Source organism: Mustela lutreola, chromosome 7 (assembly GCF_030435805.1).
Source record: "Mustela lutreola isolate mMusLut2 chromosome 7, mMusLut2.pri, whole genome shotgun sequence".
NCBI classification, from domain to species: Eukaryota; Metazoa; Chordata; class Mammalia; order Carnivora; family Mustelidae; genus Mustela; species Mustela lutreola.
Genome location: NC_081296.1, coordinates 8,644,197 through 8,760,830, shown reverse-complemented (window position 1 = coordinate 8,760,830; position 116,634 = coordinate 8,644,197). Strand labels below are relative to the sequence as shown.

Below are 116,634 nucleotides of genomic sequence, written 5' to 3'. Positions count from 1 at the left end.
AACAGATCATCGTTCAAGTAGATTATCAATTGTACTTTAAGCAGGAAAAAGCACATAATTCACTTTGACGTAGGTAAATAATGACTCTAAAGATACACAAGACACTGACAACACTGGTTGTTTTCCAGGAGGGGAATGGGGCCGCGAGGGAACAGGATATAAAGCAGATTTTTCCATGCATCCTTTTGGAATGTGAAGCCTTGTGAACATAATGCCTATTCAAAATATAAATAAAAGTATGAGGCAAAAAGACCAAAGGATTAACAGATTTTACAATATAAAAATTGTTTAACTTTTCTATATTTGCGGATGAAATGACTTGATGGTTGAGGTTTGCTTGGAAATAATCCAGGGGCAGGGGCAAGTCAGGGCTACCTGCTCAATGCAGCATGATTAAAAATAGTGGGAAATCAAGGCTCAGTGGGTTAAAGCCTCTGCCTTTGGCTTGGGTCTGGTCTCAGGGTTCTGGGATCAAGCCCCACATCGGGCTCTCTGCTGAGTGGGGAGCCTGCTTCCCCGTCTCTCTGCCTGTCTCTCTGCCTACTTGTGATCTCTGCCTGTCAAATAAATGACTAAAATCTTTTAAAAAATAGATAAAATAAAATATAATAGGGGAAAATCAGAAGCAACTTTAATGTTCAGTAGTTGGGGACTGGTTAAATAAATTATGGTCCTCCATGTGAAAAATACTATGTCATCATTTTCAAAAATAACAAATAAAAAAAAATCATGTTTTAGAAGTAGTGGAAGAGGGGTGCCTGGGTGGCTCAGTGGGTCGAGCCTCTGCCTTTGGCTCGGGTCGTGATCTCAGAGTCCTGGGATCGAGCCCCACATCAGGCTCCCTGCTCAGTGGGGAGCCTGCTTCCCCCTCTATCTGCCTGCTGCTCTGCCTACTTGTTTGTGATCTCTCTCTCTCTCTCTGTGTCAAATAAGTAAATAAACAAATAAGAAGGAAAAAAAAAGAAGTAGTGGAAGAATCTGTTTTTGTTTTGTTAATAATCCTGGACTGGAATGACCTTTCTAAGAATTATACAAAGCCCAAGAGTCACAAAAGGAAAGTAAGAAAATTGACTATGTGAAAACAAAAATCTCTGCATTGCAAAAACCACTCCAAGCAACAACAAAAGGAAAACTTCACGCCTTACCTTGATCACTGTGGGAGCTCAAAGGTGGGGTACACTAAGAGTTCATTTTACTGTTCTTACTACTTTTGAGAATGTTTTTAAATTTCTGTAATAAAAAGTTAAAAATGATTTAAGTATATATGAACTTCCACAGAGCAAAAGACAACAACTGCACTGGGCTATAATATTTGCAACAAACACAACAAAAAATATCAGTAACATTCAAAAAGTTGCTACAAGGTGATTTTTTAAAAATAAAGATGCCGCAATACAAAATTGGATGAAAGGTTAGATAGAAAGACTTGTGGAAGAGGAATTTTAAAAGGCCAATTGATACATGAAAAGATGTTCAACCTTAGCCTTAGTCAGGAAACATGATTTCAAAACAACAAGATACCAAATTTTCCCCAGGGTACTGGGGAAGGTTTAGACAATTAACCACACCCAGAGTTGGCCAGGGTGTGGGGGACGCGCTCCTAGTACTTGTGAATTGCTCTGACTACTTGAGAAAGCAAAATGGCAAGACCTATTAAAAATGTAAGGATGGGGCATGTGGGTGGCTTATTCGGTTAAGCATCTGACTCTTGGTTTCAGTTCAGGTCTCAGGGTCGTGAGATTGAGCCCTGCATTGGGTTCCATGCTCGGTGGGGAGCCTGCTTGAGATTTTCTCCCTCTGTGCCTCCCCCCTTTAAAATGAATGAATAAATCTTTTTAAAAATGTAAGGTTGTGGGGCACCTGGGTGGCTCAGTGGGTTGAGCCTCTGCCTTCAGCTTGGGTCACGATCTCATGTTCCTGGGATCGAGCCCCGCATCGGGCTTTCTGCTCAGCCAAGGGCCTGCTTCCTCCTCTCTCTGCCTGCCTCTCTGCCTATTTGTGATCTCTCTGTGTCAAATAAATAAATAAATAAAATCTTAAAAAAAAAATGTAAGGTTGTGTAGCAAGGTGTTTATTGAACAATTCTTCATCATAGGAAAAAAATTAAAAAACCAAGGTGTCCATAGCATGCTATTTAAACAAATGATTATGAACGTCCGCAGGAAGCATTACACAGCAGTTAGACAAAGAATGAGTTAATTCTATATATCTACCTTTCAATGTCTATGGATATTTTTAAGTAAAGAAAGAAAAGGCAAATGCTAAAGGAACACATTTATGATGGTTCCATCCTCCTAAGAACTGTCTTGTGGGTGGTGTCGTGAGTGTTGGGGTGAGTGGAAAGTCACGTGGCACTAAGTACCCTAAGTGTTCTCATGGAAGTCAACTTGATGCAGGGGGGCTGGGGGCAGGGCAGAGAGACGACCCTTATTTTCTAATACACCTGTATACTCTTTAAATTGTGGAATAAACATATACTATTTTTGTAGCAATCACCACCCCCAAATGGTAAAATACTATTTAAGAAAGAAAAGGATACCAAAAAGCCAGGGAGTAGGGGGAGATGGGAGGAGCTAGATCCTGCCCAGCCCATGTGGGGTCCCTGGGTGCTCCTGATCCCTGCTGCAAGCTCTGGGGCTGCTGGGCAGAGCCCTGGCAGGGATCACCCAATGTCACGTGGGTGACATGTGGGACCAGCCCAGAACAGCTCAACGAGGGCCCTCCCTCAAGTCCCCTCATCCAAGCTGGAGTCCCTTGAGGACCAGAGCAGTCCCTTCAAGGCCTCCATCTCCCCTTGAGTTCAGAAAGAGTGTGGGAGTAGGCGGAAGAGGGGTGCTGACTCCCAAGGTCTCCAGCCTCAAGGACCAGGACCTTTCAGTTTCCTCACCCCTCAGGGTACCTTCTCTACAAACCCTCCCTCTCTCAGGGGAACAATGTGTCCTAGAACAGAACACCTATTGTGAGCAGGTGTTTTAACTCTGAGGTCAACACAGTCCCTGCCCAGAAGCCAGAGAGTGAAAAGAGAAAGGATTATGGTTATTCATTCACTTATTTGGTCAATCAGTCAATCAACAAACAAGTTTAAGGCGCACACACTGCATGTGGGCAGCAAGCGTGGCTCTGTGGGATATAGGTGGGGCTTGTTCTGGGGGACTTGTGGTCTACCTAGGCAACAGTAGCAGGGCTCGTGAACTCCAAGGGTGGTGGGGGGGGGGGGCTGGGTCTGTACTGTTTTCCACTGTGCCCCAGGGCCCAACATGGGACTTGGTACTTATCAGGTGAATGAAGGAGCAAAGTTCCACAGGACTGTGACAGCAGGAGGTCTGCTCTGTGCCTGGGAAGGGCAGGAGAGGGTCAGTGAACAGGGGGAGCTATTTGGGTTGAGTCTTGAAGATGGAGTTGAATGACCCTAGTGGACAAGTGGAGGGAGGGTCTCCTGAGTGGAGGCACCAGCATCTGCAAAGGCAGGGGTCAAGGGCATGGTGGGGCATCAGGCTGGGGCAGGTGAGGATGGGACATTAGGGCCTTGGATGCCATGCTGAGGATTGTAGGCTCTGCTTCTAGGGGATGCTGCGTCCCTGGTGGATTTGGAGAAACAGATGCTACTGGAGATAGATTTGTCTTTTAGAGCACCCTCCTGGGGACACTTTGGGACCATTTTGGAGAGGAGTCAAGTGGGAGGCAGGGAGAGGCGTTGGGAGGGGGCATGGCTGTCCAGGGATGGAGAAACTCAGTGGATGAGGGGGCAGTTTGGGGATATTGAGGCAGCTTGGTAACCAAGAACTGCAGGCTTGAGGAGGTAGGTTTTCTGAGAGAGAGGAAGGCTGAGCCCAAGTGGCTGCAGGAGCTGGGATGATTTTATTATTTCTCTTTGCTGTTGTTCTCAAGAATTCAGTTTGGGTTTTATTATAAAATTGATTAAAAACACATTGTTTGGAAAAAAAAAAAAGAGGACAAAGAGCAGTTTTGAGAGCAAACTGCCTTGGCCAGGCAGGAAACAGGAGAAGTCTTTTGATCTGGAGCTGGGCCCAGCAGGGTCCTGGACCGCAGAAGGGACAGACTGGACCTGGAGCACAGTGGGAGGGACAGAGCTCCCGAGGCTGGGGAAGAAGGGGCAGGCAGGCAGGGCAGGAAGCAGAGGGAGCCCTGCACCCCTTGGTGGGCTCCCATTTTAGGGCCCCCTCCTGACCCCACTCTGGGGAGCCTCCCCAGGGCAGGCCAGGGTGCTCAGTAGAAGACCCTGGCTTCCTATCAGGTCTGACACGCACCAGGGAGTTCACGGACTTTGGGTGTTACTTCCCCTGGAGCCTTCACCTTCCTCATCTGTGAAACGGGCACGGTCTGCCATGGAGTTGTTGGGAGAACTACATGAGAAACAGTGTGCACAGTGTTAACCACCGTCCAGCCTACAGGAAGCCCTCAGGGATGACCCCGTCATTAAAATATCCATCTTCGACCAGTTTGGCAAGGTTTGTGACCCCCCTCTGGCCCTGCCTCTTCCCAGGCCTCTGGCCTCCAGCGATCACCAGCTCTGGGGGTGTCCCCAACTGCCTTCTTGGCCACCCCTCCCACATCTTTTCCCAGGCCCTGCCATCTTCTGAAAGTGCCCTTTCCCAAGCCCCTCTCCTAGAGCCCCTCTTTTCAATCCCTCAGAGAGCTCTAGGCCTCTGCCCATCTCCCACAGCGCCCTCTGCAGGCCTTCCTGTGCCTGCCCCGCCTGACCCTGCCCCGGCCGGTGGGCAGCTCTGCTCCCTGGCTCTCCCGCTATTCGCCCCCTGCCAGTCTGCGAAGCTCCTTTCCCGCCCAGGGCCACCCTGTGCCGTGGAGGGATCTGTAATAGGCCAGTTCTCACCTCCCCTGTTTTGGTTTCCTAGGGCTTCGGTAACAAACGACCACAAACTGGGTGGCTTGAAACGATAGGAATGCGTTCTCTCACCGTCTAGAAGCCAGATGTCCCAAACGCATGTGTCAGCAGGGCTCTGCTCCCTCCGAGGCTCCAGGGAGAATCCTTCCTTGTCTCTTCTGGCTTCTGGTGGCTCCGGGCAGTCCCTGGCTTGTGATGGTGTCTCTCCTATCTCTGGCTCTGTGATCGCTGGGGCTTCTCCTCAGGGTATCTCTTATGAGGACACTCGTCACTGAAGTTGGGCTTCCCTAAGTAGTCCATGAGGACTTCATCTCCAGAATTTTCACGTAATTATATCAAACATCCTTTTCCCACATAAGGCCGCGTTCACAGGTTCCGGAGATTAGGATATAGACCTATCTTCTGGAGGGCCACCATTCAACCCAGGCCAGCCTCTGCCCACTCCCCCTGTGGCTCACCTAGAGCACCCCAACCCCTATGCCACACCCCATGTCACAGCCTTCCTGCCTCCAGCACCAGAGGAAAAGTCATGACGTGCCTTTCCCACCACCCCAGGGCGACCTGCTCCAATCTGCTCCCACCCCACCTCCGAGACCTCCTCCTCTTGCTCCAGCAGCCCGAGACCTTTCCTAGAATCCCCTTCTTTGAAACCCCAGGTGTTGGACAGTCTGACCCCTTCTCAACCCAGGGACCTCTTCCCTTGCTCCTTCCACAGATCTGCTGAGAGGCTCTCGCGTTGTGCCATTTTGGAAGCTCTCCTCTTCAGAGCCCTCAGGAAGCCCTGCGGGGTGGGGGTGGGGGGCCTTCCACCTGCCCAGCTTTGCTCCTAGTGCGCCGGGTTTCCAAGAATGGTCCCAGGCTGTTTTAGGAAAGAGCCCCCCCACCCCCACCATTGACCTAGGTCTCTGCAGATGGGTCTGACCTCTCCCTGGCTCTAGGATCTGCACAGAATGTGGTTCCCACGACCATCTGTCCACAGGAGACCAGAGGCCATGGGCCTGGTGATCACTGAAGCCCACTTCAGGCTTCTGGGCCAGGGTGGGGGGTGTGGTGGTGGTGGGGGTGTGTGGGGTCTGCAGCTGGCTGAAAATTTCGGGAAAGAGGCCAGACCTGCGTCCAACACTGGTACTTTTGGGAGGGCAGAGTGTGGACAGTGACTATTAAGGGTCAGGCTTTGTGTCCTGGCTGTGAGAACTGATTAGCTGAGTGACTGGGCAGGAAGCTCCTGCGTGCCTCAGTTTCCTTGTTTGCCAATAGATACAGCACTCTGCCTCACAGCATTGTGAGGGAATATAACGGGCAGCCCTGGGCCTCAGCGCCGAGCTATACCTGCCCCTCATGCCCCTGCCCCTGCCTGAGGTTCCGTGCTGGGGATGGTTAAATGTTTAACAACAGGCTGGTGGCGGCCATGAGGTAGTCCTGATTTAGCATTTTCTGATCTCCGCGGGTAATGAACCCCCCGCATCCAAGTTTAAGCTCCCACAGCAGGCAGAGTGGGGACAAGACACTGCAGGGGAGGGGGACAGAACACTGTAGAACCTCAAGAGGATAAACATCAGTCAGATGTGGGAACTTAGTTAGGAAGCCATGAGTTTTGAGTATTATCATTGTCTTAACTGTATTTTATTTAATTGTAAGCCTGTATCATTTAATTTTTAATAATGGCCATGGCTCACAATGGACTCACAAACTTTGTGTAGTTCTAACAGTGGGCTCTCAAGAGCTGGGACGCATTAGCTCCAGACCCCTGCTGCAGCCGTGCCCACTCTTCCGGGAGATGTGGGGCTGCTCTGAAAACTGGGGCCTGGGGTGCGCCCACCTCCCCTTCACCCTAGCGTGACTCTTGGGGAACCCCCCGTTTAAGCAGGGGCTGGCTCTGGGGTTCCTGGATATAGCCCATGTTCGCACCCTGCCAGCCATGCAGACTCCTTCAAGGTGGAAAGGCACGGGTTTGGGATTCAGGCACACCTGGCTCACCTGGATTCACCCTTTCGTAGCTGTGTGACCACCAGCAAGTGCTCTAATCCCAGAGAGCCCCATCTTCCTCCTCTGTGAGACAGCAATAAGAATTTTATTAGAATTCTAGTCTAGCAGAGTTGCGTGTTCTTTAAGAACAGTTTTGTTGAAGCTGACATACACTTGACAGACAGGAAACTGCTTACAGTCCACAAGTCCTGACAGGTGCGTACTCATGCAGCACTCTACACAGTGAAGATACATAAAGTACCTGGTGACCCAAAAGTCTCCTCGTGCCCCGCTGTGACCCCTCCCTCCTACCCCACCCCTGCCCCGCCCCATTGCCAGGCAGCCACTGACCTGCTTTCCTTCTTTATGGATTAGTTTGTTTCTACAATTGTACATAAATGCAATCACATGTCTGGCTGCTGTGCTCACAGAGTTGGGTGAGGATTAACCCCACAGGACCCAGTGCAGAGGAAGTGCCCCCCACCCAGGAGCTGCTGAGGCAGTCCACTGAGGTCCCACTACGCTGAATAACAAACAGCTGCAACTCCTCCCGGCTTACAAGGCTCAGGCTGCATGTCTGTCTCCATTGTGGGTTGGCTCTGTGCTAAGTCAGCCCCACACGGAGACCCAGGATGAAGGAGCAACCCTCATCTGGGACACCACCGGTCTCCTGACAGAGACGGAAGCAGACATGGTAGCACCATACCATGATTCCTGAAGTTTCTTCTTAGATGTGGTGCATCTCACCTAGGGTTAGGTCGTCAAGCCTGAGGGCAAAATTGTGGGAAGTGTCTTGGTCCCCCCCAGATCAGAGAGAGGCAATGGATCCTTTGGACAGTAATAATGTCTACCACTTATGTTTTCTCTACTATTATCATTGTTTTGGAGTAACCCCTTCTATGATATGGAGGTCATGCAAATGCTCCTCACATGTGGTCCAGCCTGACGTCCCAGGCACCATCACCCACACTGGGCTCTCTTCTCCCCATGGACGGGGTCCTCCAATTCACTAGTACCCAGTCCACTGTTTTGGAAACTTAGAGATTAGCTACGTCCACCAGGACCACATCTCTTTTATCCTTGGCTACAACCCATTCTGTGCACCCTCCCCACTGTCCACTAAGCCCCAGAAACCCTCCTTCCGAGACCCCTACTCTCCTAATCATTCTCTGAGCACACGGCTTCCCTTCCCTTCCAGGACCCGGCCCTCCACGTACTTTGCCTACTTCATCTCCTCTCTTCTTGCTCTGCTCCTCAAACCTAACTTACCCACCACCTCATTCCTGCTCCTCCCACTGTATCCGACAACACAGGGCCACATTGTCCACATGGCTGCCCAGGGCCCTGGTCGTCACCTCCTTCCATGCCACAGGACGAGCAGCAAGTCTAACCCGATGACATCCCATGCATCCTCCATATGTCTCCATGGTCCCACCTTGACCTGGTGTGGGCCACCACTGAAGGCCTCCTGGGATATTTTCCCTCCATTTTCTGCACTAAAGCTAGGGTGCAAAATGGGACCCATCATCATCCCCTCTATGCACAACGAACACACACAGTCGCTCGCTGGCTTCCTGCTGTACTCAGGAGAGCCTTGCAAGGCCCCAGCTCTGGTCACCTCCCTTACCTCAATGTCTCCACACCTGCTCTAGCTGCTCAAGAGCCCTTAGTTTGCAAACTCTAATGCTCTCTGGCCCCCTGGCCTTTGTGGAGCTATCTAATCCAGGAGCTGAATGTACATTTCTGGAGGTTTTCTCCATCTCCCCGCAAAGGAGCTCAGTCTCTGGATGGCTGCACCAGCTCTGTCCCCTGAGGGTTGGGGACATGTGGGTCTCTTCCAGACTGAAAGGACAGGGAGGGGACTGGTGGGCTGGGAAAGACCAACCAGTGACAAGGACAAGAGTAATGACAGTGAACCAACATTTGTTCAGCTCATACCATGGGCCAGACACTACCCCAAGAGCTTCTTTTTTTTTCCTTTTCAAATCCATGTTTTTTTTAATTGACATTTTAAAAAACCTAGATAAAAATGTGAAATCATAAGTGAAGAACTCCATGAAGCTTCACGAAGTGAACACACAAGCAAAACCAGCTCCCAGATCAAAAGTGAACACACCCAGCACCCCAGGAGGTCCGCTCCTGTCCCCTTGTCTCTTGCTTCCAGAAGGACACTCAGCTTCTAGTAGTACCATCCGTTCACACTGCCTGTGTTTGCTGGGCAAATAAATGAAATCACAGAATCTACATTGTTTTGTGCCTGGCTTCTTATGCCTGGCATTGTTAGATTTGCCCAGGAAGTCGCATGTAGGTGTCATCGGCTCTTCTCATGGCTGGGCTTATTCCAGGGAACAATGTTTATTCATGCATTTCCATTCCATTTAAGTGGGCATTCGGTCGTTCCTGATTCTTGGCGATTATGCATAGTGCTATCAACACGTCTCTGCGCATCTTTTGGTTGGACACGTGCACTCATTTGACACAATGGAGTCAGAGGAGAAGCATATGTTAACTCCAGGGGATCCCAAGTTTCCCACCAGCTGTAGAGGAGAGTTCTGCGTTAAGTCTTCATCTGCACAACAGCCCATGGCACGCGATGCAGTGGACAGCTGTCTCCGCTTCGCTTGGCAAGCTCCCCACTCTGTGACACTGGGGCCACCTCCTCTACTGCCGGTCCCCGCTTCTGAGCTTCACCAATCAAAGGTACCTGCCTGGGAGTCGGGGTCTTTGAGGAAGGCTGGCAAGGTCTGCAGTCCTGAGGTCCAAGGTAGGCAGTGTTGGAGATGATTTCCGGAGGACTTCTTTCTCCTTGTGTCCTGGTCAGCTTGGTTCTGGGCTTTCCACCTTACTTTTGAACCTGTGAGAGCTTCCCCACAGCACGTTAAGAAGCTTCTTGGTTGGTTCTGTTGTTTGCAACCACATACCCTGACTGATTCAAGGGAACGATTTTAATAACATTTCACAGATGAGAAAACAGCACAGAGAGGTTAAGTAGGTTGTCCAAGGTCACACAGCTGACCTGCTGGAGCCAAGACTCAAACCAAGCTTGTACCCTATTTAGGGCTTTTCTGTCTGCATGTCTCATACACTATTTCCACAACCTGAAGCAGGCAGCTAAGTGACTCACTTGGGATCACGCAGTGAATCATGAAGTCAGGCCCCGTGACTCCCATACCACAGAGCTTCCTGCCCTGAATCCTGGAGTGAGCATGGAGCGTCAGCACACTTGAGAGGGAAACAGGAACGTGCATGCAAGGGCCGAGCCATCTTTTACTGACTGACAGCAAAGGCGGGGGCGGTCAGGCACTGTGCTGGCCACCAGCAGAAGAGTAGCAGCAAATAGTGAAGCAAGCAGAGAAGACATTACACATGCTGTCCTGTCAGGTGACAAGGGCCATGAAGGACAAAGCAGGTGAGGGCGAGGGAGTGACTGATGAGGCAGGCAGGACAGGGAGGTCCTCTGAAGACATCGGAGCTGCAGGGAGGCAAGGGAGAAGGCCCCTCAGTGGCAGCGAGCCCGGCGTGTCCTCGGACCCATGAAGGCCAGTGCGGTTGGGGCACGGAAGTCAGACGGGCCGGCAGGAGAGGACAGAGACAGGTAGGGGCCCAGCTAGGCAGGGCCTTGCGTTTTGTTGTGGGGCTAGTGGGAAGGCTTTGGAAGGTTTTACGCGCTGCAGGGCGGTGCTGTCTGGTCTGATGAAGACTTCAGAAGGTTCGGTCTGGCTGCTGGGTGATAAAAGGGGCCATGAGGAGGCAAAGGAGGGGTAGATCAACAGCTGAGGGGCTGCGACACTGTCCAGGCAGGGGATAAGGGTGCGGGGACGTGGGGGTGACGGGCGGGTTCCAGGATGGTTGATTGGTTGTATCTGCAACAGGTGGGCAGTGGGCTCCCAGGGAGGGGGCTTAATATTGGGGGCTCTGAAAGGGTGAAAACAGGGGCTGGGTCACCTGAGGCTTCAACGAGGGGTGAGGCTGGGGACTGCCATCTCGAAACAAAGGCACTACCTGTAAGGCCACACGGGAGCTAGAGGTAACTGGGAGGCCCGGGGAGCCCAGCCTGGCCTTGGGTCTGTGGCCCTTCTGGGGGCACAGGAGCCCAGAGCAGCTCCACAGGGCTGAGCTGGGTGCTGGGAGCGAGGTGGCTGACAAGTAAGAGTTCTGAGCCCCAGCCGACAGCTCAGCTGAGCCTGACAGGGAGGCCCCCCTGGGCTATCACTCAGAGCCAGGTGCTGCTCGCTGCCAGGCAGCATCGCCGTGGCACCTGCCTGCTTGGCACAGACTCTGGACCTTGGGATTTCCTTCCAATGCTGTAACATCATTACGCACTTTATTTTTTTTTTTTTAAAGATTTTATTTATTTATTTGACAGAGAAATTACAAGTAGATGGAGAGGCAGACAGAGAGAGAGAGAGGGAAGCAGGCTCCCTGCGGAGCAGAGAGCCCGATGCGGGACTCGATCCCAGGACCCTGAGATCATGACCTGAGCCGAAGGCAGCGGCTTAACCCACTGAGCCACCCAGGCGCCCCTCATTACGCACTTTAAACAGCTGGTGGGTTGGTCGGCACTTCCGAGGGCCCAGGAGGGCCCGGCTGCAGGAGAGGAAGCAGTTCGAGGCTGGCACACTCAGAAGGGGAATTTCAGCAGAAAATGCCCCAAGGTGTTCCAGCCCAGCATCTGAGCAGGAGTACCCCTCCCAGTGGTGCTGGGGAAGAAGCTCCCAGACACACAAAGAAGTTCCAGGAAAGTTGGCTAAGCAGCTGGCAGTCCAAAAAACCCCCCTAAACCTTAGCTTGCCTCAGTTTCCCTAGCAAGGAAGGATTGCTTCCCAGGCTATAGTGTCACCATCTTTGGCTCGTAGCTACCTCATGCCAGGCTGCCTGGGTGAGATTTGTGTGGCCGGCAGCCAGCCGGGGCTATCCGGAGGCTTGGGGAGGAGTCAAAGGAAGGGCATTGAAAGGAGTCAAAGGAAGGTGCTCAGAACAGAGAGGCTGGAGGAAAGCTTCCGGCCCAGTCTGCCAGGGCGAGAGTAGTGGTCTCTGGCTTTGGGGCAGTGGCCTGGGTTTGTGGCTGCCTGTTCACCTCCGGCTTCCCTGCGTGTCTGGGAGCGTCCAGAGCCGGGACAGGGGAGGGCCTCCTTCTGCCACACTTGCTGGAGGAGGCGAGCTGACTCACCAGGCCCCGCGGGCAAATGCAAGGTCTTATCTAGGCTGTACCCAGGCTGGTAAAGGAGTGGCTGCCTCCGGGGTTCTCTCTTCTGCTGCCTCTGGAGAGGCAAGGTCCTTCCTGGAGGCAGACCAACATGGACCACCGGTAACATCCCCACTCTCTGGTGCCTCCACTCTGGTCAGTCAGTGCCTGAGCCATGCTGGTGGGTAAATATTTTGAGGATCACCTCAATCTGGAGGAGCAATGGACCCCAGTCTTAGAAATTCACCTGTTCTTCCTTTTTATCATTTCAGCTGTGTCTTAGGTTATGCGTTTGCAAAGGGCCGCTCATTTTCAGCAATGCAGAAGACAACCTTCAACCTGCTCTCTTGAAGCCATGGCCCAATCCTAGGAGGCAGGGGAGGGCACCCCTGTTCCCAAGTGCTCTTAGGAGGCCAGGCTGAAGTCAGAGCTGAGTAACACTGTAAGATTTGCTCTATCAAATGCCCACAGATCCCAGTTCTCATGGGAGGCGGCCAGGCCTGCTTGGCCAGAAGCACTTAGCCCAGTCCTGGCCAAACAAGGACTCCTTCCACGGTGCCTGCGGCACCTCTCATTTTTCCTGCAGACTGGGAGGGAGCTGCGGGCTGTATCTCCCACACTTCACGTCCTAGCAGAGAAGTTTGCTCTTCATTATACGAAAAGCTTTGCTTTCCAGAGCCTCCCCCACTTTTTCTACCTCTGGTGGGGCCAGGCGAGCAGCCTCTCTCGGGAGGTCCATCCTGGCTTCCCTCCCAGCACCGCCAAACCTCCTGGCTTCCTACATCTTCTGCCACTCCCTCTGCCAAACACCCCATAATGACAGCAGTCTGAGTGTAGTGGGCCCTCCATGGTCTACAGGAGTTCTCTGTTAACTCCCAACACCCCCCGGGGCAGGAGTACCTGGTTCCTGCTTTTCTGGCTGCAGATGCTGACCTTCTGCAGGCTCTGGGCATCCCAGAGTGGGGCTGTAACCCTCACTCACTCCTACACGACCGCCTTGCCATTTGGCTGGAACCATCCTTCAAGTTCCCTAGTTGCGTTGCCTCACTTGGGGACAACTGCGAGCTCAACGGCCACGCCTTCTTAGTCCCCAACCCCTTGGCCTCTCCCCCTAAAGGCCCCTTCCTTGACATGAGGTTGCTCCACGGTCTCCTCTCCCTGCCCCTGCCTGCAGGCTGTGTCCGCACCCCTCCTGTCTGCTCTTGGCCACACCGCTCGCCCCCACAGCTTCAACTCATTTCCTCTCCTGCCCACTCCCAGGCTCCCAGCTGGCTGGTGAACGCCTGCCCCAGTGACTCTCAGGCAACTCCCATCTAATGTGTTCACATCCAAACTCTGGATCGCTCTTCCTCTCAAACCACCTCCCCCTCTCTCAAGTTACACCTTCACCGGTCCTCCCGGCACTTGGATTCCTCAGTCATCGGCTTTGCCTTTCTCCTCTCCATCAACCTCCAGAGGCCATCACCTGGTCCCTCCCCTCCCGCTGCTCCCAACACCACTTCCCAAAGGACTGAGCACAGGGCCCCGGAGAGTACAAGCTATGGGTTCTCATAAGGAGGAACTTTGTTTGCCTCAAGCATCACTCACCCTACAGTTCCTGATTGAGCAGTGCACACCAGGAACTGGCCACACAGCACCAAATGGGGGATGGACCCCGCCCCCCTGGGGGGCATACATCCTAGCGGGGGACAGGAGCTACAATCCAAATATACAGTCTGCTAGAGTGCCATGGAAAAACAAAGTGCAGAGCAAGGATGGGGATGCAGAAGAGAGGAGCCGCTGCATGTGGGACGGTCTGAGAGGCCCCTCCTTTGTTGAGAGGGTGGCAGGGCTCTAACAGGCGGAGGCCATCACCCAAGTCAAAAGGTACCTAACTCGCACAGAAAGAGAACACTCTTGGTTTTGGTAATAAAAATCCAGGGGCCTTACTTCTTAATTCTTCGAATTGGAAACACTTGTTGCTATCCGAGATAGGCGCTTCGTGGTTTGTGGGAACAGGGTGGCAATCTGGCTGAACAGCCTTCTGTTATCTTAAATTTTGAACTACATGAATATATTTCCTTTTTAGAACATTAATTCACTGAAATAGGAAAGAATGTGCCTTTTGGAAAAGATTAATCATTTCCATGGAATATTTCCTTAAAGGGGGTCTGTCTGCATATCTGCTGACTGTCTGCCAGACAGCAGATGGGAGCCCTCCTATGCTGCTCAAAGGGCAAAGTCTCAAGCAGGGGCATAGCCACTTGGTAGCTCATAAGCACAGCCAGGTGGCACACAGGGGTGTGTGGGCACTCGATGAACCACCTGTACAGTGCGACAGGCACCCCTGGGAGGCAGGGCAGAAGGTGTGGGAAGCTGAAGAGCAGGCGTCCGCTGGAGCTGACAATGCCTCTGGGTCTCTCTCATACCGAAGCGGCTCTCCATCCTGGCTATCTCGTTCACTCTGATTTTTATCTTCAGGCGCCACTGATGCATCCTATTTGGGAAGCCGCAGACAGCTGGCTACACTAATGGAAACCCCTCTTACGGGCTGGTCTAGGGGCGCCTGGGTGTCAACCCAGGCTGAACCCTCGATTGAGGCTTCGACTCCTGGTTTTGGCTTGGGGCGTGATCCTGGGGTTGTGGGATCAAGCTCCACGATGGGCTCCCCACTGGGCCGGGAGTCTGCTTCTCTCTCGCCCTCTGCCCCTCTCCCAGCTTACGTGTTTTATTTATCAAGTAAATAAATCAATCCTGGAAAAAATAAAAATAAAAGGCTGGTCCACAAGACAGGATTTAGCCGGCATGCTCCCCTGGATCTCTGGTGGGGCTGGGGCCAGAGAGCACTTTGCTAGGGTGGCTGCATGGAAGGGGGGTGGAGGGGAAGGGCTGACTCTGTAAGTGGCAGAGGCCTGAGTAACAGGGACTGAGAGGACTCAAGAAATCCCAACTTAACCCTCAATGTAACAAGCAAGGGCTGTGACCAGGCCAAGAGGAAAGGTAAGTAGCTAGATGCCCTTTGGATGAATGTCTGTGTCCCCCAGATTCCGATATGGAAATCTAATCCCCAGAAGTGAAGGTATTTAGGGGAAGCTTTGGGAGGTCATTAGATTTGGATGAGGTCATAGGGTGGAGCCCCATAATGGGCCTGGCGCCCTTATAACAGGGAAGAAGAACACAGAGCCTTCTCTCTCTGCCATGTGAGGATGTAGCAAGAAGATGGCAGTCTATGAAACAGGAAGCAGGTCCTCCACTGGACATCAAATCTGTTTGCATCCTGACCTTGACTGGACTGCAGAACTGTGAGGGATGTTTGTTCAACCCCCAGTGTAAGGTCTTTCTGTTACAGCAGCTTGAACGAAGACAGGCTGGTTAGAGCATGGCCAGAAGGGCATGATGGGGGCTGCCGGCGGTAGGAAATGGGGTTTTGTCCTTTAAATATCCCACATAACACAGTCACCAATTCAAGTCACTACAAATTCAGACTGCGAGTCACTCAACGTGGGCACTCAGAGCTCCTCAGCAGAGACAAGACCAAGAAGCCGAGTCTAACACACACCAGGCACTTAGAAACTGCGTCACAGAAGAATTTCAGATTTTAATTAGGGGCAGTGAGCACTGGAAACCCAGTACTTCAGGAAACCCTCCGTGTAAACTGTGCAGGGCCAGGAACTCCCAAATTTAGACCCAGACCCTATTTTCAAAAACTCACATCTCTCAAGCAGCAGAATCTGTATCCTTCTTCAAAAAAAGCATACAATTTCCTTTTAATTAAAAAAAAAAAAAAGAAATTTATGGTTTTGCTGGTAGCAGGCACTAGGTCTAGCTGGATTTGCAGGCAACCTCAAGTATTTAATGAACAATTACTGTGGTTTGTCCAAAGGGATGGAGCTTTCCAATAAAACAACAGGCTGAAGTTTTAGGCCACTTTTAGAGGCTGTCTGGGAGGGGACTGGGGTGCTGACTTGCTGGGGGTCTATGCGACCCGTCAGTAGTTTGTGGGAACAGAGCAGAAACCAACGGTCTCTGGCAGCTAAGAACATTGGAAGGTTGTCCCGGGAAATGCAGGACATCCAACTGTCCTGAAGTAATACATGAAACCACAAAACGAAGAAAGGAACTCAAAAAAATGACTAGGTTCTAGCTTTGTGACTCTCAATACAACACTTAACACTCTGGTCTACTGTTCCCTCATCAGCCCAACAGAGCACATAAGGGGTCTCCAGTGCTTGCCCTCTAAGACACTGTCACTGGCCCTGTGAGCAAACCAGGCTCGGCTTCCTTATGTATAACAAAGAGGATTAAATCTGGAAAAGCCATTGAACAGTGAAGAAAATGGACTTCGGATTTAGGCAAGCAGAGTCTCAATTCTTAGTCCTGTGTGACCAAAAGCAGGTTACTTGATCTGAGTCTTACTCTCTTCACCTGCAAAACGGAGCCAATAATGTCTCTTGTAAGGACTGTGGAAGGGTCTTGCTCACCGCCTTACAGTATGTGTAAAGTAAACACCAGTCTTTTTCGTCCTTTCTTATTCCACGTTCAGCAAATGTGAGAGAGGGATGTGAATATCCTGAAATGCCCATTTAAAAAAATTAAGCCTTCAAAGAATGCCATCAGCAGTGACATCAGATAACCTCCATCTCCTTCGGACAGAAGAGGGCCAACCTTCTGATCACCACACCCGTCTCCGAGGCGGTCAGGTAAGGCCTGAAAGGGTGACAAGAAGAGGCTTCGGGGAACACCGGGCACTAAGCACAGAGCATGGCAATCCTATGGGCGCCATCTAAGATGGGCTCTGCAGCAGCAGCAGCAGCAGGAGACAGGCGAACAGTCTGGGCCCCCGCCAGCAGGCACGAGAAATCCCCAGGCTGGGAGACTGTGCCGTGACAATGCAGTGAGCTCCCAAAGGTCCGGAGTCCTGGTCCCCGAGGCAGTGTAGAAGAGGCATTACTCTAAGGTGCAGTTTGAGCTCTAAGTTAACCACAGAAATAAAGACTTATCACACGTGAAAATGTGCACCTTTCCATGGGAGGATGTCACCTGGGGGGGCACAGAGCGGGCCCAGAGGCAGAGATCAGGGAGGGGCTCCTCCCACACGAGGGAGAAGATGCTGCGCTCCCACCAGGCTCAGCTAGCACACTCCCCGTGGCCCCAGCCTTCCCCGTGCCAGTTCTAGAACGAGTGATCCCAGCTCAGGCTCTCCTGCCCCACAAGCAGGCGCAAAAGGCAGTGGCCTTCCTGTATGGAGACTCATCATTTACAACACAGCAACTGATCTGTCTGTTCCTCATGAGAAGAATGTATTTAAATCTGCAAAGAGTCATAAATCTGAGATATTCTACACATTGTCAGCTTTGCCTTCCACAGACATGGGGCCTCCCCACTTTGGTGAGGGGCCTTGTGGCTGTGCTGGAGAAACGGCCATGGGGAAGCGGGTGCTCTCCCTACTAGCATGCACCAGGTTCATGATCTGGGTTCCGTCCTCTGTGAACAGAGCTAGGACTGTGGCAGTGAGGGAAACATATTCTGAAGGCGGTGGGAACCAGGAAACTTGCCTATAAAAAGGCTTCTGGGCATGAAAACCCTAATAGAGCCAGGGGGTAATTCTGGTTCTCATCAAACTCGGCCCTTGTTTGCCATTGACCACATACCCTAACTGAGGGGTTGGCCCTGTTCTAGCTTCGGCACCTCGTCAGCAAGAGTGAATGCCACAGGATCTCCGAAGCCTGACGGTGCTAAGGATGAAGACTCTAGGCAGAGAATGTCCTAGTGGTGGGTTCTAGGAAGCAGATGGGCCCCCAGACAGTGCCTGGTCCCTTGAATTGGCTACATGTGGGAAGTAAAGGTATGAGTGGTTTGGGCACACGGATCCCACAGAGGAAGCCAGGGTCCTCCCACATCTGCAGTGGCCACATGTATCACAGGCCGGCAGGTGTCACATGTGAAAACCAAGCCCATGCTAGCCATGAACCTGGGACACCCTCCACCCCCAACTCCACCAGCACCCCAACAGCAGCAGGGGGCAGGACCCGGGGCCTGACCCTTCTAAGGCTCAGAGTGGGCTCTGTGGCAGGAGTGGCTTGGCTTGCTTCAAGGACTACAGTTCAGTAGCCATGGACCCTCAGACAAACTGGGACAGGTTGGGGACTTTGATGTTGAGATCACCAATGTTGATGTTCCGAGGAATCTCCGGTAGATTGATGTTTTTCACAGCAGACACGGCCCGGGCAGGAGCTGCTGAAAGGCCACCCTGAGGAGAAATGGGAAGGGACATGAGACACACACTCAGTGTCATCTGCCCAACACGAAGAAACAAAAGTGACAGAGATCTGGAAAGTGTCCACACTGAGCACACACAATGTATGCTTTGATTTTTTCTCTTTATTCCCCAAAGGTAGCCAGCATGATGATCCCGAGGGTAACAGGGGCCATGGGGTAGGGACCCACACTCTGCACTCCTGAAGGGGTTGTGCCATATGCAGTGCTGTAGCCCCAGCATCTAAGAGGGCCTGCACACCGCAGGTGCTCAATAAATGCTTGCTGCAATAACCTGAGATGGTTCAACTGAGTCATAGTATGGGGGGCACTTTTCAGGCTCCAACACAACACCTTTCCTGAACAGGCTGTGTCTTAGAGACTAGTGTAATCACAGGGAAATTCTTACAAGGAAAAGGAAATTCAGAGCTTAGGGCCAAATGCTTGCTGACTAACACCATGAGATGGGTAAGAGTTGGCTCTGGAAATATCATGTGGCAGTGAGATAGAAGGACAGAGGTCTGATGTACCCACAGCCATGGGAAGGCTGATAACAAACACAGGGGAAGGCGTCCATGGTGGGCGCTCCCCTCTGGCTCTCCCATAGTGCACAGAGAAGGGGAGAAGCCAACAAGATTCTCAGAACCATTTCCTCCTTACTGACTGCTTTCAAGACACTGACTCCAGTTCCACTCTTGTCCAGCATCTCTCCATTCTTCTGCTTTCCAAACCCCTTGCCTCTGACTCACTTACTATTCCTGGAAGCTTCCTGGCCTGCCTCCCTAAAAGAACTAATGTGCTACTCTAACTGTGGTCTGGAAAAGGTTCTTCAGCAGGACCGCCAAGCCTCACGGACAGAGGAATTTCTGGTTTTGCAAGATCAAATTCTGTTACAAGAAGCAAGAAGCTCTTGAAGACACTCAACTCACTAAAGTGGTAACTTATTCTGCTGTTTCTGTCACATGTGAAGGTTTATGACCGTAGCCTCTGCTCTCTGGGAAAGCTGATGGAGACGAGGGAGAGACCTCAGAGGGGTAGGATGGAAATAACTGTGAGCTTTTTTTTTTTAAAGGTAATCTCTATGCCCAACGTGGGGCCTGAACTCACAACCCCAAGATTAGGAGTCGCACACTCCACCGACTGAGCCAGCCAGCCACACCTACTGTGAGCACCAGGAGGGATGGGCCGGGGTATGTTATTTGCAAATCCAGCCAAACTCTGCTACAGCTGAGGAGAAGGCTAACTGGAAATAAGGCAACTGGCATCTGTGAGGTTCTGAAAGTCACCATGAGAAATGGCCACTGGGAGATCGGACTGCCACAGCATCAGGAAACCACATTGGGACTAGAGAAGGGCATTCTGGCTCCCTCCAGGGTACACATAGCTTTGAAGGGAGGAATGACAAACCACAAAGATGGGCCATAATCCCCCAAGCCTGGAGCTGTTCGTCTTCCTGAGCCAACTGACTTTTCCGTTCACACTTTTAGCCTTAATTCTTACATGTTTTATTTTCAGCACTGGCCTTCAAATCAATTGGTTCTGATGGACTCAAGGAAGAAGGAGGACCATAAACATGCCTAAGGTTCCCCAGCAACACAAACCAACAGATGTGTCCATTCCTCCTTCTGCCCCAGGCTCTTCAAACTGGCCAGGGCAAAAGGACGGACGTGACTCACCTCGGATTTCTCCAGCCTGTTTTGAGCTTCGATCTGAGCGACGATTTCATTCATGTTGGTTTCCAACACCATCCCACCCATCACCACCTCCTGAAGGATGTAGTGCACCTAAAGGGGAAGTAAAAATAAGAAGGGTTAGAGCACCCTGTGGTAGCTGGGGTGTGGCCCAAATGGGCCACATGCAGGAAGTGAAGGTATGAGTGGCTTGGGCACATGAGACCTCATGGCCTTTCCGGCACCAGCCCAGCAGTAGGACCCGACACCAGCTCCTGATTCCCAACAGACACCTGAGTCCATGGGTTATCGACCTCCCAAGTGAGCCAAACAGATGGCCCCCACGCCCTGGCATTCCCTAACATGGATCTCTTACGTGAGCAATGACAGCTAAACTGCCTGGCCACACTCAAGGCAGGGAGGTGGTGGCTAAGAGCACAGACTCTGAAGTCAGACAGACCTTGTTTAAATTTCAGCTCTGCTCTCTGTTAGCTGGATGATCCTGGGAAATTATCCTTTCAGTTTTCCAGCTTCCTTCCAGAGTTGTGATGAGGACTGAATGCAATAACCTGTATCAAACATCGGGCCTGGTGTCTGCCCCACAGCAGCTTCTGGATGAACTGGGATGGCCTTCATTACTAGCATCGGCCTCATCCTCACTGATGCATTCCGTCAGTGCAGCTGTGGCAGAGCGAGCCCTGCACAGTGAGACGTTTCCCAGGCTTCCTAAGACAGACCTTCCGCCTGGGCTCCACCGGACGCAAAATGGACCCGTTCCTTTGTACTTGTCCTCATCCCTTTCTTAGAGCTCAGGTAGACACCAGGCTCGGCATGAATACTCGCCTGGATACCAGGCTCACACCTGTGCTTGGGTCTGTCTAGCCAGTACTCCCTAGCAAAGGTGAATCTTGGTGTGCCAGCAGAGCCGTGGTGCTGACTTAACCACTGTGCTCCATGGTACCGGGAGGGCTGCCACGGAAACCCCCAGAGGGTCAGGTCAGAGGTGTCCACGGGGTTCTGTAAGCAGGAGCAGGACTTCCTCATTCAAGTCAAATCCTGTCAACATGGCCTTCACGGTGCTTTCAGTCATGCTGGAAAGACCGCAAGTACCACCTCATACTGTTAAGCACTAAATGAGCAGTCCGAGAAGGAAGAGGGCAGTGGTTGGAGCGACCAGACGTGTTCACTGAGATGGTGGGAGGACGGAGCTGGGCTCTGCCGTCGGAGAAGGATGTTGGATGAAAGGCACTGGAGAAAGCAATTCGGCTGGTGTAGGGTACAAGGACATCAGGGTCTGGCTGGAATGGCAGATTTACCAAGAGGCTAGAGACAATGCTGACAAGGCAGTTTGGGCCTAAAGTCTGGGCACTACTGCCATTTGGGGATGGATAATTTTCTTCTGGTGGGGGCAGGGCTGTCCTGTGCATTGTAGCATGTTTGGCAGCACCCCTGGGCTCTGCTCACTAGGTTCCAGTAGCACCGCTCCAGCTGTGACAACCAAAAATGCTTCCAGACATGGTCACATACGTTCTGGCAAAATCACCCCCAGCGGAGACACATGGGTCTAGCATCTAGACTGAACCGTGGAGGATGTGAGCATCAATTTACTCTGTAGGCAACAAAGAGTCAAGACAAAAGATGTCTCTGTGCGTTTGTGCGTTTTTGGGCACAGCAGTTCTCTGTCTTTTGCCCAGAGTTAAGTGGAGGGAACGCATGAAGACGTAACCAGGGTACATATTCTGGCCTCAGGGAGGAAGTGTAATGAAAGCATGCTCAGCAAGGGGTCTGCTTGAGATTCTAGCTCTTTCCCTCTGCCCCTCCCCACTGCATGCTCTCTCTCTAAATACATAAATAAATAAAACCTTAAAAAGCTTATGTTTAGAGATACCTGGGTAGCTTAGTCATTTGGGCATCTCCTGGGGTTCTGGGATTAAGTTCCACATTGGGCTCCTTGCTCAGCAGGGAGCCTGCTTCTCCCTCTCCCTCTTGCCCCTCCCCCTGCTTATGTGTGCACACGCTTTCTCTCTCTCTCTTTCTCTGTCAAAAAAGTAAATAAAATCTTTAAAAAAAAGCATATGTTTAAACACAAAGTATGTATGCTTACATGGGGCTTTACAAATCACTTTTCTTTCTTCTTTTTTTTTTTTTAAAGATTTTATTTATTTATTTGACAGACAGAGATCACAAGCAGGCAGAGAGGCAGGCAGAGAGAGAGGAGGAAGCAGGCTCTCTGCTGAGCAGAGCACCTGATGTGGAACTCGATCCCAGCACCCTTGGATCATGACCCGAGCTGAGGGCAGAGACTTTAACCTACTGAGCCACCCAGGTGCCCTTCTTTCTTTCTTTATTTTAAACAATACTTAAAAAAAAGAAAGAAAAAAAAAAAAGATTATTTATTTATTTATTTATCTGACAGACAGAGATCACAAGCAGGCAGAGAGAGAGAGAGGAGGAAGCAGGCTCCCTGCTGAGCAGAGAGACCAACGCAGGGCTTGATCCCAGGACCCTGGGATCATGACCTGAGCCGAAGGCAGACTGAGCCACCCAGGCGCCTCCTACAAATCATTTTTCTGTCTACACAGACACACTCATGCAGCACTCTTAAATTTTATACAACAGGAATTATTTCATTACTTAATGCAAATGGAGATTTAATAGCAAAAAGCTCGTATTTAGGTAACTAACACAATGTTAAACAGGACTGATCTTAAAATTATTTGTTAGGGGGGCCCCTGGGTGGCTCAGTGGGTTAAGCCGCTGCCTTCAGCTCAGGTCATGATCTTGGGGTCCTGGGATCAAGCCCCCCATCGGGCTCCTTGCTCAGAGGGGAGCCTGCTTTTCTCTCTGCCTCTGCCTGCCTCTCTGCCTGCTTGTGCTATCTCTCTCTGTCAAATAAATAAATAAAATCTTAAAAAAAAATTTATTTGTTAGGGAACTACACTGTTTTTATACTTCCCCATCAAGAAATCAGCCTCTGAACATAATGTGGTGGTTCCTCAAAAATTTTTTTAAAGAATAACAGCCATATAACCAAACAATTCCACCACTGGGCATATACTCAGGAGAACCAAAACCAAGGATTCCAGAAGATACTAGCACACCTCTCTTCACAGCAGCATTATCCACGGAATCTCCAAAAGGCAGGAGCAACCCAAGTGCCCATCGGTGCATGAAAGGATGAGTCTGACGTATGCATACAAAGGAAAATGATTTGGTCTTAAAAAGGAAGAAAACTCGGACACCTGCTACTGCATGGACGAACCCTGAAGACATTACGCTAAGTGAAATTAAGCCAGAAACAGAAGAACAGATACGGCATGACTTCCTTATGTGAGCTACCCAGTAGCCAAAACCAGAGGCAGAAAGTAGAACAGTGGTTGCCGGGGCTGAGGGGAGGAGGGGGCGGGGACTTGTTTGATGGTAACAGAGTTTCAGTTGTGCAAGATGAAGAATTCTGGATCCAGAAGGGTAGCACAACGACACGAATATGCTTAACACTACACAGAATGAAGACGGTAAGCTTTACGTTACATAAAATTTACCAGTCCTCCTAGTATTTTATTCCTTCATGGGGGAAGTAGAACTTGTTGAGCATCTACTGTATGACGAGCACTTCATATGTAACTCATTTTAATTTTAGAATAGCCGTGTGAAGTAGGTAATACGACCTTCACTTCATATACAAGGGAAGTGAAATATGGAAAAGTCGATCAACTATTTTGATGTCACATGTATCAGTAGCAGCACAGAGCACCGAGTCTAGGTCAGCCTGCCTCTGGAGCTCACGTTCTACATCCTTTCTACCAGGACACCTCAAAATCCCAAACTGTGTCTTCTACCCTGACCACGCCACACCCCTAGTCCACACGGAAGCATTTTAAGACTTGCCTTTGGTTTGTCAGAGATCTCGTATGAATTCTTCCATGCTCTATCCCTAGGCCTAGAACACTGCCCAGTGAGGAGGAGGCACGCTGACTGAATGAAAAGGCTTTTCATAAGTCTGAGTAGCATATTCCTGGGCTTTAGGTGCTGAGAAGGTGGATGGCAGTGTGGCAGTGGACGCTGGAAGGAGAAGGTGTAGAAGGCCTAATACAGATTACCATGGGGACCAGCCTCTCTGGTTAATAGAAAATGTCAGTTAAGATTTCTGATTTGAACACTGTGCATCATGAAATCATAATTTTAAAATGCTATTCGAGATGTGTTCTAAGTACGAAAAGGAGAAGCAAAAATGCAAACTCTTGTTTTCAACAAAGCTGGAAGACAACCAAACTCCCAAACTCTAAAACAGCCACAAAAGCTGTCAAAAGCGGGGAGTTCAAACGAGGTTCCTTTCCTTTAGAGAAAGAAAAGAAGAAAGGATACTACAGAGAGGGCACATGGGAGCTGGGGAGAAAGACCTGCCGAAATAGACTTCCTGTAGGTAAAGGACAAGCTCTCTGGGACCGAAACGATTCCTTGTTTTGAGAGGCAGGAACTTCGTGGACCTGGAGCTGGAACTACTTGGGAAACCACACAAAGCAGCTATGTTCGCCTCACAGATGCCCATCTCTGCTGGCGGGAGAAAGGGGGTAGATGACTTCACCCAGGACCCTCAATCATGGACAGCGGCAGCCAGTGCGGAACGCAGACTGGGCACCTCTTCTACACAAGCATCCTGCAAACAGCCAGTCCCCGAAAACCTCACCTATTTAAAGAGGAGTTATAAAAATGACATCTTCATAGGATACAAAGATACAACAAAAAAAAATTAGGGAAGAAACTGGAAAACCAAAGGCAGACTAAGACTAAACACTGGAAAACACTGCCAAGAGCCAATGAATGGCAATAAAATCTTTTTTGCAAAACTGCAAAAAAAAAAAAAAAAACAAAAAACAAAACCCCATGAGGCAAGAACTCAGAGCAGGAGAACAAGCGCTCATGGGAGAGGCAGGGAGATGACAGGAAGAAGAGAGGCGTGACTGGCACAGCTCAGGGAAGAAGCAGAAGGGAAAAACAAACCGAAATGAGGGTAAAACAAAAAGGAACAAAAGGGAGACGAGATACTGCGGAAAGCATGGTAAGGAATAAAACAGAGGGACATGGAAAAAAGCACATAAAATGAAACAGAAAAGGGGTTCAACAGAAGAGAGAGCGAACGGAGTTCCAGAAGACAGCCAAGGCCCGCAGCATGCACAGAAAGGAAAACTGTAACTGCGGCGAACAAACAGGCACAGTTGCTCATAAACATTCCAGGAAGATCTCCTTCAAGATGTTTCTGAAACAAAAGTATCCACGTACTGAGAGGGACAATGCATCCCAGGAAAAGCTGGCCCAGAACAGTCAGTGCCAAGACAGACCCAGGTAAAAAGATCAAATCACATAAAAGAGGGACAAACTCTTGAAAATTCCCACAGTAAAATTCAGGGGTAGCAGAAAAAGATGCAGTTACCTACACAATTCCCAAAGAGAGGAAGTACAACCCAAGAACTGCTCCTAGGGGGCTGCTGAGCCAGAGTGACAGCATGGGAAACACTGTTCCCAAGAGTTTTTCTGGAGAAATCTACAAAAGGAAACACCCCTGCCAGCCAAAAGTGAGGGGAGACAGACCGGCCATAAGCACCAGAGTCTGCTTACAGGCAGGGCCGGGCTGAAGGGGCAGAACAGTAAGAGAGGCCCATGCTGTGTGTCCTATGACATCGAAAGGCTAGCGAAAATCAGAAGACTTGGGGCCAGCAAGATCTTTCCTGCTGACCAGAGCTGCGTGCCACTTTTCCTGCACCAAAGTCACCCATACGCATCAGTTTCTCTAAGCACAGGGAGACTCAGACCCCCGCGAAGCAGTAAGTACATCCTCCTTCCAGATGTTAGGAGCCTCCACCTCTAGTCTTCTACAGCTATCTTGCCCAAACCCGATTCAGCTTCCTTTCCTTTTTTACCTAACTAGCCTTTCCAAAGTGTTCGTGAACCTTAGTTTTCATAGAACAATTCTTTTGCTCATTATGGTTTATCTGTATATCATTAAGTTATGTAATTACAATACCAGTTTGGCATCACCAGGTCTACAAATGCCACAGCTGACGTTTGGTCAGCACAGTGACTCATGTGCTATAAACGAGCAAAGGATGAGGAACTAAAAGGGTCAGCTTCCCCGCTGCCCAGGTTCATCTGACAAGTGAGTGAAGACCCCTTCCACTGAACGTGAAGTGCACTGTGAAAAAGGAATGACATTTCTTCAAGTGTAGACCGAGGGGACATGAGAAGGTTGGAGGCTGCTAAGCATGGGTGTGTACAGAAGGCAGCTGAGAATCAATACTACACACACACACACACAGGAATATGACTCAGCAGTAAAAACAAATGAGATCTTGCCATTTGCAACAACACAGATGACAGACCTAGAGGGTATTATGCTAAGTGAAAGAAGTCAAACAGAGAAAGACAAATACCATATGACTTCAATCATATGTGAAACTTAAGAAACTAAACAAAAACACAAGGAAAAAAGAGACAAAAAACCACACTCCTGAGACGCCTGGGTGGCTCAGTTGGTTAAGCAGCTGCCTTCGGCTCAGGTCATGATCCCAGCGTCCTGGGATCGAGTCCCACATCGGGCTCCTTGCTCGGCAGGGAGCCTGCTTCTCCCTCTGCCTCTGCCTGCCATTCTGTCTGCCTGTGCTTGCTCTCTCCCCCGCCCTCTGATAAATAAATAAAATCTTAAAAAACAAAACAAAACAAAAAAAAAACACTCCTAAAACCAGGGAACAGAGGGGTCGCCAGAGGAGGAGGAGTGGAACACAGAGAGGATCCAGAGCACACTTACCATGGGGCGCACTGAGTAATGTACAGAACTGCTGAACCATTTTATCATACACCTGAAACTAATAGAACACTGTATTGTTAATTACACTTGAATTTAAAAAAAAGAATCAATACCAAACTCCTGTACTTAAGAAACTAGATATAGTCAGATCACAAAGAATGGTCCTGTTAAACGACCAGGAGGTGACAGATGGCCTGACCTTGAGGACAACGGCAGAAACGCAGGTAAGTACCTCAGAGAACACGGAGTTAAAAGTATCAAACCAACAAAGAGGCACGGGAAAAGGAAACCTAAAATCTGAGTCATGTAGAGGGCAATAAAAACCACAAGAACAGAAGAAAGCAAAGAGCTTAAGGCCCTCAGGAGCCCTAAACCCAGCCTAACATCAATTGCACTGAATAAACAGGAATTATCAAGTAATAATAATTCATTGTTCTCTGCTATTTTGACACCCATCTAAAACAATGACAACAACAAAAGTCATTAATAAAAGTACCTGTTAAGAGAATTTAAACAAAAGCACTACTGATTTCTTAGTGCTTAGTTCTCTGCAAATCTAATGGTAATCTGACCTAGGAATAGTAACAATTTAAGAGTTTCAACGAACGTGAGATTAAGATAACCCCAATAAACCAACAGGCCAACTTGATTTAAGAGGAAGGCAACAGAAAAAATACTTTGGGTGATGAATCTGAAATCTTAACAGGTAAAATGCTGGAAACTCGTATTTTACAAGATCAAAGAAACAAATTTATGGCCACACTTTAATGAGGAAAAACTGGTGTTTATAATTCAGTCCTATTTGAATTTTTCTTTTAAAATCCCTCAAACAGGGTGCCTGGGTGGCTCAGTGGGTTAAAGCCTCTGCTTTCAGCTCAGGTCATGATCCCAAGGGTCCTGAGATCGAGCCCTCGTCAGGCTCTCTGCTTGGCAGGGAACCTGCTTCTCTTCCTCTCTCTCTCTACCTACTTGTGATCTCTGTCAAATAAATAAATAAAATCTTAAAAAAAAAATCCCTCAAACCAATCAAAAAGTAAAATACTGTTGATGCCAGAACAACATGGATTTGGACTCTGTAGGTCCACTTATATATGGATTTTTTCCCCCATAAATACACTCCAGTACTGTTCATGTATTTTCTTTTCCTTATGATTTTTTTTCTTCTTTTTCTTTTTTTTTTAAATTTTTTATTTTTTATAAACATATATTTTTATCCCCAGGGGTACAGGTCTGTGAATCGCCAGGTTTACACACTTCACAGCACTCACCAAAGCACATACCCTCCCCAATGTCCATAACCCCACCCCCCTTCTCCCAAACCCATCCCCCCAGCAACCCTCAGTTTGTTTTGGGAGATTTGGTTTGTCTCCCTCCCAATCCCATCTTGTTTCATTGATTCTTCTCCTACCCACTTAAGCCCCTATGTTGTATCACCACTTCCTCGTATCAGGGAGATCATATGATAGTTGTCTTTCTCTGCTTGACTTATTTCGCTAAGCATGATACGCTCTAGTTCCATCCATGTTGTCGCAAATGGCAAGATTTCATTTCTTTTGATGGCTGCATAGTATTCCATTGTGTATATATACCACATCTTCTTTATCCATTCATCTGTTGATGGACATCTAGGTTCTTTCCATAGTTTGGCTATTGTGGACATTGCTGCTATAAACATTCGGGTGCACGTGCCCCTTTGGATCACTACGTTTGTATCTTTAGGGTAAATACCCAGTAGTGCAATTGCTGGGTCATAGGGCAGTTCTATTTTCAACATTTTGAGGAACCTCCATGCTGTTTTCCAGAGTGGTTGCACCAGCTTGCATTCCCATCCTTATGATTTTCTTAATAACACTTTCTCTTCTCTGGTTTATTTTATGGTAAAAATATGGTATAAAATACATATACAAAATATGTTTTAATCCACTGTTTATGTTATTGATAAGGCTCGGGGACAGTCAGAAGTTAGATGCGGATTTGTGCTGAGGACCAGCGCTCCCAACTCTACATTGTTCAAGGGTCAGTTGTAATTACCAGAATCAAAGTACCTATTTCTCTGGAGCGCCTGGGTGGCGCAGTTAAACATCTGTGTTCGGCTCAGGTCGTGATCCCAGGGTACTGGCATACAGTCCTGTGGCTGGCTCCCTGATCAGTGGGGAGTCTGCCTCTCCCTCTCAAATAAATAAATACATCTTTTAACAAAATGTCTATTCCTCTAAAGGCAATCTAGCCTGCTATCAAGCCTCTGTACTACCCTCCCAACACATCTGGACAGTGGTCTTCCTTTGTTTATCTTTTCTAGGAGGCTGTCACATTGTCCTCCCTCCCCTGAAGATAGGACTTCTAGAACTGGATCCTCTGGGCATCTAATTTGGCCTCACTGCTCTTTCGTATGAATATAAGTTAACTGTCTGAGACCTCACCCGTCTTGTTCTCTAGAGGCAATAATAAGTGTCCTTTGGGACGGGGACCTACAAGTTTGTGGCTTGTAGTGCTCTCCCAGAAGTTTTTCTGTGACCCAGTTCATGAATAGTTGAAATAGGAAGAACAAATCTGGGGCGTGCTGATGATTCCACAGTGCTTAGGTATGGTTCTGGGGCTCCTAGGAAGTGTAACTCTTCTGTTCTGAAGACCTTGAGTCAGAGGTTCTGGGCCAACAAAGGCTTGGCCAGCAGTGCCCCTGCAAAGATGCAGAGAAATGGGAAAATGACACCAGGACCAGTCAGAGGAGTTTAGTGACTACTGAACCTGCTGGGACTCCCTGAAGCAAAGAAAGCCCTTCTCCAAACTAGAACAAAGGCTTATACTGCCGCCGACTCAGCGATTTCTAATTCTAATCTGGACTACCTTCTACCATTCTTCATGCTGATCCTGTTGAGCAATTCTGTAAAAATCAGAGATATTTCTTCTAGGATTGGAGGGGCTGAATACCCACAGCTTGGGCCAAGTAAACTCAAGAAAGGCTAAGGGCTCTCTGGGCCAAGATAATCACCCTCTTCTCAGTGATAGTACTGGGGCCTGTGGGCATTTCTACCGAAGTACTTAATTCAGTCTTTTTTTTACTTGTCTGCCTCTTTCCCTCAACCATGATTTTCCTTGAGAGTAGATTATTTTCCTTTCTTTCTTTCTTTCTTTTTTAAAAGTTTTTATTTATTTATGGGGCGCTTGGGTGGCTCAGTTGGTTAAGCGACTGCCTTCGGCTCAGGTCATGATCCTGGAGTCCCAGGATCGAGTCCCACATCAGGCTTCCTGCTAGGCAGGAAGTCTGCTTCTCCCACTGACCTCTCTCTTCTCATGCTCTCTCTCTCTCAAATAAATAAATAAAATCTTAAAAAAATATATTTTATTTATTTTAGAGAGAGAGCACAAGCAGGGAGAGGAACAGAGAGAGAGGGACAAGCCAACTCCCACTGAGCACAGAGTCCAATGTGGGGCTCAATCCCACAACCCTGAGATCGTGTCCTCAGCCAAAACAGGAGTTCGACGCTTAATCGAATGTACCACCCAGGCGCTCCTGAGGGTAGATTCTATGCCACATTCATCTCTGGGTCTCCGGTGCTAAGCAGAGCCTTCATAAATGCTAGCTGAGTAGATAAAAGCAGCTCATCTTAGTCCAAAGTCCTGACTGTGAGGACACATGGGCTTTCTGAGTTGGCCTGGCTTTCCATTCTGGCACTGAGAAACAAGCTCTACTGCCCAGGACTCAGAGTTAACCTCTACAGATAAAAGCAGGTTAAAATAAATTTGCTAGTTTCATGTCAGGATGGAGAGTCTAAGCGGGAACAAAAAAGGATCACTTCAAGGATAGCGATGTTCCTTAGGGACACAGCTCTGGAACTGCTGGGGATGGGGACTTGTTGGTTTCAACAACCCTATCCAAGGACAGAGGATTCCGGGATCTGCCAGAGTTCTGTTCTTGCTTACATCTCTCACGGAGGTCAAAAAAGTTCCAAATCCAGTCCCAGGTCAACAGAGGTCATCACTAGAAGCAAAGTGATCTGGAGTCTAATGATAGCGAACAAGACATCACTTTTTCATCTAGTCAAAACACACTCTTCACACCTTAAACTGGCCATGTTTCATAAGTTTAAGCACTAAACTTAACAATGAATTTTTCTACAGATACAATAAATAAGGTTTTCGTGCTAGCAGCCCACAGAAGTGGACTGAAATCCATAATGCTACCTATAATGTAGTATCACCAAGCAGCTTTGCATCTACATCTCAATACCATAAATAATACTGCTTCTTTAGTAAAATGCAGTTCTATATTGGGATGGCAGGAACCTATCTAGCAGAACTCAGGCAGAGAGGATTGGTAAGATGTTCTGAAACACCAGTGGCACATTAAGGCACACCATACTCCAAGCTTCATCATAACCACAGAAGCCTCTAGATGAGATCAATCCCTCCCTAGGTTCTTGCATTGGAGGACAAAAGCCTGTAGTACAACAAAAGGCAAGGGCTCCATCCCCACTTTCATATTGTTCTAAAAACAACTGTGTCATCACACAGAAGACAGTAAAACACTAACCAAATACAAGAGAATGGTCATAGTGCTTGTACTGGAACAGGAGGATACCAATATTTTAATACTTAAGTTTTAAGGAGAAGAATCACTAATAAGATCTACTACATTGAAAGCTAAGTGCTGGGGTGCCTGGCCGGCTCAGTTAGAAGAGCACGTGGCTCTTGATCTCAGGGTTGTGAGTTCGACCCCATGCTGGGTATAGAGATTACTTAAAAAAAAAAAGCTAAGTGTTGATAATTTTTTTTACCTCTTCTTGGCTTGACTGGTTTCATTAATTCCTTGGAAAGACCCCTGGAGAGTAAGGAGGGAAGAAATTCTTGGTAGGATGAGATGAGCAACACCTCCTTGTCCATGCTGGAGGATAATGGCTCTGAGCAGGCCAAAGTGTAAAAGGACATTGTAAGTGGGCTCAGTACTGATAAGGGGAAAAGAAAATCATTTGAGAATCATCTTGGCACAGAGTCAGCCTCTAATTTCCACATTATTAATTTTAGAGAGAAATGAAAAGGGGAAGAGGACATAAAAAGACATTTCAGAAACCTGATACCTAAGCTGTCTTCTCTCTTTTCCCTATTTTCATTCCAAAGTCCAGTGTTTTATCAGTGTTTTTTTTTTTTTAAAGATTTAACTTATTTATTTGACAGAGAGAGATCACAAGTAGGCAGAGAGGCAGGCAGAGAGAGAGGAGGAAGCAGGCTCCCTGCTGAGCAGAGAGCCCGATGCGGGACTCAATCCCAGGACCCTGAGATCATGACCTGAGCTGAAGGCAGCGGCTTAACCCACTGAGCCACCCAGGCGCCCCTATCAGTGTTCTGAAACATGCTGAGGACTGCCCATCCTCATCGCGGTGGCTTGCCTTTTCATCTCACCTGTCTACAAATGAACCATGGTAATTAGACTCAATAACCATCTGCTGAGTGTCTACGTAGATGTAACTGCAATGAACAATATGGGCCACACACACAAGTACCGGGCATAGCTGGTTCCACTGTGAAGTTGATTCTCTAGCTAGAGACAAAACACTGCATGCTACAAAGCACTGTGGAAGAGTCAAACATTAAATCACCATACTAAGTTATTTTAATGGAAACCTTCAAAAATGTAGAAGATATGAATAGACATTTTTCCAAAGAAGACATATAGATCACCAATACATACATGGAAAGATGCTCAAAATTTCTAATCCTCAGAGAAATGCAAATCAAAAGCACAGGGAGAAAAGATCAGAAGATATCCCAGAAAACCTGATGCAGAATTATTAACACAAGACCAGGAGCTCCAGGTCTTACATTGTTTTGAGGGGTGAGAAAACTGGAATTTGGAGATCGATGCACCGGGCTAGAATAAAAAAATAAAGGATAAGCAAGTCCAAAGAAGAAGCAGCAGAAGCAGCAGAAGCAGCAGCAGCAGCGTTTTACGAGGCATGCTTGTGTGTATACACTTGCCTATGTATAAGGGAGATACATGACAGCAATGACACAAGGGACAGCAGAGAGGCACAAGGATTATTTAGAATAATAGAATAATATTCTATTACTCTAGGTATCTGCACTGTCAAAACAATGATACTGTAGAGAGGTATTACATAACAAAACTCTTGATAAACTGGGTAGAGAATGGTAATGAAACCAAAAGAAGCATGCTTCACATTCCTGTGACTTCTAAAACAAGATACGACGAACACAATTTAGTTTTTTTCTTCACTGCTCATTGCTATTTTCCATTAGTGAATGCACTCTGACTCCGAGATGCCCCTGGGAACGCAGCCACAGGGCTGTCTGAAAGCAGTCAAAGAAACAACCTGCTTCGTAAAGTTCTATTTTTCTCTTTTCCTTGTTATGGGCATCTCCTGCATTATGTGTATGACCTCCCTTAATCTTCAGATGGAGACAGGACATTTGCACTGTTCTCTCCAGATGTCTTCTTGTCACGTAACTCCACAAAGCTCAATCCCTTGCCCGTGATTTTCTCTCTTTCTCACACTCATATGATCACACATTCTTTCAACGCAACAGGAACGAGTCTAGTGGAACCTCATGATTCCACTTAGTCAGTGGTAAGCCACCGTAGAGACAGAAACACGCATAGCCCCCCACCCTGACATCGTCTGTAGTCCTCCTCCACCAGCGACACTGGTGAAGTGGCCAGCTCGGGCAGGGGCCACAGCCTGAAAAGCCGTACTATATCTTTAAGCAAGAAAATCAGTCCAAGCACCAGAAGATGTTTATGAGAGGCACATGACAGGCGTGAAAGAGCACAGACAAAGAAGAGCCCATTTCACACGCACTCCAGACACACAGGAACTGAGCAGAATTGTGGCCGGGATCCCTCAGGATCTGGAATTGTTCGTCTCCATCTTTTTTCCAGATGGTGAAGGTCGAACCCGTATAAGCTAACAATGCACGGGCGAGCCCAGTGTTCTCCCTACACAGAAGATGATGCGTGAGGGTTGAGGCGTTCACTCATTTTCACCCAAAGGATGTGACCCGTAACAACATCTGCTTTCAAATATGCTTAACAAAACAGAATGGGGAGAGCTAGAAGGAGGAAAGGAAGATAAGATGTGAACCTTGTCCTCAAAGAGCCTGAAATCAAGTTAAGGAAGATAAAGCATGTAGGAAATGAGCTGTAATAAAAGGCGGCTGTGACAGTACTATGACCCGAGTACAAAACGCTATGGCCGTTCAGAGGGTGGGTCTCGAGCTGGTAAACGGAGAAGGCATCTGGGCAGAGGGGATGGCACAGCGCCCTGCAACTCATGAACTATTCTCCGTGCCCTGCTAAGAATTTTTTAATAAAAGGATTCCCCACTCACTGGCTTCCTGTCTGACACTGTATAATAAGTACAGCTGACCGCAGCGAAGCATGCTCAATGCATAGTATTCCTTCTTTCCTAATTTTTTTTTTCTTTTCCCCAAAGAATGCCTATTATGAGTTGCAGTGCTCTAAAGGGTGCAGTTTTTAAAGGGTCCCAGCAGGACTTCCTCTTGCTCGTCTGCTGTTTCATCCTCCTTCATTCCCTGCCTATCTCCAGTATTCTGCAATACAGGTCCCAAATGGTAAGCAAAGTACTGGATGAAGAAAATGACCCAGGCCTTGCCCTCTTGAGTTTTCTCCTCTCTCTGACTGGTTAACTGCTAACTAACAAGACCTAGATCCCATCTCTTTCCACACTGAGGATGCTAAAGCAGGAGAGGACACGAAGGGCAGCAAGTGGAGAGTGTAGGCTCTGGAATCAGCAAGTCCAGGGTCTGAATTCTGTCTCTGCTACTTATCAGAATTGTGTGGCCTTAAGGAAACTGAGGTTTCCTATCTCTAAGCTCAGTTTCTTCTGTAAAATGGGGAGAACTAGAGTTCTCATCTGAGAGGCCTAACCTAAAGACAAAGTAAGATGATGCAGGAAATAAATGAGACATTGTATTTCAAGCACTGAGCTCTTACGTGCCTGCCATGTAAATAAGTACCTGACGAATATTAGTTAATGCAGTAATTACGATCAAAGTCATCTGGTCCAACATCCTTCCCAAAGCAGGAATTTATTCTTTTTTTTTTTTTTTTTAATATTTTGTTTATTTATTTGACAGACAGAGATCACAAGCAGGCAGAGACGCAGGCAGAGAGAGAGGGGAGGCAGGCTCCCTGCCAGAGAGCCCAATGCAGGGCTTGATCCCAGGACCCTGGGATCATGACCTGAGCCAACGGCAGAGGCTTTAACCCACTGAGCCACCCAGGATTTATTCTTTAGCTCTTGAAAGAACAGGTCCTTCACCTAAGCAGCAACAGCTCACTGGGTTCCTAAGCTGTCCAGAGTACTGTGGAGCAGCAGTAACCATCAGAATGTTCTTAACTGCTCTGAGCTGCAACATGCTTGGAACCACTTCCATCCCCTGGACTTAAGCTCTACCCAGTGAAGCAGCAAAGAGTAAGTCCCTGTCCTCTCCTCTGGGATTCTATCATCTTTTTAATCTGACCAAATGGCAGGCAAACAATTCATTTGGCCATCAAGAAAAAATTCCAAATGCCATGTTCTGATCTACAAACCTGTTTCTAAGGAGATGAAGTTCCTGTTTGTTCCTTCTAAAGCATTGTTCCTGGGATGGCCATGGACCCTGCTCCGCCCTCTCCAGCCCTTTACGAGCTGGGTCAGAAACTTAGGAAGCTATGACATCCTTAAGGACAAGTTGTATAAATAACTCAATACTGCTGTAGCTCAAAGTTCAGAACAGGAAATGGGGAGAGCTGAGACTAGAGAGGCAGGCTGGGACAGATGTCAGAGGTCTTTGTAAACACTGAAGGGGACTCAGTGCCATCCCTTTGGCAGTGGTCCCCAACTCTTTCTACACTCATGAAAACCCATTTGTATGACACACGTGCTCCATCACTCAGGTGTCATTTTACATTCATAAGGGTTGGTAAGAAGCAGGCCAAGGAGTGAGGCGTGTCTTCCTCTTCTATAAGACTCACTGCTGTGTAGGGTACAGAGCCGCCGAGTAATTCAAACAAGGGAGCGAGACAGTCAAAATATATTTTTAATGTCATTAGGCAGGTGTGTAAAGGATGGATTTAAGGGAGTAATAGTGGAGCCAGAGAGAACAGTGTGGGGAAAAGGTAAAAATAAAGACAAGATCACCATGTATTGAGCGTGGCAATTACAAACTCCAATCCTCAAAACAACCGAGAGTGCTGGCTGTTACTATACTCCACCAAAGCCAAGTTACCGTACTCCACCGACAATAAAACACACCATTATCTTATGTACCACTAAATGAGAAAAATGTTGCCAATTTGACTATGAAATGCCAGTGATGTAAGACAAATCTTGCCTTGAGATGTTAAAATCAAAAATATTACCAAGAATGGGAGTCAGAGGGCGCCTGGGTGGCTCAGTTGGTTGAGCGACTACCTTAGGCTCAGGTCATGATCCCGGACTTGCAGGATCTCCTCCCGACTTGGGTCCCAGCTCCTTGGGGAGTCTCTTCTCCCTCTGACCTTCTCTTCTCTCATGCTCTCTCTCACTCATTCTCTTTCAAATTAATAAATTAAAAAAAAAATGGGAGTCAGAGAATCAAAGAAGTATGGTATCATTCCTGTTTTACAACTGAAGACAGGGAAGCACAAGGAGGTCTTCAAGAAGGTTGCCTAAGTCACACAATTAGAATCCAGCAGAGCCGGAAGTCTATAAGGCCACTTCAGGCAGGAGCCCCTCAAGGAACAAAAGGCTCTTCTGCATCCGTCCAAAGGTTATCTATCTCCCAAGGGAGCAACAGCAAATCTCAGAGAGTCCTACTCTGAAACTAGCGAGCATGCACAGGTCAAAAACCTTCAAAGTCAAAAACTAATTAAAATCTGTTTACAAAAAGAGGCCTCTAGCTGTGCTAATCAGACATTGTATCTGAAAAGTATTTTGAAAACTGAAAAAAAAAAAAATACCCACATGCACACACAGAATTAGGACATTTATTACATCGACCAGTCAACTATGTTTGCGTGCTCTGTGCTGTTTAGAAAACCAACACAGCATTACAAACTGACACTATTCTGACAGTTTTCAATATAGTGGAAACAATTAGGACTAAAAATGTTAGAGCAAGGCCAAGAAAGATAACTTGGAGAACCAGAACACTGGAGTTCAGAGAAAAATTCATCAAATGTAAAACTTGGGTTGGGTCTTGAAGCCTGGAAAGCTTGACGGGGGACGTGAGGGTGCTGGGAGTGAAGAGGGACTGGTGTGGGCACAGGCAAAGAAGTGGGAACTGGCACTGTGTGTGTGGAAGAGACGTCTCATGGGCCTGAGCGGTCTGGGTCCCCAAGCACAGAGATGCTAAGGGCCAGGAGGCTCCATGATCCAGAAATCCTTGGAAGCAAAAGGGAAGAATATCGATTAAAGGGACAATAGGAGAAATGTTTTCTGTGGAGGATCAGACCAGTGAGGAAGGTTGCGGGAAAAACTGGATTTAGTTGCTGGAGCTCTATGTTAGTTACCTGGATTTAGGTCACAGAAAGAAAAAAAAAAAGGAAAAGAGAAGAAAAGGTAAAAGTGGACCTGGAGAAAATACTGAACGAAGAACTGAGACCACCTGGTGATCACTTAGAACTACGAAGTAAAGCAGCATCCCAAGACTTCACGCGTTAAAGGGAACGATGTTGCCGACCGGCTGGAGATGTTGAGGAGAAGAGGCTGGGTGGAGAGGGTAGTGGGTGAGAAGGGTAGGCAGGAAAGGAGGTGGAGGAGGGAGGATATGAGTGGTCTGGTGCAGTAGCAGGTCATCCACATGAAGGGATATCATACACTCTGGGAAACACAGCCATTAGCTTGGTCAGAATGAAAGGCAGATGTCATGGGGGCACCAGGGTGGCTCAGTTGGTTGGGTGTCTGACTGCTGATTTTGGCTTGAGTCATGTTCTCGGGGTTGTGGGATTGAGCCCTGTGTCAGGCTCAGCCCACAGTATGGAGTCTGCTTGGGATTCTCTCCCTCTCCCACTGCCCCTCCCCCCACTTGTGTACCCATACTCTTGCTCTCACTCTCTCTAAAATAAAATAAAATTCAAAAGTCTTAAAAAAAAAAGAAAGAAAGAAAGAAAGAAAGAAAGAAATGTAGATGCCATCGCCCATCTGGATTAAAGTATGTGTGTACTCAAAGGTGAATGCACAAAGAGAAAACCAGCAGGGTGCCTGGGAAATGAGATATGGGGCACACACCCATTTCTCTCTCTATAGGTAGGAAAAGGAGCAGCAGTCTTAAAGTCCAAAAGGTTGGACCCAGTCAGCAGAGAGCCTTCCATTCCTTTCTGGAGGTTTCCATAACTAACATCATTAAACATGATACATACAGGGTAAATTCAGGCATGCAGAGTCTGAAAATCTAAAGGGCCACACAGGGAAATGCTCAGCTCCTGGCTTTGACAGGATGACTTTTCTTCAATAGTCTCAGCAGTTAAAGCAGTGGGGTTGGGCCAGGGCAGGCCTCTGCTACAGCTGCTGAAAGTATCTTATGGTACCATGGTACAGACCTGGCTAACATCAGAAATGGGTTCGACAATTTGTTCTCTACAGAACCTTGATTCTTGAGGTCATTAACAGGTAAGGCCACAAAGATTTCATGGTGACTGGGAATTAAATCTAGTGCATTGTTTTCACCAAGCCTGCAGATCCATCTGCCTTCAGACCCATAAATGTATCCTAAGGCACACTCTGGGCCATTAGCCTTGCTCTGCACACACTCCCTTGGCCCTCCACACTGGTGCTCTGGCTGTAAATCATAGTTCCTAGGCTAGGGTGAAGGGGCTAGTTTGCAGACCATCTATCAATTTATTTGGCTTAGAGCTCAGACTTTGCCTTAGAGCAGCAGAGAGCAATTTAACTATTTACCATGCTAGGCAATAAAGCTTGGAGAGAGAGAAAACTGTCTATATTCTTCAGTGCAGTGGGCCTTAAGACACCAACTGATAAAAAGGCAATACATGTATATGGTACATTTCTCAAAAGTCATTCCCTACACTTACATAGCTACCCTCCCCAGAGGCAGAAATTCTTACTAACTTCTTCTGTAACAATGACTTACAATGACCAATGTGATCCTCTTTCCCCCCGTACCTCAACTCCTGTTACAGAGAAAACCCTTGAATGACTTGGGAGTTAGGGGCACTGACTACTCCTCCCGCCACCCCGACATAGTCGAAAATCTGCATAGAACTTTTGACTTCTCCAAAACTCAACTCCTAATAGCCTACAATTAACTGGAAGCCTTACCAATAACATAAAGAGTCAAGTAACACATATTTTGTATGTTATATGTACTCTTTAGTGTATTCTTAAAGTAAGCTGGAGAAAAAAAATGTGTAAGAAAATTATAAGGAGGGGCGCCTGGGTGGCTCAGTGGGTTAAAGCCTCTGCCTTCGCCTCAGGTCATGATCCCAGGGTTCTGGGATCAAGTCCCGTATCCGGTTCTCTGCTCAGCAGGGAGCCTGTTCCCCCACACCGTGCCTCCCTCTCTTCCTACTTGTGATCTCTATCAAATAAATAAATAAAATCTTTAAAAAAAAAAAAAGAAGAAGAAGAAAGAAAGAAAATTATAAGGAGGGGTGCCTGGGTGGCTCAGTGGGTAAAGCCTCTGCCTTCGGCTCAGGTCATGATCTCAGGGTCCTGGGATTGAGCCCCGCATCGAGATCTCTGCTCAGCTAGGAGCCTGCTTCCCCCTCTCTCTTTCTCTGCCTGCCTCTCTGCCTACTTGTGATCTCTCTCTCTCTCCCTCTGTCAAATAAATAAATAAAATCTTAAAAAAAAAAAAAGAAAAGAAAATCACAAGGAAGAAAAGAATACATTTACAGTACTAGACTGTATTTATTAAAAAGACAAAACTTGCATATAAGTGGGCCCACAAAGTCAAAACTGTGTTGTTCAAGGGTCACCTGTACTTCCCACCTTTCTCACTTTCATCCAGTCATACTGGCCTCTAGGTCTTTGGTCTTTGTACCTGCTAGTCTATCTACCTAGAAGGTTCCCGTCCAGAAAGCCACATCTTGTTCGTCCAGAAAGCCACATCTTGTTCGTTTCTTATTTCCTTCAACTATTCACTCACCTTATCAGAGATACCTTCCCCAGCCGCCCAATATACCCAACTCTGACCTGCTCTGTTTTCTCCCCAGCACTTAACACCACCTAATATACATTTTATCTTCTCCTACCAGATAAAAGGTTCATAAAGATAGGAATGTTTTAACTTTACCAACCACCTAGAAGAGTGGAGAGATAAAATGAATTCAATGAGAACGGAGTAGCCAGAATGCACTAAGTCTTGTGTTAACCAGATCCACAGTGGTGAATGAGACAGTCTGATGCCCACCTTAACAATGGTATGAGGTGGGTAAGGGGTAAACAAGAGCTACGCGCTCTCATTATTCCCGTCCCCGCGAAAGTTCCTCAGACATAAGTCATACAATTCCTACTGCAGAACCAGGACTCAAGCCCAGGCACGCAGGCTCTGGTGTCTGTGTTCTTATTCAAGTAAATGAGCAAAAACAACACATGATGTTAAGGATAATGACAAAAGTAGTTGAGGGGTGCTGTGGGGGGACAAGGAAAGTATACTTATTCCGTCTATGGGCAGGGAGAGGAATGTCAGAAAGGGTTTTCGAAGACTTTCTTGAAGGGTAATTCAGAACTATCGGTCTGGAGATGCAGGGGGCTAGAGACTCGGTTTTGGACATGAGTGAGTTCGAAATGAAGTGAGTTCAGCTCGTAACTTAGAAGCACCAGCCGACTGATGGCTGTATGAGACTTCCTAAGAAGAGAGTGTCTAAAAGAAAAGAGAAGAGGGGGCGCCTGGGTGGCTCAGTAGGGTATGCCTCTGCCTTAGGCTCGGGTCATTATCTCCGAGTCCTGGGATCGAGCCCCGCATTGGGCTCTCTGCTAAGCAGGGAGCCTGCACCCTCTCTCTCTGCCTGCCTCTTTGCGTGCTTGTTATCTCTGTCAAATAAATAAACAAAATCTTAAAAAAAAAAAAATAAAGAATGGCCTTCCTTCCTCTCCTAAATCTATTTAAAAAAAAAAGAAAAGAAAAGAAAAGAGAAACGGGATTAAACTACAAGAAGCCTAAAAGGCCGGACGGAATGGCCAGAAAGGTAGATAAAAGACCAGGCAAACGTGTGCCATGGGAACTAGAACGGAAAGGAACTAGAACAAAGACGGCTCTAAGGAGGAGGAAGTGCGGAAATAGCTCCGTGAGAAAGACCCTGGAAAATGCCCGGTGGACTCAGCACCGCAGACGACGAGGCTCTCCACAGTCTGTTCAGCCTCAGTCCTTCATGCCGTGCTCTCACCCCAGACGGCATCTGCACAGTATGAGGCAGAGGCCCTGCTGGCATTTAGTCGAGGGGGTCAGGGATGGTAAATACCAGCAATTCAGTGAAAAACTGCACTACCCGACCTGTTGACAGCACCTGCGTTGGCTGACTCTGCGTAGCTGGAGCTGAGTTTATGGGTGGTTCCAAGTCTCCCCTAATGTTCACACACTCCTCCCCACCCTTTGCATACCTTCACTTCCTACTGCTTTGCCTCCTAGAATTCTGGTTTTGGAATTTAAAATGGACCAATCTCATAAATGTCTACATATCTATATAATGTTCATGCTTTAAAACTCTCGAATTCTGACATCTCAGCTTTAATGCAAAGAATGTGGCTGTTTACAAATACACACTTGTTTTATCAGCAGTCTTCATGCTTTTTTTTTTTTTTTTTTTTTGGTTATTTATTTATTGGACAGAGAGAGACACAGCAAGAGAGGGAACACAAGCAGGGGGAGTGGGAGAGGGAGAAGCAGGCTTCCCACGGAGCAGGGAGCCTGATGCAGGGCTCCATCCCAGGACCACAACCTGAGCCAAAGGGAGGCAGATGCTTAGTGACTGAACCACCCAGGCACTCCGAGAATGTCGGTCTTTAATATTCTGGGCCTTTCAGCCTGCGCGTCAGCTTGCTGGCCTGTTAGGCACGGGTATTACCATCCCTTTTATGAAAGATAACTGGGCATAAAGTGCCTAATGCAATGCCTGGCACCAGACTGGATGGATATGAACTTCCCTTCCTGTGACTGTCTCTTCCCTTGGTGAGTCTCTGCTCAGGAATTTGTACAGCCTTCACTGCTCCTCTCGGGCAGCCCTGATCTTCTACCACACGCTGCTAGGGATTTTCCCCAGCTACCTGACTTTGGGCCGCCACACCTGTGGTACTTGCCCAGCCTCACCCGTGTTGTTAGGACTCAGCAACAGCCGCTGTGCTCAGCAGGCTGCCCAACATGTGCTCCCATGTCTAGGACCCCAGATGCCCAGCCAGAGCACAGGTGGGCCACCACCGACCCTGGCCACTTCCACTTCAGAGCCTCAGAGACACATCTCTTCAAAGTCCCACTTTTCTTTCTCTCCCACTGATCATGTATCATTAAATCACAGGACTCATGATTAGGAACTATATTATTCAATAGGAATAATTCATATACACTTTAGTTTTACAAGGTAACAATAATATGCAAATATACCATAAATACATGGGACTAAATGCGGTGCCTGTGCTCACTTCTATAAAAAGTAGTGCAAGACGAGAGCCCACTCATATAACACCATGCCTATGGAGAAATTACACTCAACTTACGGTGTCTTTTCCAAAAATGTTGCTTCCTCCAAGACCGAGGAACATATCTCAGGGACCCACCCTTCTAACTGGCCTATCAGCTTCTTGAGGGTAGGGCATTTTCTTTTCCATCTTTGCATCTCCGTATCTAGCACAGGGTCCTCCTCGTTAATAAATGTTTTTTATTCGTCTGATAATCAGAGGGGAAAAAAGATAAAAAAACATTCTTAATAGACATCAGTGCTTTAGGTCAGAGAGCCAAGGTAAGGATAGATGATTTGAAGAAAGCCTCTCTAAGGAAGGAGGTGGAAGCAGTTTATTCTGTTAAGGAATTTTAATTTCCTAAACACCTTAAATTCATGTGAGAGGTATAGGATAGGAATGTCATATGTTCTGGTAGAGAAACTGAAAAGCTGCTACATGAGATGCCTTTTTCTTTTTTTTTTTTAACAAAAAGTCAACTTTTTTTTTTTTTTAAAAGAGATGCCTTTTTCTAAGAGTCAACTATGCTTCCCTCTTTCATGAGCACTGCTCTATCTTTCAGATACCAAAACTTCTAGGTTCCTGCCCATAAATTGATCCTGAAGCAAATGTCAGCTTTTCCTCTAAGAAAATAAGTGGGAAAAGAGTGGTAGTCATTAGTAACATTCAAAACTGTATCAGGTCCAACCTCCCACCCCCCAGCCCTGTCCCGGGTACATGGAATGAAGGCATTTCCCTAGCCATTTCAGTGTGGGCAAGTGACTTGCCAGACCAATGAAATGTCAGTCCAGCTGCAAGTACATGGTGAGGAGGATGTCATCAGCCTGAACACCCAAGTGACTATAGTGCAGAGAGACACCACAGCATGAGTGAAAAACCGGAGTTTCTGGAGTTATGTATAACCTCATCTACTTAGACTGATACAAACACCAAGCCTGACAAGGGTTCTCAACTAGGGATCAAGAAATTCTGGGTTTAAAGAAAAAAAAGAAATTCTGGGTTTTGCTTCAGAATAGGTCAACCCTCTCTTGGATCACAAAGGATAACACAAGAACAGTAAAACTGATCTCATTTCCAGACTTTAAGGGCACCCACAAAACAACAAAATAATATATAACATGTTTCAGCTGCAATATATCCAAGTAATATCATTAGTATTAAGCTTTACTGCGGACTACAATCCGGACAAACACTGGGTTTTATTGAAAAGGCAGGATAACAAACAGAGAGCTCTAAAGGTCAGCTTTTGCTATGTTGTATACACTATCATCCCAATGCCCTTAACCCCTTAACCATTAATAAGGAATGACTAAACAAAGCAAACAGGCTCTCGCAATTTCAAGTAGCAGACAATGAGGCAGTGCAAAGTTCAAGAAGTAAGGACTGTGAAGTAGTGCAGCAGACAGTAAGAGTGGTTTGGAGCAGTCTCGGCTTTTCTTTCTCTTTAAACAAAGTATAGTGATGTCAGAAATTTAAGAAATCGTCATTGCTAGTCTCTGCCAGTTGTTCTGAAAGGATAAGATATTGGCCTCTGAAAAATATTCTGCCACAAAATTCTTATCCATCAAGCATCAGCAGAGAAGGGCTCGGAATGCAATGGGACCAAAGGTTGGCCTAGGCTCCCTCCTCCCTCTTAGGCGTAAGCCAGAAAGACAGAGGTAGCCAGGGATGGTCAGCATGCCAACTAGGACCTCCTCAAGCACTAGAACTCAAACAGAATGTCTTATTCTTCTATGCCAAAACAGTAGCTTCTTCCGCACTAAAAACACACAAAGTATGTGTCCCCTCACTGTCTTCCATTTTTGGAGACCAGCAATCAGGATACCTGCTTCAACGTCACTAAGGTGTGGAGGGCCTTAAAGTTATCAGGGTGTGGAGGGCCTTAATGAGCCCGTTATCACAAGCTCTGTTCCCAGAAGGGACATTAAGAAAGCACCATCCTTTATGACATTTATGATCCTTTCATCTTGGGCTCAGCAGTTCATTCCAATTTTGAGCCCTCAGCATTTTCCCACTTCAGCAGTCTATACTTAGCAAGAGATTTTTAAATTCCATACTATGAGGTTTCTTGGCCTCAGACCCTCCCAAAAACATACGTTCCAACCCTCTTGAGACAGCCCATGGCAAACCCAAGTCCATAAAAAGCCTGGATAAACTCCTTTGATACAGCCACTGAATTGTGACTCTGATGACCAAATCCTCAAAGCCCAACTGAGTGCCAAATTCAGCTTTGCTGATGAGCGACTCGTAGATCAAAATGTTACGCTACCCATATGTTTTCGGGTTTTTTTTTCAAGATTTATTTATTTTTTTATTGGACAGAGAGAGAGAGATTACAAGTAAGCAGAGAGGCATCCCATATGGTTTTATTTGATCATAATTAACATCAATACCCAATTTAGTCATGACATTGAGCTATTTGGGTATCTCTGAAAGCAAAAGGGAATCAAATGCCCCAGGCAAAATAAGTTCTAAACGGCACAGTCTGGATTGAAGACTACTCCAGAGACTGTGAAATTAGACTTCACCCAGCCTGTAGCAGCTTAAACCATGAACAACCTAATGAGTCTAGGTAGATGGCAATCCTTGGAACGCTCACCGTGAAGATTAACCTCACTCAGGTACCATGCTGGAATTGGTGAGGGAGACAGGGCAAACACAAAGATAAGGATAATCTAATCAAGCATGGAAAACACACAAGCTTATATAAACTAAGTAACATATGGCCAGAAATAGCACTCTACATGGTCCATAGAGATCATCATAGCCCAGGGTGATGAGGACAAGCTTTAGGACAGTAGGATTCGAGCTGAGCCTGAATGACAGGCTGGATTCAGTTACAAAAAGATGTGAAAGGCAATTCAGGCAGAGGCTCTGAGCAGGAATTACAACGTGACTAAGACTGGTCCAGTCAAGCTGTAGCAGAGGTTATCTGGCAAGAAGAAATGGTAAACAAGGCCAAGATAGAATAGGGACAACTGTAGACAGCCTCGAATGCCTGGCCAGGGGGTCAAGGCTTGATAACAGGACCAAAACTGGTCTGTGCTCAAGGGAGCAGATAGTCTAATGTGGGCTTTGGGGAGGGGGGGATAATAAATTAAAAAAAAAAAAAAAAATAGGGGCGCCTGGGTGGCTCAGTGGATTAAAGCCTCTGCCTTCAGCTCAGGTCATGATCCCAGGGTCCTGGGATCGAGCCCCGCATCGGGCTCTCTGCTCGGTGGCGAGCCTGCTTCTCTCCTCTCACTCTGCCTACCTCTCTGCCTGCTTGTGATCTCTGTCTGTCAAATAAATAAATAAATAAATAATCTTTAAAAAAAAAAAAAAGATATATATATATAAATAATTCCCACCTGCAGGATCAACAAGAAGGAAGAAGAAGTAAGGTTAGAAAACCTGACAGACACAACTGAAATCAAGAGGCACCATAAGTAAAGACAGTGCTTGACCCATAGTTGGAATCGGTGTTAAAAATATAAATGACATTAGGGGTGCCTGGGTGGCTCAGTGGGATAAGCCTCTGCCTTCAGACCAGGTCATAATCTCAGAGTCCTGGGATTGAGCCCCACATTGGGCTCTCTGCTCAGCCGGAGGCCTGCTTCCTCCTCTCTCTCTGCCTGCCACTCTGCCTACTTATGATCTCTCTCTCTGTGTGTGTCAAATAAATAAATTAAAAAAAAAAATGACATTAGTGGGGGAAGGGAGGAAATTTAAATACAAACTATATTTTGAAAAATAGTATTTTTTGATGTTAGACTTCAACTATGTTAATTATGCTGTGGTTAATTTATTGCATTAATTACAGAATTATGCGCAACATATAAGACAATGTCCTTGCTCTCAGGAGATGTCTGCTAAAGTATTTAGGGATGAGAGGTCATGACATCTGCAACGAACTCGGATGGGTCGAGAAGAAAACCATATATGCATATAGAGAGATGTAAAAGCAAGTGTACAAATGTTAATAACTGGTGAATATTAAGAATAGATTTAAGGAGTCTACGGAGAGAAATGACAGGTTTTAGCAACTGACTGGCTATTCCTAGCAAAGAAGCGGGAGGCAAAGTTTTGAGGTTTTGAGTGCACTCGCCAGAGGATGGTGGCTGCACCAGTGGAAAAGGGAGGCTGGAGGAAGAAACGGTTTTCAGGAGACAAGGCCAAACCTGGCTCTGGATAAAAAGTGGCGGGAAGAAGTGAGATGCTGGAATGAGAGGAGGGAGAAATGCCTCCAGCAACGGGAAATACAGGCATGGGACTCAGGCCATCCTGGACTAGAAATGACAAGTTTGGGAATGACCCAGACGGATAATTTAAATAAGACAACAGGATGAGATCTAGGCTAGAAACAGGAGTGCGAGAAGAGTGAGTTAAGAGATGACTGACGACATAAGTTAGAGACAGAAGTGGGAAGAGAGTAAGAGCCGAAAGGGTTCTGTGTAACAGAAGCACCGGTGGAAAAAGGACTACGAAGGCAGTACTTCATGAAGAATCGGTAGCACTGAATGCTGCAGAAACCATCCAGAAGGTGATACTGGCAAACAGGATTAGGAAATTATAGTGCCTTTTGGGTGAGAATGAAAACCAGGAGACAGGGCTCCAGAAAGGGAACAGATGAAGCAGAAATGCAAGACTGGATGTGAATCACTCACGCACTCAAGATGTTCACCTTAAATGCAAGACTGGAGATGAGACACCAGTTAAAAGGACGGCAAGAAGCAAGGGAACAGGTGGGTTCTGTGAGAGACAGCGGCCCCAGGAGAAGGAACAGATACAGACAGCTCCGAGTCACTGTGGTGTATGGTGGGGAGAGACAGGAAGGGATCTGGCTCTCCACATGGGATGAAACACACTTTTCTTTAAGCCAGGAAGAAAGGGAGGGCGAGGAGGTAAGGAGACTTAGGATAGAGAGGTTTCTTCAGTCCAGAAGGATGGAGTTCAAGGTGACATTCCTATTGTCTTCTGACAGGTCCTTTGCCTACCTAGCCCTAGAAGGTAAGCCTGAATTAGCAACCTATGCGAGTTCTATGTGAGGGCAAGGACAAGCCTGAGGTGGAACTAAAAAAAGTCACCTGCTGAAAGACACCTTCCACACTATAAAGGTGAGCCGGGTGAGGCCCTGGCTCCTTGCGCCATCACTTTCCAAAGATCTCAGGGAATCTGGAGGCTAATTTCCTGATGTCACATGAGCAACTAAAAATAGACAGGTTATAAACTGTGAAAGGAATCTGCAGCAGCAGCAAACTATTTTATGGAACTTACTTAAAGATAAGACACAGGAGAAAGAACAACATTTTGTTGGCTTTTTATTTCCTTTTAAAGCCACGCCCACTGGCAGAGAGGGACACTGGGTTTGACCTATGGCTCTCCTTAAAGGAAATTACAAGACAGCACCTTGAACAATTGACAAGCTCAAAGCAACTCTAAATGCTTGCGAAGAGGAGGTGAAGAGGTCTCTGAAGTTTCTAAGATTCTTTCACATGGAAAGGGAGAGTGACCTCCTCAAAAGCACCAGTGAGCTCTGCCTTGAGCCTACTGGGGAGCTCCAAGGGAAGTATATCTGGCAAGAATGGGCTTCTGTGATTCTCTTGTACCAGGCTGCTCAGGGAGTCTCAGCACTAAGCTAGCTGTTAGAGAGAAAACGTCACTCACTCCAACATCCAACCTTAAGAATGCACTCACTGCACTCGCCCGGAGACAGTCATCCACATCTCAGGAGGGTTAACGGAGACAGAAGATCCTCCTGAAAAATGACAAGAAAGTCCTCCAGACAGCAATGCTAGCGATGATGGATCTAAAAACAACTACCTCGTTGAGATGAAAATAGAGTAAAAAGGATTATGGCTTAGCAATGAGTTGTAGTCTCCTAAAAAATCATTCGCTTTCTCCAAGGGCCATGGGACATGGTAAAAACCAGTTGAAGGAAACGAGGAACTTGTCCAAGGTCAATAGCACTGGACACGGCATGAGCCCAGCTGGATAAAATACATGTGGCAGGTCCTATCCCCTTGCTGGCTATCTCCCACCTTTAACTTGGCACAGGGGGACAAGAGGCCATGTCAAAGTGATGCCAGCAGCACAAATCTGAGAACGTGTACTTTGTACTTCAATTCTGCCCAACAGTCTGCTTCCCTACAGAATACCACCTGACCTCGAACGATGTTATAAATGTCTGAGTCACTCTGTTCCTCTTTGGGAAAATAATAACCTTTACTAGCTAGGTCAAAGACCCTACATCATGATTCTTCCAAAGCTTCACTGTCACCGGATTATGCCAAGGGAACTCATTTTACAATCAACATAAAACAACTTCTCACTCCACTAATGTGGCAGTCAAGCATCATAGTGACATCACTGCTCTCTACCAAGAAAAAAAGTATGTCTATAAAAACATGAACGATGACATAGGCCGAGTAATCTCATGTGTGTGTTAAAACTGGTAACAGATCTTAGCAAAACGCTCCCAAAACTATTAAACTTCAGTTATTAAGTGAAACACAACATCTGGGACTACTCCCAGAGTAAAAAGCCACAAAAAGAACATAAAGGTGTAGAGGCAGATAGAAATAACCTAGGCTTTTAGTTTTCTAGTAACCCTGGTTAGGGAGAGAAGGTACCTTATCCATATGGAAGATCAAATCCAATTCACAAACATTTTCAAAACACTTATCCAGGGTCTCCACAAAAACCTAGGAAATAAGGAAAAACAGATCAAGAAACAGGAACATATTCACATCTTCATAAATGTCACATTTGAAAGCACAGGGGGGCAGTCACAATACTACTTACCTTATGATAAATCTCAAAACAAACCAAAAAACTACCAGCTTTAGGCAATCACCCTACCTACCCCAATTTAAGGGGCACAGTCAAGGACAAAACAATCTTGTTTTTAGTATAGCAATACAACCAGCGGCAGACACATGGGGTTTTCTTTCCCCCTCTATAAGGTGCTAATTTTCACAGAAAAATAACAAACTGAAATACCACCTGCTTGCAGTCCTTTCCGCAGGCCTTTGTGTATACACACTAAAAAGTTTTTACTATTACAGTGTTATCATAGTTTTGTTCTGTTAATTCCAATTAACATTAACTTCAAAACACTTTTCCATGAATCACTTAACATACTCACAACTTTGTTTTTAACTTATATAACATTTAAACAGGAAAGTATACAAATGATAAGAGTCCAGCTTAATGAATTTTCAGAATGAACCTATCACGTAGCCAACCACCATCCAGATATTGCAATGGAATACTCCCAGCTCCTAGATGCTCTCTTTATGCGCCTTCAGACAAAATCCCCCTCCAAAGGTAGCCACCATCCTGATTCCTATCATCACAGTTTGGTTCTGCCTGTCTGTGAATTTACACAGGTGTCAACATACAACATGGACTCTCTCGTCTGACTTCTTTCATTCAACAGTGCTGGTGAATTCCTCCATGTTACTCCATGTCATAAAAGCTTGTTCATATTCACTGCTGCATAGTATTTCACAGAAATATTTATGCATTCTCCTACAGATGGGACATCTGAGTTGTTAGCTTCTGACTAGCTCTAAACTAAGAGAAATGGGGCTGCCTTGGTGGCTCAGTCAGTTAAGCATCTGCCTTCAGCTCAGGTCATGATCCCAAGGTCCCGGGATCAAACCCTGAGTCCGGCTCCCTGCTCAATGGGAAGCCTGCTTCTCTCCTGCTTTCCCTGCTTGTGTTCCCTCTCTTGCTGTCTCTCTGTCAAATAAATAAGTAAAATCTTTTAAAAAAATAGAAATGGAAATCCTATTTCTAGCACATTTGGAAAACTCTTTGACATTATTTATATTATTTATTTACTTATTATTTATTCTTATTTTATTGTATCAGCAATTCTACACCTATGTACATACCCAACAGAAATGCATATATATATATATGCATATGCCAAAAGACACATATCGTAATTTCACAACAGCACTATCCATAACTCTTTACATTTTTACCGGGGGGGAACATTTTTCTGTAGAGGTAACATACTTGCATAGGACTTTATTTTCAATCCCTGTGCTGGGTACTCAGTGAGCCCTTACCATCTAGCAACCCAATTCCCTCAGTTTCGAAAAATTTTATCATATACTTTAGTTGAGAATTTCCCCCTTTTCCTGTTCCTAATCTTTCTTTTTGGAGCTGCTTCTACTAAGGTACTAGACCTCGTCATTTTCTGATCCTTTCCCTTCCAGTTTTCGCTCCGGTCTTTAATTTCTAAGAGAATATTTTGTTCCAACTTTCTTATTTAGTTTTTTTAAATTTTACTTCCCAGCAGCTTAAAGATAGGGGTTTGTTTGTTTTATCATTCTCCTTCCTTTTATGGTCTCTACTTCCTCTACATTGCTTTTTACGGTTTGTTCACTTTAGTCTCCACATTCCATGTTACAGGCTTTCCTCAGATTACTGATTATCCTTGTTTGTTTGTTTTTTTTATTTGTAAGAATCAAAGGCTCACTGGAAGCTCTGCAACCCTAGCTGTCTGCTGGGGACCCTCCCCTTCATCCCTTTAGGCCTTTTTATTCCTTCCCCTCAGACTGCTCCGATTTCTCAAGAGAGATTTTACAACCTGCAGCCTGAAGACGGAAAGACTAGCTATCTGAAATTTGGGAGCTGAGTGGCGGCAAAAGGCTAGGAAGTCAGTATACAACATTCACAAGGCACACATTCATCTGATCCTCCAGCTGTGTACCATCAACCATGTTTGGTGTCCCCCAAAGCAGAGACCCGGAAGTAGGGCAAGGACTTAGGGATCTAACGGGAGCTCAGGCAGCTTTCCCTGCCCACTCTGCGCCACACCCAGCGGCTGTGCTGCCAGCTCTGTGCCTCGTGAGGCTTCTTCGCAGTGTAGCAGCTTGGCCGTCAGCCTTCTCTACTGCTGGCCCAGGATGTGGCTTCCCTGGACTTGCTAAGTCAATTACCATATTCTTTCCTCCGTTCAAAAGTTCCTTGCTATTGTTTACTCTCCTGTTCTGTCCTTGTGTGTCTGTGTCGGTGTGTCCTCTAGTTTTAGAGGAAAAAAAATTAACTTAGAAGTGTGGAAGTTCCCAATAGGACTTAAAAAAAAAAAAGAAGAAACTGACAAAGTCAAAATTCTTAACAGAAAATAAACCGTGAAAATACTCTGCCAAGAATGTTTAGAAAAACATTTGACTAGACATCAAAATTCATTGCAAAGCCCTGGTCATTAAAATAGAAAAATAGGGGCGCCTGGGTGGCTCAGTGGGTTAACCCTCTGCCTTCGGCTCAGGTCATGATCTCAGGGTCCTGGGATCAAGCCCCACATCGGGTTCTCTGCTCAGCAAGGAGCCTGCTCCCCCCCCGCCCCCGCCTGCCTCTTTGCCTACTTGTGGTCTCTGTCTTTCAAATAAATAAAATAAAATCTTTTAAAAAATAAATAAATAAAATAGTAAAATACAGGGGCGCCTGGGTGGCTCAGTGGGTTAGAGCCTCTGTCTCAGCTCAGGTCGTGATCCAGGGCTCTGGGCCCTGCCTCAGACTCTCTGCTCACCTGGAAGCCTGCTTCCCCCCCATCTCTCTGCCTGCCTCTCTGCCTACTGGTGATCTCTATCAAATAAATAAGCAAAATAAAAAATAAATAAATAAAATAGTAAAATACTAAGATAGAAATAAAATATGGATTGATGGACAGGATATAAAATACTTAAACAGGGTGCCTGGGTGGCTCAGTTGGTTAAGAGTCTATCTTCAGTTTGGGTTACAGTTCCAGGGTCCTGGGACTGACCCCCAAGTTGGGCTCCCTACTCAGTAGGGAGTCTGCTTCTCCCCCTGTCTCTGCCTCTCCCCCTGCTCGTGTTCGCTCTCTAATAAATAAGATCTTTAATAAATAAATAATAGATAAATAAATAAAATGCTGAAACATATACATGTGTATAAGAAAATATATTCTTCTCCCCCTACCAGATGTGATAAATCATTTTAATTATTATCAAAGGCATAATCCACTTTTGGAAATTTGTTAAAAGGTTAAAATTCGGGGGCGCCTGGGTGGCTCAGTGGGTTAAGCCGCTGCCTTCGGCTCAGGTCATGATCTCAGGGTCCTGGGATCGAGTCCCACATCGGGCTCTCTGCTCAGCGGGGAGCCTGCTTCCTCCTCTCTCTGACTGCCTCTCTGCCTACTTGTGATCTCTCTCTGTCAAATAAATAAATAAAATCTTTAAAAAAAAAAAAAAAAAAAAAAAAGGTTAAAATTCATACAAAACCTGCCATAAATTAATACAAATGTAGATTAAATGCATCATATCTATCTCTTATAGCAATACCTTCCATAAACAAGTAAAGGTGGGCTTTTGCTTTAATGCTAAACAAAGCTGGCCCTAGAATTCTATGCAATTCTAAACAAAATGAATTATCTGAAATTATTTTCCACTTATTGTGAACCTCAATAAACTAAATTCAAAAGCAAATCATGATAAAATCTACCACCGTCTTGAATTCTGCAGTCTTAAGAATTTCAGACAAGCTATGCTGAAAAGCCACTGCTGGTAAGCCCAATGAAGGATGGGACACATCATAGGCACTCTGGGTTTTGAAACTTAAGAAAATTAAGAAGCTGATTTTGTGTGTAATACTTTTAGATGCACTCTAGGAAGACCAAAACCATGAAAGCCCTAACAGTCTGTGGAAAAGTCACTGCAGCCTACTGTCGCCAGGCTGCCTCCATGCCTAGAGCTCCCACACCCTGTGTCATATTCGTGTAGCCTCCAGCGGTTGGCATTCCCAAATCCTCCTCCTCTCCCTCTACCATGCAAGCCTCCTCCTCTTCCCTGTCCTACAAGGTGGGGGCACTTCATTGTACATGGGGCTTCTCATGCCAAGAAAATCCAAATTTTTTTAAGGTTTTTTTTTTAGTTATTGGGGGGGGGGGGGAGATTACAGAGGGAGAAGAGGACTCCCTGCCAACCAGAGGCCCTGAGATCATGACCTAAGCCCAAGGCAGACGCTTAACTGACTGAGTCACTCTGGCACCCCAAGAAAATACAATTTTGACAAAGGTGATATTTTGAGTTGGTGGGGGAAAGATGCACTGGTTGACAGTGTTGGGACAAACGGCTTTCCTTCAGGGGGAAAAATTAAAGGTAGTTACCTATTCCAAAACAGACATAAAATACCTTACAGGTGTTACTAAGTGTAAAAAACAAACTAAAAAAGCAATGGCAAAGCCCCTTTGCGCCTCTCAGGTCTCTCATGGGAATGGATTCAGTCTGTGGGAAGCTTCTGGGTGGCTGGTATTGTTAAAAGTGCTGCCCCAGCAGCTAGGACTCTGGAGTAAGATGCCCAGAGCATATGTGAGGAAAGGGAGACCATTATTTCTCAGCATCACTGTGCCAAGGGGTTGTTTTTACTAGAGAGGGTTAATGAAATTAAGATTAGCGTATTAGCTGCCTTGAGCTGACATAACAAAATAGCACAGGCTGTGTGACTTAAACAACAAAAATTTATTTTCTTAGTGTTGGAAGCCAGTAATCCCAGATCGAGGTCTGGCAGGACTGGTTCTGATGAGGGCTCTCCTCCTAGCTCACAGTCAGCCACCTTCTTGCTGTGTCTTTGATGGTGATGAGAATTTCTTTGGTTTGTGCACGTGGAAAGACAGAAATCTATAGTATCTCTTCCTGTCTTATAAGAACACAAGTTGTTTGGGATCAGAGCACCACGCTTATAAACTCATTTAACCATAATAACGTCCTTAAAAGCACCATCTCTAAATATAGGCAAAGTGGGGGTTAAGGCCTCACCATATAAATTTGAGGGGATGCAATTTAGTCAGTAATAACTGGATTCTCAAATAGACCAATAAAACAGAATGAGATGAAATAGCTCCAGAAAAGCTATCCCCAGATAAAGATTAAAAAAAGAGCAGTCAGAGGTATGTTTCTCCTAGAGCCTCAAGATATCATCATTTGAGATCATGATCAAGATCAAAAGAACATGAAAGTCAGATAATGTAGGAAGAAAATGCAGGAGCCAGAGAAGAAGCAGAGTATGCTAATGTATGAAAAAAATAAAGAAGCTACAGATGCAGAGAGCAAAATAATAAGATATGTATCTAAAAATAAATCCTCTAAGAAATACAAATTTGAGAAACATATTGACAAAGAACATTCTTCTTATAAAGTAAAGGAGAGATTAAATATATCTGAAAATGGTGAGGACAGACACAAACACAAAGAAATTAAGTCACTGAGAGGCAGAAGTCATTCAAGACCGAAGTCTCATTAAAGGCATCATTACAGTAGAAGCAAGGAGTGGAAATGTCTCAATCCAGGAACAGATACAGAAGTCATAATCCAGAAGCAGAGAGAGGAAGAAACCATGATCCAGAAGCAGGGGAAACACTGTGGATCAGATCTGGTTCCTGCTCACCAACAGGTATAGGGGTAGAAGCAGGAGCAACGCTAGAGGAGATGTCAAGATATAGAGAAGACAATGGAAAAACCAAGAAGAGTTAACAGAAGTTTAACTCAGACTCCTAGTCTACCTCTCTTCAGAGACAGAAATAGCAACGAGTGCACAAAAAGCTTTAGCTAGGGAGCTGGAAAGGGCAGAGGCTAGAAATTAAAAGAGCAAGAAAAGGAAACTGCTTAAAACAAAAACAAGAATTAACCACAGGTATGGGAGGCTCTGTTCTCAATGCTGTGGCTCTGTAGGCAGTGCAGCGAGCTCCCCTTGTCCATGGTGGTGCACCCCTAGACCCCTGTGGGTGCTAAAACCATGGGTAGTACTTAACCCTGTAGAGACTATGTCCTATATGCACACACCTATGATGGTTTAGTTTATGAGGCCTACTAAGAGATTAACAATAAAAAAACTACAACAATTATAACAATATATTGTAATTAAAAGTTACATAATGTGGTCTCTCTCTCTCTCTCAATATCTTACTGTTCTGTACCACCCTTCTTGTGATGACAAGATGAGAACATGCCTGATGGTGAGATGAAGTGAGGTCAGTGATGAACGCACTGCAACGTAGCATCAGGCTACTACTGACCCTCTGATAAGTCAGAAGGAGGACATGCCTCTGGGTCTTGGCTGAGCTGGTAACTGAAGCACGGAAAGTGAAGCCGTGCATTAAGGGGGACTACTCTGACACCTAAGACAGCTATGGCTCAGATGTTAGCCCAAATTAATATTTTTCAGAGACGAGAATGGTCTTACCTAGCTATTACAACCCTGCAATTGTGAATCCAGTGAAACCTGCTGAACAAGGGAAAAAAAAGAAGGCACTGTAGCAAGGCAAGAGAGAAGGGGATGATTCCATGCCTGCTTACATACAGAGTTAAGCTGAATTTTGAAAATAAGAACCAAAACATCCAATTTAGAAAAGTAAATGATATTGTTAAGTGAAGATGAAGTTGGAGAGAGCTGAGCTGATGATGAAGGAAGTCCCAAGCCTAAGCAACAGGAAGAAGTAAGGTTGACTATAGAACATGGGGATTAGGAATGCTGACCCTACTCCACTTCCCACATAATCCAAAATCCATCTATAACTTGACTCCCCCCAAACTTAACTACTAATAGCCTACAGCTGGTAGCTGGAAGCCTTACCAATAACACAGTCAACACACATTTTGCACGTTATATGTATTATACACTGTACTATTACAATAAAGTAAGCTAAAGGAAATATGTTATTAAGGAGATCATAAGGAAAATATATAGTACTGCACTGTATTTATTGAAAAATATCCATGTATACGTGGACCTAGCACAGTTCAAGGGTCAACTGTATTTGGAAATCTAGTATGAAATGGCAAGATTGTAATGGATTCACTTTGAAAAAGATCACACTTCTAATGTTCTGGACTTTAAAAACTTCTTGTTCTGAGGTCAGGTGCTTGTTCACAGGAGGGCTAGCATTCCAGCTTGCGTGGGTATCACACTGACTTTAATTTATTGAAAAATAAGATCCTTATTACAAAAAAAGTAGTAACTATGTGACGCAATAACAGGCATTAGCCAATGCTCAGTGGTAATCATTTTGCAATATATAAGTGTATCAAAACAACAGACTGTACACTTTAAACCTGCGCAACACTATATCCATCAATTATATCTCAATAAGGCTGGGAGAAAATCATTTTTATAAAAATCAAATCAGTGACACTAGTATTACTGTTGTAATCAGGCTAAACCTCCTTCCATTAAACTTTCCAAGAAAAATTTTTTATTCCATGAATTCTAATTTTTAAATAAATAAAAGCTGCAGGTGGGATAAAATTTCATACATGGATTATTTATGTCATCCTGGGTACTTTTATACTTAACTTCTTACAGTTATTTTCATCTCTTGAAACATGAAAGAAATGTTATACAGATGTTCTGTAGACTATCTGGCTATTTTCTACCTAATCCAGCGCAGATGAACTGGGTGGTCATGGTGATAAAAAAGGTTTTCTCAGGAGAACAAATACTGTTAAAATGGCCATACCACCCAAAGAAATCCACACACTTAATGCAATCCTCATCAAACACCAACAGCATTTTCACAGAACTAGAACACAAACAATTCTAAAATTTGTATGTATATTAGGACCTTCTTTGGAAAAAAAAAAAAAAAAGCAACAACAAAACTTGCACGTAAGATCTGAAAGAAGAAATTAATAAATGGAAGAAAATGTGGTTTTTAATTCATTTCTAAGCATAAATCCAACAGAGACTTTTGGGACCATTACAAATTATTCAAGAATGTAACAGCTGAACAGACGGTTATAAATTATAAATATCAGAGAATATATTTAAAAAGAATTGCACCCACGGGGAGTAACTGGTCTTACCGAGTATCTGAACCTACATTAAAAACAGTAAGACAGTGTGCAACTCATGCAGAAAGAGAAACACAACTCAGTGAGACAGAATGATGAGTAAAAACAAAGACTAAATTATGGTTATTCAACTGACCTTAGTGAGTGGCTATCACATGCTAGACACATACCATTCTACCCTGGGACTACCTCAGTCAACAAGTTGTGCTCTCGCCAGGCTTATGTTCCAGGTGTGGGAAGAATAAGGCATATAAATAAGATCTTTTCTATTGTCCTAAGTGCCCTGAAGGAAATGAGCAGGACGATGGGACGGGGGTTACTTCATGAAAGTCTCAGAAGATCCACATTTGAGCTGAGTCATGAATGATAAAAAGAGTCATCTGAAGAGCTCATGAGGAAAAGAACTTACGTAAAAGCATTCTAGGGGCCCCTGGGTGGCTCAGTGGGTTAAGACTCTGCCTTCGGCTCAGGTCGTGATCTCAGGGTCCTGGGATCGAGCCCCACATCGGGCTCTCTGCTCAGCAGGGAGCCTGCTTCCTCCTCTCTCTCTGCCTGCCTCTCTGCCTACTTGTGATTTCTCTCTGTCAAATAAATAAATAAATTCAACAAAAGTGGCAAGTTACCCCTTCCTTATACAGCTGATTTTTGTACTTGCCACTCAGATATCCCAAACTAAGATAAATACCAATTAGGGAATATACATCACATGGTAACAATAAAGAGAAGCAAAGGAATGACCAACACAAAAGTCTGAGGAGGGATGCAATGAATGAGTGGATGGAAGTAAGGAACAGTATATACAAGCTTTATGGAACTAGTAATATACTGTTTCTTAATCTGAGTGATAGCTTCATTTTACTAGCATCTTGAAACTATATTGCCAAGTTTAACAGATTTTTTTTTGTATATACATGTTTCACAATAAATACAATTATTATTATTATTATTATTATTATTTTTTAGAAGATTGACTTTTTTTTTTAAGATTTTATTTATTTATTTGACAGAGAGAGATCACAGTAGGCAGAGAGGCAGGCAGAGAGAGGGGGAAGGGAAGCAGGCTCCCTGCTGAGCAGAGAGCCCAATGCGGGACTCGATCCCAAGACCCCGAGACCATGACCTGAGCCGAAGGCAGCGGCTTAACCCACTGAGCCACCCAGGCGCCCCAATTTTTTTTTTTTTAAGATTTTATTTATTCATCTGCAACCCTAGGAAAGGCAATCCCCCATTAACTGAGCTTTTTCCCTCAAAACATACTTTTGCATTTCTTGGTCATTCATTTTTTCCGATAAATTTTCCCTTCAACAAGTTCTGTAACATTTCCTGATGGAATTATAATTGGTTTCCCACTTAATTTGTTAATTACTCTATTATCTTTCCCAACAAGGAAAGCACTTGTAGCTCCATTTATTTGAACTATTCCTTTGTTTTTTCCTTTAAGATTTCATAATTCTATTGGAATTGTCAAGTATTCCATACCAAGTTAATTGCCAAACACTCAATATCCTATGTCACTACTGTGAGGGTTTTTTTAAATTATGGTTTTTCTAAGTATTTTCATGAAATGAAAAACTCAATTTTGATGGATTCATCTCATAATTTACCATTTTGCTCATATCATCCATTACTTATTATTATAATGCTTGCTGTTTTTCCCAGGGTTGCCAGGTATATAGTCAGGCCATACTATAGTGAAACTTAGTTCTCTCTTCCTTTATCATGTAACTTGTTTCTTTCCTTTTTAATCATTCATTACAAATGTTTACTCAAATTAGAGTAAACAATAAGAGAGATCCTTGTTTTCATGAATGACTGTAAATTTTTCTCCTGAGGTAACACTGGCTCTTGGTTTTAAAACTAAAATTTGCTGGGGTGCATGGCTGGCTCAGTCAGTAGAGTGTGTGACTCTGGGTTCCAGGATAAGTTTGAGCCCAGTGGGTTCAGGATGCAGAATAAATAAATAAATAAGTAAATAAAGTGGCAACTGGATGGCTCAGTCCATTAAGCAGCCAGTTCTTGGTTTCAGCTCAGGTCCTGATGTCAGGGTTGTGAGATTAAGCCCTGCAATGGGTTCTGTGCTCAGCAGGGAGTCTGCTTGGGATTTTTCTCTATCTACCCCCCCGCCCCTCCCCTTGCTCACATACTCTCTCTCAAAATAAATAAGTAAAATCTTTTTTTAAAAAATAAAAAGGTTTCTATAAAAATAAATAAATAAAATCTTGGGGGAAAAAGAAATAAAACTAAAATTTGCTGCTCTGAGAAAAATAACCTACATACTGGAGAAAAGAAGGAGAAAAATACTTTTCACTATATACTCTTGGTTTGCCTTCTGAATTTTGAACAATGTGTATGTATTATCTCTTCAACAATAGTTTATGATAAATAAATAAATGTGCACTAAAAATCAAGCAAAAATGCTTCCTATTCCAATTCAAGAGCATTTGGGGAATAAAATTTGGATAATCATTTCTCTCTGATGCAACTCTATCAGTCTCCACTATCTTTCTTATTGCTGTAGGAGAGTCAAAGAACTTTCCCTTATTAAACTAACTGGCATCCTTAGAATAAAGACAATTTGGACACAATGAATATTTCTTCTACTATGAAGTATTCCGGAAAGAGAAATTTCAGAGCTAGAAAAGAACTTGTAAACTTGTAAACCCGATCTTAGCCAAAAGGCCGAGAAGCGATCAACTTGTAAACTTGTAAACTGAAACACACAAACACAGAGAAGAGCCGAAACAGAAAACAAAAACCCTTAAGCCAAAAAAAGCATAAAATGATTTAAGACCACACTGCTTATTATTAGGACAGACAGAAACAAGAGCCAGGTCTTCTGACTTCTTGCTACAAGTGATTATTGGCTAAGATCTTCTTTAGTAATTCTGTACCAAAACTAATACACTGTTTCAAGTAACATTTCTTTTGAGAGGCTTTTGGATTACTAACAAATTTACACAGTAAAATACACTTAAATAGTGTCATTTTTTAAATTCTTAGTTTAAGAAATACCTTACGTGGCGCTCTGGGTGTCTCAGGTGGATAAGCGACTGCCTTCAGCTCAGGTCATGATCCTGGTGTTCTGGGATCAAGTCCCACACTGTGCTCCCTGCTCAGCAGAGCTTCTCCCTCTGACCCTCTCCCCACCAACTCAGTGCTCTCTTTCTCTCTCTCAAATAAATAAAATCTTTAAAAAAGAAAATAAAAGAAAAGTTTAAAAATCTAAGATTTAAAAAAATTTTTTTTTTTTTTTTAAAGATTTTATTTATTTATTTGACAGAGAGAAATTACAAGTACACTGAGAGGCAGGCAGAGAGAGAGAGAGAGAAGGAAGCAGGCTCCCTGCTGAGCAGAGAGCCCGATGCGGGACTCGATCCCAGGACCCTGAGATCATGACCTGAGCCGAAGGCAGTGGCTTAACCCACTGAGCCACCCAGGCGCCCTAAAAAAATTTTTTTAAAGATTTTATTTATTTGACAGAGAGAGAGACAGCAAGAGTGAACACAAGCAGGGAGAGTGGGAGAGGGAGAAGCAGACTTCCCGCTGAGCAGGGAGCCTGATGTGGGGCCCAATCCCAGGACTCTGCGATCATGACCTGAGCCAAAGGCAGACACCAAATAACTGAGCCACCCAGGTGCCCCAAAATCTGCGTTCATTAAAAAAAGAAAAAGAAAGAAAAAAATATCTTATGCAATAAGAGGTTTTATTGTACTTCAACACTTAAAAATTCTAATGAATCTATCACGGAGTCAGGTTTTTTAAACCCTTTCAAATTTTCATCCTGATACTGGATTAAGTGCCTTGTTGTTGAACTAATTTGAGTATTTACATTTTGAAGTCAGCTATTTCAAATACATTAGGAATACAACTATGTATATCATCTTCTAAAAACAAGTTGATATTTTCTGACTTTTACCCTCAATATATTAGGCCAACTATTTATTGATTTCGCTGTCTTTTCAAGGATCAAACCCTTTAGTTCCTGTTATTTCTACATTTTATCTATCTTCCCAAATCCAATGCTTACTATTTAATAAATGTCCATTACATTGTAGAGTTAATTTCTTTTTATCTTGCCAATATAGATACTCCCAATAACTGCATCTCAATTTTTAAACTACAATATCACTATTTCCTTTTTTTTCTAAAACACTTATTATATGCCTATTTTTATAGCATTCTATAGTTTACCATACTATAAAATACAATGTCACAATTGAATCCTATAATCTATTACTTCTAAATTCATGGTAGATCTGACTCAAATGTAGGTTTTTTGATTCTAGATCTTAAGCTCTTTCTGTTATGCACATTGACTCTCAATGTCCAATCTGACTCCAATGTTTTAAGAAAGCTTTTTAAATCTTATCTTAGAGACAATTTTTCTTAGATAACTTATACTGTTATGTACAATATGTGAATATAATGTAGGAGTTTTTAAATTACTCATCTTAAATCATTTTCTGAATGTAAAAATTTGTAGCCAGAGAGTTCTAGTTCTCTGTAATTGTTAATTAGGTTTCAGTGCAAACTTCTATTTCAGTGCTTTATTCAAGTCACTTAAAGGAAGCATACCTAAAATTTCACATATAAAGTGATGGAATTAGGGCCAGTTGCTGGCTCAGTTGGTAGAGCATGCAACTCTCACTCTCGAGGTTGAGTTTGAGCCCCATGTTGGATGAAGAAGTTATTTCTCTCTGCCTACTTGTTATCTCTGTCAAATAATTAAATAAAATCTTAAAAAAAAATTCAATTGATTGATCTGTAATCTATTTTAATTTACAAAAATCCTAAAAAAGAAATCATGTTTACCTATGTTAAGATTGCACAGACTAACTAAAATATTAAGTCTCTGTCTTAGGCTAGAATTACAAGTGAAAATAAAAAGTATGAATTCTTTTTTTTTTTTTAAAGATTTATTTATTTATTTATTTATTTGACAGACAGAGATCACAAGTAGGCAGAGAGGAAGGCAGAGAGAGACGGAGAAGCAGGCTCCCTGCTGAGCAGAAAGCCTGACGTGGGACTCGATCCCAGGACCCTGAGATCATGACCCGAGCCGGAGGCAGAGGCCTTAACCCACCGAGCCACCCAGGCGCCCCAAAAGTATGAATTCTTAAATGTCACTTGGTTTAACAGATGAAAAAAATTTCAAAACATGGTATGATACTATAATTTATAATAAGAAAATATTTGGTATTCATCGCTGTTTCTGGCATAGAGCTCCTAAGTGATAAAGGAATTTGGAATGTCCTAAATGATAAACGTGACCTGTTTATGTTAATAAGGTGACTTTTAGAAGGCACCTAAAGATGAGGACTGGTTGCTACGGGAACCAACCATGCAACTGGAGGACTGGAACTTTCAGTCTTACCCCTGATCTCCAGAAAAACCCAACAAGCCAGTATTTGGAGAGCTTCCATGTTGGTGGACTTTGGAGAGTGGCCTGACTAGAAAGGGCATGGAAGCCCTTTCCCTATTCTTTGTCCTATAAATCTCTTCCATCCTTTTAGAGTAAGCAGGTAATCTAGTAAGTACCATGTTCTTCTACTAGAGAGTTCTGTGAACCACTCTAGCAAATTAAACCCAAAGAGGAAGTCATGGGAACCTCCGATACATAGCGAGTCACTCGGAAGCACAGGTGACACCAACCCGGATTTGTGACGGGTCTTTATCTTCAGGTAGATAGTGTCAGGACTGAGTTAAATTTGTGGGTCACCTGGCCACTGCCCACAGAGAACTGAGTTAACTGCTAGGTGGTGGTGGAGGGGGAAATGGTATCAGAATCATACGTGAAAACCAAGGGCAGAGAGAGAGCTGGATAGAAACCAGTGAATCCAAAAGCTCCAGGAGTTTTTATGGGTTGCCAGGAGCTTTCTTAGTGCACCATATGGTGGACATCTGGCAACTCTCACCAGTATCAGTAAAAAGACTGACAACAAGATCTACAGGATAGTGACTCAAAAATCCAGTGCAAATTCTCTTTGGTGGCCGCCATCATTAGCTGACTACACATACCTGGATGAGGTCCAAGATTCCAAGTTCGCTCTCTGACGAATCCACACAGAACACAAAGTAGAGTGTGGCATAGTGCCGGTAGATCAGCTTGTAGTCAGAGCCACCGATCAAACTGCAGAAGATGGGAAACACTTACATGGCTATGTCTTAAACATATCCAAGAGAAACCCTATGACAAAGAATGAGAACGGTATGCAACAGAAAGGGGAGGCCAGGCCAAACAACAGGCCACTTCTACCATGGGAACAGCAACCAAGTGTGGCAGAGGTGCCTAAAGCACTTTAGCTCACCTTTTCTCCTGTCATCCTCCCAAGAACCAAACACCTAAATGAGTAATATCTGAAGCACAACCATTCAAGAGCTTCCAAACAGAATTGGGTCTCTTCCTCAGCAGCACAGGTACCCACCTGACACCTGAGTACTACCTCAAGGGCACCCAACAGTGGATACACAGGCAGAAAGCTGAAGCCCATCATTTACCTTCCACCTTCCAAGAAGTTACAGATGTTGTCATCTCGCTTGAGAACTAGATGGAAGGTCTCTCGAACAATCTGCTGTTGAATTTCTTCTGGCTATGGAGTAAAAGAAATAAAAGTGAATCAGTAGCAGGGGAAGGCGGTCTGACAAATTACATTCCACAGACGGGGATGAACAGGGATAGATGTGCTTCCAAGCAGTAAAGATCTGAACATTTGGTACTGGTTTCCAGAAAAAATAAAAGTGATGAGTAAAGGAAAAATAAAAGGGGAATCTATGGAAAATGGGTAAGACTCAGTTACAGGAATTAAGCTAGGGTATATTTCCCTGGACATCAAGTCACTAACCATTACTGTCTTGATAGGTAAGCCCATACTTCCTTATGGTTAATAACCAAGGAAAGGAGTGGGGTGCCTGAGTGGCTCAGTCGGTTTGGCATGACTCTTGGTTTCAGCTCATGATCTCGGGGTCATGAAATTGAGCCCCACAATGGGCTCTGCTTGAGATTCTCTCTCCTTCAGCCCCTTCCCCCACTTGCACACACTCTCTCAAATACATAAAATCTTTAAAGATTTTGAGAAAGAGAGAGAGAGAAAATAAGTTGAGGGGAGGGGCAGAGAAGCAGACTCCCCACTGATCAAGGAGCCTGATGCAGGACTCATCCCAGGATCCTGGGATCACGACCCGAGCTCAAAGGCAGATACAACTGACTAAGCTACCCAGGTGCCCCGAATCAATAAAATCTTTAAAAAATAAAAACCAAGTAAAGGAGAACTGACAAAGTCTCATAAAAGGTCAAAGAATAACTAGAAGGCCCAGTCCTGAATATTTTGCCTTCCCCTAGAAAATATCTACGCTGAGGTAAATAACAAATATCAATGGGTCTAACCCCTCAAGGAGGGCAAGATTAAATCGTATAATCATGTTTTTAAAAACTGAATTTTCTGTCTTCTATACTGGTAATACGGTATTACACTGAAAATGGGGAGTTACTCACCAATGAAGTATTACTGACAGAAAAAGTTCTATTTACAGATTAGAATTTTGAACAGTTATACTTTTTTTTTCCACTACCATAGAGGAGAAAGCTCAACTGTAAAGACACCTCTTGATGACTCACACGGATTTCTGTTTACAGAGGAGGTTCATAATAAGTATGGGTAACAAAAGAAGGGAAAAAAAAGATGATGGGGGGCACCCGGGTGGCTCAGTCAGTTAAGCCTCTGACTCTTATTTTCAGCTCAGGGTATGATCTCGGGGTCATGGGACTGAGCCCCGCCACGAGCTGTGTGCCCAGCCAGAAGTCGGCCTCAGATTCTCTCTGCACCCCCACCCCACTCTCTCAAATAAATAAATAAATCTTTAAACAAAGAGAGAGAAGGATGATAGGAGGAAGAAACTGATCATTAACACAAAAGTAACTGAAATCTCTAGACCAATGCTCTCACATCTCAATGTGCAATCAATCACCTGGGAATGTTATTAAAATACAGGTTCTGATTTAGTAGGTTTGGGGTGTATCCTGAGAGTACACTTCTAACAAGCTTCCCAATGATACCAATGCTGCTGGTCTGGCGAATCCTACTTTGAGTAGCAAAGCTTAAGGAAACTTTCAGATTGGATTTGCCCTAAGAGTCAGAAAATAGATTCAAGTAATGTTAATCCCTTCTTTCTAAACCATTGAATTAAAGTTTGAAATGGTTATTTAAATAAAGACAAAAAAAAAAAAAAACCAGGGAAAATGTCATTGTGGAGAAATTATTTTTCATGACTTTGACTCAACATGGATAAACAGTGGCTCCTCAGTATTTACTGAATACTACCAAAGAGGCGCCAGGGTGGTTCAGCTGGTTCAGAATCTGCCTTCAGCTCAGGTCATGATTCTAGAGTCCTGGGATCGAGTCCCATAGTGGGGGTCTCTGATCCGGAGACTGGTTCTCCCTCTGCCTGCCACTCCCCAGCTTGTATTCTCACTATCCCTATAAAACTAGTAAATAAAACCTTAAAAAAAGAAAAAAGAAAACCTGCTAATCACTAGCCATTGTAAGTCTGAATCAATCAGTCACTATTTTCCTGGTTTCCATTTAAAGTCACAAAGCTAGCTCGCTGATGCCAGGATGCTGTAAACGATTAACTGTGTTCTTGGAAATATAAAACATGCTAGTTATCAGCACTTTTTTAACCTGATAAAAACATCTTCCAAACTATGGAACTAGAGCGTATCATGCTTAGCGAAATAAGTCAAGCAGAGAAAGACAACTATCATATGATCTCCCTGATATGAGGAAGTGGTGATGCAACATGGGGGCTTAAGTGGGTAGGAGAAGAATCAATGAAACAAGATGGGATTGGGAGGGAGACAAACCATAAGTGACTCTTAATCTCACAAAACAAACTGAGGGTTGCTGGGGGGAGGGGGTTTGGGAGAACGGGGTGGGATTATGGACATTGGGGAGGGTATGTGCTTTGGTGAGTGCTGTGAAGTGTGTAAACCTGGTAATTCACAGACCTGTACCCCTGGGGATAAAAATATATGTTTATAAAAAATAAAAAATTAAAAAAAAAAAAAAAAAACATCTTCCAAACTAAACTCTTTTCTCTGACCCTAGGGAGAGGTGGCAGCAGTCAGGGGATGTGGTAATGAAACAGTGAAGCTAATTTCTCTTTTTTTTAATTTAAAAAAAACTTTTTAAAGATTTTATTTATTTAAGAGAGAGCACCCACTAGCAGGGTGAGGGGTGGAGGGAGAAGCAGACTCCCCACTGAGCTGGGAGCCAAAGGCAGGACTCTAACCCAGGACTCAAGATCACGACCTGAGCCGGAAGGCACCCCTAATTTCTAATTTCAACATAAAGGTGAACTACTACTTGCTTACATGCCTCAATGACGTTAGCAATCCCTCATATCTTTTAGTTCTCTTAAGTTTTCAAGGTAACTTTCACTCATGAGCTAATGTGGTTGTCATAAAAATCCCATGTTCTCCAAAGAAGGTTTACAAATGGCCAATAAGGACATGCAAAGATGCTTAACGTCATTAGTCATTAGGGAAATGGAAACTGAAACCATAATGAGAATCCACGTGATACCCATTAAAGCTTCTTATCAAAAAGATAGTAACGGGGCGCCTGGGCGGCTCAGTGGGTTAAAGCCTCTGCCTTCAGCTCAGGTCATGATCCCAGGGTTCTGGGATGGAGCCCTGCATCGGGCTCTCTGCTTGGCAGGAAGCCTGCTTCCAGCCACCCCTGCCTGCCTCTCTGTCTACTTGTGATCTCTGTCAAATAAATAAAATCTTAAAAAAAAAAAAAAAAAAAGATAGTAACAAGGGGCGCCTGGGTGGCTCAGTGGGTTGAAGCCTCTGCCTTCGGCTCAGGTCATGATCCCAGGGTCCTGGGATCAAGCCCTGCATCAGGCTCTCTGCTCAGCACGGAGCCTGCTTCCCCCTCTCTGCCTGCCTCTCTGCCTACTTGTGATCTCTTTTTCTCTGTCAAATAAATAAATAAAATCTTAAAAAAAAAAAGTAACAAATGTTGATAGGGAGATAGAGAAATTGAAACCTGTATACACTACTGATGGGAATGTAAAACAGTGCAGCCACTTTGGAAAACAGCTGGGCAATTCCTCAAAATATTCACCATAAAGTTACCAGATAACCCAGCAATTCTACTCCTAGGTTTATAACCTAGAGAAATGAAAACATATGTGCACATAAAAACATGTACACCAAAGTCCACAGCAACATTACCCACGAGAGCCACAGGGACAAACAACGGATAGGCAGTCAAAATATGGTCTATCCATACAACGGAAGACAACTTGGCAACGAAGAGGAATGACAAATTAATACATGCTACAAGCTGGATTAACCTTAAAAAGATATTAAGTGAAAGAAGCCAGTCATTAAAGACCACATACCACGTACTGAATATCCTTTATATGAAATGTCCAGAATAGGCAAATTTAAAAAGACAGAAAGTAGACTAGTGGTTGTCTAGGGCTGAGAGAGTTAGGAGGAAACAGGGAATGATTCCTAATGGGGAGGGGCTTCTTTTTGGGGAAACGGAAATGTCCTAAAATTGACCATGGGGTCGGTTCCACAACTTTGTGAACGTCCTGAAATCCACGGAACTGTATACATTAAATAGGTGAACTCTGTGTGTGGGATTTACTTCTCAACACCACCCAAAAACAAAACAGAAAAGTTCACACACACAAATGCATACACCAACTGAATCGTTGTATTGAACGTTAATAGTTTTATCTCAAAATAATTATTTAGGGGCGCCTGGGTGGCCCAGTGGGTTAAGCCGCTGCCTTCGGCTCAGGTCATGATCTCAGGGTCCTGGGATCGAGTCCCACATCGGGCTCTCTGCTCAGCGGGGAGCCTGCTTCCTCCTCTCTCTCTCTCTGCCTGCCTCTCAGTGTACTTGTAATTTCTCTCTGTCAAATAAATAAATAAATAAAATCTTTAAAAAAAATAATTATTTAATAAAATGTAATCTAGCTTAAAAAATTCTACGAGAAAGGTACAATTATTTTGTTCCTATCCATTTGACCAAAATAAAGAGAGGGGGAGAGAGAGAAAAACACAGGATCCAAAGACACGGGGTTAAAAAAAAAAAAAAAGTGAGCTGAGGCCTGAACCGGAGTTTTCTGACTCTTTATCCTCCTTCGTTCCACCAATTCTGTCGGTAACATTTGGAAACCTTGCCACGAAGAAATGCAACTCTGGAGGGCAGGAGGCAAATCATGACGTTTGTGCCTTCCCAGAGGAGTTTCTGGGAAAACTCAAATTCACGTTATCATTTACTGAGCCCTCACGCGGCAGCATCTGCAGTGTCTCATCACGACCCACTCTTAATTAAGCTGACTCGGTTCAGCTCTGCGGGAGGGAGGGGCATCCAGTCCCTGGGCAGCCCCAGCCAGCACTGAAGCAAAATAAGCCCAAGAACGCGCTTCTGCAATCTCCTGGCCGCAGCAAGAACTTCCCTAAGTTGGCCCGTGTCTTCCTACTCGTACAGCCGCGCTTAAGGACCGACAGAGTAAGGGGACTTCCATCAGTCGCGTGTTCAGGGGGGCACACCCCCGCCGTCATTCGACGAGCCCTGAGACCCAAGGGGTGGTGTCCCCAAACGGCAGAGAGATGCAGGAGTGCGGGAGCCGGTGAGGGAGCGCGGGGTGGGGCTGACGGCCCGACAGCCGCCCGGGTCCCGCAAGGAGGGTCAAGAGGGTGAGGGTCACTCCGGGTGGGAGGAGCTCGAGGTGGGGGACCGGCCGGAGTCGCCGAAGGGAGGGAAGGCGGAGCGCGGGCGCTCCAAAGGGATGTGACGAAGCTGGGCCGCACTCACGAAACGCTGGTAGAAGCGGACCAGCCGCGGCTTCCCGTGGTTGTTGAAAACCAGAATCGCTTGAATCATCTTCGCCGGCCACGTTTCTTCAGCGCCGGCAGCTCCCACAAAGCATCTCCTTCCGTCGCAACACGGCCACTTCCGCTGGGTGCGCCACGGAACGAGGCCCGCGGAAACGTGCCCCCGCGCTCAAGGGCCGGAGCGCGAAGAGTCCGGCTTCCCCACACTGCAGAGTCGGCGGAGGGCTCGCCGCGGTCGGGCCGGGGCGGACCCCGGGGCGCGACCCGGGCGTCGCATCGACTGGCGTCGGCTCGCCGGTCCGGGCCTGGCCAGGGCGCGAACCGGGATCTCCGCCCTCGCCCGGACGGAGCGCTTGCCGCGGAGTCCCCGGGCGGAGCACGCCGAAAGAGCAGATGCCCGACGCAGAAGCTGCCCGAAGCAGCCGGGCTCCCGGGCGACCGGGCGGCGGGAGCTTCCCCGTCCCGCCGCCCGCGCGAAAACGTGCAAGTCCTGCTTTCCCCGGCACACTCGCAGGACGGTCCTCAGTGTGCAGGTGCCGGCTCCTCTAGCCACTGTCCGCTAAGGGGAACGTTGAGTTCATTTTCGTTTTTCCATGGTCGGTAGTGAGTGGGGGATTAAGGACTCTTCAGTGCAAATGCATGGGGCGATCCCAAGTGGTAGATTGTGTTTCTTCTTCTAAGAACTTAGTGGGGGCGAGGGGGAGCCACGTCCCTTATTGCAGCTGGAGCTACACGTTGGAACCCCCTGTCCAGAGGACTGGCAGTGGGCATCAAAAGCCTTTAAAATATATAGACCATTAGGCCCAGCGTTTCCACTGTTAAAATTTATAATAAAAAGATTGTGGGCGTGTGAAAAGCCTCAGGAATGTGCATCTCAGGGACCCTAGGTGGTTCAGTCCCTTAACCAACTGCCTTCAGCTCAGGTAGGGATCAAGTCTCATATCAAGCTCCCCGCTCAGGCTGCTTCTCTCTCCCTCTGCCTGCCTGCCACTCCCCGTGCTTGTGCTCTCTCCCTCTGACAAATAAATAAAATCTTAAGAAAAAAAAGTACATCTCAGCAGTGTTAACTGCAGGGGAAAATGGGAAACAAATTATTCTGAAACGAGTTACTTGTTAAATGCCTTTTTTGGCATGCACATGAGAAATACTAAAAGGTCATTGAAAATAATACTGTGAAATGTTTACGGTATAGGTTAAGTGTTCTTGGCCTATCTGTAAGTGAAAGATCACACAAGGTATGTACATGGATATCCCAGTGTATAAGACTGTAAGTAGATACACCCAAATACAAATAATAATCATGTCTAGTGGAATGTCAGCATCGCTAAGTGTTCAGCACTGCCCTGGTTATAACCCTGGCTCCGGTGACCACCTGGGTACTTCGGGCAAGTGCCTTCATCTGTAAAACAGGCATAGTATCAGTTTCCTTTACTTTAAAACTAGGCTCTTTTCTACTTGAAAAAAATTATTCCACTTAGACGGTTATAAGTACAAAATCAGTTGTTTGAAAGCACTTGGAGCAATGCATGGCATATAACTGAGTGGTACATAAGCGATTTAACAAAGCAGTGAAATTTGATGTTTTTTATTTTTTTGAATTTTCTAAAATAAATATATAACTCTTGTAGCCAGATTTTTTTTTTTTTTAAAGTTAAAAAAATATCCAAGAGTTAAGCATCTGACCCTTGATGTCAACTCAGGTCTTGATCTCAGGGCTATGAGTTCAAGCCCTGCGTTGGACTACACCCCAGATGTGGAGCATACTTAGAAAAAAATATATGGGGGCACCTGGGTGGCTCATCGGGTTAAAGCCTCTGCCTTCGGCTCAGGTCATGATCCCAGGATCCTGGGATCAAGCCCCGCATCGGGCTCTCTGCTCAGCAGGGAGCCTGCTTCCTCCTCTCTCTCTGCCTGCCTCTCTGCCTACTTGTGATCTCTGTCTGTCAAATAAATAAATAAAATCTTAAAAAAATATGAAGTCAATAAATATGCACTGAAAGTTGACAAAATGTTTCAAATGTTGAGGAGAAATAACAAAATACTAAAGCAGAAGAGTAATAAGGGAGACATAGCTCTACCAACTATTAAAACCTACTATGATAGTTCCAATTGTCACTATAGGGAGACATTGAAATAGAATAATAATTTAAGTATAAAATAACTTTAATATGTGATGTAGGAGACATCGTAACTTGAGAGTGGGAAGGAAGCCAATAACTGTATTGGGATAACTGGTTAATAATTTGAAAATAAGCTATTTAGTTATCTCACTTCCTACCCTTTCACAAATTAAAGGCAGAGTCGATTAAGGACTTAACTGTGAAGCCAGGTAATAACCAAAATGAAAGAACTGAAACCGAGTATCTAACATCTGAAAGGAGAATATAAACCTAGAAGCAATAAAAAAATTACAAAAAGTCAACAGATGTATCCATATAAAGATTTTATTTTTGTAAAAAAATCAATTTTTTAAAAAACAAGTTGATAAAATATGGTAAGTTGTTATATTTAAAATATAAATAACAGAAAAGACCTCCACCTTCAGTGTATCAATAGGTAAAGAAACTGAGTAAGCAAAGAGGAACTATATCTAGGTAATGAACATGGAAAGAATCTTTAAGCTCACTATCAATGGGGGAGAAAAGCTAATCGCAAATTATTAACTTTAAAGTATTGTTTTACCTTATCAAATACCATTTTTCAAATGTTATTACACCCAATTCTGGCAAAGGTAGCATGGAAAAGGCCCTCTCCTATAGTGCTGGTGAAATTATAACTCAGAACAACCCTTTTGGAAAGCAATTTGACAATCTAAAAAAACTTTTGCAGAAGACTCCTAGATTCCCGGTAATCTGACTCCTGGGAATCGGACTCTAAAGAAATAACCCCAAGATACAAAAATATGGTGGGGGTGCAGGACAGGGACGGTGTATGAGTGAGATTTAGGGAACTACATAATCTAGAACTTATTGACACGTTAATTATATTAGCTCCAAGTAGGAGTCAATTAATTACCCCAAAATTGGACAATGATAGAGCTGCTAAGTGGCAGTCAATCTTAAAAAACAATGGTTATGAAGACTCTGTAGCAACATGGGAAGCGATTATATAACATTAATTGAAAAAGGATTATCAAGTTTTATGGGTAGGTATGGTATAACAACCAAGGACACAATATTCCAGGAGCAGGCCCCACCCCCACCTCCATGGCTTTTCAGGTGCTCATGTCTTGCTGGAAAGTCCCTTTTCTCCTCCATCTACCTGGACTTCTTTCCATCTCCACTCCCCTCGCTACACACTCTATCTAGCCTCTCACTGTGACAATGAAGACAGTCTCCCAGTTGGGCGCATTGCCTTCAGCTTCTCTGCAGTCAAATGATCTTTGATAGGGGTACCTGGGTGGCTCAGTGGGTTAAAGCCTCTGCCTTCGGCTCAGGTCATGATCTCAGGGTCCTGAGATAGAGCCCCGCATCAGGCTCTCTGCTCAGCAGGGAGCCTGCTTCCCTCCTCCTCTCTCTCTACCTGCCTCTCTGCCTACTTGTGATCTCTGTCTGTTAAATAAATAAATAAAATCTTTAAAAAAAATGATCTTCGATAGAAACAAATCAAATTGTATCACTCTCCTCAGAATCAGTGGCTTCCAGGAAGTTAAGGATAAAGTCCTAAAATACTTAACATGCTAAAAATACCATGCCTGAGGTCCTGCATCATCTCCAACATCTCCACCCGTTCTCTGAGCTCCGGCCACAAAGGCCTTTACCTTTCTCCATCCCACGGTCCTTCTCTCCTTCTCTCCTTCCTTCCTTCCTTCACCTTTCTCCTGCCCATTTTTTGTCCAGGGCTTCCCCCACTGACACACTGGACCTCCTTTTATGGAATGGTGACCTGCCTGTATGACCTTGCCATACCCTTTGGCCCTAATGCTATGGGCAGCAGGATGCGCTCACTGGGTGTCTCTACTCCCAGTCAGTATCTCCAGTCCTCCTGCTGCTTAACTGCTTCCCTGGCCACCCCCATGACTGAGGTCCCAGCATGCTCAACACCCAGCCAGCCCCATTCAGACACAGGACACCAGGGAGGCAGTTCCTATAATTGTCGAGGTGAGAGGTCACAGGGATCTAAACTAAGAAAAGGGCAAGAACAGAAGAGATCCGTGAGCAGACCAGTAACCCGTGACTTCAGGTGGCCTCACTGAAGCGTGAATCCCAAGCCTCACAGCCATATTGTCAAGCCCAGGCTCAAATATGCAAGAAGGTAAACGAAAATTGGAACCATGATAATAAGTTCGGGAAGCATAATATTACCTGCTCAACGGCTAATACCAGTGGAACTGATTTCAGCCTGGACAGATCAGCAGTCAAGGGTTTAGGCAAGTTCCCTAACATCTAAGGATATAACCCCACTTCACAGGGCCAGGACTCCTCTGGCCCCCGTGTCCAAGGTCCTTCTGTAGGTCAAGAAGCAAAGGATGGTGGATGGGCAGGGGCAGGTGGAGAACACAAGCTTGGCTTTCCACAGTCCTGGATTTAAATCCTGGCTGTGCCACTTATTGGCTGTGACTCTGGGGAAATTGCCTTAACCTCTCCAAAGCCCCTTTCCTCCCCTGTAGTATACATGTGGAAGCAGAATCACCCAGTGAAGATTACAGAGTTTGAAATCGGACTGCCTGGGTTGAAATTCCTCTCTCCTCTATATACTACGATGGAGCCTCTAAGCTTCAAAATCATAAAAAATTTAAAAATGGGAATAATCTCACATACCTCCCGGGATTGTTGGGACAGTTAAGTAAGAGGTTGCAAGCGCTCAGCAAGTACAGGTTTCCCCCACTACCAAAAAAGTACAGTATTCCCACGAACCCTATGAGAGGCAGTGAGGAAGCACTCACCATTAATTTCCATGGGGAAATGAGTGTTCTCTTAGGCTTTTCCGAAACCTTAGGGTACATCTTGCTAACACAGGCACAAAATCCATTGCAGTAAAGCACAGATGCTCCCGAACACAGTTCAAAGCTCTGGGGGCTTGATGCTTGGGTACAGTTCCCGGGGAAGGAGATGGGTGGGGACCCTCTCACCACTTGGGGTGCACACTGTCTCTGTAATGGCTCCCTGGGAAACAAATGCTGAATGCTGTTTTCTTTTTTTTTGGCCTTATTATCACAAAAATGAAAACCCCCTGCAGATTTCTTTTGGTTAGAAAAAACAGGTACTAAGGTAGGTCTTTCATAAAAGCCAAGTGTTATAACATAAACTTTTGAAAAACGGGGGATATGGGTGCTCGTACCGGGAAGCAGGTCAGTGGCTAAGTTACCGTCATGGAAAGCATCTAGTGCTGTGTTTGACATATTAGGGGACTCAATAATTGTTAGTTCACCACCCCCCTATCTTGTCCCTGAGGCAGCAGGATCCGAATGTCACCAAGTCTCTGCCCCATTTGACTCCACATCCCATCTCAGATCTGAGTGCGGGAACAGTACCCAGCAAGGGGATGTTCATGATCAAAAAGACGCAGCTTCCTTCTTATAGGATCATTGCTCAGCTGGAAGACTGTTGACACCTGACACGAACCAGTCAATGCACAGGAACCCTTTTCTGAAGGTTTACTCACTCATAAAAAGTTCTCAAAGTACAAAATAATAGCAACAAAGGTGTTATCAAAATGTGGCCTGGCAGAGTGAGCCTGCAAGGTGGGGACCAACCAGCCACACCTGGGAAGACTCTAGGCCTCCCTGAGAACAGCATCCCCATCAGACAGCAGCCAGGGGAGGTCAGGAGACAGGAAGCCCCGCAATGTTGCAGAGAACCCGAGGACGAATAAAGAACTGGCAGCTCTGGGGAAGGAAAAGGGCATAGAGGGAACAAGGAGGTTTGAACAGAAGAGCAAAGGCTACAGCTCAGAGCCCTGGTGGTAGGGGGCAGGTGTGGGAGGAAGGCAGGATATACAAGGACAGGGGAAAGCATGCAGATGAGGGACATTCCCCAAGTGTACACCAAGACCAAGTTCATTTCCACTGCCTGCCTCTAGAAACAAGGCTGCCATTCAGGGCAAGGGGCCACAGTGGAAAGGTCTAGGAGATCTAGACTCACATCCAGGGAGGGCCCCTCCAGGAGCCACAGCATGGGGCGACATTGGTCATGTCACGGTCATGGATTTGACTTTAGCAGTGCTTATTCCAAGAGTATTCTGGGGCAGCTGGAGGAAGAACCATGGAAGACTTAGTGGACCACTCCCTTGAACTCCAGAGTAGATGTTGACAGATCATAGTCTCAGCAGCGCTGGTGGCCTCAGAGACACTTCACGCCCACTCACCTCAGTCATCCTAGGGGTTAAGGGAAGAGAAGTGAACAAAGTGCATTTCATAAAAGTCTTCTACAAGTCACAGACCAACAAGGGTCCCACTGAGGGATACCAGTGGAGCCCTCAGCCACCTTTCTTGGCTTCATCTTGTTCAAGCAGACCAGGGAGCTGGCCTGGCAGCTCCGATCATGTTTCATTCCGAGACTCACTTTATTAGGACAAAGAGGAATCCAGACCCTCCATTCTTCCTTCCCTGCTTTCTCCGGCAAATGTCATTATCAGCATCACCTAGATAAATAGCCCATCTTCCTGGGACTTTGTTTTAAGTGTTCAGTTTGGGGCCTTTTGACATCAATTCAAATCTTCAGGTGAAATAAGCTTCAGAAAAACACATCCACTGTGGATGGACTGAAGATCAACTAGGGGGCTGATCTTTGGCACACATGTGTGTGCGCGCACACACACACACACACACCAACCTAGTGAGGACCAAGCCAGCCATCTTCTAGCCACTTTGGGCAGGGAGCCCAGAATGAAGGAGGAAAAAAAAAAAAACCTCATTCAGCTCAGCTGCCACAACATGGCTAATGTATTCACTTGAAGTGAAAATGTTTGGAGATCCAACGGCATTAGGTTTCATTGGTTCCCCTCCATGGTCCATTTTTTCCCTCCCTTGCTTTTATTAATCTTTGGGACTTTCTTGTAGACTGGCACAGCTCAGACCCACCAAAAAAGAAAGGTCTCAAGTGGTCACCCTTCACTCCTTGAAAATAATTTTCCTGAGGCTGACTCAGTCTTGGGAATCCCGTAGAATTCCACCAAAGCTGGGGGCATACAATGCACGTTGCCCTGTCCTTGTCCTACACCCAACCTCAGCCCCTACAGACAAAATTCCTGTCGAGAGATAAACTGTACCAACGCCGGGCCCACGGTTATCGCTCAGGACCTACCCACTCCTCGTCCTCGGCACCGTCCCCCTGCTCTCGGGTCTCCTCCATGGCTCCCGCCGAAGACTTCTGCGCCATAATGTTGTCTGTCCAGGATGCCCCTGTCTTTCCATCACCAGCAAAATTACACTTGGTCACTGTTCCAGCCTCAAGTTTGGCTAAGGACTCTGAAAGAAGGGAAGAAGTTGAAGGGCCCCATCTCCCTATTTTGGAAACAACACTGGGGGCTGGCCTGATCTGCTGGGGTCCCCTAGGCCTGGGTTAAACCACTGTTCTCTCAGACCTGGGTGCCCTCAGGGAGGTCCTGAGTGTGATCTCTGATGCTAGAAAGGAGACATCACCCACAGGAACCACAGGATGGGGTGGCTCCCCCAGGATCCAGAGTGTTTAGGCTGTTGGCCCCAGGGCACTTGTCCAGACACTTAGGAACAGACCTCAGGACTAAGCAGACCTGGCCTGCTCCCATGAGCTCTGAGCAGGAGGGGTAGGGGAGCCTCAGACAGGAGGCCAGGAGCCTCTATAGGCCACAGGAACATGCTCACCCAGGAAGGGGCCATCGCCTCGAGTTTTCAGTCGTACCCCGGCCCCCAGCTCCAGCTCCAAGGCCTCCATCTCTGACTCGGGCATCCAGAACGCCACTGTCTGGTCGGGGGTAAGGCTCTCCGTCAGCGCAAGCAGCTCTGGCTTTTGCACCAGTGCCTTCAGGGCCTCGAGTGTGAGCCTGTCGGTGTCACCCATCGCCTCCACCTCTGTAGGCACACAGCACGAGAAGGTCGTTACTGCTGGAGTGGCAAGCACGCAGGAGGACCTTTTGGGAACCAGGTGAGGCTGGAGGGCTCTACACACACGGAACCACCTGAAGGAAAGGCTTCGCATCCCCATAGTGCCGGGACTCACCGAGGGCTTCCTGGCAGAGGAGATATGGGCATGGGCCCCGGAGCCAGGCTGCCTGGCTTGCAAGCCATGTGAGCTCGGGCAGGTGACTTAACCTCCCTGGGCCTGACAGGTGGGGATAAAAACCGTACCCACCTGCTAGGGCTGACGTGAGGTGTACATGAAGTAACACGAAAGCAGTCAGCACGGTGCCTGGCATGCGGGAAACCCTCAATGCAAGTAAATGTCTTAATTATGCCTTTTTGACACAGGAAAAAACGAAGACTTAGAGAGGTCAGGTGAGTTGCCCAAGGTCACACAGCTAGTCAGGGGAAGAGGCAGGATGCAAAGCCTCCACACGTGCCTCCCCACGGAGGCCGCAGTGATGAGCCGGGGTCCTCTCCCGGCTCTCGGGGGCTCCTGGTAGGGCTGGAGCTGCTGGAATGAGTAGCCAACCGTGGCGATGCCCGTCCTCCCCCTTGGCCTGCTCATCCCAGTCCCGGCAAAGCTCAAGGTTCAGGGAGAATTCCCACAGGCTCACCTGCCAGCCCCGAATGTCCCAAATCTGGAAATCCCGGGTTGGGGACCAGGGCGTGGGGGGTGGGCAGCGGTGTCCCAGACTGAGAAGTGAGGACCTGCAAGGCCCTGAGACCTCACAAAGGTGTGCAGAGCCACCCCCCAGCTCAGCAACCCAAAACTGTCCCGCAAGTGGCCCTCTCCACGCCAAAAGACGCCCACAGATGAGGGCAGGGCTCGGCTGGAGAGAGCAGCCAGCTGGCCCAAGGAGCCCACACTGTTCCCTTCAGGGTGTAAAACCTCCAAGCTCCGTCAGGAACATCAGGAACGCTTTCTGGGGTTCCCCCACATACCTCACTCCCACTAAGGGCTTTCGAACTGCTCCCTACTCCTCAGCCCTTGCTAGGCTCAACGTCCCTGAGGAACCAAACCACCTCACCTCCACTTCCCAAGAACCCCCTAATACCACCTGCCTGTCAATCTACTGATAAGCACGTGAAACCTCTCCTCCTCCCTTCGGTTCCCATCTCAAAGGACCACGAGTCCCCCTCCGGCCTCTAGCCAGCTCCCCCAGATCTGGGCTGCGGATCCCACCCACTCCCCCTCCTCGGGGACCGGGCTCTCCTTCTCCTCAATGCTCTCCTGAATTCTGCCTTTGACACCCACTACTTCAGAAGCCCCTACCCCCACCCCGACTAGGGTCACTGGGAGCTCTTCACTGTGAGCCCACTGGAGGCTCAGTGGCCCCCACTTTCCTGGGGCTGAGACAGCACCTGACCTCATCACTACCTCACCCCCACCTTCACTGGGCCTCAGAGACACATAGGCTTCCCCCCAACCCTGGCCTCTGCAGGGGTCCCTCTCCTGCCCTTCACAGGCTCCTTCCCTGTTCTCCAGGTCGCTCTTCCCCAAGACGGCCTCCTGGGCACCTCCATCCACTTTCCTAGCTTCAGGACCAGCAATGCGTACCAACTTCTGAACATGTGCCTCCAACCCAGCCTGCTTCCTGCGTTCTAGAACTGTGGCCCCAAGGCCCCAGTGCACTGGCAGGCCCCTCTACCTGAAACTGTGACCACAGGTCACAGAGAGAACGCTTCTCCCCACACCTGCAGCCAAGCCCAAACCCGGGGGTCGCCCCTGATTCCTCCTTCACTCTCCTTGTCTCCAAGCACTGAGGCCACGGTCCCTCCTCTGTGTCCAATCTGTCCAGTCTCTCCATCCCTACCCACAGGCCCTTAATCCAGCCACCACAGCCTCCTAACAGGCCTGTTGGTCTCCCCTCGGGGATTGTTAAAAAGCGTTCTAATCATGTCGCTCTCCTACTTCAACCTACTCATGATGGGGTTCCCCTGAACCCTTGAGTGAGTGTCCCTTCTGGGGCCCTTCTCGACCTGGCCCCTGCCTCCTTAGCTGCTTCTCCTCCCCCTGCATCAGGGGCCCCCAGCTTCCAGCATGCCTTGGTACACAGCCCCCTCCTGAAACGCCCTTCCCAGCCCTGGCACCCTGCTAACTCCTGCTTTTCCTTCAGCATTTGGTCCTGCTGTCCCCTGCTCCAGGGAAGCCCCTGACCGTGCCTGCCTGGGCTCCAGTCCCGGACCCGTCCATCTCCGCTACCAGACTGAGGACATCTCGAGTGCAGGTCTGAGTCATGTTCGTCCAGGGACGAACAGGCAGCTCCACACGAGGCTCAGGGCCTGGTCCAGCACAGATGCTCGTTAAATAATCAGAGAATGAACGGACAACTGAGAGCATGAATGAGTAAACGGACAGAGGGACGGATAGATGGATGCTCATTCAACCTTGAAACCTTCTTCCACAGGGCCAGACGGCAAAGACGTCCTTGTAGAGCCAAAACTGGAAAGAGGAATGAAGTCACAAAGGGCCTAAGAATCCCAAGGGAATTTGGGCAGGAAAATGGAGCCTGGGCACGAAGGCAGCGAGAGCCCAGAATACACGGTACACGGACGACTCTGCCAGACTCCAGGAGTCGGCGGGAGGTGGGAGGCCAGCCAGGCCGTCAGGATTGAGGTGGGGCCCTAGGGATCCTCTGAGTGAAAGTGGGGGCAGGAAGGAGTCCAGCCAGGGGCTCAGGCCAGACATGGGCTTCAAGGCCAGCCACACTGAGAAGACACTCACTAGGGCCAAGGGACCCCCTAGAGACACAGGAAGGCCACAGGCTCAGGAGGCCCTGAGGGAGGAATGATGGAGGATACCTACTGTAGGACGACATGAGGAAGCCCGTGTTGACCTTCCTGGTGGTGCTGAAGTTGGGCTCAACTTCATTTCCCTTGGGGTCGAACTTCCGGCGATGGATGCGACTGGGCCTGATGTACAGCACGTAGTAGCGCTCCTGGGGCCAGAAAGAGAGTGGGGGGCTGCTTCCCTCCCACCGACCTCCAACACACACACTCCCCACAGGGCTCCACGGCAAACCGCCCCCCAACCTCTTCCTCTATCCTGAATCCCACCTCAGCGCTGAAAGATACTCAAGCTTGGGCAGATGCCACCCCCCCCATAGTCATTCATTTATCTAATCATGTGCTTAGCCCAGCACCTGCAACACAAAATGAACCACGTAGACAGCTGTGAGATGGCAGGCCCCAGGCCTGACCCCAGGGTCTCCACCCAGCCAGAGACAGAAAACACAGACAAAAAACCATAACCCAAGCGACAAGGACCCCAAATACTGCAACGCGGGAGTGAAAAACCCAAGTGTCATGGAAAGGGCACTGTAAGGGAGTTCTGAGTGAGGGCAGCCACAGTGCCTCTTCCAACACATATGGGACCTGGGGCAAGTCCCTCCCAGCCTCAGTTTCCCCTGTGGCATGGGGACAACGCACTGTCTACTTTCAGGAATGTTGCAAAGGTTCAAGGAGATGACAGAGGAGGCAGCACGGTGGAAAACATGGAGGGTGCTGTCAACACCGCTTGCCAGCGGCTCTAAGCCAAGCAGGCAGATGACACCCCCACCGGCCCCGAGACTGGAGAAGAGGAATCCACCTCCCAGGAAAAACAGAAAAGGCAAGGTCTTGAAGGGGGGGAGATCCTAGGACTGCGGGGGAAGAAGGGTGAAGGGAGACTATTCAAAGCCTGGGACCGGTATGAAATCAAAGTCAAGGTCCCTTGTGTGTGTCTGAGTGACATGGGGAATGCAGGGGCCTCACGAGTATCCAGGCTGAGAATACAAGTAGCATCAGTTCACGATGGGCCCTGCGTTGGTATTCAGAGTTTGGACTTGATCTGGTAGACAAGAAGGAATCCTCAAAGGTTTCTGAGCGGCAGCGAGATCCTAAGAGAGGTCTTTCGGGAAACGAGCTGGCAGCAGGGCAAGGACGAGCGTTGGGGGCAGCCCGAAGGCAGGAGGGGCGGGTGCAAGGTTTGAGGAGGACAGGCTAAGTTCCTGAGGCTCATCCGAGGCCCGTGGAAAGAGGAAGGGAAGGGCAGGGGAAGGCATGGTCAAGGGAGGAGGCCAATAGGACCAGGCACAGCTCGCCTGGGGGAGAGGGGAGGAAGAGACAGTGGAGGTTTGCAGGCCTGTGGCCAGCAGCTGGGAGGTGTATTGCCTTATCATAGGGCGGGGGAGCTGAGAGGGCCGAGCTTGGGCAGGGCTAAGAGAGCCCCATAACAGGCTGGAGTGAACTAGCACTGGCTTTGCAAGGCTCCATCCACTTTCTGTTGGATGGGGGGCTGGGGGCTCTGGATTGGTTGTCCACCCTCCTGACTTGCACACTAAGGAGGGGGTGGGGGAGCGGAGGCTCTCCCCAGGGCCACAGGACAGCAACAGGCGCTGAGCAGCACCAGGCCTCTGGCCTGCCTTGAGGGCACTAAGATGAGCTTGGCTTTAGGGATCAAGAAATGAAGTGGTCAGCACACGAGAGCGGGGCTATATGAAAGGGGGCGGAAATTCAGATCTAGTGCTCGGGAAAGCGACACCCGCAAGCAGCAGAGGTGTGTGTGAGCACACCTGAGATGGCGTGGTGACAGAGGGCATGACCCCAGGGACGTGAGAGGGCAAGGGAAGAAGGTATCAGGACTTGGGAGCTGAAGCCCCCCACAGGGTTGACCACGCAGACTGTAGGCTGGACAAAGGCCCCTCACACAGCAACCCATCCCCCACCCCAGTGTCCCCACCTGTACGCACAAGGACGTCCTAGAAACCCAGACTTCCAAAGTGCCCAGCCACACACAGTGGTGCTCAAAGAAGAGCAGGACCGCGCCAAGAGATTCACCGCTTTGGAGAGGGAGAACTTCAAGGGTCCTTCTAATAGCAAATTCCACCAGTACATTTAAAAAAATGCAATTCCCAAAAGTTCCAAGGACACACAGCCTCCCAGGAACAGACGTGGTACTCAGAAAGGGGAAGGTCACTGCCGGCCACTCACACCCACACAGGCTGCTAACCCGCTCTCCCCTTGTCCATTAGGCCCCAGGGCAGTGGGAACCGCCAGACCAGAAGCCAGAAGTCTGGGCCCTCAGCCCTCCCAGAATAAAGAGCCACTCATCCTGCGCAGCCAGTAAGGCTCCCAGCGCTCTAAACAGAAGGTGACAGGCCCTCTTCACAGCGCCTTCCGGCCACACAGCACCCACAGCCTCAGCCCTGAACCAGTCACCTCACCGTTTCTGCTCCCACCCTCCCAATCCCAGCCCCAATGGGGTTAGGGCTGCTCTGTCTTATCAGCAAGAGCCCAGGTCCTGCCCTCTGTCCTCTGCCTAGCACAGTCCCAGTTGGCCCCTTTCCACCCAGTGGCCCCTTTGGGCTGCTATCTCCCCACTCACCCCCCCACCTGCCTCATGAGCCCCTCCAGGAATGAGCTGCACCCCAACTCTGCGCACTGGCAGAGCCGAGCACAGGGAGATGGCTTGGTGGCTGAGGACCAGGAAGCGAGTCCCTGCTGGTGTCCCCCAGCAAGCATCCTCACCTTCCCGTCACGGGCGTCCAAGATGCTGTGGCGAGACACATCGACCAGTTCTCCCTCCAGCAGAACGCCGTTTCCCCTGGGGATGAGAGAGAAAGAAGGGATCCGCTGCTTCTGTCAGTCATCAGGGAAGAACCACAAGTTCAATGGCCCAGGTCGGCGGGGCCTGCACTGGGACCGTAGCAGGGCCCACAAGTGTCTCCTAGTCGCCTGGCCCCCAAGTAGGCCTGGTACTGAACAGGTCCTCCATTCCTCGGAGGGCCCCAAAGGCTGGGACGCAGCGCAGAGGGTGGGGGGGACAGCCTCAGGCTGCAAGACCAAGCTGTGGCCCCTCCCCCAAGGGTTTACTGTAATGCACAGCCTCAGTCTTCTTAGCTAGAAAATGGGAGAGTAACAGCCACCTCACTCTGCTTCTGTGACGACCACAGCATAAGATCATGTAAGTGAAGGGGTTTATATACTATTAAGTGCTTACTCAATATAAAGGATTTTACTTTTCTATTAAGCCAAATTTGAGGAAGGGATCTAAGCTGCTATAGAGTCTCTTTTTCAACTATTTGGGTTTTTTCCCCCCACCTGTCTTAAAGCACTTTCTATTCTTCTCCTCACCTAGAGGTGGGAAAACCCAAGCTTAGAAGTTCCATGACTAGCCCAAGAGGAACTAGATTGCCGCTTCCCTCTTCTAGTTTTCATAAAAGAACCGGAGGCTTCCCTTTTTAGAGCCACAGAAATGGGAGAGGGATGGGGACACGAAAGGATGGGGATGAAAATGGAAACTCGCTCTACTTGGCTTACCCTACCCATCGCCTCACCTCCAAAGTCTTGTGTTTCTAACTGCAAATGGAAGGGTCCATTTGTTCTCATAACCTCTCCAGTGCGGGTGACGACAGCCACCCCTTCCCCATCCGGAGCCCACACGCGCCACCAGGCAGGCACGGCCCTCCCACGGCCATGCCAACTGCCCCGCGCTCCTGGGGTCCCAGCACGACGTCCTCCCTGCAGGGGCGGGAAGTGGGCCGGCCTGTGCCAAGGCCTGCAGGCAGGGCGCCGAGGCAAGTGGTTAGAGTTCACAGCCGCAGCCAGGGAGGGGTTGAGCCAAAGGTCGGTGGTTTTGAGGGTCGGGAAGGATATGGGGGATCAGCGGGGAGTTTGAAGCCGATCTGTGTTTTAGGGGGTGCGCTCCGGATGCAGGGCGGAGGGGAGCGCCGGGGTGCGAGTCGTGGGGTAGCTATGGCCCTATCTGCCTTTCCTACCCCCCCGCACCCGGACCACAGTCCCCTCCCCAATCCCGGAGCCCGGGTTCCACGCGGGGGACGAACCGGCCCCGGGGGTCGGGGAGGCGGGGACAGAGCGGCCTACCCCTGGTGCGCGGCGGGGTCCCAGGCCCCCGGCAGCCGCGCGCTCCGCACCGCCTTGTTCCGGAGGGCGCAGTCGTGGTAGATGCGGCTCATGACGCGCACGGCCGCGGCGCCCGCAGGCCTGGCGCTCCCGGGCAGCGCGCGGAGTCTCGGACGCGGCGCGGGGGAGCGCGGGGGGCGCGCGCGGGGCAGCGATTCCCAGGCGCGGATCCGGGAAGGGCGCGGTCTGGGCCCGGCTGGCCCGGGCGGGACTTAAAGGGGCCGAGCCCAATTCCTGCCGCGGGACGGCGCGCGCGGGGAGGTGGGCTTCCGGGAAGACCCGCAGTTGGGGCCTCTTTGTGGGCGGGGCGGGGGGGAGGGAGCCAAGTCCTCCTCTTTCCCTGCCTTCCTTGTTCCTATAGGGAGACCCCGTCCCAACGCGCGTCCCAACAAAGGGGAAATTAAGGCCCAGAGATCCTACAGGATCTGCTCTGGAAGGAGCAGGAATGGAGTAAAGGGTACAGTCTTCAGGGATGGCAGGATGGTCAGCACAGAAGAGGCTCTTCGTGCTCTGCCCAAGGTCCCACAGTGGCTGGGGAAGGGGTTCCAGGGATCTGTGCTTGGGTGTCATACTGAGGCTTGAACCCCAGCTGCGCAAGCATGAGCAAGTGTCTCGACCTCTCTGAGCCCATTCTTTTTTGTCTAGGGGGTCGATGTCCCAGGGGTGGTACCGGTTCGGCTTCGTAAACTGACTCTAGCATAGAGCATTTCCCCTCTCTGCCTTCCCCCACAGCTCTTGAATCCCTCCCCAGCGCCCCACTCCCCCCTGCCTAAGTATGTAAAAGCAGAGAGGGGCATTTTCCAAGCCTGGGGGAAGGAGTCTATTCCGACCCTGGGATTGCTGGAGAGCCTGGGTTCTCTTAGACCCATTCATGGAATTCATCTGTGGCCTCTGGGGGAGCATCCAAAAGGGGAGGTGGCCTGGGAGATATGTGGGAGTCCAAGATGAGCTCAATGGTGGAGGAAGCACCCTTTCCCCGCAACGCACGTTAAGACTTTGGTGGGTCCTACGCCCTTTTGTTTTCAAGGGCTCCTTGATTTAAAAAAAAAAAAATTTATATATATATATATATATATTTATGTGTGGGTTGACATAAAGATGAATATATTAATATTATATATTAAAACATTTTTTCAGTCTAAAAATTCCTTTTTTCTTCTAATTTTTTAAAGAAACTAAAATATTTCCATGGGTCCTAGGCACTGTGTCAAACAGATTCGTTAGCTCCCCTGCTTCTTCCTCAGTCTGGCCTACGTGGCTGTTCCAGAAAGTCTGAGAGAGAAGGACAAGAACCCTAGTGGGCTCTGAGCAGAACTATCTCTGGGCTTTCTCTGTTCAAAACTCCCCTGGCTGATATAAGAAACTCCTACAACTTAATAGCAAATCCCCAAATAACCCAATTAAAAGATGGGCAAAGGAACTGTATCGATATTTCTCCAAAGAAGACATACACATACACATGGTGAACAGGTACATGAAAATCTGCTCCACATCACTAATCCTCAGGGAAATGCAAACCAAAACCACAATGAGGTATCATCTCACACCTGTTAGGAGGGGTGGTATCAAAAAGACAAAAGGTAAGTATTAGCAATTGATACACTGTTGGTAGGAATGTAAACTGGTATAACCACTGTGGAAAACAATAAAATTTTTTCAAGAAATTAAAAATAGAACTACCATATTATCTAGTAATCACACGTCTGGGTGTACATCCAAAGGAACTGAAGCCAGGATCTCAAACAGATGCCTGCCCTCCCATGTTCCTTGCTGCGTTGTTCACAATAGCCAAGACGGGGAAGCCATCTAAAGGTTCACCAATGGATAGAAGCGGGGAAATGTAGCATGCACATACAATTGACTATTATTCAGCCTTTTAAAAAAGAAGGAAGTCCTGCCATTTGCAACAAGGATGAACCCGGAAGTGAAAGAAATCAGACAACCGAACGACAACAGTGCACGATCTCATTTACATGGAGGATCTAAAATAGTCACACTCACAGAAGCAGAGAATAGAATAGTGGTTGTGAGGGGCTGGGGGGAGCCGGAAATGGGGGAGGCAGAAGTCAAAGGGGTGCAAAGTTTCAGGTATACAAGATGAATAAAGACCTAGAGATTCTACTGCACAGTGTAGTGCCTAGAGTGAAGACTGATTTATATATTTAAAAATTTACTATAAGGATAAATTTTTTTTAAATTTTTTAAAAAGATTTTATTTACTTATTTGACAGACAGAGATCACAAGTAGGCAGAGAGGCAGGCAAAGAGGAGGAAGCAGGTTCCCCGCTGAGCAGAGAGCCTGCCTGATACAGGGCTCTGTCCCAGGACCCTGGGATCAAGACCTGAGCCAAAGGCAGCTGCTTAACCGACTGAGCCCCCAGGCATCCCTAAGAGGGTAAATCTTATGTTAATTGTTCTTATAAGACACATAAAAAAATAATAGTAATAAATAAACTTTTGGAGACAATAGGTATGTTTATGGCATAGATCGTGGTGAATAGTTTTTTGGGTGTGTACTTATCGCCAAACTCAAGTTGTATGCATTAGATATGTACAACAATTTGCACGTCAATTATGCCTCAATAAAATAGTTTGAAAAACAAACAAAAGGGGTGCCTGGGTGGCTCAGTGAGTTAAAGCCTCTGCCTTCAGCTTGGGTCATGGTCTCATGGGATTGAGCCCCGCGCATCGGGCTCTCTGCTCAGCGGGGAACCTGTTTCCTCCTCTCTGCCCGCCTTTCTGCCTACCTGTGATCTCTGTCTGTCAAATAAATAAAATCTTTTAAAAAATGAACAAACAAGCAAGCAAAAAACCTCAGGCTGGTTGCAGCCATGTGGATGGGGTGCCCCCCCATCTCCTCCTCTTTCTATCAACTTCCAACTCTGGTGGCTTCAAATCTCTACTGCCTTACGTGGCAGCTACCAGCTACATGTGACCATTTTAATTTCAGTTTTAATTCATTAAACCTAAGTCGAATTCAGTTATTCAGTCTCACCAGGCACATTTCAAGGGCTTCATAACTAGCAACATGTGGCTAATGGCTACCACCTTGGACAGAACAGACACAGGACACTTCCTTCATTGCAGAAAGTTCGATGGAACAGAGCTGCTGTAAATCCTTTCTTGGGAAGAGGAATCTCTTGCTTTCTGGGCTCCATCAGTACCCCATTAGTACAACTGGTAGACCAGGCACCAGCAAGACAGGAAGCTAAAAAAACAAGAAGACATTTTTTTAAAGGTTTTGGTATTTCCTAAAGAACACCAGTCATCAGGGGGAAAAGACCAGAACTATGTTGGACTTCCTTACACCTATTTGTAGGTGATTGATGTTTCTACATTAAATTATAAACCATGAGGTACAACATGGAGACCGCTTAAGCTTTGGGCCCCTCAGTTCAACAGCCCCTTTAAAGGACAGGGTTGAGGACCCCAAATCATGTTTCATAGGGGCATATGCTTTTGCAGATTTTTCACAGAGCAGTTTTGGGTACAGTCAGTTAAGACCAGTATCTTTTTTCTTTAAGATTTTATTTATTTATTTGAGAGAGAGAGAGAGTGTGTGTGTGTGTGTGTGTGTGTGTGTGCCCATGCACAAGTCGGGGGCAGGGGTGGGTGGAGGAAAAAGCGGGACTCGATCCCAGGACCCCAGGATCACGACCTTTGCTGAAAGCAGATGCTTCACCAACTGAGCCGCCTCAAGACCAGTATCTTTTTTTTTTTTTTTTACCTGAATTTTCCCTCGCCTCATGTCAGATGATATTGGAAAGGACTGGAATGAGAGAACGGTTGACACGAGATATGTTTAGTTTGGGTTTTGTGGGATAGATTTATGGGGTCTGTAGTCTTTCCTGCTATCATTAAGTTTTTGCAAGCTGTCCTGGTACAGGAGGGCCCCACCAGCCTCTGGGCCGACTCACCCAGGGGAGGGCTCGAAGGGGCAGAACCAGGGATCCCATCGCAGCAGAAATGTGTGCCGCAGCGCCTCGCACTGAGCCCCCGTGCGGAGAGGAGAAGGAACAAACTGTAGAACATGAAGAATGAGAAGCTGGTGCACAGAAGCTCCTCCCACTCACCAGACAGGGGAAACCATAAGCAGAGGACTGGGCTTATTAACCCTAGTCAAGATGGAAGTTTTCTCAGGAATGTTCTCGCTAAAGCTGCCCATGTCGTTATAAACCCACGACCCTTTTGTCCTATTTGGTGTGCATGGGGCAAAATGGAATTCACCAGGATTTCTGTGCAGCAGAAATAGACAACAGTAAAACCGGCGAGAAGCGCCCACGTGTGTGGTCTCAGGCTTTATGCATCACAACACATCTTAGCATATCTGACACATCTTTTCTTGACAAAGTCTGCTGGTTCCGGAAGAAAGAGAGTGATGCAGTGAAATCACCTGAAGAAAACACATACACATCGCAGAGCAAAAGATGCAAAACAAAAGAAGCAGCGAAGAGAGACAGCGTAATATAAAATAAGATGCCAGAAGGAGAACTAAACCTATCCATCACATTACATCAATAAATGCAAATAGGACAAGCCTTGTTGGGAAAGAAAATCTATGGTGTGCCTTTGTATCAGACATCTCTTCATACCACATCAGAGCCTCTGGTCCTTACACGCCTCAAGGGCCTTTGACCCGTACTGTCCTGGCCTCTCGGTGATGACCGGCCCTGCTTGGGTACCAGCACACTTCACACAGCAACAATCCTCCGCGCCTTACCTCGAGGCTGCATCTCAACACTTGCCTCCAAAGACCATTGGTCCCAAGGGTGGCCCTTAGGAGAAGACTCTGGGCGTAAGATTGTGACATTGAATTGCCTATAGGTCTGTTGGCAACAAGGACTCTTGTTATGGAAAGTGGCTAACCTCCGTTAGCACAAAGAGGCATCAGATTTCCTGGGGTTTTCATCTGTGGTTCAGCTGGGAGAAGTGTGGGTAGGAGGTGACTCAGTTGGGAGATGGGATGTCTATGGCATGGGATGGTCTGGGGGCAAAGAGAATTATGAGAAAGATGGAATGGGCCAGCTTTGTATGAGCAACAGTGGAAATCCTGCAGGCAAGAAGATGAGAGGTTCGGGGTAGCCCACAGCAGACGTCAGAATCTGTAGGTGCCCCGGGGAGCTGTATGGTAGCCTTTGAGGAGACTCTTGTCTCCTGCAGCTCCAGGGCAAACTGCTCAAAGTCAGGCTCTCTAGCAGATTGTCAGGGTGACAGAGCTGCTCGCTCCGTTCCAGTTGTCGCTGAGATGGTGGAACTTCCGTGCCTCAGCTCACTTCCTTCGGGGACAGCCCAGCAGTGCCTTGAGCCCTCCCCTGTGCGTGTCTCCCGCTCTCGCCCTGAGGCATCCACATTGATGCCGAAGCAGGAGACACCTGGGCCCTCTGGGCACCAACCTTGCACGACCCTGAAGTGCAGGGGAGTTAACACCTGTGGAGAGAACATTTGAGAATGTGGGGGGATGGAAGCTGCCAGGTAAATTCTGCCTCCTTTCTCTCCTTGTACAGACTGTGATGAGAAACAGCTGAAAAGGCATATGGCCTCTTGGAAGATGATCCCATGAGATCAGACGTGCACTCCCTCTTATGTCCAAGTGGTGACCCCCTGCTTAGGGCACACTTAGACTTGCCCATCTTACTTCCCTGCCCTTCAGGGATGTTCCCTTCCTCTGGCTTTCCTGGGATTGCATTTCCTAATAAAGGGGTGGCAAGGGAGAGTTGGTCTCAGGCTGTGCTTTTTGAAGAACCCAATAGAATAGAATCATATACAAGAATTTTCTAAAACAAAGTGACCCCCAAAGATAAATATAAAAAGGCTTGGCAAAGAGGAGAAATATGCAAAACAAAATGGCAGAGTCATACTCGTGAACAGCAGACAAGGCTGAACTTAACACAAACTGCATAAACTCCGGTTTTTTAAAATAGGGTTTTATAGTGCTAGAAATTACAGTCTACAAGGTAACAGAATGACGATAATATCGACATGACAAATAAAGCAGGATTGGAATTCAAAAATAAAACATTACAGGATGAAATAAGAATCAAAAAAGATCACAATGAGATCCAAATTCGCACCCGTTAATCTTACTATTATATAAACACAAAAACAAAAATAACAAATGTTGGCGAGAATGTAGAGAAATCAGAACATTTGTGCACTGTTGGTGGGGATGTAAAATGGTGCAGCCACTGTGGAAAGCAGTATGGAGGGTCCTCAAAAAATTAAACATAGAATTACCATATGGTCTGGCAATTCTACCTCTGGGTGTACGCCCAAGAGAACCAAGAAGAGCAGGGACTCAAACATTTACTTCCCCTACTCACGTTCACAGCAGCTTTATTCACAACAGCTAAAACGTGAAAACAAATGAAACGTCCATCAGTAGATGAATGGACTAAAAAAAATGCGGCATAGACATACAACAGACTATTATTCAGCCTTGAAAAAGGAAGGAAGTGCGGGGCACCTGGGTGGCTCAGTTGGTTAAGCATCCAATTCTTGATTTCAGCTCAGGCCAGGATCTCAGGGTTGTGAGATCGAGGTCCGTGTCGGGCTCTCCACTGGGCTTCGAGCCTTCTTGAGAGTCTATCTCCCCTTCCTGCCCTCTCTCTGTAGCGCCCTCTCTCTCTCTTTAAAAAAAAAAAAAAGGAAGGAAATGCTGACACATATAACAACACGAATGAACCTTGAAGACCTTATGCTCAGTGAAATAAACCAGGCACAAAAGGACAACCTTGTGTGATTCCATTAATAGGCGATACCTAGAGGTCTCAAAGTCAGAGAAACAGAAAATAGAATGGTGGTTGCCATGGGCTGGGGGAAGGGAAGAATGCGGAATTGTTGTTTAATGGGTGTAGAGCTTCAGTTTGGGAGAATAAAAAACTTCTGGAGAGGGAAACATCACAGGAATGTGACTGCGCTTAACAACCCAGAAGTGTACATTTAAAAATGGAGAAGATGGTAAATTTTATGTTAAATATATTTTACCACAATAAAAAAATCAATGTACACATGCACTGTGGAAAATGTGATAAGCAAAAAGAAAACATTTTTAGAAATTGCACTAAGGGGAAGAAAAAGAAACAGATTTCTAAGATGATATATGTAAATTAGAAAACAAACACATGCATACACCAACACTGGGTATCTTAGTTTACTAGGCTGCCGTAACCAAGTCCAATACACTGGTAGCTTAGACAGCAGCCATGTAACCCCTCACAATTCTAGAGGCTAGACGTCTGAGATCAAGGTGTCTGCAGGGTTGGTCCCTACCAAGGCCTCTCTCCTTAGCTTGTAGATGGCCATCTTCCCCGTGCATCTTATGTCGTCTTTTCTCTGTGCATATACATGTCTGTGTCCAAATTTCCTCTTCTTTTAAAATTATTTTTATATATAATACATATAATATATTATTTGCCCCCGGGGTACAGGTCTGTGAGTCGTCAGGCTTACACACTTCACAGCACTCACCATAGCACAAACCCTCCCCAAAGTCCATACAAATATCCTCTTCTTGAAAGCACACCAGTCATATTGGATTAGGGGCAATTCTAAAGATCTCATTTTAACTTAATTATCTTGTTAAAGATTTAATTCTGAGGTTCTGGGGGTTAGAACTTCTATACAGGAACTTTGGTGGAGATACAATTTTCAGACCATAACACTGCGTATCACTCGGTGATGCACATCCAACCAAGGACACATAGTTAAATGCATAAAAGTGGGTGCTAGGGGATGAGAGTGGCAGGGGAACAGAGCTGGAATGAGAGGGGAAACAGTGAATGGAGGGGAAATGTCATTTTATTTGATCTCTTTATGTTTTTACAGTTAAATGTGTTTATTTTCTTTTTTTAATTTTCTTTTTAAAGATTTTATTTATTTGACAGGCAGAGAGGCAGGCAGAGAGAGAGAGGAGGAAGCAGGCTCCACATGGAGCAGAGAGCCCGATGTGGGGCTCGATCCCAGGACACTGGGATCATGACCCGAGCTGAAGGCAGTGGCTTTAACCCACTGAGCCACCCAGGTGCCCTGAATGTGTTTATTTTCTGAATATTATGGTAATCCATACTTCCTAAGGATATGCATGTGGGACTTGAAATGGCTCATAATAACATCACAGACTCATATTTTATTGACCTCTATCCTCACATCCCACATTGTCCCTGTGGCTGTCTCTTAATTACTTCTAGGAATCCCATCCTCAACGATCACATAGCGACCATCCCAGACATCCTTTCCTGATCAGTGTGCCTGATTCTATGTCTCTTGTTGAGGACCCTTCTGTGTGTAAAGAATCTGGAAGGCACTTTATCATTGCCTCTGATGTCAAGCCACCATTTGGTACCCTTCTTCCCTCCCCAACCCTGACCTACCAACCACTGCTGCCTTTTCCAGTTATGTCTGCCCCTTCTGGACTCCATGGGGGTAATGCAGTTCTTGGAAGCTGGTGTAGCCCTGTGTTCTTTGCAGCCACACCTTGCTTCATACAAGAATGAGAGGATGTTTCTCGTTCCCTTGTATGTTAGCATACTGGCTGGACACCAAAACAGAACTATTTCTGATCCAATCATTTTAGACTATTTTCTATGACATATCTCCTTTCATTTTCTGTCTTCTGCAACTCCCTCCTTAGGTTTAAATACATCACAGGCTTGGGAATTTTTAGTGGGGAAATGTCATTTTAAAATAGACATGTCTGTAGGGCACCCAGGTGGCTCAGTTGGTTAAGTGTCCAACTCTTGATTTCAGCTCAGTTCATAACGTCAGAGTTGTGAGATCCAGCCCTGTGTTAGGTTCTGTACTGGGCATGAAGCCTGCATAAGATTCTCTCTTTCCTTCTCCCTCTACCCCTCCCCATTCTAAAAAAAAAAAAAAAGTGTATTTAAAAAGTATACAAAAAAGTGTATGAGTGTATTAGAAATACAAGAGAATGAGAAGACAGAGGAATTGATCCCAAATGAAAGAACAAGATAAGTACACAGCCAGAGATCTACGTGAAACATACGTTCATGTCAGGCGTGATCATAAAGATACTCACTGGACTTGAGAAAAGAATGGAAGACATCGGTGAGACCCTTACCCCAGAAATAAAAGAGTTAAAAAAAGAATCAATAGAGATGAAGAGTGCAATAAGCAAGATTAGAAACATGCTTGATGCAATGAACAGCAGGCTGGAAGAAGTAGAGAAACGAATTAATGACCTAGAAGACAAAAGTAAGCAAAGCAATGAAGCTGAAAAAAAGAGAGAAAGGAGAATTATGCAAAACGAGAATAGACTTGGGGAACTCACTGACCCCATCAAATTTAATAACCTTCATATTATAAGAATCCCAAAAGTAGAAGAGGAAAAAGGGGCAGAAAATTTATTTGAAGAAATAATAGCCAAAAACTCTCCTAATCTGGAGAAGAAAACAGACATCCAGATCCAGGAGGCATAGAGAGCTCCCATCAAAATCCACAAAAACAGGCCAACACCAAGACATATTGTAAATAAATTGGTAAAATATGGTGATAAAGGGCGCCTGGGTGGCTCAGTGGGTTAAGCCGCTGCCTTCGGCTCAGGTCATGATCTCAGAGTCCTGGGATCGAGTCCCGCATCGGGCTCTCTGCTCAGCAGAGAGCCTGCTGCCCTCTCTCTCTCTCTGGCTGCCTCTCCATCTACTTGTGATTTCTCTCTGTCAAATTAATAAATAAATAAAATCTTAAAAAAAAAATATGGTGATAAAGAAAAAAAAAATCCTAAAAGTAGCAAGGCAAAAGAAGTTATTAACTTACAAGGGAAAACCCCTAAGGGTAGGAGATAGTTTCAACAGAAATTTTGCAGGCTGGGAGAGAGTGGCATGATATATTCAAAGTGCTGAAAGGAGGAAATGAGCAGGCAAGAATACACGATCCAGCAAAGCTATCATTCAGAACAGAGGGAGAGATAAAGAGTCTCCCAGATGAACAAAAACTAAAGGAGTGCAAGACCACAAAACCAGGCCTGCAAGAAATATTAAAAGGGACTCTTTGAGTGGAAAGTAGAGACCAAAAGTGACAGTATAAATGTAGGAGACGCAAAATCAATAAAAATAAACATTTCTGTAAGAAAATCGTTCAAGGAACTCATATTTTAAAAAAGGATAGAAAATATAGGGGCGCCTGGGTGGCTCAGTGGGTTAAGCCTCTGCCTTTGAGTCAGGTCATGGTCCCAGGGTCCTGGGATCGAGCCCCGCATTGGGCTCTCTGCTCAGCAGGGAGGCTGCTTCCTCCTCTCTCTCTCTCTGTCTGCCTCTCTGCATACTTGTGATCTCTCTCTGTCAAATAAATAAATAAAATCTTAAAAAAAAAAGGATAGAAAATATAATCATATATACCTCAGTGTGGGGAGGAGAGAAGAATGAGTTCAAACCTAACTGATTGGCAACCTAATATAGATTGCATCTAGCAATCTATATTAGGTTGCCTGGGGAGGGGCGCCTGGGAGGCTCAGTTGATTAAGCTCAGGTCATGATCCTGGAGATCCTGGAGTCTCTGGATCAAGTCCCACATCAGGCTCCCTGCTCAGCAGGAAGTCTTCTTCTTCCTCTGACCCCTCCCCTCTCATGCGCTCGCTCTCTCTCTCTCAAAATCTTAAAAAAAAAAAAAAGGGTGCCTGGGTGGCTCTGTGGGTTAAAGCCTCTGCCTTTGGCTCAGGTCATAATCCCAGGGTCCTGGGATGGAGCCCCACATCAGGCTCTCTGCTCAGTGGTGCACCTGCTTCCCCCTCTGTCTCTCTACCTGCCTCTCTGCCTACTTGTGATCTCTGTCTGTCAAGCAAAAAAATAAAATAAAAAAAAAAAAAAGATTGCTATATGCAGAAGAGGTTATATACAAACCTAGTGGTAAAACCACTAATAAACATGCAAAGAATAAAGACGAAGAAATCCAAATATATCACTAAAGAAAATCAGCAAACTGTGCAAGAGAGAAAGATAAAAAAGGATCAGAGAAAGTCTCCAGAAACAACCGTGAAACAAGTAACAAAATGGCAATAAAGACATATCTACAAATAATCACTTTGAATGTAAATGGACTAAAACAAGGCCCATCTGTATGTTGCCTGCAAGAGACTCATTTCAGACTAAAGATACCTGCAGATTGAAAGTGAGGGGATAGGGGTGCCTGGGTGGCTCAATGGGTTAAAGCCTCTGCCTTCCGCTCAGGTCATGATCTCAGGGTCCTGGGATCGAGTCCTGCATCGGGCTCTCTGCTTAGTGGGGAGCCTGCTTCCCCATCTCTCTCTGCCTGCCTCTCTGCCTCTTTGTGATCTCATTATATATGTCAAATAAATAAATAAAATCTTAAAAAAATAAAAAGAGAATATTTATCATCCAAAGGGATGTGAAAAGAAAGCTGGAGTAGCAATACTTATAAGGGACAAACTAGACTTTAAATCGAAGACTGTGGGGCACCTGGGTGACTCAGAGGGTTAGGCCTCTGCCTTCGGCTCAGGTCATGGTCTCAGGGTCCTGGAATCAAGCCCCTCATGGGGCTCTCTGCTCAGCGGGGAGCCTGCTTCCCCCCCTCTCTCTGCCTGCCTCTCTGCCTACTTGTGATCTCTCTCTGTCGAATAAATAAAATCTTTAAAAAAAATAGATAAAATAAAACAAAGGCTGTAACAAGAGGCAAAGAAGGACACTGTATAACAATAAAGAGGACAGGGCACCTGGGTGGCTCGGTGGGTTAAAGCCTCTGCCTTTGGCTCAGGTCATGATCTCAGGGTCCTGGGATCGAGCCCCCGCATCAGGCTCTCTGCTCTGCAGGGAACCTGCTTTCTCTCTTTCTCTCTCTGCCTGTCTCTCTGCCTACTTGTGATCTCTCTCTGTGTCAAATAAATAAAATCTTTTAAAACATTAATAATAATAATAATAAGGACAATTCAACAGGGAGGTATAACAATTGTCAATATTTATGCACCCAACACGGAAACATCCAAATACATAAAACAATTAATAACTAACAAAAAGGAACTAGATAATCATACAATAATAGTAGGGGATGTTAACACCCCATTTACATCAATGGACAGATTATCTAAACAGAAAAGCAACAAGGAAGCGGGGGCTTTAAAGGACACAGTGGACCAGATGGATTTAACAGATATATTCAGAACATTCCATCCTAAAAGAGCAGAATACACATTCTTTTCAAGGGTAGATGCACCTTCTCCAGAACAGATCATTTATTAGGTCACAAAACAGGCCGCGACAGATTAAAGAAGATCAAAGTCATACTATGCGCTTTTTCTGACAACACTATGAAACTAGAAATTCAATCACAAGAAAAAAATCTGGAAAGACCACAAATACATGGAAATTAAATAACTGCTACTAAACAATGAATGTGTCAATCAGGAAACAAAAGAAGCAATTTAAAAATACGGGGAAACAAATGAAAATGAAAATACAATGATCTAAAACCTTTGGGACGCAGCAAAGGCAGTTCTAAGAGGAACGTTCACAGCAATACAGTCCGGCCTCAAGAAGCAAGAAAAATCTCAAATAACCAATATAACCTTATACCTAAAGGAGCTATAAAAAGAACAACAAACAAAGCCTAAACCTAGCGGAAGGAAGGAGATAATAAAGATGAGAGCAGAAATAAACTACATAGAAACGAAAAAAAAAAAAAAAAAAAGAACAGATCAATGAAACCAAGAGTTTGTTCTTTGAAAAAATTAATAAAATTGATAAACCTCTAACCAGACTTATCAGAAAGCAAAAAGAAAGATCCCAAACAAATAAAATCACAAATGAGAGAGAAGAAATAGCAAACAACACCACAGAAATACAAACCATTATAAGAGAATATTATGAAAACCTGTATGCCAACATACTGGACAACCTAGAAGAAATGGGTAAATTCCTAGAAACACTTAAATTATCAAAAATGAAACAGGGAGAAATAGAAAATTTAAACAGATTGATAACCAACAGAGAAATTGAGTCGGTAATCAAAAAAACTCCCAACAAACAGAAATCCAGGACCAGATGGCCTCACAGGCGAATTCTAACCATTTAAAGAAGAGTTAGTACTATTCTTCTCAAACTGCTCCAAAAAATACAGGAGGAAGGAAAACTTCTAAATTCGTTCTATGAGGCCAGCATTACCCTGATACAAAAACCAAATAAAGACACCACAAGAAAAGAGAACCACAAGCCAATATCTCTTACAAATATAGATGCATGAATCTTCAACAAAATACCAGGAGACCGAATCCCACAGTACATTTAAAAAAATCACTTACTACAAGCAAGTGGGATTTGTTCCTAGGTTGCCAGGGTGGTTCGATATTTGCAAATCAATCCACATGATACATCACATCAACAAGGAAAAGGGTAGAAACCATATGATCATTTCAGTTGATTCAGAAAAAGCTTCTGACAAAGTACAACATCCATTCATGATTAAAAAAAAAAACCCTCAACAAAGTAGGTTTAGAGGAAACATACCTCAACTTAATAAAGGGCATGTATGAAATATAGCTTATATCATCCTAAATAAGGAAAAACTGAGAGTTTTTCCTCTAAGGTCAGGAGTAAGACAGGGATGTCCACTATTCACCACCATCATTCAACATAGTTCTGGGAGTCATAGCCACAGCGAGCAGACAACAACAACAAAAAAAAGCCATCCAGGACAACTGGGTGGCTCTATGGATTAAGCATCTGCCTTCAGCTCATGATCCCAGGGTCCTGGGATTGATTCCCAGATTGAGGGGAGGGGGTCTTGCTCAGTGGGGAGCCTGCTTCTCCTTCTGCCCCACTCCCTCTACTTGCGCTCTCTCTCTCTGACAAATAAATAAGTAAAATCTTAAAGAAAAAAACAAAAACAAAAATAAATTTTACTTTTTTTAAAGATTTTATTTATTTGTCAGAGAGAGAGAGCACGTGCGAGTGAGCACAGGGAGATAGACTGGCAGGCAGAGACAGAGAGAGAAGCAGGCTCCCTGCCAAGCAAGGTGCCCAATGTGGGACTCCATCCCAGGACGCTGGGACCATGACCTGAGCCGAAGGCAGCCGCTTAACCAACTGAGCCACCCAGGCATCCCCCAAAATAAATTTTAATAAAGAAATAAAAGTCATCCAAATCAGCAAGGAAGAAATCAAATTTCACTATATTCAGATGACACGATATTACATATAGAAAACCCGAAAGACTCCATCAAAAACCTGCTAGTAAACCTGCTCAACAGACTCAGTAAAGTTGCAGGATCCAAAATCAATGTACAGAAATCTGTCGCATTTCCATACACCCATAATGAAGCAGCAGAAACAGAAATTAAGGAATCAATCCCTTTTACAATTGCACTAAAAATAGTAAGATTCCTAGGAATAAACCTAACCCAAGAGGTGAAAGACCTGTATGCTGAAAACTATAAAACACTGATGAAAGAAACTGACGATGACACAGAGAACTAGAAAGACATTCTATGCCCATGGACTGGAAGAACAAATGTTGTTAAAATGTCTATACCACCCAAAGCAATCTACATATACAAGGAAATCCTTATCATAATACAAACAGCCTTTTTCACAGACCTTGAACAAACTATCCTAAAATGTATACGGAACCACAAAAGAACCTTAATAGCCAAAGCCACCTTGAAAAAGAAAAGCAAAGCTGGAGGCATCACAATTCTGGACTTCAAGTCATACTACAAAGCTGTACTGTACTGATCAGAACAGTATGGCACAGACACAAACATAAGTACAGAGATCAATGGAACAGAAGAGAAAACCCAGAAATGAACCCACAATGATATGGTCAATTAATCTTTGACAAAACAGGGGAAAATATGCAATGGGAGACAGACAAGTCTCTTCAACAAATGGTGCTGGGAAAACTGGACAGCTCCAGACAAAGAATGAAATTGGACCGCTTTCTTACACCACACACAGAAATAAACTCAAAATGGATTAAAGACCTGGACGTGAGACCCAAAACCATAAACATCCTAGAAGAGAGTGCATGCAATAGCTTCTTTGGCATTAGCCAAACAAATTCTTTCTAGATCTTTCTCCTGAGGCAAAGGAAACAGAAGCAAAGACAAACCGGGGTGCCTAGCTGGCTTAGTCAGTAGAGCACAGGACTCTTAATCTCAGGGTTGTAAGTTGAAGCCCCACACTGGGTGTAGAGATTACTTAAAAATAACACCTAAAGAAACAATTAAAAACTATAGGGACTTCAGCAAAAATAAGATGTTTCTGCACTGTGAAGGAAACAACCAACAAAACTAAAAGACAACTTCCTGAATGACAGAAGATCTTTGCAAATGACATAACTAATGAAGGGCTAGTATCCAAAATACATAAAAAGTGTATACAAATCAACACCCAAAAAACAAATACCCTAATTTAAAAATGGGCAGAAGACATGAATAGATATTTTTCTAAATAAGACATACGAGATGGCTAACAGACACATGAAAAGATGCTCAACATCGCTCATCCTCAGGGAAATGTAAATCAAAACCACAAAATCATCTTACACCTGTCAGAATAGCTAACGTCAACAACACAGGAAGTACCAGGTGCTGGCAAGGATGTGGAGAAAGGGGGAACACTTGCGCACTGTTGCTGGGAATGCAAACCGGTTCAGCCACTCTGGAAAATTGTATAGAGGTTCCTCAAAAAGCTAAAAATAGAACTACCCTATGATTCAGCAATCATGCTATTGGGTGTCCCCAAAGAGCACAAAAGCACTAATTCAAAGGGATACATGCACAGCAATGTTTATAACAGCATTATCTACAATAGCCAAATTACAGAAACAGCCCAAATGTCCGTTGACCGTTGAATGGATAAAGAGGAGGTAGTGTATATGTACAATGGAATATTATTCAACCATAAGAAAGAACAAAATCCTGCCATCTGCAATGAGATAGAGCTAGAGAGTATCATGCTCAGTGAAATAAGTCAGCCAGAGAAAGACAAATAGCATACAATTTCACTCATGTACAGAATTCAAGAAACAAAACAAATGAGCAAAGGAAAAGTAAAACAGAGAAAGAAAGAAATGAACCAAGAAACAGACCCTAAACTACAAAAACCAAAGTGCTGGCTACCAAAAGGGAAGTGGGTGGAGGGATGCGGGAAACAGGTGATTCGGACTAAGGCGTGCGCCTGCGATGAGCTCCTGGTATTGGACGTATTGAATCACCGTATTGTACACCTGAAATTAATATTACCCTGTATGTTAACTAACTGGAATTTCAATAAAAACTTTAAAAAATACAATAGAGGTGAGAGACTAATTTACTTCTTTCAGCCTAGAACAGACGAAATAGACACAAGTTGTCAGTATCTCTGATCAGCATTTTGCCATGACTGTGCTTTACCCGGTTTTCTTCGTTGTTGTTTAGCAGTTTTTAATTTTTTCTCTTCAAAAGCCAACCCTATTTATCAGTTCTGGCATTTCTCTGTTATTGAATTTATTCTCTCTCCTCTCAGCTGCACGATTTCCTTCCTTTTGCTTTCCTTACATTTATTTTGTTATTCCTTTAAAAGTGTCCTGAACTGAACGCTAAATCCATTTGTTTTCCTTCTATCTGGTTTAGAAATCGCAGTTTATAAGGTTGTAAATTTCCCCTTGAGCCACCTCCCGAGCTCTAACGCCCTCGGGCCCTGCCACCTGTCCCATGCCCTTGAGATAGAGGGCCAGGAGTGTCTCCCACTGAGAGCTCTAGTTTTGGAACGTATATACTCCTTGCTGCTCTCAAAGGTGCTTACTTCTTTTCCCTCGTCATAGCATTATGCCTCAAGATTCCTAGGCTTCCCCAAAATAAAATCTCTAGGAAGGTGGCTTCATACATTCATATGTGTCTTGACATCCCCATAAGGAGGGTCTGGTAGACAAACGGAAAACCAGTATACGATAAAGGCACCATTGCAAACCAGTAGGGAAGAGGTGGACAGATCAGCAAGTGATATTAAGACCACTGAATCCCAATTAATTAAAAGTGAAAAATCTAAAGTACTGTAAAAAAAAAAAAAACTAGGAAAAAAAAACCATGCCAAAAAAAAAAAAAAAAAAAAGCTTAATAACTTCAGAGTGGTACAGCTTTTCAAAACAAAACCTAAAATCTCGGTCACACAAAAAAAGGGGGGCATGGGTTGTAATTGCATGTAATTAGGAGTTCTGCACTAATGTTCCAATGGCATAAAAACAAGGTGGGGGAGCATGGCTCTAGATTTATAATTGCCTCGTAAACACGACAAAAGGTGCTCCTCCTCATTCATCATGAAAGTCATGTGATAAAACCGCTTGAGTAGGGTTGAGCGCTTTTTAAACATGTTTTATGAGCCATTTATATTTTCTGTGAAAGCTGATTTTTGCTTGTGTCCATATTTTCCCCTAGTTGAGGAAAATCAGAACATTTGGTAATATGAATTCGGTTACAACATGGGTAAACAGACACATACGTCTTTGGGGGAAATATGTGTGTGAGTTGGTGTGACTTTTCTGAAAGGGCATTTGATCTATTAAAAGCACAGACACAGATCTTAAAAGTTCTCATCCCGAGAAAGAAAATTTTGTAACTGTGGGTGGTGGAGGATGTTAACTAGACTTACTGTGGTGATCCTTCCCCAGTATCCACGAATCATTACCCCGTACACCTGAAACCAAATTAGTGGTATATGTCGATTACACCTCAACAAAATATAAAAACCCATAAACACACATACCACTTTATCCAGCAATCCTAGTTCTAGGAACATATTCCTATGTGTGTGGATTAACATATATGTGAGCATGTTTTGAAATACCAAAATACTACAAATGAGCTAATTGTCCATCCCTGGTGAGCAGGCTCAATGAATTATGAGTTATTTACGAAGCAGTAAAATGAATGGAACATACATATACACACAGCACACATGTGTGTGCACACACGATACCGACCTATTTCACTCACTGTGAAGTCAAAGCAGCAAAATCCAGTACAGTGTGTCCAAGCATCAGTCATTCAACAGATACTAGTAGAGGACTTGCTTTACGCCACGGTCTGCCCTCGGCACTGCAGAAATGGAGAAACATGGAATGGCTCAGATCCAAGCTTACATTCTGCCCGAGGAGAGGTGCAAGGGACAAGTAGGAGATCCAGAAATGAGCTCCTTTCAGAGAGTTGTAAATGCTGCAGTGGGAACTGTGCACAGAGATGTGACCGCAACAGACTGGGGGCAGCCAGGCTGCTTTAGAACACGTGGTCAGGGAGACTTCTCCAAAGGCATCCTCGGAGTTGAGGCAGCAGGGTACAAGAAAAAAGAGCCCGAGGCAGAGAAGAGTTCAGAATGAGGGCTGCAGAGAAGGCCGGTCCCGTCGGAGTATGGTGACTGGAGGGGAGGGCACCCCAGAGGGGGTCTGAGCCGTAGGCAGAGCTGGGGATCTGTATTTTCCTCTAAAAACATGCTCTTGCTATATACAAGAGGACGTAAACATACATAGATGCTTTTTTTTTTTTTTTTCTTGCGTGAGTGCTTGTTTATGTACATATTTCTGAAAGGCGAAAGAAGAACCTGATTCCGGCAGCTGCCTCGGGAGGCCTGGAGCTCCAGGACGGGAAGGAGACTTATGTTTCATAGGGTACATTTTTATGCTATTTGATATTTATACCATGTACATGAATTACTTTTTCAATTAAAAACTACTTAATTTTTTAAACTCTGAAAACATCATAATATTCCATCTCAGTCGTAATCAGAGAAATGCAAATTAAAACATCAGGGAAATAAGATTTTTTTAGAAAGGATTCAAAAACTCATAAAGCTCATAGTTGATGAGAATATGAGAAAATGGACTCATGGGGACACGTGGGTGGCTGAGTCAGTTAAGCAGCGGCCTTCGGCTCAGGTCATGATCTCAGGGTCCTGGGATGGGGCCCTGCCTCACACTCCCTGCTCAGTGGGAGTCTGCTTCTCCCTCTGCCCCCTGCCCCTGCTTGTGTGCTCTCTCTTTCTCTGACAAATAAGTAAACAAAATCTTTTTTAAAAAATGTATAAATCTTTAATAGAACTCTTTTTATTTATTTGACAGAGAGAGAGATCACAAGTAGGCAGAGAGGCAGGCAGAGAGAGAAAGGGGGAAACAGGCTCCCTGCTGAGCAGAGCGCCCGAGGCGGGGCTCGATCCCAGGACCCTGAGACCAAGACCAGAGCCGAAGGCAGAGGCTAACCCACGAGCCACGCATGAGCCACCCAGGAGTCACCCAGGCGCCCCTGTAAAAGGTTTTAAGTTTTACTCCTGGCACTTAGATCCATTATATACCAATTTTCATATTGGCTGAGGAAGAAGAGAGGCAGTTGAATACTTCTTTTCCCATCTGGACAGTTTGCCCAGCTCCATTTATTGGTGAGTATTGGAGGGAGCCTGGCAGAGACAGGGGACAGATCAGGCAATAAATGGGGCTGGGCAAGGAAACAAGGCCTTGGGCCCGAGGCAAGTCTGCAGTGGCCCCTGAGCCTCCTTAATATCAACTGACAGGTGAGAGGAGCCTGCCTTCTTGCATGTTGTCACAGGAGGATTTGCTGCCAGGGACAGTTGCAGCCTTTGTGTCCCCAGAGGGAAATGTTGTTGATACACAGAATATGGACAACTGAAAATCTATAAAGGACTAAAGTCTTTGGTCATATAATCAAGCCACTGAGCCAACTCTAGGAGCAAGCATCTGGTACATATTAAGTCCTCAATAAATATTTCAGAATAAGTGAATGAATGAATACATATTCCACACAGGACCACTCCCTGTGCCTCACAACACTTAGTTCTTTTCTGCCTCTGTGTCTTCAGATTCTCTGTTCCTTCCACCAAGAATGTCATTCCTTCAACATCTCCATGTCCTAAAATTTGACTCAACCTCCAAGACTCATCTGGAAGGCCACCCTTTCCCTGGTGCTTATCCCAGACTCCAAAAGCAGATGTGATTTCTCCCTCCCTCAAATGCTCATAGTTCTTTGTACTTTCCATATCTACCTTTTTAAACTTTTGACTCTTAATTACTGATGCCTAGTCTAGTTCTACAAAAGGTTTGAAGGTGCTTGTGAGAATACAGAGGACCTCAGTTTCAGCAGTGGTGGGGGCAGGTCTGGTTTTGCTGGCAGACCACTGCACACTTCGCTGTTCAAACAGGAAAACAGAATCTCTGCAGACAACTGGACTGAAGGAATAAAAGGCCAAGATTCAACAGTAGAACACAGGTAACCATGCAGGAGACACTCCCTGAAGGGCCAGGCCCTCGGGAACAAGGGCTATTACACTGCAGGGCATTACGGGACCTCGTCATCATAAAGCTATTATTGGAAAGAGCGAGAGAAGTAGCGGATGTTCCTAACACAGAGAAACAGATGCAGAAAATCAGACAAATTAAGGTGACAGAAGAATATGCCCCAAATGAAAGAAGAAGAACAAACCACAGCATAAGACCAAAGTGAAACAGATATAAGTAATATGCCTGGTAGAGAATTTAAAGTAATGATCATGGGACACCTAGGTGGCTCAATCAGTTAGGAGGCAGGCTCTTGGTTTCAACTCAGGTCATGATCGTAGGGTTCTGGGATTGAGCCCCACATCCAGCTCTGTGCTCTGCAGGGAGCCTGCTTGAAGATTTGCTCTTCCTCTCCCTCTGCTCCTCCCTCTGCTCGTGCTTAAGCATGCGCGCGCACTCTCTCTCTCTCTCAATTAAATAAATAAATCTTTAAAAGATAAATAACTTAAAAAAATTTTTTTTAAAAATAATGATCATGAAGATACTCACTGGTCTTGAGAACAGAATGGAGAACATCTGTGAGACCCTTAACACAGAGACAAAAAGGAACCAATCAGAGATCAAGAATGCAATAAATAAAATTAAAAATACACTTGATGGAATAAATAGCAGGCTAGATGAAGCAGAATGGAGTAACGATCTGGAAGACAGAGTAATGGAAAGCAACCAAGCCGAGGAATTATGCATATTAAGAATAGTCTTAGGGAACTCAGGGACTCTAGCAAGCATAATAGCATTCCCATTATAAGGATCTCAGAAAATAAAGAGAGAGATGGGGATAGAAAATTCATTTGAAAAAATAATAACTGAAAACTTCCCTAATCTGGGGAAAGAAACAAATATCCAGACCCAGGAGGTACAGAGATCGCCCCAAAAATTCAGTCAAAGGAGGACCACACCAAGACACATAGTAATTAAAATGGTTAAAAAAAAAAAAAAAAAGTGGAGTGCCTGGCTGGCTCAGTTGGTAGAGCACGTGACTCTTGATCTTGGGATCATGAGTTCAAGCTCACATGGGGCGTAGCGTTTCCTTAAAAATAAACAAATAATGGCAAAAAGTAGAAATAAAGAAAAATATTTAAGAGCAGCAAGAGAAGGGGTGCCTGGATGGCTCAGTTGGTTAAGCACCCGACTATTGAATTCAGCTCAGGTCATGATCTCAGGATCATGGAATCGAGCCCCACTTCCGGCTCTGCGCTTAGTAAGAGTCTGTCTCTCTCTCTCCTTCTACCCCTCTGCCCCACCCCAGCTCATACTTTCTCTCTCTCTCTCTGAAATAAATCAATCTTTTAAAAAAATAATAAAAATAAAAGCAGCAAGGGAAGAGAAAATAGTTATGAACAAGGGAAACCCCATAAGGCTGTCGGTGGATTTTTCATCAGAAACTTTATAGGCCAGATGGGAGTGGCATGATACATTCGCAGTGCTGAAGGGGAAAAATCTGCCGCCAAGAAAACTCCATGCAGCAAGGCTACCTTTCAGAATTGAAGGAGAGATACAGAGTTGCTCAGACAAACAAAAACGAAAGGACCTCATGACCACTAAACCAGCCCTACAGGCAATATTAAAGGGGATTCTTAGAGTGGAAAGGGAGACCATAAGTGAGAGCAGGACAAGTAAAAAACACAAAAGCAGTAAAAATAAATGGTTTTGTAAATATCAGTCGAGGGATTCATAAAATACAAGGCTGTAAAACATGACACCAAACACTTAAGATGTGGGAGGAAGAGGAATACAGAATGGGCTTAAACTAAGAGACCATCAACTTAATATAGACTGCTACATGCAGAAGATGTTATATACAAATGTAATGGTAATCACCAGTAATAGAGGTGCAAAGAATAAAGAGAAGAGGAATCCAAGTACATCACAAAAGAAAGCCAAAAATGAAATACAAAAAGAGAAGAAAGGACCAGAGAAAATCAACAGAAACAACCACAAAACAAGTAACAAAGTAGCAATAAATACATAACCATCAGGGCGCCTAGGTGGCTCACTGGGTTAAAGCCTCTGCCTTCGGCTCAGGTCATGATCCCAGAGTTGGCCTCTCTGCTCAGCGGGGAGCCTGCTTCCTCTCTCCCTCTCTGCCTGCCTCTCTGCCTACTTGGGATATCTCTGTCTGTCAAATAAGTAAATAAAATCTTAAAAAAAAAAACATAACTATCAATAATTACTTTGAATGTAAGTGGACTAAAAGCTTTAATCAAAAGTCATAGGGTAACAAAATGGATTAAAAAAAACAAACACACAAGGCTTATATATAAGCTGCCTACAAGAGACTCATTTCAGACTGAAAGGCACCTGCATATTGAAAGTGAGGAGACGTAGGGGTGCCTGGGTGGCTCAGTGGGTTAAAGCCTCTGCCTTCAGTTCAGGTTATGGTCCTGGGGTCCTGGGATCGAGCCCCACATTGGTCTCTCTGCTCAGCAGGGAGCCTGCTTCCCCCTCTCTTTCTGCCCGCCTCTCTGCCTACTTGTGATCTCTTTTTCTCTGTCAAATAAATAAATAAAATCTTTAAAAAAAAAAAACTAGGACTGTAACAAGAACAAGGAAGGACACTATATAATAATTAAGGGGACAATCCAACAAAAAGATATAACAATTGTAAATACTTGTGCATTCAACATGGGAACACCCAAACTCATAAACAATTAATAACAAACATAAAGGAACCAATCAATAGTAATAAAATAATAGTAGGGGACTTTTCCACCCCACTCACATCAATGAACAGATCATCCAAACAGAAAATCAACAAGAAAACAATGGCTTTGAACGACACACTGAAACAGATGGATTTAACAGACGTATTCAGAAAATTCCATCTTAAAACAGCAGAATATACATTCTTTTCAAGTGCACATGAAACATTCTCCAGAATAGATCACATATTAAGCACTGAAACAAGTCTCCACAAATTCAAAAAAACTGAAGTAATACCATGTATCTTTTCTGACCACAATGCTATGAAACTAGAAATCAACCACAAGAAAAAAATCTAGAAAAAGCCCAAATACATTGAGGTTAAATAACATGCTACTAAACAATGAATGGATTGGGCACCTGGGTGGCTCAGTCGTTAAGCAGCTGACTTCGGCTCAGGTCACAATCCCGGGGTCCTGGGATCAAGCCCCACATGAGGCTCCCTACTCAGCGGGAAGCCTGCAGATCCCTCTCCCACTCCCCCTACTTGCATTCCCTCTCTCTCTGTGTCTCTCTCTGCCAAATAAATAAATAAAACATTTATTAAAAAAATGAATGCGTCAACCAAGAAACCAAAGAAGAAATAAAAAACTACATGAAGACAAATGAAAATGAAAACACAACAGTCTGAAACCTTTGGGATGAAACAAAAGTGATTCTAATGAGGGAAGTTTATAGCAACACAGGCCAACCTTAAGAAGCAAGAAAAATCTCAAATAAACAAGCCAACTTACACCTAAAGGAGCTAGAAAAAGAACAACAAACAAAAACCCAAACCCAGCAAAGGAAGGAAATAATAAAGATTAGAGCAGGAAAAATTTGATATAAAAACTAAAACAACAACAAAGAAAACAATAGAACAGATCGATAAAACCAGAAATTTATTCTTTGAAAAAGCTAATAAAATTCTACTCCTGCAACTAATATTACACTATATATTAACTAACTAGAATTTAAATTTAAAAAAGGAAAAAAATAATAAAATTGAGACATCTCTAGCAAGATACTTTAAAAAGAGGGGGGGAACCCAAATAAACAAAATTACTAATGAAAGAGGAGAAATAACCAATATCACAGAAATACAAACAATTTTTTTAAAGATTTATTTATTTATTTGGCAGACAGAGATCACAAGTAGGCAGAGAGGCAGGCAGAAAGAGGGAAGCAGGCTCCCTGCTGAGCAGAGAGCCCAATGCGGGGCTCGATTCCAGGACTCTGTGATCATGACCTGAGCCAAAGGCAGAGGCTTTAACCCACTGAGCCACCCAAGCACCCTGAAGTACAATCAATTTTAACCAGAATATTATGAAATGATATTCTCACAAATTGGACAACTTAGAAAAAATGGATTAAGTTTTAGAAACATATAGCCTATGAAAACCAAAGGAGGAAGAGAGAGATTTGAACACATCAATCATCAGCAATGAAATTGATTCAGCGATCAAAAAACTCCCAAATAACAAAATCCCAGGACCAGGTGGCTTCACAGGAAAATTCTACTGAACATTCATTTATTTATTTTTAAAGATTTATTTATGTAAGGGGCTCCTGGGTGGCTCAGTTGGTTGAGCGTCCCACTCTTGGTTTTAGCTCAGGTCATGATCTCAGGGTTGTGGGACTGAGCCCCTCGTTGGGCTGAGCATGGAGTCTGCTTAAGATTCTCTCCCTTTTCCTCTATGCACCCCCTGAAATAAATAAAATGTATTTATTTGTTTAAAAGAGAGAGCGCAGGGGCGCCTGGGTGGCTCAGTGGGTTAAAGCCTCTGCCTTTGGCTCAGGTCATGACCCCAGGGTCCTGGGATCGAGCCCCGCATTGGGCTCTCTGCTCAGCAGGGAGCCTGCTTCCCCCTCTCTCTCTGCCGGCCTCTCTGCCTACTTGTGATCTCTGTCTGGCAAGTAAATAAATAAAATCTTTTAAAAAAAAGAGAGAGAGAGAGACAGAGAGCGCACACACACTTATGTGAGAGAGGAGGGGGGCAACGGGAGAGGAAGAGAGAGAATCCTCAAGCAGACTCCACTGAGCAGGGAGACCTCCATAGGGCTCGATCCCAGGACCCCAAGATCATGACTTGAGCCAAAGTCAAGAGTCAGACACTTAACCAACTGAACCACCCAGGGGCTCCAATTCTACCAAACATTTAAAGAAGAGTTAATACCAATTCTTCTCAAACTACTCAAAGAAATACAAGAGGAAGTAAAGCTTCAAATTCATTTTATGAATCCAGCACTACCCTGACACCAAAAATAGACAGACACTACAGAAAAAGAGAACAAGAATATAACACTGAAATCCTCAACAAAATATTAGCAAACCGAATCCAACAATATATTGAGAAAATCATTCTACATAATCAAGTGGGATTTATTCCCAGGATGCAAAGGTGATTTAATATTTGCAAAACAACCAATGTGATATGTCACATCAATAAGAAGTAGGATAAGAGCCATATGATCATTTAACTAGATACAGAAAAAGCACTTGACAAAGTACAACAACCTCTCATGATAAAAACCCTCTGCAAATAGGTCTAGAGAGAATATATTTCAACACGATAAAGGCCATATACGAAAACTCCACAGCCAACAAAATACTCAATGATGAAAAGCTGAGAGCTTTACCCTTAAGGTCAGGAGTAAGACAATGGTGTGCATTCTCACCACTTTTATTCAATGTATTACTGGAAGTTCTGACCACAGCAATCAAATGACATAAAGACATAAAAGACACCCAAATGGGTAAGAAAGAAGTAAAACTGTCACTATTTGCAGATGACATGCTATTATACATAGAAAACCCTAAAGATCCCACCAAACAACTATTAGAACTAATAAATGAATTCAGTAAGGTTGCAGGACATAAAATCAATGTACAGAAATCTGTTTATTCCTATACATGAAGAACGAAGCAGCAGAAAGTGAAACTAAGAAAATGCCATTTACTATTGCACCAAAAAAACAAATAAAATACCTAGGAATAAACAACCAGAGATTGAAAGACCTGTACTCGGAAAACTATAAAACACTGATGAAAGAAACTCAAGATGACACAATGAAATGGAAAGACATTCCATGCTCATGGGTTAGAAGAACAAAAAATTTTTTTAAGATTTTATTTTTAAGTCATCTTTACACCCAATGTGGAGCTTGAACTCACAACCCCAAGATCAAGAGTCATATACTCTACCAACTGAGCCAGCCAGATGCCCTGGAAGAACAAATATTGTTAAAATGTCGATATGACCCAAAGCAATCTACACATTTAATGCAATCCTTATCAAAATACCAAAAGCATTTTTCACAGAGCTAGAACAAACAATCCTAAAATGTGTATGGAACTGCAAAAGAGTGCTCGCTTCGGCAACACATATACTAAAATTGGAAGGAGCTGGGAAAGACCCCTAATAGCCAAAGCAACCTTGAAAAAAAAGCAAAGCTGGGGCATCACAGTTCCAGACTCCTAGTTGTATTACAAAGCTGTAGTAATCAAAACTGTATGGTACGGGCATAAAAATAGACACATGGAGTAACAGACTAGAACATAACCCCGAAGTAAATTCACAATTATGCAGTCAATTTAATATTCAACAAAGGAAGCAAGAATATGCAATGGGAAAAAGACAGTCTCTTCAACAAATGGTGCTGGGAAAACTGGACAGCTCCAGACAAAGAATGAATCTGGACCACTTTCTTACACCACACACAAAAATAAACTCAAAGTGGATTAAAGACCTAAATGTGAGACCTGAAACCATAAACATTCTAGAAGAGAGCACATGCAATAGCTTCTTTGGCATCAGCCATAGAAAATTCTTTCTAAATATGTCTCCTAAGGCAAAGGAAACAGAAGCAAAGACAAACTGGGGTGCCTGGCTGGCTCAGTCAGTAGAGCAGGGTTGCAAGTTCAAGCCCCACACTGGGTGTAGAGATTACTTAAACATAAACTGCCCCCCCCCCAAAAAACTAAAAATAAACTATAGGGGCCACATCAAAATGAAATGTTTCTGCACAGTAAAGGAAACAATCAACAAAACTAAAAGGCAACATACTGAATTGGGAAGATAATTAAAAGGGTAGTATCTAAAATATATAAAGAACTTTTAAAACTCAGTACCACTTGGGGCACCTGAGTAGCTCGGTCAGTTAAGTGTCTGCCTTCGGCTTAGGGATGGAAGCCATGTAGGGCTCCCTGCTCAGAGGGGACACTGTTTCTCCCTCTCCCTCTGCTTCTCCCCTCTGCTTATGCACTTGCTGTCTCTCTCTCTGTGTCAAATAAATAAATAAAATCTTTTTTTTTAAAAACCCTCAATATCCAAAAAACAAATAACCTAATATAAAAGTGGGCAGAACTAGTGGGTATTTACCCTAAAGATACAAACGTAGTGATCCGAAAGGGCACATGCACCCGAATGTTTATAGCAGCAATGTCCACAACAGCCAAACTATGGAAAGAATCTAGATGTCCATCAACAGATGAATAGATAAAGATGTGGTATATATACAATGGAATACTATGCAGCCATCAAAAGAAATGAAATCTTGCCATTTGCAATGATGTAGATGGAACTAGAGGGTATTATGCTGAGCAAAATAAGTCAATCAGAGAAAGACAATTATCATATGCTCTCCCTGATATGAGGAATTTGAGAGGCAACGTGGGGGGTTTGGAGGGTAGGAAAAGAATAAATGAAACAAGATGGGACTGGGAGGGAGACAAACTATAAGAGACTCTGAGGGTTACCAGGGGGAGGCGGGGAGGGAGAGGGTGGTGGGATTATGGACATTGGGGAACGTATGTGCTATGGTGAGTGCCGTGAAGTGTGTAAACCTGGTGATTCACAGACCTGTACCCCTGGGGCTAATAATACATTGTATGTTAATAAAAAACAAAAAATTATATTTAAAAAAGTGGGCAGAAGACATGAATAGTCACTTCTCCAAATATGACATGAAGATGGCCAACAGACAGATGAAAAGATGCTCAGTATCACTCATCCTCAGGGAAATGCAAATCAAAACCACAAGGAGATATCACCTCGCACCTGTCAGAAGGGCTAAAACCAACAACACAAGAAACAACAGGTGTGGGCAAGGATGTGGAGAAAGGGGAGCCTCCTGCACTGCTGCTGGGAACGCCAACTGGGGCAGCCGCTCTGGAGAACAGCGTGGAGGGTCCTCAAAAGTAGAACTATCTTATGATCCCAGAATTGCACTATTGGGTATTTACCCAAAACATACGAAAATTCTAATTCATTTTTTTAAAAGATTTTCTTTATTTATTTGACAGAGATCACAAGCAGGCAGAGAGGCAGGCGGGGGAGGGGGAGGGAAGCAGACTCCTTGCTGAGCAGAGAGCCCGATGTGGGGCTCGATCCCAGGACTCCAGGATCATCACCTAAGCCAAAGGCAGAGGCTTTAACCCACTGAGCCACCCAGGTGCCCCACAAAAATCCTAATTCAGAGGGCTACAGGCACCCCTATGTTTATTGCAGCATTATATACAATAGCCAATCTATGGAAGCAGCCTGTGTCCACTGACTGATGTATGGAGAAGGAAGATGCGGTGTGTATGCACAATGGACCATCACTCAGCCACAGAAAAGAATGAAATCTTGCCATTTGCAGTAACGTGGTTGGAGCTAGAGAATAATAGAGAACAAACTGATGGCTACCAGAAGAGAGGTGGGTGCGGGGTGGGGGAATTAGGGGGTAGGGATTAAAGAGCACACTTACTGGGCGCCTGGGTGGCTCAGTGGGTTAAGCCGCTGCCTTCGGCTCAGGTCATGATCTCAGGGTCCTGGGATCAAGTCCCACATCGGGCTCTCTGCTCAGCAGGGAGCCTGCTTCCTCCTCTCTCTCTGCCTGCCTCTCTGCCTACTTGTGACCTCTCTCTGTCAAATAAATAAATAAAAATCTTTTTAAAAAAATAAAAAAAAATTTTAAAAAAGAGTACACTTACCAATATATGAGCTACAGCGTTCACAGTTACTGAATATGAACCGATTTTTATCCACCTGTAGCAGCTCCTGGTAGCCCCCTCCTCCCCTGTCTGTCATTACGCTCAGAGCTAAATACATCCCTACTTGCAATGCCACCTTTGTCCTTTCCGTTTTTGCTTTCTTTTCTTTTCCTTCTATACTTGCAAATGTCTCTTGGCTTTTTATTCTGACCCACGGAACTGTCCGCGTAGTACCACACCATTTTGATTTTTGTAGTTCCAGGAGATATTCCAATAACCAATAAGGCAAGTTTCCCTTTGTCACTCTTCTCCATTTGACCTTGAATTTTTCCTCCGACACCAATTTTCCTAGGGGTATGATCTATTCCAGACAGATTAGAGCCCCTGGGGTGAAACTTGACCTTCAAAGCTTAGGGTGTGGTGGCGCTGGGCTCCCAGGCAGGTCTCTCTCTGTCCAGCAGGAAGCTCCATGCTCAGGCACAGTATCAGTGACAGTAGCTGTCCTCCAACTCTGGAAGCAAGGTGTCGTCATTAAGGGGATTCCCATTTATTGCCAGACTCACATTCCAGAATGCTAAAGAGGGTCCTTTTCCAAATGACACTCTGCTGCTGTTCACCAGGTGTGCCCAGAGCACCTGAAACTTGCCTGCTTCAAGAAAGGAATTAAAGTTGCTTTTCCCCTAGACTAAAAGCCCCCCTGACTGGGCATAGGTCTGCTCGGGGGGATGTGGAGTTGGACACTCCCCACGTGGTGTTTGGTGTTTTTATCCTTGGTGCGATTTGCAAGATGCTGACTTGTCCTCATATTTGAAGTTGTCATGTCCCTGTAAGGGAACCTAACATAGCAGAGAGGCAGGATAGGCCCCGGGTGGTTTGGCTGAGTGTCCTTTCAGGGGCCCCTGGCCACACTCCCCTGTTCCCCTGCTGACCGCTGGACACTGTTCTGCCTGATGAAACAGACAGGCTCTCTATCTGGTCACATTTTGTTCGTATGTACATCTTTCTTTGTCTTAGGTCCTTACGGAGAAGTAAATTATTGCTGGGGATTAGAATGCCAGACTCAGCGGTCCTCTGAGAGCTGCCAGCCCGGAGACAGGGTGAATGGGAAATTTGTCACCGACATGTTCATCAAGAAATGGGTGGTGTTGGGTGGTAGGGTTTGGGGACAGTCCTGGAGACTGTCCTGCTGTATTTCTGCTTTGAAGGCTAGTGTTATACAAATAACCAGTTTTTCCCCGAAACTGTCATACTTGGGCTGGGTATTAGGGAACAGGGAAAAAGGGATCATTTCCCACAATCGCTCCCTCAGCCAAGTCACCCACGTCCTGTCACAGGTAGTTATGTTTGAGAAGAGCAAGGGGCTTCAGAAACCCATTTGTGACATTTGCTATATAAGATTTTGTTTTTCAATGTTATTATTTTTTTCAGCTCGACATACTCATTGTAGAAAATTTGGAAACTACAGTGAGGGATAAAGAATTAAAATTACCCATACTTCTCTTTTCAGAGTAACCACTCTTAACATTTTAGTGAATTTCCTCTGGTCTGTTTTTTATATCTCACTGAGGTCTTTCGGTATATACACATTTACTTCTGGTTCCCAATTATTGTATCATTAAAATAGTCCATAAAGATCAGTTTGATGACCATGTAAAGTTACATTCGATGCACGTATAATGACCAGCTAAACCATCTACCTATAGCAAGACATCAAAATTGTTTCCAGCTTTCACTTTTATAAATGTAACAGGGTCTTGAAATTCAACTATATCTGGGAAATGAAGACAAAAATGGAGCTCTTTCATTTTTACTGGTCTCCCGCATGTCCTGTTCTCTGGGTGGTCTCAGGAGAAAAAAGGTACCTTTCAAATATTCTTCCTAGTCAATAATCCTTATATGGGAAGCTCAGCCTCTGTAAGAAAAATGGCCAGTCTCCCACTATTGCCGAGATGGAGGCCAGGAAGCAGGGGAAGGAGTGTGGCTTCTGGGATCCCAGGGGCAGGGGTGGGAGGGAGGCTGGGGGTTCCTTGGGCATGGGTTTCCTCAGGTCCCTGAGGCTCAGGTGATGCCACATCACAGTGATCCCCTCCAGCAAATCACGGCCCCCTCTTAGCTACTCCTGGACCCCATGTGGGGGCAGAACAGAGGTTGGGGGAGACAGACCCAGGGCCGCTCCACCTGGGACTGTGCCTGGACGAGTTACAGGGCTTTCTCAGAAGTGACCTCTTCTAGGGGCTCCAAGCAGGAAGAGAGCAAAGCCCCCTCCCCCCACATCATGGGTGTCAGACTTCTCTATTTCCCATCTCATTCTGCCTGATGTGCTCTCTCCCTCCGCTCCTTCCTCCACTGCTTTCATCTTCCTGCTTTTCCCTGGACCTGACACAGGCCGGCTTCTGCTGGGCTCTGCCTCCGTCCCTGCCGCGTAGAGCAATCCTCCCGGCCTGCCTTCCGGAGCTGGAAGGATTATCTCCTCCACTTAGGGAGGACCCCACAAGCTAAGTTCTCTGAGCTCCGCTGTTGAAATGCTGAAGGAGGGAGGGGGTTGTGGGGGTACCTTGGATCAAAAGGAAATAATTTAGATCTTTTAAGACAGACACCCGTTTTGCAAGGCTAATGTCGTACTGCATAATTCTATTCTGAATGTCAGAAGCTGGGTATTAATTCCTTCTTTCTCTCTTCATTCTTTCTGTAATTTTGCATTTCACTGCAATGAATGCCATGGGTTGTAAGATGCACTGTTATTTTAGGTACTCCCAAGAAAGAAAAACAAGCTGCCAATTAAGTTATGAGCAATGCTTTCTTATAGTTTAGATTTTTGGTGTATACTTACTGAAAAAGCTCTTTTTGGGCTCGTTTAGACATACGTTTCTATCATATATCACCCCTGTGCATCCGTAAAAAGGAAAATAGAAGTGAAATAAATTGGAAAGTGTTCCTAAGACTTCTTTGCAGAAGAGACTGATGCAGAGGATTCTTCTGAATCCCTTTCCAACTCAGAGTTGTCTGCGCATCGAGAGTATTGTCGACGAAGGATCTCTTAACCCAGAGACTAAGTAAGAGATCTGCCACTGCCTCTGGAATTTTCTTCCGAACTGCTGACACCCATCTTGGAAGTCTTCATGCTGCCCCTCCCCAACCTTTTAAAAGCCTTACAGAAGGTGTTAATAGAAGGTTTTCAGACCACGTTTGCATATATGCCGACAATGACAACCATGTCATGACTGTTGCCAAGCCAACACCTACTGTCAGCCAACATCGATTACGGAACACACCCAATTTCAAAGAAATGTAAGTCTTAGAAATGAAGAATTATTGTCAACTTTAATATTTCTCCTTCCCACACCTCCTCTTCTACTCCTAGGCAGGTAGATGCTTCTAATCAAGCAGAAAGAAAGTCATGTTCTTGGAAAGATTCTAACACTTTCTGAGATACTAATCCTCTTCATCTTATTAATGCTGCCGGAAAGGAAAATTTGGAGTATAAAACCCTGACTACACTTCTGCCATTTCTTCAAAAAGATTCTTAGAAGAGGGTTTAGATATTTAGAAGTTTGGCTATTTTGTGGGTGTGAATATATGTTGTAGCCATCGGATAGAGCGTGAGGTGGGCGGACACAAGCACATGCTTGTGCGTGCATATGCATGCTATGTGCCCACTACGGTGACAAGGGCTCTCAGTAGACCAGAAGTGATCAGGAACTCTTAAAAGACAGAAGGAGAATGAGGCTAGACTGAAGG

At 45.6% G+C, this 116,634-nt stretch overlaps 2 protein-coding genes across 2 annotated transcripts; both read right to left on the bottom strand.

The window, feature by feature from the left end:
• Positions 1 to 15,571: 15,571 nt before the first annotated feature.
• On the bottom strand, positions 15,572 to 69,151 carry AP3S2 (adaptor related protein complex 3 subunit sigma 2). Its single transcript, XM_059179997.1, has 6 exons — positions 68,994 to 69,151; positions 63,652 to 63,743; positions 63,172 to 63,283; positions 48,964 to 49,035; positions 19,925 to 20,032; positions 15,572 to 18,243 (listed from the first exon to the last, which is right to left on the bottom strand). Exons 1-6 carry the CDS (start codon positions 69,060 to 69,062, stop codon positions 18,115 to 18,117), a joined length of 582 nt encoding a protein of 193 aa, XP_059035980.1. The 5' UTR covers positions 69,063 to 69,151; the 3' UTR covers positions 15,572 to 18,114.
• Positions 69,152 to 71,439: 2,288 nt separating this feature from the next.
• ARPIN (actin related protein 2/3 complex inhibitor) lies at positions 71,440 to 84,120 on the bottom strand. Its single transcript, XM_059179996.1, has 6 exons — positions 83,919 to 84,120; positions 82,563 to 82,638; positions 79,861 to 79,993; positions 76,797 to 77,003; positions 76,258 to 76,421; positions 71,440 to 75,329 (listed from the first exon to the last, which is right to left on the bottom strand). Exons 1-6 carry the CDS (start codon positions 84,008 to 84,010, stop codon positions 75,321 to 75,323), a joined length of 681 nt encoding a protein of 226 aa, XP_059035979.1. The 5' UTR covers positions 84,011 to 84,120; the 3' UTR covers positions 71,440 to 75,320.
• Positions 84,121 to 116,634: the final 32,514 nt, after the last annotated feature.

Bases quoted from the DNA above. Each gene is read 5' to 3' on its own strand.
- AP3S2 (XM_059179997.1), bottom strand. From the start codon at position 69,062: ATGATTCAAGCGATTCTGGTTTTCAACAACCACGGGAAGCCGCGGCTG. The intron at 63,284-63,651 runs GTAAATGATGGG...CATCTTCTGCAG, and splicing joins AACTTCTTGGAAGGTGGAAG to TTTGATCGGTGGCTCTGACT. The intron at 49,036-63,171 runs GTATGTGTAGTC...CTTATTTCCTAG, and splicing joins GAATCTTGGACCTCATCCAG to GTTTTTGTGGAGACCCTGGA.
- ARPIN (XM_059179996.1), bottom strand. From the start codon at position 84,010: ATGAGCCGCATCTACCACGACTGCGCCCTCCGGAACAAGGCGGTGCGG. The intron at 82,639-83,918 runs GTAGGCCGCTCT...TCTCATCCCCAG, and splicing joins GACCCCGCCGCGCACCAGGG to GGGAAACGGCGTTCTGCTGG. The intron at 76,422-76,796 runs GTGAGCATGTTC...CCCTTCTTTCAG, and splicing joins AGGCGATGGCCCCTTCCTGG to AGTCCTTAGCCAAACTTGAG.